This window comes from Phoenix dactylifera, chromosome 2 (genome assembly GCF_051530095.1).
Source record: "Phoenix dactylifera cultivar Ajwa chromosome 2, Ajwa_hap1_PhDact_Kaust_v1.1, whole genome shotgun sequence".
Lineage (NCBI taxonomy): Eukaryota > Viridiplantae > Streptophyta > Magnoliopsida > Arecales > Arecaceae > Phoenix > Phoenix dactylifera.
In genome coordinates this window covers 55,434,581-55,578,759 of record NC_143191.1, presented here as the reverse complement: position 1 = coordinate 55,578,759, position 144,179 = coordinate 55,434,581, and the positions used below count along the sequence as shown (strand labels likewise).

Genomic DNA, 144,179 nt, shown 5'->3' with positions numbered 1-144,179 from the left:
TAAACCTCATTTATAGTTGACGGTGATGCATTTGTTCTTTCACAATCTTAGTTAAACAAGATTCAATCAACAAAAGTTAGCGAAAGAATGTACTGGTATAAAAGAATAACTTACAATAATTTTTGTACAAATATAAAAAGATGAGAAATGATATGTAAATATAAAATTTTTTTAAGAATTAATTAACAAAAAATCCCTTTTTATCATGTGTGTGCGCCGATGGATGATTTAATATTTCTAGCAAAGTAATAGATAATTTGGATACAATTTTTTTGGAATATAGTTGAAACCCTCTCTAGCCCATGGTTAGAACGAAGAGAGCTAGTCTATCAATTATGATTATTCGTGTATCGCATCGCAATTGTAATAAAGTGGATGGCATCAAAAGACACTCAATCCATCGTGCCATACACGAACATAATTGATTGATTGGACCTCTCTAGTTCAACCATAGACCAAAGAGAATCCGAACCATTGGGGTATACATATTTTTAGACTTAGTAAATTGTCCTCATAATTCAGGGGAAGAATCCCATCACTAAAAATAGCACCTAGTGTTTAGTTATTAATATAAAATCTATAGTTTGATTTATAAAGATTTGACATTATTTATCTTCTTAGAATTGTAAACCGGCTATCTTTGCATGCATGCTATTGCTTGATCTTGATCATAGAAACAAATGTGGCATAAATGATGCCTCAAGGGTGTAGATCTTTCTTTTTAACAAAAGTTTTTAATTGAGTGCTTGAAGGATAGTATTTTGCTCTAGCCACTGCATCATACTTATGGCTCCATGCTCTTATATGCACGAGGGACCACAATAACTGGAACGAATCAAAATAATAGGAACAACAATGTTAAAATGATAACTAGATTAATTAAAAAATATTTGGCATAGAGGGGATTCAAACATGATCTCTAACAAACCTGAGTTCTAACATGTTAGTTAATCAATTGACCTCAAAAGATTAAATCAATAGAGAAATGGTCAAAAGAATACATAAAAAGCCTAACAAATACGGCTCATTCTAAATTTACAAGAGGCTAACATCTGAAGCCTAAGCTACAACTTCCAAAAGCAACCATTTTATAAAAAAAAAAAAAAGAACTTACAATGTCATTAAAACTGTCACGCCCCGGATCCGGCTCCGTGACATGGCCGTGCTATTGCCGACTACCGCCCACAATAGCACGCAGCCTCGTACATGGTCAACAGGTAGTCAAAAGCAGTGTAACTTGTATATATCAAAAGAAGGTATTACAACCCACTGATTCATATAAAGTACAAAGCTTCTACATAGTTTATATACACAAAAGTTTATTTATATCATCCCCAAAAATAAAGAAGCCCTGTTGCAAAAGAAAAATGCTTCTGGCAGCTGTCACTGGTGGTGATCTAAAAAAAAAAGTAAATGAACAGGCGTGAGCTACACGGCTCAGTAAGTAATCCTGCATAATCTTGTCGAATCGACTAAAAATGCTAACCATGCTTATCAGGGTTTGAGAAGCTGACATGTATGCTACTAAATCAATCATCATAATAAAATATCCATGCTGAGTAAATAAAACAGTATCCTACAATGTCAGGAAATCATGTAATATGCACATGTAGGAAAAATCGTGCCACCGGCATGCCGTGGTCGTGCTCTTAAATGCTACTGCGAAGTCATTCTTGGCCACTGGCGAGACCGGCTCAGTTATTAGGCGGCCACTGGCAGGGCTGGCTCAGTCATTCTCGGCCACTGGCAAGGCCGGCTCAGTTACATTGGGTCAGTAGCTCTTAAGAGTAAATAATGTTTCGTATAGGTAGCACCTCATAGATGCTACGGCGAATTCATTATTGGTCACTGGCGGGGCCTGCTCAGTTATTAGTCGGCCACTGGCGGGGCTGGCTCAGTCATTATCGGCCACTGGCAAGGCCGGCTCAGTTGCATTCGGCCCGTAGCAATAGGAGTTCTTAGGTACCCCTTTACAAGCAATATGCCGCTAGAGCAAATCATTATCACTCTTTACACTCATGCTAATAAAAATCATAATATGGAATTCAATTCATTTTGTATGTATCACAAGAGCTATGAAAACATAATATGTGCACAACTATGAATTATGTGACTGACATGTACCACCCATGTTCATATTTCATAACTCATATCTTAGCATGTAATGTAATCCCAGTATTTTGTAGGCATAACGGAATATAAAGCATATATCATCATATCTTGTGTAACTAGAGCATGTCAGATACACATATCGTTCTTAGCCTATAGTACATGCATAACATGTTAAATTTCATGTATGATCCATAAAGATTAGGGCAGGCTACTTACATACACGATTCACAACAAGATTAAAACAAGTTACTTACAGTAATTTGCCTTTCTCCTAGGTCTCCTGCGTCCTGGTGACGAGTCCTAAGTCACCTACAATCATGTCATAATAATAATATGTTATTTCCTTTTCTACCTGAAATTTAGCCCAAGCCTAATTCCTCTGTATTGGGGTCTTGGCTGGGCTCATAAGTCTTAATTGGCCCTCCGATTGGCCACTAAGCTTAATTCCCAGCTCAATTGGGTTTAATTTCGGGTTTAGGGTCACTGTGACCCGTTTGGGCCTGAGTCAGGGTCGATCCGGGATCAATTTGGCCCCAAATTAATTACATTGGGTTGAATTGGGCTTTAATTGGGCCGATTTATATTCAATTGGGTCTGGTTTCATTGGGTTTACCTAACCCATTTGCTTTTCCTTTTAAGATTAATGGGTTGCGGGTTCGGGTTCGGATCCGACCCGCGAACCCGTGCTCATGTTTTTCCTTCTCCCCCCTTCCAGAGGCTTCCGCCTCTTCACCTTCCGCGACCCCTCTCTCCTCCGACGCTCTTCCTCTCTCTTCTCTTCTTCGCCCTCGCCGGAATCGTGGGTGTTTCGGCCGATTCCTCGGCCTTCTTCTTCTTCTCCGGCCGAATCCACGGCCTCTCTTCCTCCGTCACTCCCTCTCTTTCTTTCTCTTTCCCTCTTTCTTCCTTTCTTTGTCTTTCTTTCTTTCTTCTTTGTTTTCGCCGAACCCTAGCTTCCGACCCTTCGCCCCCCCACCGGAACCCACTGTCTCCTCCCCTTCTTCTCCCGCAGGCGATCGGGGAGACGAGGCTCCCCCCCGATCCACCGACCGAGGCGGGGGTTTCCCCCCGGTGCACCGGCGAAAAGGAAGGCCGGCCCTTCCTCTCTCCGAAGTGATGCCAGAGAGGGGAAGGGGCTCGGAGATGGGTCGGAGTCCGGGCTATACCCGAGAGCCTCCATCTGTTCCGTCCACGGCAGGGCATGGCCGGAGGGGAAGAAGCCTTAAGGTCCGGTGAGTTCCCCTTTTTTTTTTTTTCCTTCCCTTCTTCCTTTTCTTTTCTTTGGTCCTTCCTTCCGGCACCACCACCTCTTGCCGGAGAAGAGGTGGCGGTCCGGCCGGAGCTGGTGGCCTTGTGGCCACCTCTGTTGCCGGCTCGGCCAGATCCGGCGGCCCGGGCTGCCCCCCGAGCCCTAGCGTAGCCGCAGCCGAGGCTGCGGTGCCCTGCAGGCGGCTCGGCCCGAGTGGTCATCGGGCCTGGTCTTGGGCCGCGGCCATTCTCAGGCCGGTCCGGGGTCCATGGGTCTGGCCCGTGACCCTTCTCCCTTCTGCCGATCTCCTCCTCTCTGTTTCGTTGTTGAGACAGAGGGGAAATCCTCCACAGAGGGTTTCTCCAGACTTTAAAATTTTATTAACAGGGGGTCCATACCTGGTTTTAGCCGGGTGTAGTCGGGCAGTGCTTCCTCCCTGGTAGTCTCCCCTTTCTCAGAGCTTCAGGGCTCCTTGGCCTTCGGCTCCAAGGCTTCGGCTCTCTCACTCTCTCATTCAGTATTCTAGGGGGTCTGTCACTTGGGGTTGCCGGCAGAGGCTTAAATAATTTGTTTAGAGGATGAGACCCCCCCTCTGAGAGGTCCCATCCTCTCCATTCCTCCCTGCTCCGGGACTGGCCGCCGCCCCCCTGTCTCCGGCGCGCCGGCATCGGCTGCCAGCAGGGGGTGAGGTAACCCTTCCCTGTCGGTCTTATCCCTTCGTTTTTTTTTTTTTTTTTAACCATTATAATAACCATTATAATAATACTGCCCATAGTGAAATTTGGGCCCAAACCCTTAACTGGGCCTATTTCTTATTGGGCCTAGTAGGTTGTGGGCCCGGACATTACAAAAACCACCTTCATGGACTGGGTCCAGTGACATCTACAGTTAGGGAACAACTTCTGATGTTCAGCACAAACCTTCTTCAATTATTTGCTAGAAATTGAATGCATTTTATGCTAAAATATATAGTACAAATTGTGACCTTTTTATGCCCTGTTTGGATGCCCAATAAGTAAAGCATCAACTGATGGAGGTTGAGAAGAGCTTACTTGGGGAGAGAGCACATTAATGTCCGCACATTAAAGCGAGTTTTAATGTGAGGGAAGTTTTGAACCATCTAGTCCCCAAAAAATCAGGATATCCAAAATCACCTCTCAGAGAATTTAATGTCCGCACATTTTGGAATTTTATGGTTTGTGAGGTCTCTCAAATTCATTAAATTTTTCGCCTGTCTTCTCCTTGAGAAATTTGTGACTTAGCTGGTTCTGGCATCCAAAGAAGGCCTTGATCATTTAGAAAGAAATAATCTTGATTTCCACGTACTGCAATCATTATGAGATGTGGCATTACGTTGAGATTTTCTGTACCTCTCTTGTCAAAACTAACCATGTCACATTGCACCAATCTTTTCTCAAATTTAAGCTCGATGAGTTCTACGAGGAGCATTTGCAAAAGCTTCTCCAAACGCAATATCTTGCAATGGATCTCTATCTCCATGGAAATAATTGAGCCGGGATCCTCTCTCGGGGTTAGACTGGGGAAAGCCAATCTACTAATGCATGACATGGTGGTTGTGATTCAGTGAGCCGCTTATGATAAGATATCCATGTTTGTGTCTATGTGGCGTCTATGCAATCGTGATTTGGGTTGTATCTTTTGTGCAAAAGCATGATTGATCTTAATCTTGAAGGAGCAGACTTTTTTAATAAAAAATGTTTTTTAGCAGCTGACAGTGTCAAAATTTTTTGATACTACTGTATCATAGAATAACGAGTTGCATGGAAAGGATTGATTTATGCTAAGCAGAGATTCTGAAAGAAGATTTACTAACAATTATCAGTAGCTTCATGATCCATCCTATGCCGTTGCTAAATGATTGCTAATGGATGATGCATGCTTTTCTCTCTATTGAGAGATTTCTCATGCTTACAGAAAAACTAATAGTCCTGCACATTGGATGGTGGGCTATATAGCCAACCATACCAAATTTACACTATAAGATTTTTTCACCTGCCTTTCATAATACTTTTAAATATTTTATTTTCTAATTTTTATGAATGTATTTATATTTATTTTTAATAATTATCTAATTTTTAAAAAAAGCATAGATCTTCTTTCACTACGTTCTCTATGGATCTATTGACTCATATGAATCTCAAAGCAATCTGAATTCTTTCGTTTATCCTCCTGAGCGACCATCGTGCGATCCCTTGTCCCTTTTTCTTTTTTGTTTTGACTTATTCTTAAACTCCAAACAACCAATCTCGCCTCCCACACGCCTATTCTACATTAACCAACGATCTAAGAACACTAGAAGGACTGATATCTCCTCAGGCTCTCAGATGCCATAACATAAGAGAGGACGAAGAGGGCGAACCAAGGCCTCCCAAGTTCTTTGCCCAAAGATATGGAAGAGAACCCTTTCCCCTCGAAATGGATCGAAGCCAGGTGATTCTCTCTCTCTTGAAATGCTCCTCAGGATCTGTGGATTTCATTCAAGAATCGACTCTTTAGTGTTAGGGAAGTAGTCGTTTGTTCTCTTCTTAATTTGGTTTATTAGGAGTTGGATTGTTGCCTTGTTTGACATTTTATTAGAATCTTTTTATAGGCCAGATCCAAGCAACCTCTGGAGAGGCCAATAAAAGCCTCTACTGGTCTTTCAATGAAGATCTTAATAACCTACTTGCGCGGGTGCCTCATAAAGACCCATAGTACGTGCACAATAAAATCCATAATGTGTACGTGCCTCATAAAACCCCATACCACGCGAAGATACGCATTTGCCCACGCCATGCCATGACATGCGCACCGCATGGCACGACGATCTAAGGTGGGCTGGAGTGCATGTGTTTGGTCACCATCCCATCATCCTCCAAGCCCAATCGAGCCTGAAACCAGTAGACATTAATAAATGTAAGTGTACTTACATTTAAATATCTAATAAAAAATTATTAAAATAGATTTTAAAATTTAAATTTTTTTAAAAAATAAAATTTGTATTTAAAAGGTTAAATGGTTAAGACAACCAACTAGCCTGTTCAAATGAGCAGAGAAGCCGAGGACACGGAAAATTTTTGAACCTTTTTAGAAAGAAAATTAAAAATTTTCAATAGTCAAGAATTTTGGCGGGTTGATGAAACTTAGTTCCCCACAAGTGTAAATTAATGATGAAAATAATAAACAAAATAAGAACACAAAAGATTTTTACGTGGTTCCCTCAATTGAGGTACTTCCACGGGACCGAGGTCTGATTTTTACTAACTTTGTAAGATTACAAAGTGTTTACAATAGACACAAATATCTCACAAAAATAATAAGAATTTTGTAGGCAAAAATGAAGCTTTTACAAGTGAGGAAAGAAGCTACACAAAAGCTCCAAACGAGAAAGGCTGCTGAGAAAAATAGGAGAGAATATGGCATCAAGCTCTCCAAGTCACCGAAGAGTCACAGAAATGCAGTCAAAATAACAGCTGTAAATTCCATCACACTAATTTGTATTTTTTCACTCCTATTCATCCTTTGAAATCCCAAAAACCAGTTTCCAATGAAGCAGCAACCTTCCACAAGTTTGCATTGAAACTAGTAGTCAAACAAGCTTCAATTACCCAAGCAAGCTTGAATAACCAAGTGTCTTCCTAGAGAACTTGAACACTACACATCCGACAACTTCCAAGCATAATTAAATGCATAAGGAGGGATGCCTAACAATTCTCTCCCTCCCGACTTATAAGGAAAAATCAACCATTTTCGCCAAAGCTCTACACTTCTCATGCTTGTCTTTAGACAAAGCTTTAGACATCATGTCCAAACTATTATCATCAGTGTGAATCTTCTCAAGTTGCAACGCCTTTGAATTCAAGACATCACAATCCAATGGTATCTAACATCAATATGCTTTGACCTTAATGAATGGTACTTTGACTATCACAAAAAAAACATGCTTCTCTTGCTTCAAACCCAATTCTTGTAAGAATTCTTTCAACCAAAGTACCTCCTTGCATGCTTCCATAATGGCAATGAGTTCAACCTCTGTAGTTGATAAGGCAACATATTTTTGTAATTTATATTTTTGTAATTTAGATTACCACGAAACAGCCCTCCCTGCAAAAGTCATCAGTACCCCAAAGTGGACTTTTTAGAATCAATGTCACCTGCTATATCGGCATCCGTGAACCCATCAAGCATTAGTTTGCCTTTTCCATAGCATAAATATACATTAGAAGTCCCTCGGAGATACCTTAGAATCTATTTAACCGTTGCCCAATGTTTCTTTCTGGGGTTAGAAAAGAATCAACTAACAACTCCAACGGCATGTGCAATGTCGGGCCTCGTACAAACCATAGCATACATCAACGAACCAATCGCTAAAGCATAAGGAATTTTCATCATCGCCCTCTTGTCTTCTTCATTAGAAGGATATTGCTTTGAGTTAAGCTTGAAGTGTGCAGAAAGTGGACATCCAACGGGCTTTGCTTTGCCATGTCGAACCTTTCAAGCACCTTCTTGACATAGTTTTCTTAAAATAACCAAATCAGCCCCTATTTGCGATCACGAATGATTTTCATTCCAAGAATTTGTTTTGCGGGTCCCAAGTCTTTCATGGCAAAAGACTTGCCCAACTCCATCTTCAAGTGGTTGATCTTGGAGGAATCTTGACCCACAATTAATATATCATCAACATCCTCAAAACCTTCTAGTTGCTCTATGTATATTTCTTCTTCCAAATCACCTTGAAGAAATGTCATTTTCACATCAAGTTGCTCAACTTCTAGATTCATACTTAGAGTCATTCCAAGTACAACCCGAATGGATGACATCTTCATAACTGGTGAAAAAATTTCATCAAAATCAACACCCATTTTCTATCCAAAGCCTTTAACAACCAGTTCTACCTTGTACCTTGGGTTTTTGTCACCATTTTTCTGCCTAAAGACCCATTTATTCCCCAATACTTTCTTTCCATTTTGCGGCTTCACCAACTCATAGGTTTGCTCTCAAGCAAAGATGCCATTTCTTCTTGCATTGTCTTTAACCAAACATCTTTGCTTGCATCCTCAATGGCTTCTTGGTAGCTTTCGGGCTCACCTTGATCACTAACCATGACATATTCATGAGTAGAATACTTCTTGGAAGGTTGTCGCTCTCTGGTTGACCTTCTCAAAGTGGGTGGTGTTGGAGTTTCTTGACTTAGCGGCTCCCCCGCATCAACGTCATTAGCATCTTCATTACCAACCTCATTGTCATGGACTTCCTCATGAGGTTGTTGCAAGTCTTTCACATTTTCACCACACATCAGAGATGGAGGAATAGGTCCCAAGTCCACAAGATCATGGGTACTTGACTTGGTTTGCTCAACTTTGTCAAAATCCTCCATGGTTTGATCTTCAAGAAAAACAACATCACGGCTTCTAATGATTTTCTTGTCCACCGGATCCCACAATCTATAGCCAAAATCATCATGCCCATAGCCAAGAAAAATGCATTGTTTTGACTTGTCAAGCTTGGATCTTTCATCCTTAGGGATGTGCACAAAAGCCCTACAACCAAAAACTTTCAAGTGAGCATAAGAAACATCTTTACCACTCCAAATTCTTTCGAAAACATCACCAAGCAAAGGCTACGAAAGGGACATATTGATCAAGTCCACCGCTATCCGCAAAGCTTCCCCCCAAAATGATTTAGGTAGCTTTGCATGTAAAAGCATACACCTAATCCATTCAACAATGGTGCGATTCATCCTCTCGGCAACGCCATTTTGTTGAGAGATTTTCTTCAGTGTCTTTTGGTGTTTGATGCCTTGGGCATTGCAATAAGCATCAAATGGCCTAAGATATTCATCTCCATTTTCTGTCCGAATGCACTTTAATTTTCTCCCCATATCTCTTTTAACCTTAGCCTGAAAATGCTTAAACACATCTGGAACTTCATCCTTAGTTTTAAGTGTATAAGCCCAAAATTTTCTTGAATAATCATTAATAAAAGTAACAAAGTAAAGTGCACCACCATGTGATTTAGTTTTCAAAGAACCACAAATATCCAAATGCACCAAATCCAAAACATGTTCTTTTCTAGAACCCAAGTTTTCTTGAAATGAAACTCTATGTTGCTTACCTTTTAAGCAATGAACACAAGTCTGTAGTGACATACCTTTTAAGCTGGGTAAGAGCCCTTTCTTGGCCAGAACTTGCAGCCCCTTTTCACTCATGTGGCTAAGCCTTTTATGGGGATCTTCCGGCGACCCATGAGGAAGAAGAAATGTGGAGTGATTGATTAAAACCCCATTTGATTTTGATGAGCTCAAAGCATTTGAGTATAATTCTTGTTTACTAATGAATTCAATTAAGTGTTTCAGTGAAAATCCTGTCTACGTGTCTCTAGACTTGGTTCATAGTATTTTGGATAAGTTAAGAAGTCAGCCTGAACCAAAGTCTGAGACTCGAGTCGACTCCTGAGTATCACGAGTCGACTCCAAGCGTATCAAGTTCACTGGCACGGGCTCGAGTCGACTCCAGATCAGTACGAGTCGACTCCGACTGAGAACAGACAGAAGAACAGAAAGCTTCAACTCAGAACCTGTCAACGAGTCGACTCCCAAAGTGCGCGAGTCGACTCCGATGTTCACCGAGTCGACTCCAGGATAGTAAGAGTCGACTCTCAGAGGAACACAAGAAAAAGTCAGAGAGCAATTTTCGGACTCTGAGATTCGAGTCGACTCCAAGACTCCGCGACCATCAACAGACAGAAGACCAAGTTACTGCCTCTGAGATTCGAGTCGACTCCCAGACAGCTCGAGTCAACTCCAAGACAGCTTCACATCAAAAAGGCAGAAGACCAAGTTTCGGAAACTGGGAGCCGAGTCGACTCCGAGGAAGTTCGAGTCGACTCCAAGACTGGACGAGCCAAAAGACAGAGAATCGGGAGTTCGGGCTCTGAGATTCGAGTCGACTCCCAGGACAGTCGAGTCGACTCGGGTGGATCAAATTCAAAATTGGATCCACGGACTTCAGTGGATGAGCCGACTCCGAAATTGCCAAGTCAGCTCCAGAAGTTGGCGAGTCGACTCCAGGTCAAGACGAGTCGACTCCCAGTCGTGAAGGCAACTTTAATTCAAATTTGGAACAGTTGCCGAGTCGACTCCGGAAAAGCTTGAGTCGACTCCCGCTACAGCCGAGTCGACTCCTGATCGCGCGAGTCGACTCTAACCCACCAACGGACACATTGTCAGGCTGCGCAGAGTGTGCAGAACGGGCAGAAAAAGCTCTCTAACGGCTAGTTTCCGTGGGGGTTGGTTTAAATAGCTACAGAAGACTATAGCAAGGTAGAAAAGAACCATTCCACTCCAACTAATCAAGCATTCAAGCTCTGCAACGTGTTCTTCAACGAAAAAGAGGAAGATCTGCATTTACTGCATCCACCTACATCTTCCCAGCAATTAAAGCCTTCTCCTCCTGCATTCAAGTCGACTACTCACTCAAGAGGAGACCAGAAGTTTAAGAAGCCATTCCTCTTCTCCAACCTAAAAGCGTTTGAGGCTTCTTAACTTCATTTATTGTTCATATTGTCTTTTATCTGCTTTTGAGAAGCTGTATTTTTCTGTTTCTTCTTTTTATTTACATATTGTATTTGCTTGGTTCAATCGGGGGATTGAATCAAGGGGATTGAGGTTGGTTGGTGAGCCGAGTGTAAAACCAACGTGTGTAAGGGTTCGATTGTGATCCCGAGAAAACAATCGGGGTGGTTCTAGTCGGTGAGCCTGGGAAAACCGACCGAGTTCGTTGTGAGCTCGTAAAACAACAAGTTTGGTTGTGAGCTTGGAAAACAACCGGCTGTAATCCAAGGGGGTTATAGTGAATTCCCAAGTGAGACTTGGGGAGTGGACGTAGGAGCAAGGGTTAGCTCCGAACCACTATAAAACTTGGTGTTTGTGATTGCGTGTCTCTATTCTTCTTCCTTTCATATCACTCACAGCACATAGTAATTAATTAAATAACTTACACTAGTTTTAATTACTTATCCACATCGTTTTAAATACCCAAATTATTTTAAAACCCAATTCACCCCCCCTCTTGGGTTGTCTATCTGGGCAACAAGTGGTATCAGAGCCTAAAGTCTTCCACCCAAGAGTTAAAAGATCAAAATGACAACTCCATTTGGATCTTCCCACATTGAGGGTCAGTCCACCCAAAGACCCCCTTTCTTTAATGGATCCGACTCCTCATACTGGAAGGCTAGGATGAGAATATTCATCCAAGCCCAAGACTATGAGATGTGGACCATTGTAGTAAATGGCCCATACATCCCATCCACATATGTAGAAGGTATCACGGTACCCAAATTAGAAAAGGATTGGGATGAACATGACATGAGAAAGGCACAACTAAATTCTAAAGCTATGAATGTGTTTTACTGTGCCTTAGACAGAAATGAATTCAATAGGGTCTCTACTTGCAACTCTGCAAAAGAGATCTGGGATAGACTTGAAGTGACCCATGAGGGCACAAATCAAGTTAAAGAATCCAAAATTAATATATTGGTTCATAAGTATGAACTATTTAAAATGGATTCTAATGAGACAATCACTAGCATGTTCACTAGGTTTACTGACATTGTCAATGGCCTAAAAAGCCTTGGCAAGAACTATACTAACAGTGAGCTTGTCAGGAAAATCCTTCGGTGTCTACCAAGGTCGTGGGAAGCTAAAGTGACGGCAATCCAAGAAGCCAAGGACTTGAACAAATTACCACTCGAGGAGCTTCTTGGATCCTTAATGACGCACGAGCTAACCATGAAGCAACACAACGAGGAAGAGTCCTCCCACAAGAAAAAGGTAATAGCTCTAAAATCTACTTCATCTAACAAGGAATTATCTTGCAGTAGCAGCAGTGAAGGAGAAGAACATGAGGAAGATGATGGTGAGGCACTTCTTGTGCGCAAGTTCAAAAAATTTATCAACCACAAGAAGGCTTATCATCAAAGGAGAGGCCCCTCAAATTCCTACCGCAAGGACAAAGGTAAGGAAAGGAAAAATGAGGGGATTGGGTGCTATGAGTGCAAAAAGCCGGGATACATCAGAGCTGAGTGTCCCTTACTAAAGAAGGGCAGCAAGTACAAGAAGAAGAAAGCCCTTGTCACCACCCTATCGGACTCCGACACATCATCTTCATCATCGGATGAAGAATAAAAAGAGAAGGCCAATTTCTGCTTCATGGCCAATGAAAATGAGGTAACTTCCGAAACACAGCTTGATTTTACATTTGATGAACTTTATGATGCTTTTAATGAATTAATGATAGAATATAAGGCAATAAATCTTAAGAATAAAGAACTAAAAATAACTAATCAATCATACCTACATAAATACGATAAATTAGTTAAGGATAAGGATTTAATCACCAAAGAAAATATAGAACTTAAGACAAGCAACCAACTTTTAACTCAAAAGACTAATACCTTAACTAAAGATAATGAAAAACTAACTAAGAAATTTTCAGAATTTAAAAATCATAAACAAATCTTAAACAAGGATCTAACAAACAAACTAAATGATCTAAAAATAGAAAATCAAACACTAACTAAAGAACTTAACAAATACAAACCCTTAGTTGAAAAATTTACATATAGTTCTGAAAAGTTAAATATGATACTCAATAGTCAACGAGCAGTATTTAATAAAGCGGGTTAGGATATAAACCAAGAAATAAACAAAAACTTCTTAGTAACTTCTTTGTTAAAGCTGGAAAAACTAAAACTAAGAAAATAACCTGCTTTTGTTGTGGAACTATAGGTCATAAAGCAAATGTGTGTAATTTTAGGAAAGGTAAATCAAGAAGAAAAATTAAAAGGGTATGGGTTCCAAAAGGAACCAACTTGACTAACCATGAAGGACCCAAGAAAACTTGGGTACCTAAGTTGACATGATTTGCTTGTGTAGGAGTGTCTTGCAGCCAAGGTCAACAAAAACTGCTGGTATTTGGATAGTGGCTGCTCAAGGCACATGACGGGTGATAAGGATCAATTTTTCACCCTTGAAGCTAAGAAGGGAGGTGCTGTGACTTTTGGAGACAACAACCAAGGTCACATCATTGGTATTGGTAAAGTTCAAATCACCTCTTCAACTTTTATAGATAATGTTAGATATGTTGATGGTCTTAAGCGTAACTTGTTAAGCATTAGTCAATTATGTGATAAAGGATATGATGTTATGTTTAAACCATCACTATGCATTATAACAAACCCTAATGACAATAGTTTAGTTTTTAAAGAGATTAGACGTGGAAATGTATATGTTGTTGACCTAGAAGATCTTGCAAAACATAACCAATGTTTAGTTGTTAATGAAACTAAAGATAATGATGCTAGTTGGTTATGGCACCGTAAGTTAGGTCATGCAAGCATGGACACAATAACTAAACTAGTTAAAAGAGATTCCGTGATAGGTTTGCCAAAATTAAAATTTGAAAAGAACAAAATATGTGAAGCATGTCAATTTGGCAAACAATCTAGGAACTCATTTAAATCCATAAAATGTGTCTCTACCTCTAGGCCTCTAGAATTATTACACATGGACCTATTCGGACCAACTAGAACAACAAGCCTAGGTGGAAATAAATATGGTCTAGTTATTGTAGATGATTACTCTAGGTACACATGGGTCATGTTCCTAGCACATAAGGATCAAGCATTTTCTGTTTTTAAGAAGTTCCATAAGGAAGTAACAAATGCTAGAGAGTCTTCAGTCATAGCCATTAGAAGTGACCATGGAACTGAATTCGAAAATCAGTCATTTGAGGAATTTTGTAGTAAAAAGGGGATAACCCATAATTTTTCTGCACCTAGGACACCACAATAAAATGGAGTTGTGGAAAGGAAAAATAGGACTCTAGAGGAAATGGCTAGAACTATGTTATGTGAAAGTAACCTCCCTAAGTACTTTTGGGGAGAAGCCATTAATACTTCTTGCCATATATTAAATAGAGTTTTATTAAGACCCATCATAAAGAAAACACCTTATGAACTGTGGAAAAACAGAAAACCAAAAGTTAATTACTTTCATGTTTTTGGATGTAGGTGTTTTGTTCATAATAATGGAAAAGATAATCTAGGTAAATTTGACTCTAAATCGGATGAAGGAATATTCTTAGGTTACTCTACAACTAGTAAAGCCTATAGAGTCTTTAATAAAAGAACCTTAGTTATAGAAGAATCTATACATGTTGTATTTGATGACTCTAGTGACATCTCCTCTAGTAAGAAAGTTAATTTTGATGATGATGTTGAAATTCTTGAAGAAAAGATAGATGAGATGGCATTACAAGATGATAATCAAAAGTTGAGTGAAGGAGCACCATCAAGCCAAGAGGCTATTGTGGATCATGGGCTAACTAAAGCTTGGAGGTATGCTCACGGGCATCCTAAGGAACTAATTCTAGATGATCCATCTCAACCGGTTAGGACTAGAGCATCCCTTAGAAATTTAAATAACCATCTAGCTTTTGTCTCACACTTTGAGCCCAAACACATAGAAGAGGCCGAAAATGATGTAAATTGGATAAATGCAATGCAAGAAGAATTAAACCAATTTACTAGAAACAAGGTATGGAATCTAATAGAGAGACCTTCTGAATATCCTATTATAGGCACGAAATGGATTTATAAAAATAAACTTGATGAAAATGGAATTGTTACAAGGAATAAGGCTAGACTAGTAGCAAAGGGTTATAATCAAGAAGAAGGTATAGATTTTGATGAAACCTTTGCTCCTGTAGCTAGACTTGAGGCTATTAGACTATTATTAGCATATGCATGCTCTAAGGACTTCAAACTTTTTCAAATGGATGTAAAAAGTGCATTTTTAAATGGGTATATTAATGAGGAGGTATATGTAGAACAACCTCCTGGTTTTGAAAATCATCAATACCCTAATCATGTATATAAACTGAACAAAGCACTTTATGGTTTAAAACAAGCACCTAGAGCATGGTATGAGAGACTTAGCAAATTCCTATTAGAACATGAATTCTCTAGGGAAAATGTAGATACAACTCTATTTCTGAAAAAGCAAAACAAAGATATGTTATTAGTACAGATTTATGTTGATGATATCATTTTCGGTGCTACTAACAATCGCCTCTGCGAAGAATTTGCTGATTTGATGCAGAGTGAGTTTGAGATGAGCATGATGGGAGAGCTGAACTACTTCCTCGGGCTTCAAATCAAACAGTCTGAAGGAGGCATCTTCATCAATCAAGCCAAGTATATCAAGGAGATGCTCAAGAAGTTTGATATGGAGGAAAACAAGTCAATCAGCACCCCCATATGCTCATCATGCAAATTAGATCAAGATGAATCAGGTAAATCTGTAGATCAAAAACTTTATAGAGGTATGATAGGATTCTTATTGTATCTTACTGCAAGTAGACCTGATATTATGTTTAGTGTTTGCATGTGTGCTAGATATCAGGCTAATCCTAAAGAATCACATCTAGCTGCAGTTAAGAGAATTTTTAAATACTTAATAGGAACTAAGAACATAGGGCTATGGTACTCTAAAGAATCTAGCCTAAACTTAATAGGATACACAGATTCAGACTTCGCTGGATGTAAGCTTGATAGAAAAAGTACCAGTGGGTCGTGTCAATTTCTAGGAGAAAATCTTATCTCATGGTTTAGCAAGAAACAAAACTCGGTTGCATTATCTACTGCTGAAGCTGAATATGTTGCAGCCGGGAGTTGTTGTGCTCAAATCTTGTGGATTAAACAACAATTAGAAGATTATGGCATTAAACAAGATAAAATTCCCATTAATTGTGATAATACAAGTGCCATTAATCTAACTAAAAATCCAATTCAACATTCAAGAACTAAACACATTAAGATAAGACATCACTTCATAAGAGATCATGTATTGAATGGTGATGTGACACTCCAATTTGTTTGTACTGATAATCAATTAGCAGACATTTTTACAAAACCCCTAAGTGAAGAGAGGTTTAGTGTGCTTAGGAGGGGATTAGGAGTGATTGATCCATCCTAGTGGTGGTTTCCACTAGATCCATTGATTTTGATGACTAGATTGTGGTTAAAATAGAGTTTCTTTTCAATAATCATCAAATCAGATCATACTTTAGTGTTTTTCCCTTATTTGGCACGATTATAGCCTGATTTTTAGGTGCGTGCCAAGGTTAGAGACGACTCGAGTAAGTTTCAGAGTCGGCTCCTAAGGGGGAGTCGACTCGCGCATTTGCGGGAGTCAACTCGCAAAGATGGCAGCAGAGGGGGAGTCGACTCGCATATAGTCGGGAGTCGACTCGAAGTCTACAGGCGCATAAGGAGAGTCGACTCGCGCATATTCTGGAGTCGACTCGAGGTCGAGTCGACTCGCGACTCAGTGGAGTCGACTCGCAGTCGGGATCCGACTTTTTAACCCTCGATTTGTCGTTTCGAAAACACTTTTCTCTCAAGCCGCCACTGTTCAAAAGCCCTAGAGCCGACTCCTAGGTCGTCCCCGATCGTCTCCAACCCCTTTTCCGTCGATCTTTCACCGGTTCTTCGGTTTTTCATCCCTTCCTAGGTCGCCCCCGGTCGGTCCCAAGCCTCCTCCGTCGACCTTTCTCCGTCCTTTAGGTTTTTCATTCCGTCTAGGTCATAATGCCGCGTAAGACCGTTGTCCGGAAGAGGTCCCGACCCGAGGCCGGTCCCGAGCGGCGCTCCAAGGCGCGGCACGATCCCGCGAGGCAACCACCTCCGGCTCGTTCCCCGCCTAGGGCGGTTCCCGCGAGGCCATTGGCCGGGAAGGCCGTCACCACCGGGAGATATGTCGACTTCGACTATCTCTCCCGGGAAGGGTTCACCATAGGTGATAGGCTTAGGACACAGGGATTAGAGTACTTCCTCACTTTAGATCTCCCCACTTACCCTGGCCTTGTTAGAGAGTTCTATGGTACCGTCCATCGGGGAGATGGGGGTATCGAGGGCACAGTAGCCGGTGTCCCTCTGTTTGTTACGGAGGATCTTATTGCCCACATCCTCCACCTTCCATTAGTAGGAGTGGCTCCCACACACCCTGAGGATAGGGTTGAGGCCCTTACGGCCGTTCTAGGGCATCCACCCCAGTCACCTCTAGACGAGGTTTCTGCTAGCTCACTTCCGATTGAGGTGAGAATCCTTTTGAGTATACTGTCTAGGTCCATCTTCCCTAAGACAGGAAGATTTAATTTTGTAAATGAGAGAGACCTAGCTCTTATGTTTTATATTCTTCAGGACACCCCGATCAACTTCCCCAAACTCATCTATAGGTATATGTGTGAGCCCCTAGAGAGACCTAGGCTCACCCTCCCATACGGCATGATATTCACCCTTCTGTTTAGGGAGTACGAGATTCCCATTCCTGAGGGGGAACCCTTTCGCGCATTTCGATGGACAGATCGCATGCGAGCGGGGACCCTACACAGGATGGGGTTTCGGAAGAGAGAGGGCATCTGGGTTAGGAAGTCGTCCCTCACTACACAGACCACCAGACCTTCCCCCAGTCCTGAGCCCGATTCTGACTACCCCGACTTACCAGATCTTCCATCCACTCCTGCTCCTACCACCTCAGCCGGACCCTCCTCCTCAGCTCCTCAGCCCATGGAGGTCCGGATCGCTCCTGAGCAGCTCCGGGAGTTGCGCCAGGAGATAGTTAGAGACCTGCGGGATGATCTACTTCGGGAGCTCCGGGGTTCAGTGCCTGCTCCCACTCCTACACCTTCGTCAGCGTTGGTCCCTTCCTTGACAGCCGTAACTGACATGACGGCCCATGTGCGGGAAGAGATCGACAATGTACGGTTCCTGGTCCAAGCCAGTTCCATAGCATGAGCGAAGTCTCGAGCACCACTCGGAAGATGCGCGATAACATCCGACAGGACATGAGCACCACCACCCAGGGGGCCGAGCGCTTGTCGAATGTGCTCATCGACAAGCTGGATACACTTCAGACGTCGGTGACTGAGCTCTCCACTACACACAGCAGGGCCACCTCATCCATCATCACTCAGCTCGGGCATCTTACAGATGCGGTCACCCTCCTCATGGAGGAGAACAGATTGAGAGGAGGAGCCACATCCTCGAGAGGAGGAGCTACATCCTCGAGGAGACCGTAGCTACTTTTTGTATTTTGCTTTGACATGTATTGCTTTACGTTACTTATTGTATTCTGAAATGTACTTACATACAAATTAATACAATGAGTAGCCGCATTTTTCTTCAATACTGTGCCTTTTGATTTGTGTTTAATTGTGTGTTTTGATTACCTCCTTTTTGATATGATGACAAAAAGGGGGAGAAATATGTGTAAAATATGTAAAAGGGGGAGAAATATGCATAAAATATGTAAAAGAAATCAATGGAAATCAATAAAAAGATAAACTCTTAAAACACACAAATTTGTTCTTAGTGGATTCGGTACCTCGAGGCTCATTATCTCTCTTTTGGGGCTCCTAATGGAGTAATCTCCAGAATCTATTCAAGGGATATTCGGAGATTAGCTCAATCCTACTCAAGAACAAATTGACAGATTTTTCCTCTAAAAACTAAAAATTTCAGTTCATAAACTTCAAAGCATTAAAAGGAAATTCAGAGAATCAAAACATAGTAGAATGCATATGTTGAGGGGGAGAATCTGAATTTTAAGCAAGCTAAATTATTAAATATATATAGGCCAAACAATTGATTGCATGATATGAAGGCTTATATAATTCCAAATGAAAGGGGGAGCTTTAACTCCGAAATTTATTGTTTCACTCCTTTCAAGCTTGGATAAATTGAATTACCAGACATTTGAATTCATTTATGGATTTTATTTCATTGTTTATTGTGCAATTCACTTTACATATACTCAATGTTTTGTCATCATCAAAAAGGGGAAGATTGTGGAGTGATTGATTAAAACCCCATTTGATTTTGATGAGCTCAAAGCATTTGAGTATAATTCTTGTTTACTAATGAATTCAATTAAGTGTTTCAGTGAAAATCCTGTCTACGTGTCTCTAGACTTGGTTCATAGTATTTTGGATAAGTTAAGAAGTCAGCCTGAACCAAAGTCTGAGACTCGAGTCGACTCCTGAGTATCACGAGTACTCCAAGCGTATCAAGTTCACTGGCACGGGCTCGAGTCGACTCCAGATCAGTACGAGTCGACTCCGACTGAGAACAGACAGAAGAACAGAAAGCTTCAACTCAGAACCTGTTAATGAGTCGACTCCCAAAGTGCGCGAGTCGACTCCGATGTTCACCGAGTCGACTCCAGGATAGTAAGAGTCGACTCTCAGAGGAACACAAGAAAAAGTCAGAGAGCAATTTTCGGACTCTGAGATTCGAGTCGACTCCCGCAATATGCGAGTCGACTCCAAGACTCCGCGACCATCAACAGACAGAAGACCAAGTTACTGCCTCTGAGATTCGAGTCGACTCCCAGACAGCTCGAGTCGACTCCAAGACAGCTTCACATCAAAAAGGCAGAAGACCAAGTTTCGGAAACTGGGAGCCGAGTCGACTCCGAGGAAGTTCGAGTCGACTCCAAGACTGGACGAGCCAAAAGACAGAGAATCGGGAGTTCGGGCTCTGAGATTCGAGTCGACTCCCAGGACAGTCGAGTCGACTCGGGTGGATCAAATTCAAAATTGGATCCACGGACTTCAGTGGATGAGCCGACTCCGAAATTGCCAAGTCAGCTCCAGAAATTGGCGAGTCGACTCCAGGTCAAGACGAGTCGACTCCCAGTCGTGAAGGCAACTTTAATTCAAATTTGGAACAGTTGCCGAGTCGACTCCGGAAAAGCTTGAGTCGACTCCCGCTACAGCCGAGTCGACTCCTGATCGCGCGAGTCGACTCTAACCCACCAACGGACACATTGTCAGGCTGCGCAGAGTGTGCAGAACGGGCAGAAAAAGCTCTCTAACGGCTAGTTTCCGTGGGGGTTGGTTTAAATAGCTACAGAAGACTGTAGCAAGGTAGAAAAGAACCATTCCACTCCAACTAATCAAGCATTCAAGCTCTGCAACGTGTTCTTCAACGAAAAAGAGGAAGATCTGCATTTACTGCATCCACCTACATCTTCCCAGCAATTAAAGCCTTCTCCTCCTGCATTCAAGTCGACTACTCACTCAAGAGGAGACCAGAAGTTTAAGAAGCCATTCCTCTTCTCCAACCTAAAAGCGTTTGAGGCTTCTTAACTTCATTTATTGTTCATATTGTCTTTTATCTGCTTTTGAGAAGCTGTATTTTTCTGTTTCTTCTTTTTATTTACACATTGTATTTGCTTGGTTCAATCGGGGGATTGAATCAAGGGGATTGAGGTTGGTTGGTGAGCCGAGTGTAAAACCAACGTGTGTAAGGGTTCGATTGTGATCCCGAGAAAACAATCGGGGTGGTTCTAGTCGGTGAGCCTGGGAAAACCGACCGAGTTCGTTGTGAGCTCGTAAAACAACAAGTTTGGTTGTGAGCTTGGAAAACAACCGGCTGTAATCCAAGGGGGTTATAGTAAATTCCCAAGTGAGACTTGGGGAGTGGACGTAGGAGCAAGGGTTAGCTCCGAACCACTATAAAACTTAGTGTTTGTGATTGCGTGTCTCTATTCTTCTTCCTTTCATATCACTCACAGCACATAGTAATTAATTAAATAACTTACACTAGTTTTAATTACTTATCCACATCGTTTTAAATACCCAAATTATTTTAAAACCCAATTCACCCCCCCTCTTGGGTTGTCTATCTGGGCAACAAGAAAGGAGTAGAAATTAAGGCGAAGAAGAGAAAGGTAGGGTTTGTTTTTTTTAGCTTTTATGGTTGCATGCTTGGTGCAAGGACGTAAGCATCGTATATAAATAAAAATAAAACTTTTCTTATGGAATCCGATAGCGAATCGGCTTCTAATCAGACATGGAACAACTGAGGAAACTTTTCTTTGTTTTTTTGGTAAAAAGATAAGGACTCGATCTAGAATTTGTTACGAATAAGGCCACACACGGCTGTCGCAGCCTCTTTCGATTCCTCTATTCTCGGGATTCATAGGAGCCGTCGATTGCTTATGAGGGGACCTTGGAGTGCATCATGGCCACACACGGCTCTGACCTAAGCATAGCTGCGATAACTCGGCCTTGACCCACAACCCAAGCTAAGGCGGTACCCACTTTCTACTACAATTCGATGGAAGAATCATTTTCAAGAGTGTTGACAACACCTGGACAGATTTTGCCTTTCATTCAATAAAAAGTTGAAATCTTTTTACCTCTAGCCACCACTAGAGAACTCTTGGACAACTTCCATTTTCCATCACCAAATTGGTTGTTGTAGCCTTCATCATCTAATTTTTCGATAGAAATTAGATTAAGACAAATATGCGGTACGTGTCTCACATCATTGAGTAATAATTTGCAACCAACATTTATTTTCAAACAAATATTACCCATTCCAATAATTTGAGATACACCTTCATTCCCCATCCAAACATGCCCAAAGTCACCTTTGGTGTAGGAATTGAAGAAGTCAGCACATGAGGTAACATGGAATGAAGCACTGGAGTCAACCACCCAATTAGAGTCTTGACAAGTGAAGTTAACACAATTGTCATCACAAACAATCAACATCTCATAGCCGGAAGTCACCACTGTGGTGTCTTCTTTCTTTCCTTCTCCACCTTTCTTGCTATTTTTGGCTTTGAGCTTTCGACATTCTTTCTTCATATGCCCTTTTCTTGTGACAATAGTGGCACTCAATATCTTTCTTCGATTTTGAATCTCCGTGGGAGCTATCACGACTTTGATCTGGAGTATGAGGTGTTCTACTTCTATCTCTCCCACGCCTATTAACAACAAGTGCCTCCGGGTTAGAAGAACCGGATGATTTTCTTCTAATCTCTTCATTAAGCAAACTACTAGTCACTTGGCTCATAGTGACTTTGCCATCGGGCATTGAGTTACTAATTGTCACAACCAAAGTCTCCCAATATTCAGGCAACAAACTAAGGAGCAACAAAACTTAAAGCTCATCATCAAATGAGATGCTCATAGTGGCAAGTTGATTCACAATATTTTTCTTCTCATTCAAGTGCTCTGCAATAGATCCACCTTCTTTATACTTCAAGTTCACCAATTGTCGAAACAAGAAAGCTTTGTTGGTTGTTTTTTTCCTTTCATACAAGCCTTGAAGCTTCGTCCAAAGACTGAGCTGAAGTCTTGGTAGAGACATGGTGAAAAACACTATCATCAATCCATTGGTGAATGACACCAATGGCTTTTCGGTTAAGCTTAGCCCACTCCTCATCTTTCTTCTCTTCTGGCTTCTTCTTATTACCTTCAATGGGTCCATACAAATCTTTGCAAAAGAGAAGATCCTCCATCTTGATTTTTCAAGTTGACCAATTGCTTCTATTGAAGCTAACCATGCGATCCACATTGTTCTTCATGATTTACACAATCTCTGTGAAATGGTTTCCCACAAGTGTAAATCAATGATGAAAATAATAAGCAAAACAAGAACACGAGATTTTTACATAGTTCCCTCAATTGAGGTACGCCATGGGACCGAGGTCCGATTTTCACTAACTTTATAAGATTACAAAGTGTTTACAAGAGACACAAATGTCTCACAAAAATGACAAGGGATTTGTAGGTAAAAGCGAAGATTTAACATGTGAGGAAAGAAGCTACACAAAAGCTCCAAACAAGAGAGTGGAAAGGGTGCTGGGAAAAACTGGAAAGAATATGACATCAAACTCTCCAAGTCATCGAAGAGTTATAGAAATGCAGTCAAAATAACAGTTGTAAATTTCAGTACACTAATCTGTATTTTTTCACTCATATTCATCCTTTGAAACCCAAAAGTCAGCTTCCAATGAAGCACCAACCTTCCACAAGTTTACCTTGAACCTAATAGTCAAGCAAATTTGAATAACTAAGTGTCTTCCTAGAGAACTTGAAGACTACACATCCCGTAACTTTTAAGCATAATTATATACATAAGGAGGGATGCCTAACAAAATGGTCATTCCCATTCCCGTAGGAATGAATGGTATTCTTGGTATGACCAGTGAGTAGCATTTGTAGTATAGCACGGGGATTAATGATCTGCTATAGATTTGAATCTAATAAACTATTGAAACTTGATTATATTTCTTAGTCAAGGATATCTCAAAAAGTCAATATAAAATTATTTCCATTCTAGAATATAACTTGCTTAGTCAAATGCTAGAATGCAAGAAGCATTCCTTCCCCACGCATCTTTCCATGTCATGCTTAAGCAATGGAATGTGAATGCCAGTCTTGATGCTTATTTTTGATTCCCTTCACATTCTGATTCCTACTCCAGTTCTTCACCTGCACTTGCAAACAGAATGTAAGATCATTACGAGAAGAATTTTGGACCACAGGTTTAGTTTTGGAACAACCATCAAAATCAATCTTTTAACATACATTTATTCTTTGCTTTTTATCACTTCTTCCACCTTATTGCTGCAAACAAACTTGAATATGCCTGAAATGATCCACCTATCCTCTATCTGATGCCAAAAGTTATTCATCTCATGATACACTCATAATTCTCTTCGGCTTTTAAATCCCATCACAAAATCCAGCTCATCTTCCTCATGATCTGAAATCAATCCGCTTGTAATATGCGACTGGTCTGTAAATCTTAGACTGAGTTTTTTTGTTTGTTTGTTTTTTTAAGTAGTTCTCTCTCATTCAGGCAGAGAAACAAACTGCTATATGCGCAGATTTCCTTCTATCTAAATCGTAGTAGCAGTAAGGAATTATGAGCCACTCCACTAAAGCTCAGGATAACTATAGAGTTGAAGGACCCCTACTATCCGATACAAATGGAGGAAAGTTATCCAAAGGCAATGACAAAATGAGCAAGGAAGTTAATATGATACACCAACTTACTGATTGCAATGGAAAAACTATATTTTTAAGTGTATGCGTCATCCAGTTTTATCATTGAATAAATGCATGTTTGTTTTTGGCCCAAGCCAATTTACTGTAAACAAAAACTAACTTCAAATGAATGCAGAATAGTCTACTCTTGCTGGTAAAGTTAGGTTCATATATGCAGTGGGAAATTATTAAAAGACAGTCACACATGGATTGCTAGGTCTTTATGAGTACTAAGGATTCAAACCATGAAAAGCCCAAGACAAAAAACTTCAAAACCTTGGCTATTAAATGCTCTTTGATATACCAGATTCTGACCTTTTTTTTTTAATTCAGTTATTTGATTTTATGGTTTTGAGGACCCCCACTGTTTAGAAGGGATGTTTTCCTCGTTGTTCATCAACTCTCATCCTAAAGGGGCTAAATGTAAAACTGCTCCAAAATGGAAAAAATAGTTCTCTCTTTCATCCCAACCCAAGCAGTCATTGTTCACCCCTTTCCATCCATAGACTCCTCATTCTTCAGTAACTCCAAAAACTTCAAAAGTACATATTGATGTGGTGCACCACTACTTGAGCATCATAGTGTATTGACATGTCGATTGCCTATTATGAACTTGACACATATATTAATAAGGGAGCATACTTTTCAGGATGAAGGCTGTTGCACAAATTTTCTGAGGGATATATTCTCTCACTGTTGGATGTTATGCATATTCTATTTGATTCATTTAGTGCTTGCATTCTATTGTGGAATGTTTATGCACCTGCTTTAAGTAATTAAAAGATAGCACAAAGTTGCTGCTTCGTAGAAGCACAGCATAATTTTCCTTACAGGGTTAATCCAGCATATGCATGCATCTGTGAAAGAGCATTTAATAGCACACAGTACTTGGGCTTCTTGTGTAGTGATATTAGTTCTGAGCATATAACTAAATCATAAATTGCAATTGAATCAGTGTAAAAGCTAGGTTATCTTGTTGATTGCACAGCCTTAGTTAGCTTGTGTTCCACGACAGGATAAAACATCAAATAAATACTAGGGGTTCAGGCATTTACAACTTTTGTTTCCAAAAAAACGAAGACATTTTAGTTGTTTGGTCTGAACTGTTTGAGAATCCGAATGACGCAGGTATTTCTATGGCAGGCTCCAGCATCTAAAATGCTTATGCTTGATGTTGGGGGAAGAACCCCAAGTCATACATTCACGGAGGCGCTCGGCCGAAGAGCGCCGACCGGAAAGTTGCTCGGCCAAGGAGTGCCGAACAGAGAGCTGCTCGGCCGAAGGATGCCGACCAGGAAGGCGCTTGACTAGAAGGCGCCGACCAGAGTGCGCGCCAAGAGGTGCCCAACCAAAATAAGCTGCTCGGTTAGAAAGTGCCGACCAAAGACAGCGCCGAGGCGCTCTGCTAGAAGATGCTCGCCTAAAGGGCGCCGACCAGGAGTACTCGAAGCAGCCCCGCCACAGGGCGCCCCATTGGGCGACCAGCTCGGCTCGGCACCCTTGCCGAGCCGATGCCTTAACCAAATGTTCAACCTCCGCCTAAAGTCCAAGGGACTTGACAACTCCTACGGCTTGCGACCTGCCACTATCTCCAAGCCATCAAGGCATAAGATCTCAGCAGGCATTCGGCACGACCTGCCATTAATGCATGAGACTCCCTCAAATCTCCGACGCACTCAGGCATTTAATGAACACGGCCCAAGACGATCTCCGGATCACTGAACCATCAGAGCACATGGCTCTACCTGACCGCCGGTTCATTCGGTAATAAATGCACTCACCATCCACAGACCCCAGGCCCGCTACGGCCGGCGGTTCAACCACTCCAACAGGTCCGATCGACCGTGACAACTCCCTGGTTCCGGTCTGATTCGGCCCCGTTTTCCACTACGCCATAAATGGGCCAAATCGTGCCCAATTATTACAGACAGGGACAAATCTCCCGGTTACCTCCCAGGTAACGTAATCCCCTCCTATAAAAGGGAACCTGGGAGAACCAAGGGAGGAGAGGAACGAAAACGGAAACAGATCCCCGGGACTGAACCCCCCGGGAAACGCAGACACAATTGAGGACATCATCCTCTTCGTCTTCTTTATCTTATCCAAATGTTCTTGCTGTCTTCTCCATATACTCTCTTCCCCGCTCTCTCTACATACTTGCCCCCTCTGACTTAGGCATCGGAGGGCCGGCGCCGGGGAGCCCGGCCACCGGTTTTCCTTGCAGGACTTGCACACCCCCCGCGGCGGAGGACGCAGCCAGCCGACGCACCGCCGTCCGCCTCCTGCAGCAGCGGAGCTCCTCCTTCCACGGCTTCACGGCGGCCCCCGGGTCCAATTTCCAGCAACATATCCAAATGTTCTTGCTGTCTTCTCCATATACTCTCTTCCCCGCTCTCTCCACATACTTGCCCCCTCTGACTTAGGCATCGGAGGGCTGGTGCTGGGGAGCCCGGCCACCGGTTTTTCTTGCAGGACTTGCACACCCTCCGCGGCGGAGGACGCAGCCAGCCGACGCACCGCCGTCCGCCTCCTGCAGCAGCGGAGCTCCTCCTTCCACGGCTTCACGGCGGCCCCCAGGTCCAATTTCCAGCAACAGTTGGCGCTAGAGGAAGGGACCGAGTTCGCAGCCATGAAGCTAAGAAGCAAAGGGGCCTCCAACGCCTCTCGACGTCCTCCACCCAGTCCTGAGCACTCCGTCCGAAACTCACCGCCTCCGGCTGAGTCAGTTCATCAAGTTCGGCCGGAGCAGTTTGATGCCCTGGTGCAACAGGTGCAGGCCTTGGCCACCGCTGTCCAAAGCCTGCAACCTAGAGGCATCCCAACGGCACCGCCTCCTCCGGCTCCAGTCCAACCGGAGCCTCCTACAAGCGGGCTTCCCATTCGAGGTCAGGACTCTCGAGTCCAGGCCTCCCTCTGGAGAGAGCACCTGGCCAGAGGTCACGAAGGCTGGCCCCAACCTTCAGAAGCTGAGTCGGTTCCAGGACAACCAGCACCCGAGCAAACTGCGTCGGCGGTCCTCCAGAACCATGAACTCGACCGGAAAGTCGAGAAGTTGGAGCGCCAAATTCAGGCACTCCACGGGAGGAAGTCGGGGCATACCGGCGACTTCGAGTTCAATACGAAGTCACCCTTCTCCAGGAGATTGAAGATGAACCGGTTTCCCTCCGGTTCAAGATGCCCCAGGTGGAGCCTTACAACGGCAAGGCTGATCCCCTTGACCATCTGGAGAGTTACCGGGTCTTAATGGCCCTACAAGGAGCCTCGGAAGCCATGATGTGCAAGGCTTTCCCGGCGACGCTCCGAGGACCAGCCCGGCTTTGGTTCACCGGGCTGAAGCCGAGTACTGTCTCCTCCTTTGAGCAGCTCGGCAGACAGTTTGCTGGCAATTTCGCCGCTAGCCAGCCTCAGCGGCGGACATCCGACTCCCTCCTCGACATCAAACAAAAGGAGGGAGAGTCCTTCAAGGAGTACCTGGACCGGTTTACCGCCGCAACATGGGAAGTCCGGGAGCTTGACCAGTCAATCGCCATGTCGGCGCTGAAGACTGGAGCCCGGTCCTACAGATTCTTCTTCTCGATTGAGAAGAATTTCCCAGCGGACCTTACCGAAATGTTCGCTCGGGCCCGGAAATATGCCAAGGCTGAGGAAGCCGTGGCCGTCAGGCGGGGCGGGACCGAGCAGAACCCCAAGAAGAGGCGCCGCGAGGAGCGCGGCCAGCCCAGAAGCCCATCTCCGCGACAAGCCAAGAATCCGCCCCGCCCGAGGAGTCCACCCCGACTGAGGGGACCGCCACAGCAGAGGTCACCACTCCGCCCGAGGTTCCCACTGCAGGCCCGCGCACCTGAAGGGAGGTATGAAAAATACACCCCCCTCAACACCCCTCGGGCCGAAATTCTCATGGAAATTGAGAGTCAAGATCGCATCCGGCTCCCACCTCCGAAGCCTGATACCCGAACCCGGCGCGATAACCGGAAGTATTGCCGTTTCCACCGGGACAAAGGTCATGATACCGAGGAGTGTTACCAGCTCCGAAATGAGATCGAAGCACTCATCCGCCGAGGGGTGCTTGATCGGTTTGTGCAAGGCCGGCGCGAAGAAAAGCAGCCCGCCGAAGCAGCAGCACAGCCTGAAGGTTCGAGTGCCAACAGGCCCATTGCCGGCGTCATCAATACTATCCGAGGAGGGGCCTCGACTGGAGAAGCCTCGGAGGGAGAAACCTCATCGAAGCGCCCGCGCGCTTCTGAAGTCATCTCCTTTTCAGACAATGACTTAGAGGGAGTTGAAACTCCCCATGATGATGCCGTGGTCATCTCCATGATCATAAATAGATTTGATGTAAAGCGCATCTTAATTGATAATGGAAGCTCGGCGAATGTTTTGTACTTTGGTGCATATTGTAAAATGGGGATGACCAAAGAACAGCTACGGAGGATGAATGCTCCGTTGGTTGGATTTACTGGGGATTCGGTCCCAGTAGAGGGCAAGATCGACCTTCTGGTCACGGCCGGGCTCGCCCCTCGTGAAAGCACCGTGGGGATGAGCTTCCTCATGGTACGCCTTCCTTCAGTGTACAATGCCATCCTCGGGAGGCCAGGCCTCAACGCCCTCCGAGCAGTAGTCTCCACTCACCATCTGCTCATGCGATTCCCCACCAGCCGGGGGGTCGGCGAAGTCCGAGGAGATCAAATGGTGGCAAGGCGATGCTACCTGGCGACCCACGAGGCAAAGCGACCCGTCGAAGTGCCTGCCCCAGCGACTGACCAGCCCTCAACCGAGGTTCTGGAGGCACGGGTCGACCCTCAGAAAGAGCGGGTAGAGCCCGGTGAGTTATTAATTCAAGTTCCTCTACGTGAGAACTCTCCGAGCTAACCGTGCAGGTCGGCTCCGGCCTTGACGAGCACGAGAGGGGTCGCCTCGTCAACTTCCTGCGAGACAACATGGATATTTTCGCATGGTCGCCTGCAGACATGCCGGGGATAGATCCAGAGATCATGGTCCACCGGCTCCAAGTAAAGCCAACCAGCAAGCCCGTGCGGCAAAAGAAGCGGGGCGTCGCCCCTGAACGACAGCAAGCAGCAGCCGAGGAGGTCAGCAAACTCCTCGAAGCTGGATTCATCCGGGAGATAGCTTACCCGGAGTGGCTCGCCAATGTGGTCCTTGTCAAGAAGGCCAACGGAAAGTGGCGTATGTGCGTGGACTACACTGATCTGAATAAAGCCTGTCCAAAGGACAGTTTCCCACTTCCCAGCATCGACCAGCTCGTGGACTCCACTTCGGGTCACGAGCTACTGGCATTCATGGACGCCTTCTCCGGATACAACCAGATCCGCATGGCGCCAGAAGATGAGGAGAAGACAGCCTTCATCACCGATGGGGGAACCTATTGCTACAAGGTGATGCCATTCGGCTTAAAAAATGCCGGGGCAACTTATCAGAGGCTGGTCAGCCGGATCTTCAAAGATCAAATAGGTCGGAACATGGAGGTCTACGTGGATGACATGCTAGTGAAAAGCAAGGTGGCACAAAACCATATAGCCGACCTCAATGAAGCATTCTCCACGCTCCGAAAGTACCAGATGAAGCTCAATCCAGCTAAATGTGCATTCGGAGTCACCTCCGGCAAATTCCTCGGCTTCATCATTACACAGCGAGGAATCGAGGCCAATCCAGAGAAGATCCGAGCCCTTCAAAAGATGACGCCTCCTAGGACGGTCAAGGAGGTACAACGGCTCACAGGCCGAGTTGCAGCTCTCGGGAGGTTCATCTCCCGCTCGGCTGAGCGCTGCCTTCCATTTTTCGCGGCCCTCAAGAAGCCGAAGAACTTTGTGTGGTCGGACGAGTGCCAGCAATCTTTTGAAGAGCTCAAACATCTCCTGGCTTCCCCTCCCCTGCTCACAAAGCCGCAACAGGGTGAGATCCTCTACTTATACCTAGCTGTCTCCCCTGTTGCGGTAAGCTCGGTCTTGGTCCGAGAGGAGGGCAAACTTCAAAAGCCAGTGTATTACACCAGCCGGGTCTTGAGGGACGCCGAGACCCGATACTCCAAGCTGGAGAAGACCGCCTATGCTCTGGTCATCTCGGCTCGGAGGCTCCGACCCTACTTCCAAGCCCACACAGTGGCTGTGTTGACCGACCAGCCGGTCAAGCAGATCCTGCAGAGATCAGACCGTGCGGGCCGGATCACAAAATGGGCCATTGAGCTCGGGGAATTCGACATCGAGTACCGACCCAGACCGGCAATCAAAGCACAAGCACTCGCAGACTTTATAGCCGAGTGCACCATACCGGACGAGGACGAACCCGAGCCAGAGTCACTCACGGAGCAGACCCCGAGTTTGACATGGACTCTGCATGTCGATGGCTCTTCAAACTCGGGGGGTAGCGGAGCAGGGCTCATTCTCACCAGCCCAGAAGGGGTGGTCGCCGAGCAAGCCTTGCGCCTGGAGTTTCCTGCCTCTAATAATATGGCGGAGTACGAAGCGCTCGTTGCCGGGCTCAAGCTAGCCAAGGAGCTAGGAGTGAAGGACTTGAGGGCCTTCAGTGATTCTCAGCTCGTCGTCAACCAAATTATGGGCGACTTTGAAGCCAGAGACCCGACCATGCAGAAGTACCTTCAGAAGGTACGGGATCTCGCCTCGACTTTGGACTCTTTCCACATCCAACATGTTGCCAGGTCGGAGAATCTCAGGGCCGACCAGCTGTCAAAGCTGGCGTCCTCTCGTATGAGCGAGCTTCCCAAGGGGGCAGTACTGGAATATCTTCAAAAGCCCAGTACAGACGAGCCCGAGCAGACCTTCTGCACTGAGTTCGAGCCAAGCTGGATGGACGAACTCATCAGCTATCTACAAGACGAAGTCCTCCCCACTGATGAACGAGAGGCTCGCCGAGTCAAGCGCCTCGCCACCCGGTACATACTATACGAGGGAAAGCTCTATCGAAGATCTTTCACTTCTCCACTCCTCAGATGCCTCCGCCCAACAGAGGCGGATTATGCCCTGCGTGAAGTCCACGAAGGGATCTGTGGAAACCATCTAGGAGGGCGAGCGCTGGCCCACAAAATTTTGCGCCAAGAATATTATTGGCCGACACTCCAGAAGAATGCCATGGACTTTGTCCAAAGATGTGACCAGTGCCAAAGGAATGCCAATGTTCAGCGCCGGCCCTCGGCTCCCTTGACTTCTATCAGTTCCCCTTGGCCTTTTGCCCAGTGGGGAATCGACATCCTAGGGCCATTTCCACTGGCCACCGGGAAAAGAAAATTTCTGGTCGTCTCCATCGACTACTTCACCAAGTGGGTAGAAGCCGAGCCCCTGGCCCGGATCACCGAGCAGAAGATGCGGGATTTTGTCTGGAAGTCCATTATATGCAGATTCGGACTTTCCCGCATCCTTATTTCTGACAACGGTCGCCAGTTCGACAACATCCACTTCAGAGAGTTCTGCTCCGAGCTTGGCATTGACCACCGCTTCACCTCGGTCGCGCACCCTCAGACGAACGGAGAAACCGAGGTAACAAATCGTACCATTTTGCAGGGTCTTAAAGCCAGGCTCGACAAATCCAAAGGACAATGGGTCGAAGACCTATATAATGTCCTGTGGGCTTACCGGACCACGTTCCGTGTCCCCACTGGCGAGACTCCCTTCAACTTAACATATGGAACGGAGGCCGTCATCCCACTGGAGATTGGGCTTCCCTCTCCAAGAGTCGAGCGTCATGATGCCAGCTCCAACTCTTCGCAGCTCAGAAGTAACCTTGATTTGATCGAGGAAACAAGGGAGGCCACCCGAGTTCGTATGGCGAGGTATCAGCAAAAGACAGCTCAGTACTACAACGCCAGGGTCAAAATCAAATCTTTCAGACCAGGGGACCTTGTCCTCAGAAGAGCTGAAGCCTCCCGACCTGCTGAGCAAGGAAAGCTGGCTCCCAATTGGGAAGGACCGTACCGAGTCACGCGCGTTCGCCGGCCCGGAACTTACCAGCTGGAGTCCCCAGACGGGACGCCCATTCCGCGGAGCTGGAGCTCTGAAAACCTCCGCGTGTATCATCAGTAGAACCCTAAGGGGTTCCCCATTATTCAATTATTGAACCTCGTTTTATGAATTCCATTTTATAATAAACTTACGGTCCGTATACTCATTTTGAGCTCACCAATTTTTCCTGATTATCTCATGATTGTCAGGTTTATTTCTCCTACCCTGACCACGGTCAGGATGCCCTGCCACAACGGGATGCCCCGATTCGTCGGTATAGCCCAAGACAACGGCAATGAGTTAGCGGTCTCGTGCTCCTACCCTGAGACGTCAGGATGCCCCAATATATTGGGATGCCCTGCCGCAACGGGATGCCCCGATCTGTCGGGATGGCCCGAGACGTCGGGATATGAGTTAGCGGTCCTCTCTGACCGGACGAGCTCGGCTCGTGCTCCATCGGCTTCCACCGTCGAGCTCGGCGCGTGCTCCCCGAATATGAGTTAGCGGTCCTCTCTGACCGGACGAGCTCGGCTCGTGCTCCATCGGCTATGAGTTAGCGGTCCTCTCTGACCGGACGAGCTCGGCTCGTGCTCCTACCCTGACCACGGTCAGGATGCCCCGAGACGTCGGGATGCCCCGAGACGTCGGGATGCCCCGAGACGTCGGGATGCCCGAGACGTCAGGATATGAGTTAGCGGTCCTCTCTGACCGGACGAGCTCGGCTCGTGCTCCATCGGCTTCCACCGTCGAGCTCGGCTCGTGCTCCCCGAATATGAGTTAGCGGTCCTCTCTGACCGGACGAGCTCGGCTCGTGCTCCATCGGCTATGAGTTAGCGGTCTTCTCTGACCGGACGAGCTCGGCTCGTGCTCCTACCCTGACCACGGTCAGGATGCCCCGAGACGTCGGGATGCCCCAATTATAGGGATGCTCGAGACATCGAGATGAGTTAGCGGTCCTCTCTGACCGGACGAGCTCGGCTCGTGCTCCATCGGCTTCAGCCAATAAGTCCGGCCCGCTCTTCGTCATTGGATTTCTCTGTCGACGCCCTCCAAGAACGGAGTCCGAGCAGAGAAGCGTCTTCAGTCGCCTCGGCGTCAGGACGCACATGGTACAAGGTACCTACTTATTTAATGTCTTTACATTACATTACCTATTATTGGATCTCTGTCGACGCCCTCCAAGAACGGAGTCCGAGCAGAGAAGCGTCTTCAGTCGCCTCGGCGTCAGGACGCACACGGTACAAGGTACCTACTTATTTAATGTCTTTATATTACATTACCTATTATTGGATTTCTCTGTCGACGCCCTCCAAGAACGGAGTCCGAGCAGAGAAGCGTCTTCAGTCGCCTCGGCGTCAGGACGCACACGGTACAAGGTACCTACTTATTTAATGTCTTTATATTACATTACCTATTATTGGATTTCTCTGTCGACGCCCTCCAAGAACGGAGTCCGAGCAGAGAAGCGTCTTCAGTCGCCTCGGCGCCAGGACGCACACGGTACAAGGTACCCATATGTTTAATGTTTCTACGTCATTTTACCTATTTCTCTGCCAATGTCCTCAAAGAACGGACACCGAACAGAGGAGCGTCTTCGATCGCCTCGGCGAAGAAGTGCTCATGACACCGACACATTGTACCAAGTCCGGTGAATCCCCGTCACGAGCTGACGAGTATGCAATCTATTTGTAAGAGAAGAATCCGGTTCACCCCGGCAACCCGAGGCTCGGATTCGAAATTCGCCGCATTAAGAAGTCTTTTAAGTCCTAACGACCGCCCTAGGGCTTGGTCGAATTCTGGACTAGGCTCGAAAAAACTTTCCGAGCCCAAATCCTTGGTATAAGCACAAGCGTTGCTATACCACTAGTCGAAGAACCGAGCAATGGAGCTCGGCAAGGCAAACTTAAACTCAAACCCTGTGGCGGGAAAAGCTGAGGCCCTAGAGCCCATATCCTCGGAACCTAAAACGGATCCGAGCAGAAAAACTTAGGCTACGATAGAGTTTTCAAAAAAGAAATGTATATTCATTTCGAAAAGGCCCGTAGGCTAAGTACAAAACCCGGGTTTGGCCCTTACAAGTATGGGAAGCCATCCCGACTTTACAAGAAATAACAAAAATTACATCGGAGGCTCGAGCTCGACCACCTCGGCCTCGGCAGTACTAGGAGTGGTTGGCTCGGCTGCCGCTGCCGGGACCTCTTCGATGGCCTCGGCAGCAATAGGAGTAGCCTCGGGGGCGACCTCGGTCACTTCGGGGACAGCTATGGCCGCCTCAGTCCCCGGAGTTTCTGCCTCCGCCTCCAGAGTTTCTGCCTCTGCCTCCGCCCTCCCTGCTCCCGGCTGGAGCAGGTTAACATCAAAATCCGGGAGAAGCCGCCGCAACTGATTGCGGAAATCCCGGAAGCCTTGGATCAGCCCGTTCACGCCCTCCTCAGCCATGAGTTCGTGAAACTCTTCCGACTCACGGAAGAGCTTCACTGCGTTTTGGGCGTTCTCCCGGGCCTCTATCTCCCGGGCCTCGTGGTAAGCGGCTCTCCGCTCGAGGCCCCTCAGCTCCTGTTCGAGCTCTGAATGTCGGAGGCGGGCATTTCCCACCTCCTGCTCGCGGGAGGCCAACGCCTGCTCGGCCTTAGCCAATCGAGCCTCCGCGGCGCGCAGCTCGGACCTTGCCAATGCGTGCGCGCCCTTCTCTTCATCGAGCTCGGCGGTCAGAGCTCGAATCCTTTCATCGGATGCTCCGATCTTCTCTTGGAGCACCCGTTGTTCGGCCTCAGAGGCCTGGTACTTCTCTTCGGAGGCTTGGTACTTCGCCTCGGCGGCCATGTACCTTTTCTGGGCCTCCTCATAGCTGCGCTAGCACCTCCGGGCTTTCTCCCGGTATTCTTGAACCAGGTGCATCAGCATCTCCGTCTCGTGCAAATACTGTAAAAGAGACGAAAAGGAAAACGTAAGGCGCCGCTAGTAGAAAAACTATACAGATTACATGGGCGAAAAATTTTACTTACCCGGACGGAGTTGCAGCGCGTGGCGTCCATGAAAGCGTTGTAACTCATGGACTGCATCATGGCCCGGTCGGCCGGGAGCAGCGCGAGCCGAAAAACTTCGCGCGCCACTTGCGGGTTTTCGAGGGCCGAATCGCCCTCGAACACCGACCAGGTGGGTGCGAAAGGTACCCGTTCTTCCGAGCTCAAAGGGCCCGAGAGGCCAGCGCCATCTGGCCTAGGTGGAGCCGACCCCGAGGCTCCTTGACTGCTCCCCGGCTGGGAGCTAAGGGGCTGGGATCGGGCGAGCGGCCGATCTAACCGCCGCACAACTATAGCGGGGCGTGCAAGCACGGAACCCGCTGAACTTCTCCCCTGGTCGGCAACTGGAGCGTCCTGCCGACCAGGGACCTGCGTCAAGGGCGCCGGGCATGGGGGCGCCATCGGGGCTCTGGAGCCCGAGCCCCCGGAGCCCGCGCCCTCTCTCCGATCAGCCTCAGGGCGCGCGGGCTGAGAAGGCCCCGCCTCGGAGTTGGCGGAGCGAGAAGGCCCCGCCTCGGGATGCGCTGAGCGGGAAGGACCCGCCTCGGCCACCACTGCCGCCGAGGGAGTCGAGGTTGCCGAGACCTTCTGCTTCTTTCTCGGCTCCGCAGGCTCCCCCGAGAGCTCAGCTGCCCTCTTCTGGAAGCGGGCGTAAAGGACTTCGCTCTTGGTCACCATTTTTGTGATGTCTGCAAAGATAAACAAAATTAGAACATTAGAATAATAAGGAAATAAAAGTTGCTGTAACTATCCTTACCCTGAGGACGTGCCGAGCTCAAGCCCACGTTCACCAGGGCGTCCTCGCTAATGAGGCCGTTTAGCAAAATCCCGTCCCCAAGGCTGCGGATGGTGTCAAAAATCTCCTGCTCACGCGGAGAAAGCTGGGGGAGCCTGTTGATGGATTTAAGCTGGGCCGGCCTCCACCTGGGGTCAAACCCCCAGGACCGTTCAGAGCCCAGGAAGAAGAATTTCTCCTTCCAACCATGAATGGATGAGGGGGCACCATGAAAAAGTGGCCGACCCACCCGGAGAGCGATGTAGAGCCACTCCCCATCTCCCGGGTTCGACTTAAAAATAAAAAGTCGCCGGAAGACGTTGACAGAGGTAGGAATCCCCTGCAGTAAACACAGTGACAGGAAACCCATCACTGTCCTCCAAGCGTTTGGAGTGAGTTGCGCCGGAACCAACTGGCATACCGCCAGCAACTCATTCACAAAGCTGTGGAGAGGAAATCGGAGGCCGGCCCAGAGTGACTCCGAGTGCACTCCGATCCGGCCTACCGGAGGATCGGTTACCCGATCCCTTCGCCTGGCGGGTTCCAAACGGAACCCATGAAGAGGGAAAAACCACTCTTCGGCGATCTCGACCTCCAGGACACTCATGGTGGACACTACCTCACTAGGCAAAGAACCCATTGCAAGAGAGGGAAATCAAAAAGAAGGGGGACCTGGGAAAGATGCCGGAGAAAAGGGACTTCGGTCTGAGGAAGGCTGGGAGAATAGGAAGCTGGAAGCAGAATGCAATAGAGAGAGAACAGGGGGCCGGGAGAGAGTTTATATAAACCTCCCCAACGGCCCGGATCAGCAAAGAAAGCGCTGCATCCTGGTTAGATGATAACACGTGTCGGTCTAAAAGGCAGAACGACGCATTTAATTAGGGCTAGCGCTTCGAACGTCGAAGCGCCCCATCGGATCGTGCGGAAAGGCGTCCGTAATCGAAGATCGTGCGGCCCCATCATGAGCCCACGACGCGAGGACGCTTCGCAAAAGGTATCCCAATAATGAGGCTCTTCGGGAAAGAAGAGACGCCGCCTATTAAAGGCACCTCGAAGCGTTCGATAACTCAAAACGCGCAGTAAATCAAAATTTTCGGAATTCGTAATGACCCAATTAAAGCTACTTCCCGCGCTCCAGCTGGTGGCCAACTGGAGCTCGGAAGTCGGGGGGTAGTGTTGGGGGAAGAACCCCAAGTCATACATTCACGGAGGCGCTCGACCGAAGAGCGCCGACCGAAAAGTGGCTCGGCCAAGGAGTGCCGAACAGAGTGCTGCTCGGCCGAAGGATGCCGACCAGGAAGGCGCTTGACTAGAAGGCGCCGACCAGAGTGCGCGCCAAGAGGTGCCCAACCAAAATAAGCTGCTCGGTTAGAAAGTGCCAACCAAAGACAGCGCCGAGGCGCTCTGCTAGAAGATGCTCGCCTAAAGGGCGCCGACCAGGAGTACTCGAAGCAGCCCCGCCACAGGGCGCCCCATTGGGCGACCAGCTCGGCTCGGCACCCTTGCCGAGCCGATGCCTTAACCAAATGTTCAACCTCCGCCTAAAGTCCAAGGGACTTGACAACTCCTACGGCTTGCGACCTGCCACTATCTCCAAGCCATCAAGGCATAAGATCTCAGCAGGCATTCGGCACGACCTGCCATTAATGCATGAGACTCCCTCAAGTCTCCCACGCACTCAGGCATTTAATGAACACGGCCCAAGACGATCTCCGGATCACTGAACCATCAGAGCACATGGCTCTACCTGACCGCCGGTTCATTTGGTAATAAATGCACTCACCATCCACAGACCCCAGGCTCGCTACGGCCGGCGGTTCAACCACTCCAACAGGTCCGATCGACCGTGACAACTCCCTGGTTCCGGTCTGATTCGGCCCCGTTTTCCACTACGCCATAAATGGGCCAAATCGTGCCCAATTATTACAGACAGGGACAAATCCCCCGGTTACCTCCCAGGTAACGTAATCCCCTCCTATAAAGGGAACCTGGGAGAACCAAGGGAGGGGGGGAACGAAAACGGAAACAGATCCCCGGGACTGAACCCCCCGGAAAACGCAGACACAATTGAGGACATCATCCTCTTCGTCTTCTTTATCTTATCCAAATGTTCTTGCTGTCTTCTCCATATACTCTCTTCCCCGCTCTCTCTACATACTTGCCCCCTCTGACTTAGGCATCGGAGGGCCGGCGCCGGGGAGCCCGGCCACCGGTTTTCCTTGCAGGACTTGCACACCCCCCGCGGCGGAGGACGCAGCCAGCCGACGCACCGCCGTCCGCCTCCTGCAGCAGCGGAGCTCCTCCTTCCACGGCTTCACAGCGGCCCCCGGGTCCAATTTCCAGCAACATATCCAAATGTTCTTGCTGTCTTCTCCATATACTCTCTTCCCCGCTCTCTTCACATACTTGCCCCCTCTGACTTAGGCATCGGAGGGCCGGTGCCGGGGAGCCCGGCCACCGGTTTTCCTTGCAGGACTTGCACACCCCCCGCGGCGGAGGACGCAGCCAGCCGACGCACCGCCGTCCGCCTCCTGCAGCAGCGGAGCTCCTCCTTCCACGGCTTCACGGCGGCCCCCGGGTCCAATTTCCAGCAACACTTGACATTACGTATATACTTGTGGTGTGCAATTTGCTAGTCTAAATAATAATCATATGAACAGTGCAAATGCCAAATCATGGCTGCAAAGTATGTCGTAGCGAGATGATGGCAAAATAACATGTTCATATCTTGCTTCCTATGTGTATCTGTATTTTCTATATACATACATACATACATACATGATTAATTAATTAATTTAGTTCATTTACTTCTCAACTGCGTAGCAGATTAATGATCAGTTAGAATAATTTTAGCGTAGACACCTACTAAAAGTTTTGTTATATAATTTTGCTGTCAACGTTTGTCAGCCAAATATTGCCATCCACCATCTAGTGCTCGGTTAACATGCTTAGTTGCCTTAGCAGCACCATTCAACTGAAACAAACCAAATCACATGTTGCATTTATGCTTTTCACTAGTGGAAAAACAGAGTCTCTGTTGATAAAGTGATTTGTTATATGTAGGGTGGTAAATTTCTCGATGGTGATCCTTCAGATGATAGGATTTAAACCGATTAGGTATTTTCTGATCAGCATTTGATGTATGCTAGCAGGGAAAATTTTCAGCATGCCTTGCAGTCTCTTACTGAGCTTAGGCCTTGGAAATGTTGCTTATGATTCTATCAGATTTCAGATTTTTTTGTTTAATTATTCATCTTATTATCTTCTTTATTCGTTTGCTTCCAAGCATGGAGGTTCCAACTGCTGGCCTCATTCCAATCATACTTAAACAGTTAAACTAGTCACAGAAGTTCAAATATTGTTTCAAATCTCATCTTCACTGGTTTCTGGAATCGGGGTATTACGACCTGGTGGAAAAAGACCATTAAATGGCAATAGCTTTTGTTATAAATGGAAATGGCACTTTACTAGTCAGATCCATCTTTCCTTCCCAGGAGTCGTTAGCTCTTTCCGGTCGCCGTTAGCAGCTGCTATTTAAATTCCATTCCCGCTACCGTCGTCAACGGTTAAACTCCTCGGGCATCCGTCCGTTCTTGCTTCTGGAGTTCAGGACTAGGTCTCATAGACTGATTTAATGCAGTGCCCGCTTCAATTGCTTGAATGGGCTTCGAAGCTTGTATAAACATCGAAAAATGGGCGATATCAGGCCGGCACCTCCCCCTTCAATTGGACAAATACATCGATAGTGGCTAGGATGGATATTTCGTATCCAAAAACTAGCAGTTCACCCCGCCAATCCTCTGGGACCCAAATAACTCAATTTTTGCCTATGAACGATTTTGTGTCAATGAATTAATTCGATCCAAAACTTGAAAAGCATGTCAGCCTCTTTGTCCCTCCCGATTCGGCAGCAGAAGCATTATCAGCTTCCAAAGAAGATGAAGCTATCGAGATAAAAATTAGGTGCTGCTCTTCCGACTAAGAAAGCGATTGAGAAAACCAACAATGCTATCCAGAACTTTATTTTGAATATCTTAGGTAAAGATCACAAGCCGGATCACAAGAATTGACAATCACTCACGACCGATAAAAGGTACCTTTGTCCAACCTCAATAGTCTGAAAAGTTCCTTCCATCAAAGCATGATAGTTGCATTTTATGGTCAGAACTCACACCCACATGGCAAATTCGGAGCACCACCATGCACTAGATAACATAAGGCACAAGGACGATGTATGCACATATCCAAACAGTACCAAGAGAGTCGAGGAAAAACCATGCACCGACCGACCAGGTGCCTCGAAAGGCTTGGGTGAGGGGAGGGAGGTGCAGAGGATGGGCCGGGATGATGAATTAGACTCGACCTATGCTGGCCTTATACTTAATCCACCGCTGGAAAATTCTCTTCAATAGGCGATAATCTCTCTTCTCTCTTTTGAAGTTTCCACAAAGCGACCAATGTTTGTTTATTCTATTTTGCATCATACATTTGTATGCGTGTGCAAAGTACATATTTATGCAAAGTTTTACTGATCTATGCTTCTGGTTGGGGTCTCAAGATGCCAAGAAATAGATCCAGCAATTTGTTTCACAAGCTCAAGCCTCCCAACTTACATCATCAATACAGTCAGTATGACATTATGAGCCATAAGGAAAAGTAAAAGAACAAGTGTATATTGACGTACGACATTCCTTAAGGATGAGTCAGAAGTCCATCTGTTTTTTGTTGTTTTATTTCCTTGAACTTGGAAACTTGAGTTGGATCAGGATAACATACACCAGTCTGTGTCTACCTTCGCACTCTCGCAGTGCCATGAGCAAACTTATTACATACCAAAGTATTGTTTCAATTTTACAAATGGATACAAGGAAACATCTAATATTTCGATCTCTATTGCTAAATATTACAATTTCATAGGACCCAAAAATCTGTACACCTGCATGGTAAATTATAGCAATATTTTCAATATATACAGGTTCTTCACTTTACTTGCTTGTCTCTGCATGTTCTGAGCTCTTGAAGATGGAGCCCTGCCACAAATTCCGTATGTTGGCCACTTAATCTGACCATAAAAAGTCCAATGGAAAAGAAAAAGGCTCTGTTGGGCCGGGCTCATCTAGTCATCACCACAATCATCTGAAGATATGCATCTTTAATCCAAGCAGCGATCATCAACTCAAGTCAAAACCAGCATCTGCACTTATCGCATACATCAATTTGGTCTGCATTTGTTCTTTACTGCATAGTCATCGTTGTCCAATCCATCAAGAGACATAGGGAGGAAGAAAAACATTGTTAGCGGAATGGATATGTACTTAATACGTAAGCAGGATACTTAATTCGTATCTTGCACACCATATGACCAAAAAAGCCATCCCCTCAAAATATTAGCAAACCTGAGCTTTTTGCATAGGTATTTGGGTATTTGGGAATACAGAGCACGCAACTCTTTGATATGAAAACTGGACAAAAAGTAATCTTTCAAGCTATACATGGCGGGTAAACTGGTTGGCTGGTTTACTATATTCATCACCATGACAAAAAAGAATGTAAGATCAAGCTTGTTTTTCTTTTAAAAAAAGAAAAAAAAGAACTGGGAGGGGCTATTCCGCATGCTTTGCATACCCAACCACCACCTAGGCCAGAGCCCAAGAATCCCAGGTAGACCAAGCTACTGCTCACGGAATCTATGGTTTATATATTTAGGGGTCAAAGCAAGGATGGACACCCTTCGCAATCAAACCCCCGCCCCTCGCCGCAAGTGCGGCGCCGAGGGTTGTACCATCTAAACCAAGTTGACCTTGTTTTTCTTAACCAACAATGATGTTGAGAATGCATGAGTGCTCCCTCCCAGGTCAACTGTTCATGCCACCACCATGATTACATTCCCCATGTGCATGGAGTCGGCCTACCCCACCTACACCTAGGCTAGAGTCCAAGCCTCCAAGCAGACCAAGCCACTGCTCGTGGAAATGTGATTTATATACTTGGGGTCCAAGCAAGGATCAACGTCCTTCACCATTGAACCCCTGCTCCTTGCGACAAGTGGTGAGGGTTGTACAATGTGAACCAAGGATTGGTGGTTAAGCTTGTTTTTCTTAACCAACAAGGGTTGAGAAAAGATAAGTAACCCCTCCCAGGTCAACTGTTCATGCCACCACCAGGGTTAGGTTCCCAACGTGCACGAAGTCACCCTCAAAAGCGCATGCATAAGTGATAAGACCCACCTTTCAGGCGCAGTATCATATAGCAGCAGACCCTTTGAATAGGGACTAAAGTGCTTGACGACTCTTGTTTTTACTCCCCCCAAAAATTCTTTACTACTCAAATTCAAGTTACAAAATATTTTACAGCATCCCTTGGTTATTTCCTTTCTAAGACGAGCAATATAAGTTGCTAGATTACTGCAATTTGTTTTCTCTAGTTTTGTCTTTTGCAACAACAGTATTAGAAAATCGTTGCAATCGCAAAGGGAGTTTCGAAATGGCTGAGAATTTGTAAGCTTATTTGATTGAGACTGTTTATTTGGGCACCTTAGAAGAAACAAATGACAATGAACTTGGATAGGTAAAGGAAAATATCAGGCAAAACTAGAAAGAAGATAATTGAAATGAGAATAGTATTTTGAGTCTTGGACAGAGGTTGGGTATAATAGGAATATAAAGAGTTTTAAGTGAAGTATAAATCATATAGAAAATTCCAACAACTTGGATAAAGAGTGGCTTTATTGTAATTAGCAAAAGTACTTAGTAACGATGTACCATCTCTAGCATATGAAACATTACTCAATACTGATACTGTTATGTAAGCTGATGATGATGAACAAAGTAATTTCAAGGTACTCAGGCATGTAGGAAGCTAAATACCACTGAAGAGTTATCCTTTTAATTAAGACAATTTACTTACGTTTTATATGGTGGGAGCTTCAGCAGATTCATGCAAGTGGCTGATGTCGGTAAACGGTCAAGATCCTCTTCAGAAGCATTCAAAGGAGCAGCCCTACAATTAAGAAAAGCCCAATCACGATCAAAAGTCAATATTAATATGAGCATGAAAAAAAGAAAAGAGTTACTAACCTCTGTATGCAGAACTGTGGTTCAAGATGCTTAAATCCAAGAAGTGGTCCGCGAGAACATCCGGTCACAAACCTGCAACATTTTCAACAAAAAATGTTGTAGCTTATCAAGATTAAAATGATCTGCCAACAATCATGGCAGGCAAGCTGAAGCTGACAAACTTATAAACTTGGATAATTTGAAACCAAACATAGCATGTAATGTTCAGCCTATTGTCAGCAAAAAACAGCTGTTGTAACGTATCCTTATGGGACATAATTTCCAGAATGTCTAGTTAAAAGGCAGGTAACTGGCAGGAAGCAGTACATATATTGAAAAATGTAACAAAACCATATTGGTCAATCAGAAAATAGAGAAGAACTAATACCATATTATTAAACCCAGACTGGAGAGTTACCCAGATATGGGGCAGGATCACCATTTCACTGGTCTGATCACCCAGTCAATTGGTTAGACTGATTTTACCATATAGAAAAGTTAGATATAACGTACGAAAATTACGCATAACTTAATAAATCATCTACTTTAAATACTACTCTTTAGATCACATGGATCTACAATCTAGACTACTCTCTGATTGCAGAATAAATAGAAAATAATCATGAATCATCTAATCTAAAAAAATGTTAAAAAATTATATATAACGTAGAAATATGCAGAATATATTATTTTTTATTATTATAAATAGCAAAATTCTGAGAATATCTGAAAATAAAATGAAGTATACTTTAACTTTTCACCAAAGGAAAACTAATTTTATTTTTTATATAAAAGGTTTGATTATGAAAACATTACAATCTATTTATAGTAGCTTCATCTAACAACACACACATATAAGTATAATATAATTACCATATTACAGCATTAAATGCTGTCTAAGTGGCTGAGTGGTTCCCAAGTGTATTAGAGATTAGGAGATTGAATCTCTGCTCGAGCATTTGTTTTCCAATTCTCTGATTTCTTAGAGTCCAGTGGTTCACACAGTTTTTCTAAATGGCCAGGTCACCAGTTTTCACAAAAACTGTCCAGTTCAACCCAGTTTTCTAAAGGTCAATTACATTTCCAGTCCAGTTTTCCACATGGCCAGGTCACCGGTGTTCACAAAAAGTATCCAGTTCGATCCGGTTTTCAAAAGGTCAATTACATTTCCAGAACTGGCCATGTGGAATATTGGGCAAACCAGACTCTTAACAAATCAAAGAATTAAAAAAATAATGCTTAAGTGGATATTTGATCTCCTGATCTCTCATACACTTAAGAACTGCTCTAACTGGACCCAATAAGGAGCCAGTTCGCCTGTTTTCTGGTCCAACAGGCCAGTCCAGTCTGGTTTTAATAACTATGACTAATACAATGCATATTCATCAAATATTTAGTGGCACTCTTTAAATTTCTACTTTCCTTCCAACAGAAAAATGCTTGAGAAAGAGCAGTTGATCCCAGTAGATCGGAAAATTCTACAAGGAACTTATCAAAGCATGATGCAGATCAACTAATTCTTATGATACCTGCTAACCATAATTACCTAAATGAAATATCTGAATACCATTTTACCCACATTTTGAGCTATTCATCAAGAGGCATGAGCATATGAACTCTTACCGAGAAATTTAGTTGCTACTAACTGATACATGCATTACTTGTCTTAAGATGAACTTTTTACTGCTTATACTAACTGTACAATCCTGAACTTTTGTTACTTTATAAACCGCATGTGACATTAAACTGTGAAGAATCGAGGACAAACATTTAAGCCATATTACTAATCCTGAATGAATTCCATAAAACCCTTTTTTAGTTTATCCGATCTTCTTGCTGTTAAAAACTTGGACACAATCGGAAAAATGGAAGCCTTGCAGGAAAACTATGACGAACAAACAAATGTACTAATTATATAAAAAAGAAAAACTCATAACAAGGCCAGTACGTGTGCATGCACATATTGGAGCACATGCATGGCTTGTCCATGCGCAAATGTTGTGTGCATATATCTTTTTTTTGATAATAATGTTTTGTGCATGCATCAAATAGGGAAAAAGGCTCACTTAAGAAATTTCTTCTGATACTCCAACGAAAAGCTTTTGAGGACTTCCCAGAACATCTGAATTACATGGTGATCCTGCAAAGGTGAACACTGTCAAAATGATAGCATTGAACAGCATACAAATACTACACCAAGCAAGAAAAAACATTCATACAACAGAATGCTTATGAAGCACATTATATTTCACTCTTGCCCATCAATCGAAAAGAAAAATCAACAGTACTTGTACTGGTCTAGTTAAATAAAGCATAACCAGTACCCTTAGCATGCTAGATCCTAGTCTCCACTTGTTTGTAGGTGTCATCAAATAGAGAATATTGTATTACAAGTCATGCATGTAACAGAAAGCAAACTTCAATGTGCTCGACTGAGTGCATATAAAACCATAATGACTATAAACCAAGATAACATGCAAACTCAATAAACAAGTATATCAACATTACCAGATAATTTGATACAAATTGACTACCAAATATAGTTAGGTGATAGGATAACGTTCTAGCACAAAAGTAGAGATCAGGAAAGTGGGAAAGACAGAAATGGGGGTTCAGTTGAGTATTGAGGAAGGAAACCAGACAAGGTTTTGATGTCTGGCCAGGATGATTATAACTTATCGGCATCCAACAATGCATAAGGCAGTCTACTTGGTGGTCCAGAAGCCTCATATGATTAATGATATGAAGTTATTTGGTATCGACTTGGATTGAATGGTCAGCTCACTGATAATGACGAGGTCCTGAACAAATTAAGCTGTGTTCAACAAGTACATTTTTGTCAGTGTAAGCTATCCCATGAAAACCAGCAAGCAAAATTGGTCCATAACATTATTAGCTACAACTTGTAATTAGTTTGGATCAAAAGTATGTAGGTTTGGTGGTATGGCTAATTTGGCAAAACATAACATTGGTTTTGCTCTTGAATGAAACATAAACTACTTGTATGCTTACATTCTAAATGGAGGAAAGCCCAAACATTTTAGTTGAGAGCACCTTCCCTTCACTATGAAGAGTGTAACAATCCAATTCTAAACAAAAATTGAGCCAAAGCAACTTTGTTGTCCCGAGTCAGGTCGTTGCTACCAAAGCTTCATCAGTCTCATTACACACGATCTGAAAAATCTCCCCCCCCCCCACTTTGCACCATATTGCAATACTGTAATCTCCAAATTTCATGTGCCGTTTGTTAATGATATATCTTTATGAATATTATATTGATAACACAATTGCTTTCTGAAGATTGAAATAGAAAAACCAAAATATTATTGGTTAGTTAGAATTTTTCAACTGCACTCTTTTTATCTGATTATTCGAGAAGTTCCTAAAAAACTAAATATATTGTTTCCCCAGCATGTCCCAGTAACTCCTCTTTTTGCCTTTTGTCAAGTCGGTCACTTGGATATGTCTCTGATACTGATTCTCACATCTGTGTCCATAGGACACTGAATCAAACTTCTCTTATAGGAAAAGAAAGTAATAACAATTTTGCAAGCTTCCAAAGGATATGCCTTATGCAACAAATGATAAACGAGAAATACCACACTGCTGGGTAATAGCCACCATAATAATGAACACTAGGATGCAGACTATGAAGCATGGATATGGATACATGATATGAATATGACACAGCACTGATAGGTTAACATGCCAAATCTTGAAAAAAAAAGATAAAAAGGGCTGGGATATGATAGTAAATAAATACATGTCTTTCTCTTTAATATCTATGTAAAAAGCATTTTTAAAGTATAATGGGTTATTACAATGAGAACATGAGCATCAAAAACTTTAAAAATATAGCCCTGCTTGCTATCGCTTTTGTTTCCTGTTTTTGTTTCAAAACTAGACTAAGCAGATATGTATGACGAAACACTTATGTTATTTTCAGACTGTTTGCAAAACCTTTAGATTTTTTGGTAACAGAGACCTATAGCCTTCAAAAAATGTGAAAATAAATGCAAGGAATGGCAAAATAAAAGTTTTGCACAAATGCTATTGTGAACATCAATCTCCATGCAGTATTCTACTAATTTGGAGGGAAACAAAAACAAAAATAAAAAACACCAATGCCAAAAGGTACCCTTTCCCTCATCTTTGGGGAGGTCTAGGAAGTATCTGATTTTTTTAAATTTGAAAATACATAGTTAAAAATAAGCGACCCGCACATATCCGGATCATATACAATAAGCATCATATCCAGTATGCTATCAGACATGAGCATGGCAATCAATTTGAAGTATCTGTGAAACATAGGTTGCAGGTTATTTAGCTGAAAAGTCAGAACTGGCACATCACCTTTGAAGTAGAGTCATCATAACATCTGCTAACTCATGACATAGTGATCATAAGCAAAACATAATATAATTACACATAAAGCACAATGGCATTTAGCCTTCCAAAGTAGCATGCTCTCATCACCAAGTCCAAAATACAGATCACCAGTTATTATTATATTCAGTGACGTAAAACTTACTGGATGATAGCCACCACTATAATGGGCATTGGAGCACAGATCATCGATATCCATGCTTTCTAGTGAGCCTGATATAAGAAGCTGTTAAAAAGAAAATCAATATAAGACCAGTAAATTCATTTCCTTATATAACATAAACAGTAAAGGTGTTGACAGAAGAAATATTACAGACAAGATTAACTATGATGCAGCTGGCAAAAGAGTAAATTGATTCCTACAGCAGCCATACATTAGGTAAAATTAAGCATTGCTAATGTGATTCACTAAAAATAATTACTCTTAGGCTTAATTTATCCTCAAAGTTGTTGATTTAATTATGATAAAAAGTATTTTTTTAAAATTAGTATATCTATGAACTGAAGATACGGTGCACTCAGAAATCTGACTATCATTATTAGCAGCAACATGCATGCACCAGTTGATTTAAAGAAAAGATTGTTAGATGGGCCAGCCATATCTTTACAGTCAAAATGTATGAGTTATTGATCAATAGAAATAAAGATACAAGCCAGACAACAAATATACTTTATATTCCTTAGCATTTTCAGAAATCCCTACTAAACATGTATGGTGGACAGATATTCTTAAGAAATGGCTCAGAAGAAGAGTTTCACCACTAAATGATAAGAACTAGAGAGCATGCTAAACCTACAGACCTGAGCCCTTCCCAACAAGAAGAGCTCCATGCATCAAGTTATAAATCAGCAATCTTTGACAATGTTTTGCAACCAGCTTACAATTTAAGATGAGTCTTATTTGTCAGTGCAAATAAACTGGTTAAGGGAGCTGCCGACTTTACTTTAAAAATTGCAAAATAAAAAAAGCCCCACCCCCTCGGGGCCCTTGTTTCATCCGAAACAGAGGAACTAGGGCAGAAGCCCTCTCCCACCCTTCCTCCGTCTCCCTCCCCCTCCCTCTCTCTCCCACCCTTCCTCCGTCTCCCTCCCCCTCCCTCCCTCCCTCCCTCACCAGTTTCTTGAGCTGAGGGGTGGAACAGTGCCAGTCCATCCCCGGCACGGCTCAATACGCCTGAAACCAGGCGGTTCGGGGCGGTACAACAAACGATGTTAAGGAGTTTACTAGACTAATTCCCCTCAGGAATTCTACTAAAATGACACTAAAAAACACATTACATAGTTCAGATAGAAACACACATAATATATAGGTATAATAGGACACAACTCTCATTTCTAAAATTGTGACATGTATAGTACCAGAGGAATTGTGTGATCTGTGGAACTATCAAAAGATGCTATACAAAAACATTAAAGACCATAACTTTTTTTTTACAAGACAGTCTGAGGGAGATAATGCACAAAGTGAACTCTAGAAGGAGCCATAATATGGACCAACCAAAAGAATAGCAGTATTATATCTGGAACTTTTGTCATTGTCCCCACAGACAAGAGAGAAAAAAGTTTCAGCCTATCAATTCGGGATCAATAATATGAATCCTTAATCCCCCCAGGAACCTTATCAGATGTTAAAGATAAAGGAGCATACGTACTCATAAATCTGCAAATAATCGGAGTCCACAGACCACTTTACCTGAATTTCATGTTCATCGAACATTTCAATCCACTCCTTCTGAATAAGTTGTTCAAACCCCCGCAAAAAATGTGAACTTTGATGGCGAATCTGCAGATGGGAATGAAGCAAAAAAATAAAACATATAAGCCTTTGTAATACATGTGCAGAAAAGAAACTTGCAATAGACGATTGTACCTGATAATTCAGTCGATGATTAGAAATAAGATGAATAAACTGAATAACATTATCATTAGTAACACGTTTCTCTTTCCCACCAGGAAGTAGCTCCTCCTCTCTTTGTTCTCCATATTCATTGGTTACAATAACAAAATATAGTTCTAGTTCTGACACATCACCTTCATAATGCTGTGCATAAAATCCACAATTTGTGAATATAAATGGAAACATAATTAGTTAAACAAAACCTTTCGAACATAAGAAACATGAAGTAATCATGCTCAAATGTAAACAAATGTCTTTTACACTAGCAGTAATTGATTTCAGACAGGGAATACACAGAGAAGATTATGACAATGGCTTACTTGGATAGCGTCCCATGCATAATAAATTCATAAAAGAGTAAGTATGTTGGCCTTCAACCACCATAACATCACATGCTCAAATCTATGATATACATATAAACACACGTATATATATATGCATATGCATGCAACCATATGTACATGGATATACATGTAGCAGAACAAACTAGGGTGGAAAACAGATCAGATACTATGGTATATCCATATCTTCTCAACGAATACGAACATGGATGGGGATATTAAATGAATACCAAAATTAATATCCATATTAGTTATAGCGAAGTTTTGCAAAATCGACCCGAACTGCCCAGTTCAGGGTGTACGAAGCTAAATCAGTGCTAAAACAGGTGGATTTGCTACTTTGGTTCAAGATTCGGTCCAGATCGGCTAAAACCGAATGGAACCACCTAGTTCTGCTTAGTTCCAATTAGTTCTAAGCGCTCCCATGAGTACAAATTGATAAGACATCTTAGCCTTTCTGCTTTCTTTTCTCCTAAGAACATGAAGGGAAGGGTAGGATGGTGAGGAAAATCGGTGGCGAAGAGATTTTTTGCAGTTTTGAGCCCCAATCCAGACCAAGAGGTATAATCCCCCTCCTTTTCATTCTTTTTATGCCTAAAATAGGCCAAATATGGTCAAATAAGAAAAAATCATGCCAAAATTTTGTAATTTGGAACAATTTCATGCTATGTTGTGTATTGGCTTCAATCATGAAAAAGATCCCAACATCTACTATCAGCATGGAAACTCCATAAGGGACTCAATGTTAGTATATGTTTTGTAATTCAAATATATCTGATATTTGTATTTTCAAGCCAAAACTGAGAATTATCTATTTTTACTTATTACAATTGCATCCATCAAGCAATCATATGGTCTCCCAGAACAATATAAAAGAAAATAATATCAAAACAATCTTAAAATAACATAATAACCAGAAAAAACAATGAATAGGTACTAATACACTTTCGTGTACCATGCGTCGATATGGTATAGTATGATACCGTACCAACTTGGTAACTGATACCGAGATTGCTTATTTTAGTTATATTCGTATTTTCCTATCCAAATATGTATATAAGTTGAATGTTATTCAGACAAATAAAGCATATTTTTTGTAAAATTCAATAATGAAAACTAACATTAGTTATATAAATCATAAAGGACAGGAATAGAAACCACTATCCATTGCACGTAACTAAGGGTCTAAGGCATAGTTATTAAACCTACATAGAGACTGATTTGATCAAGATCCACGTCAATGGTCCAACAGGTTTTTTCATTAAAACACTAAAATCAAAATTATTTAAAATATAAATATAAATATATCAATAAATTTTACTCCTTAACTCCAGCATAAATACAAAGCAAACATTAAGTATCTATTTTTTAAAAAGCTTGTAAAAAATTTATGTACAGATGTAGGAGCACATAAAAGTTATTAATATTAAAAAAAATAATAATAAAAGTTCTAAAATATCATAAAGCATAAAATAAAATATATACGTCTTTTGTTTTTTTAGCAAAGAGAAAAGGATTTATCTTATAAAAAAATTAAAGATCAAAATATGAAATATCACAATATAACATTCTTCATACATATATGTTCAAGTTTTTCTTATAATTACCTTTTGATGCACAACTCAACCACATAAAGTCATCCTCTATAAAGGAATGAAGTGGCGAATCCTCACTAAGATATCAAATTGGAATCAAGTCCCAATATAACAATGAAGTCAATATTAAAGTCTGACATCTTTAACATGAAGGCATATAACTTGAAACATTGATCTGTGGTTTAAATTCAAATATAAATGAAAAATAATATACCCATCAAAAATTAAGTAAAAGGCCACTAGACAGAAAATTTTTACCTTTAAAAAGAGAAGATGCCGATACAATTCTTGATCAAGTGAAGGCAAGTCATGCAAGTAGTTGTGCCTAATTGAAATTGGCAAATATTAGTTTTAAAGGGGATTATGAAATAACAAACATACAACCAAAATGACAAGCTAAACTATTATGCAGGCAACAGCTGTCAATAAAATATTCCAAACAATATATTTACATAAAAAAATATCATGACTCCATCAGTTGATTTAATTACTTCAGAGTGTGTCAAATGCTTCTTAATTAGTACCATAAAAAAAAATCAAGAAGGATACACGTACTTTATAATTTCCTTTTTGTTATCTAAACCAACACCACTGAGACCATACGTTGAAGCAATAATCAACAGATAAGGTTCAGTATCATTCTGAATATTGTTGTCTAAAATTTTATTTCAAAATTTATTCTTTTTTATTTTCTAAAAATACCTTAATAAAACTATCAAAATTGGAATAGGATCTGACAAAATGTACTGGTTTAAGCTTGAACCCAGTCCCATGTCAATTGCACCCATGATTTGATAACTTAGCTAGATGCAGCAGGATCAGGTTAGCTATATCTTTTAAGGTCTTTGAAATGAAAACTACAACACCATGTACCTTAGATATGTTAATATGTAATGATACAAACCTTGCATTGGATAGACTGTACTGTGATTCCCATGTTAGAACATATGCTACATAATTTTTTTTACTTCTGATTATGAATAAAATAGAATTAGTGAAACTTAGTAACCATATATCTTGACATGGACCAATAGACAAATAAATTCCTTAAACGGATAATCCTAGTAAATAAATAAACTAAACCTTATACAGAACTTCGTTTATTTAAGAAAAAGAAAATCCTTAAGAAAAAAACAAGAGATGGACTAGAAATACATGTAAATTTGAAGCATGTGCAACCTTACTTGCGTTTGAATTTGCTCAAGAAGAATGTTGCAAATGGTATGTCAACAAGAATCCCTTCATACATTGCCTGTAAGAATAACAAACAAGCATCAAAGTATGCTCTAAGCTTAATAAGCTTAGAAATACAACCGAACCAAGCATCCCAACTTCTGCAAACAAAAAGGATAACATAAAAAAATAATAGAATGGAGGGAACTAAAAAGAGAAACAGTTCATAATTTGCCATTGAATAGAGAGCAAATACATATTTTGCCCAAGTTACCCACACTAAGAGTTAAAAAGGGAAGATGCATAGAGGATCTTGCATGGTAAAAAGGAGCTTTAGCATTAGCGCCATGAGACTTAACTTTCGCTAGATTATAAATTCGAGTCATCTCCAATAGAACAAGGTTCAAGATTCTAGTTGGAACAAACCAACTTTGGTCCGATCGATTTGAAAGTGAGGCATAAAAAAACACATACACAAACAAAAATTATGGTGTGTTAGGGGTGTGTGTGTGATGATGATGATGATCAAGAAGACGAAGTAGAAGGAGGAGAAGAAAAAGAATACATATATGTATGCATTATATTCATCTCAAATAGAACAAGGTTCAAGGTCCTGGATGAAACAAATCGACTTTGGTCATATCAATTTGAAAGTGAGGCCTCCCCCTCCCTCCGCCACCCCCCCCCCCCCAAAAAAAAAAAAAAAAACACATGCATATATATATATATATATATATATATATATATATATATATATATATATATATATATCTTCCTTGTTATATGTGTGTGTGAAGAAGAAGAAAAAGGATTCAGGTTCTGGTTGAAACTAATCAACTTTCGTCAGATCAATTTGAAAGTGAGGCACATAGAAAAAGTACATACATAGAGACATATATATCTGGTGTGTTAAATGTGTGTGTGAAGATGAAGAAGAACCAAGTCCCTGCTCTGACGTCACACAAAAACAGCTGCTGCTGCTGAGCAGAAGAAAATAAAAGGCACTGCTGCTGCTGAGAAGGAGGAGGAGGAGAAGAAGAAAGGGACAACAAAGAAGTTGCTTGATGCTGCCAGAGCTGAAGCTGGAGAGAAGCTGCTGGCATCTGGAGAGAGGAGAAGTTGCCACACCAAACCCTAGAGCTGCCTCTTGAGTTCCCCACTCTCCCTAATTGAAGTCACCTAATCAATTCATCAGCAGCTGAGATATGTTCCTGAAGTTCAAATTAATAAAATAACCTCTATTTAAGCAAGGCGCATTTTTTTGACACCCTAGGACTTCACTGAGGCTTGTGCCTTTGCACCTATTTGTAAGCCTCTTAAGGGGCTTTTCCTGGACCCAGGCAAGGCACTTGAGTGAGCTTCGCTTGTGCCTTGCCTCGACCCAAGTGACCTAAAATAATTTTGGGAGTTAGACAGCCTAGAATCATTAAGATATAACTTTTAATTATTGATGAACTGGCAAGACGAAAGGAATCAAGTTCTTGAAGATACAGTATGCTGACAATTTGTATCTCATGTATTTAAAAAAAAAAAAAAATGTTTTCCTTATGGTGAGTCTCCATGAGCGCATTGACTTGTTAACTTGTCTTTATTCAGTTCTGAGAGCTAAATCCCAATTGCAATAGGAGACAAAAATCCAGAAGCAACTAAACAAGTCCAGTTAAATAATAAAATTTACAGAGCTCCAGTTCCTTTTAGAGCCCATTCATTGATAGTACAATCCATACATTCTCTGCCATCTCTTCACATCAAGATCATAACAAGTAACCTTTTGCATTATCAACTAATCAGAACATGATTTTACATCCATTTGTGTCACTAACAGTTTACTTAAAAAATCAATGGAATCATTGTACAAGAGATAATGGATTTATTTAATTTAGAAAAAACTGAAAACATGTCCTGACAAAATAATGCTAAGGACAAACATACAATCTAGCCAACATTGACAAGTCAAAAGCATGTAAGATCGCATGCTGTACCTCAAGCAGTTTGCATACAAATGCACAATACATATTTCTACCACATGCAAAAACTGGCACAAAATATCTAAAAGAATACCTTTCCAAGAAGACTTCCAAGAAAATGGAAAAATTGAAGATGTTGTTCATGAATCAGTCCTGATCCAGGGTTTGGATACAGAAGATGATCGGCCGTTTCCTAAAGAAAGCAGCAAGAGAATAGAGGTTAAGAACAAGAAGTTAGGGTAGTAACATAGGAGGAAAGAAACAAAATGAGTTAAATATTCATCTACTCAATGCGAAATCATCTGCATGCTAATATGTTTAATCATCTTAGTAAGATAGTGCATTTAACATCATGAATTGTTAAACAAATTCATTGGCAATCTCAACGAAACAGAAAACTACCTCAAACTTCTTTAGCCATCGTGATCAGAACTCAGAAGTCCTTGCAATCACGAGTATAGAAGTTGTGATTGTAGATCACAATTATGATGCAGCAATAAATTAGATACATTAGGAGATATTCAAAAATGGTCCCATAAGACAAGTCTATATGGTAAAAACAAGAGGTTTCAGCTGAAACATTCTTGAGTTCAAATGACTGACTGAATGCATTTACAACTGAAAAAAGAAGCAAGTCACCATATTTAATAGAAGACCACTATGACTTAGCGAAACATTATTTAAAATATATTAATACAAGAGTACTGCAAGGTGTACCCCGGTGCATAGCAGGAATGAGTGCCAAACCAGATTTCGTGCTTCATGCAGGATGGTTAGGTGGTTTAGGAGGAGCCTTAATACCCATTTTACCCCTACAGTTCACGAAAAACCCAGTTGGGATACGTGCTGGGTTACACTAAGCATTACTCTTAATACAAAGGGAAGCACCATTCAAAGAAAATATCTAATACTCTCAATGGTTTTGTTTTCATAACACTAATTTGACAAGCATTAATTTGTACTTTTTCTGCTGATTAAATAATTATTGAAGATCAGAAAGTGCGTATAACTCGTTGTTATTACCAGATTAGTTTTTTGCTTTCTAAATTCAAGTTTATTACTTATAAACTTCTCGTTATCCTTATAAATTCATACACTTCTGCTATTATTTGCTGAAGTTTGATGTTTCAAAAATTCCCAGTTTTAGTAAGAAAAATGTTCTAACCATGGTACGCCATACCAGTGCATGGTAGACATACCATACCAGAGCCAAAGCAATATGCGGTACAAGGGACGTCTCAAATATCAGGACACATCGAACCGACACTGTACCAAGATGGTACCAATACAGGATCTGTACCAAGATTACGAACCTTGGTTCTAACAACCATCTAGCACTTAGTTATACCCAACTTCTCTTTAGCACTTTTTACTACCTAGAATTAAAAGGTCTATAAATCTAAACAAGCTCTATATCACAATAGTACATCTTGCTTTTTCCTTTCACCAAAGAATTTAAAAAAACATCTAATTTTGGGTGTCAAAGAAAAATATAAGCAACAGATACCATGTATATTTTGTTCACCTGAAAACATTTTCCCATTAAAGATCCAAGGAAATTGTTAGGTAATAATTCTAATTGCTCCATAATATAAATACATCGCAGATGAACTATGATAGGACTTGACTAGGACAGAAGACAATCTTATTTCTTCTAAAAAGATACCTACTTATTTGTGAATTTTGTACAAAATAAGCACTTCATTATTGATTTTGCCTGTATCTAGGAACGAAGTAGGTGATGCACAAGAAATGCCCGATACATATTTATCAAACATCCGATACATATATTCTAAATGTCACATATCACTTTTACTTAAACAAGTGCCTGGTTCTGACTTAGATTGAAAGACAAAATTGTTGGGAAAACCCCTAAATATGTGTCATATTGCATAAAAAAGCCAACCTGTTCATGCAAAATCAGTAGATAAGTAGATTTTTATCAAAAACCACTTGGCATTTTACTTCACTTTAAGAAAATGCAGTTATTATAGTAAGAAAATGGACATGAACATGGGTTATTGAAATTCAAGGATCTCATCCAGCCTTGGAAAGCTACACAAAATTGTGAAGATAAGACAGAATTGCTTGGTGTATCTTGGTAGATGTACAAATCAGATCAGTTCTTGTTCATAAAGGAAGGAAACTTCTACGTGATATAAGACCTTCTTTATCACTAGTCTACACTTGTGATGAACCATATTGCAAATAAATACACCAAAAGAGTGTCACAAATCTGTGCATAGAATTACAAACCTTAAACAGCCCATACTGCACATCAAAAGCTGTTTGCGTAATGTTCTCCATAAAATCTTTAAAAATCCCACCCCCATCAATTCCAGCCTCCTCTACCCCAAATTCATTGACAAAAGTTACTCGAATCTGCAGGCATCAAAATATTGAAAAAACATCACATCCATAGTAGATTCAACAAAAACAATTAATTGTTGCTTAAGGGGGGAACAGTACCGGTCCTCGAAGATCTTCCTCAGACAGCATACTCAACTGATTGAAAGCATCTTCAAGAATTCGGCTTCTTCTTATTTTGAATTGATTTCTCGGTAATGCACGATGAGGTCCATATCTTTCCTTAGAAGCTGCTAGCATTGACTGATGCATGAAAGTGACAAAATTAATCATAAAGACAGTGCGGCAACATGCACTCCAGGAACATAGAATCATACATCCAGGAAATCAAAATATCCTGGATTTTCTAGGGAGGTCGTCAGTGCAATATTCTTGGAATCACTCAAACAAATGTATGATCTGTAAGTTAAAGAGAATGAAATTTGAACTTTGGAAATGCTGAGCAATAAATACATACAGTAAATATTCTGACCCTGCTTGTAAATGGCACCAAGAATGGAGCTTGTTTCAATATTTCAGATGCTCGAGTATTTCCAAGTATGGCCTGCAAAACTAAATAACTGTCAAACATTCACATGCATAGACATACAATTTTTTAGGGGAAAAAACTAGGGAAGTTATTTACTTGAGAAACAAAAGTTTCACTCATTGCTTCTTGAGAATGGAAATCAATACCAGGTGCAAATGGCCTTCTGTTATTCCAATCTTGCAACTGAAGAAAGAAGTACATATTTCTTTTAGGGAAGAAAAGGCATCTTTATCTAGTGATGTAAAACCCATACTTTTTAAAATGACTGAAAATAAAGGCAAGTATCAATTATTTTTTCCATCCAGAAAGAAATAGAGAAGCACTTTGAACAGCCAGTACAGAACAGAACGTAAATGGTCTTAGAAAGTACTGATTATCCTACGTAATATACTGTTAAATAAAAACCATGACATTAGACACTAAGAAGACAAAGCTTGATATAGAATGAATCTGTAACAACACATGCCACTGATAAAGATAAATAGTAAGCCTACCAACAGTCCCATACTCAAAAGTGGGTGAGGGTGCATACAGAACAGATATTGAATTGGTATATACCTGATATGCCAGGATAAATACAATAGATATGGCTCATAACCGACCTTATTTAGATCAATGCAACAAAAACATAAAGTTTCAACTATACAGTAATTACTGGGAAAAGAAATTTGACGCTACAACTATTTGTGAATTACATAATTTCAAAGTATACACTTTTAAGGTTGATTTACAATAAATTATTACAAGTTACAGATTTAAATAAAGCTTCTCATATGGATCAATTTTGCTAGTGCCCGGTCAAATTATAATCGACCAAGAACTAGACACAGAAATGGACATGTCAAAATCTAGGGCCCAACCAAATCATCAGCTTGGTATCCAGATTGTTGCCGCAATTAAGGTTTGGACAATGTCAAGTCTGGCCAACAAGTCATCCCATTTTCATGACTTGTGTTTGCTCATATATATATGATGAACAATATCGGTTCAAATATGTCATCACTTTTCCATGCTGCCATTGCAGAAGCTATAAATTTTCCAGGCTACACCTTTCTTTTTTGAGAAGAAATCAGCTTACACCAAATTTGTTTTATAGAAATAAAAGAGAAAGCAAAAGACATTATCTAACTCTAATTGTAAGAATATATAGAAGTGGTCGCCTTTGGTTGATGTCAGAGAAAATAAACTAATACATGTTAAAAAAAAAAAAAAAGATGACACAGCTGGATCAAGGTTTAAAGTACCTGTACTGGCACAGTACAGGAATACACTGAGAGTTTGAGACACAGTAGAACTGAGATGTCCCACCATGTGTTGATGCAGTACAATTCAGAGGGGCATAGGGGTGCTGGTACTTTACCATTATAGCAGGGTATGGCTGGTACCAGACACTAAGCACCAGCACTTCCATCCATGATTGGAAGTAAATCATAGTGCATCAATTAAAAAAAAAAAGTAAATTTGCAGCAGTTTCTTGTACCTGGCTCAGAAGTTTGGATATTACATCCCTGGATCTATTTTGGATACTTTCCACAGAAAGCTTCTTATGGCTGGAGGACAGACTGCTGGAAATTTTTTGAGAAGAGGCATGTGTAGGTATTGTCCAGAGAAGCTGCCATAGGGCCTGTGGAAGAGATCATCCTTGTAAAAATATATTTCATTTAAATATGGATCTCTTATATAAAGAACAAGATGCGCACCATAATTTTTAATTACAGTTGACTCACTGAATTGAACCAGTCATCATATGCTATATCAATTGTGAAGATTTAAATTACAAATTACCTGCTTTAGAATTATAATTAAGCATCTAGTATCGCTCAATGAGAGTGGTTTCTCCTGCTCATAGAACTCCTCATTATCGACAATCATCAGCATATGCCTAATGGATCATAGAGCAATGTGCTAGTTATGATGATATATTGAAGCTTTCTTAACCGGCGAACTTTTCGGTTTGTTTTTAAAACTTTAATGAAATGATAGCAAAACCATAAAGGGGAGGGGGAAGCAAATGAAGAACACAGAAAGTTAGAGACAAATAGTTTTAGCAATATCAATATCAAATAGGTAGCCTTACTTGTATACAGGACAGAAAACAGCCAGAGGCAACAGCCAACCTGGAGTATCCCCAGGTAGATGCACTGTTTGCTTGGAAAATATTGGCCATCTTTGATTCTCATGGCATCTTTTTATAAAATTCCAAAGTACAGGAACAAGCTCAGTTCTGTAAGCTAGTCCAGTCATCACAAGTTCAAGAGGCAGAGTACTGAATGTAACATGAAGGAATGCACAGACAGCACCTATAGCTTCCACTTCCCCGTTGGACAGCTCATCCCTACCAGAAATACCAGTGTGTAATGTATCTCCAAACAAAGCATTCACCTGTTCACAATGTATATTTCAGCTCCAGAAAGAGACAGTAATCCACATATGCATAGAGAAATGGGCCCTTCAAGTGATTGGTTAAAAAGATCAATAAAGATTTAGCATACCAAATGCTGAAGAAGGCATGAATCTATTGCAGTGCATATCTGCCTTCCCAAATCAGCATTTAAAGTTTCTCTGAACTCTTCATCCACAGTTACATCATTGTCAGCTGGTTCTGAACACTCATTGAACGAAAGTTAGAAGAAGCATAAACACATGAATAAGAAACCAAAAACATGTCCGCAAAAATATAATGAAGGTAATGTTGCTTTAGCAGTAAGAACCATCACTATTAAAAGACAAAAGCCCCAAAAACATGTTTCTCCAAAAACCAGATTGGACCGGGAGCTTCACAAATGTGCACTCCATATGCAAAACATCAAAAGCACCTGACGAATATTTTGCTGAAAGTAGAACCATCTTACTTTCTCCAGCCGATGATTTTACTGTTGGTAATGCTTCTAATAAAGATGTTGAAACAGCTACAAAGTCTACAGCCTGGTTCATAGAAAATGATAAACAACAGAGTTTAGTATATGTTATCTGCCACAGTAAGATTTCAGTGTCCAGACTACAAGAAATTCTAATGAGCATCAGGAATTTAATCAAGGAAAAGTAAATGGCTGAACTATAATATAGTAACAACCAAAAATATTAAAATTCAAGGTTCTAAAACTCAAGACAGTCAGACTTGAAAGCAAAATAACGTGAAAATCACTGAGGATATAGAAATTCTGGATAGATCAGAGTATCATATGGACATTTAAACATTAAAGAAAACTTTATACGCAGTAAAAGAAATTGAAAGCATAGCATTGGATGCAGCTGCCACTAAAATGAATGGTAAATTCTCACTATTCATGGACAATAATTAAAATGTTTACCACAAATTAATTGTTTCAAACAAATTACTTGGGGTGATACTCATTGATCCTTTTCATAATCTATTTTTATTTAAGGTCTACAACTTTCATAAATGTCAATGTCTAATAATAATAGAACAAAGAAAAAATGATAATTCAAATTATATGAATGGAAATAGCTGTCTTACTATAGCTTATTTTCCACATACAGAACTTCCTGATACATTGAAGAGACAACTTGCTTCCTCAAACATGAGAGAAATATAGTATTCCATTCATACATCATCAGTTCCAGATAATTATATCACATATAACGTTCAAAATCCTTTAAGGCTAGTAGAAATATATATGGATACATGTATACTGATAAGTGATAAGTACTGAACCCAGAGTTATTAATTACATGGTGGCCCATTCAAATTTAGAGTCCATATTATTGATTATGATCTAAGAGCCAGTTGAACCCATGCTTTATCTCTTCATTTTATTTTCTCAAAATAGCAGCATGGATAGTAATGTACTCACATTCTTTCCTAGAAACTCTTGGAAGCTTCTGATTTCTGTTAACACCAGGTTTTACAGCAGGCTGCAACATAGCACTTGCCAAAGCATGGTTCATGTTACATGATTCAACAGGTCTCAAGAATCAGAACTGAGAAGGGTTTTGTACAATATCACACCTCCATTCTAATTCAAAAACTTTATAATACTAGCCAGAACATTCCACAGGGCATCAACTTGTTTGGACAATATGTAGATGAGACTACCCACAGTCTCTCTCTTCTTGACTCATGGCCCAATTTATCAGGTGAATAACACCTCCGGTAACTTCAGATAGCCTTATCTTGATCTTAGCCAAAAGGCCATGAAAGGTATTCAGACTGCCTTATCATCTAATGATACAGATAACAGGTAGAAGTGAAAGACTGGCAATTAAGTGCTGCTGTTCAAAGAAACAATCAAGAAAATTACATAAGCGCATAACTCCCTTCTTTATCTTTTGCTCGATATCCTCTCTTATTGCTATTTGCAATTTGATACGAACATTATTCCAGCAATTATCATAAGACTCCTGTTGTTGACTTCCATAGCTAGAACTTACCAGTTCTTTTGATTTTTTAAGTAACTAATGTTGTAACTGGCAATTTTGCCCCTAAATTAACAGTAGTCAACGCCTTGTGACCCTCTATATACTTCCTATTAGGGGTGCAATTGAGCCGAGCCAAATTGAGTTGAGTAGCTAGAAGCTCCAACTCGACTCGATTCAAAATAATTGGGCTCAAAACTCAACTCGAGATTGATCGAGCATTAATATCCAAGCTCGAGCTCGACCCGATTAAAAAAAGCACCACTAGAGATCGACTTGACTCGACTCGAATATCAACCAAAACCAAGGAAAGCCGTACCGGTCCGTACCGGCCGGTACGGGCCGGTACAAACCGGTCCGGTGCTTGACCGGTACCGGAGACAGATGAAAACCGGTATATACCGGCCGGTACGGACCCCGTACCGGCCGGTACGGGACTCGTACCGGGTGTTTTTTTTTTTTTTTAAGAAACCACAGCTTCGCGCTGTGGTTTCAAAAACCACGCGCGGCGCGTGGTTTCAACGCGCGTGGTTTTAAGGGAGAAGTGGCCCGTGGGCCACTTCTTTCACTTTTTTTTTTTTTTTTTTGGGGAACCACAGCGAGGCGCTGTGGTTCCCAAAACCACCGCGGCGCGTGGTTTCAAAAACCACGCGGCGCGCGGTTTCAAAAACCACGCGGCGCGCGTGGTTTTAAGAAGGAAGTGGCCAACCGGCCACTTCTTTCAAAGAAAAAAAAAAATAAAAAATTGCTGTGGCCGACAGGCCACAGCTTTTTCCCTTTTTTAATGGGAAAAGGAGTGGCCGGAGGCCACTCCTTCCCATTAAAAACCAAGGAAGTGGCCGACCGGCCACTTCTTTCCGTACCAATTTAACGATATTAAGCTGGGATTTTCTGTTAATCTGGGATTAACAGCACGATCTTAAGCCTCTCGTTCGGTTATAAAAACCGAACGAGGCTCACTTCTTTCCCAAACAATTTGAGGTTGAGACTTGAGAGGTTCTATTTAAGGTGCGGAGACGGAAAGATTTGAGAGATAGCGAGGAGGAGGTCCTGCCCAAAAAATCCAGCGGAGACTATTTAAGGTGCGGTTTTTTTATCCTATATTATTTCATTAATTTTGTTAATAATTTACTTAAAAAAAAATAGTTTATAAATTACTTAAATAATAAGATAATGCAAAAATTTACTTTATTAGCTTAATTTTTTGATAAGTTGTCCTTTTATGATAGAAATGGAGCCATCAAGAAAAACGAACCCTGCAAAGCGTAATATTGGCTGGTCTTATGGGCGAAGACTTGGAAGTGAGGGGCAACGACACCAGTTTCAATGCAAGTTTTGCGACAAGATTTTCAAGGGAGGAGGGGTAACCAGGTTGAAGCAACACTTAGCCGGAAATTCCGGTGAGGTTGCTACGTGCCGAAATTGTCCTAACGAGATTCGTGTGCTGATGAGGCAGAATCTTGCTGAGGCCAAAGAAGCGAAGGAGATGGCTTCCAAGAAGAGGGCGGAGGTCAATCGCCAAGCGGCAGAGCCACCTTCCTATCACTCAAGGGAGCCAGAGGAGGTCGAGGATCTAGATGAGGAGGAGGCAGATATTCAGGCGGCCATGCATGCAAGCCTGGATGATCAGTGGCAGCAGGAGGAGGTGGCCAGGCATAGGGCTCGATTTGGGCCCTCTGCATACGAGTCGGGCGGCGGTTCTCGAAGCACTAGACAAGATCCAGAGTTCTTGAGGACAACTTCAGTAAGGGAGGGCGTCGGCAAAGAACGTGGCCGGATTGCATCTATGCTGGGTGGTTTTGGTAGCCGAAAGAAGTCATCTAGAGGAGTTGCAGAAGGAGCGACAATTCATGATGTAGATCCGCATGCTCTCTCCAGTAGAGATTCAAGGCAGCAGAGGGTAGACACAATGTGGATGAAGGATAAGAAGAAAACTATGTGGCGAGCTATTGGATCCTGGTTTCACTTCAGCCACATCCCAGCGAATGTGGCAGACAATACATACTACAGGTCTGCCATTGCCGCCATACAAGCTGCCGGTCCCGGTGTAGCTCCTCCAGGCCCGAAGGATATATACGGTGAGCTTCTTGACAACAATAAGGAGGAGCTGGAGAATTGGATTGACTCCTACAAGAGCAAGTGGCCCATATATGGACTAACCATCATGTGCGATGGTTGGACCGGTCCGACCAGGCGGAGCATCATCAACTTCCTGATATACTGTGATGCTAAGACCTTCTTCCACAAGTCGATTGATACTTCGGCTTCTGTGCACAACACCTCGTACATGCTGAAACTTATGGAGGATGTGATTGATCTGGTAGGAGAGGAGAATGTCGTGCAGGTCGTCACTGATAATGGGCCGCAATATAAGGCTGCCGGGCAGGTCTTGATGGAGCGGCGGCCACATATTTTCTGGACCCCATGTGCTGCACATTGTATCGATCTTATGTTGATGGACATTGGAAAGATCCGTAGGGTGCAACAAACGGTGGAGACAGCCCAACGCATTACGAGGTATATTTATAACCATAACTGGGTTCTTTCATTGATGAGAAAGTATGCAGGAGGAGAGATTCTGAGACCAGGAGTCACACGGTTTGCTACCAACTTCATCGCACTTGATAGCATACTCGAGAAGAGAGGAGCCCTACGTCAGATGTTTGCCAGTCCCGAGTGGTATGATAGTAGATATTCTTATGCCGGCACTGAAGGAAGCAAGATAGAAGACTTGGTGACGAGACAGCCATTCTGGCAGCGGGCTACTACAATAGTCAAGGCTATCAAACCATTATATGAAGTGCTGCGGGCCGTAGATAGCGAGATCTACCCCCAGATGGGGTTTTTGTATCACATGATGGTCAAGGCAAAGGATCAGATTATGGAGGCAGATCCAGCACATGGCCGGTCATACATCAACATCATTGAGCAACGGTGGGGAGCGCAAATGGGTACGGAATTACATCTAGCAGGTAAACTAAGATATAATTATAGTGACAATTATAGTGATGGATATAATTATATAATTATGCTAAGATAGTCTCGTATATGTGCAGCATACTACCTAAACCCCCGGTTTCAGTACAGCATAGATGGAATTGGTATGGATGAAACACTTCTGGATGCTTTGCGTAATGTGATTTACAAGATGGAGGCAGATCCAGAAAAAGCGGCCCTATGTCTTGAAGAGGTAATTATGATTTAGTAATTACTAGCATGTGTAAGTATATCAGCATCTTCAATTATTAACATGGTTTTCTTATGCTTATTTTTCACAGAGCAAATTATTTAGAGAGGGCAGCTACAGTTTTGGCCGAGCGGCTGTCGTCAGCAAACACAATATGAATCCAGGTACGTGACACATCAGCAAAACATTCACCTGGTGTTACTTAGTTACTATTATGGAACTATCATATATGTAATCTTCATAAATATTTTTGCAGCTGAATGGTGGGTGCATTTTGGCGGATCCGCGAGAAATCTAAAGCGGATAGCTATCCGGATCCTCTCCCAAACAGTCTCCTCTAGTGGATGTGAGCGCAATTGGTCCACCTTCGCCCTTATCCACAGCAAACAAAGAAACCGTTTGACGCAAAAGCGCCTCAACGACCTTGTTTATGTGCATTACAATTTGCGGTTGAGGCTAAAGTGCATCCAGGAGGAAGTGGAGCTCAAGTATACAGATCCGATTTACGGGTCCTTCACCGCTGATGACGATGATCCACTACTCGGCTGGCTTGTAGGCCAGCAGCAGGAGCCCGAGCTTGACGAGCCAGGATCGCCTCCACGACCAGCTACCTTCATAGCCACCGAAGCTGGGGTCGATCCAGAGCAATGGGCTGAGCGCAATATTCCACGCACTCCCAGAGCTGATCAGCCACAGGCACAGGGGAGCCAGACAGAGAGGGCCAGGAAAGGAAAACAAAGAATCCCAATGGAGAGTGTCGAGGAAGAGACTTGGACTGGCAGCGATGAAGGTTCTGGTGGTGATGGATCTTCTAGCCATGGAGGGAGCGGAGGACAGTATGGTACTCATGAGACACAGCCGGAGGGTGGTCTTTATTTCACCGGTGAGTCTCAATTTATGGGTGCTACACAGGATACGGACCACGGTCGACCACCTGATAGAGATCGTGAGGATATTATTGGATATAGAAGACGGGCTCCTCGAGGTCGTTCAGGAAGACAGGATACGACTGCAGATCCGAGGACATACGGATACGGATTCTATTATCCACAGCCTCAGCCTGACGAATACGGATATGGTGCATTGGATTTTGCTTCCGCCATATTTGGATGGGCCCCTACACAATCAGAGGACACCTCTCAGAGCCAGAGCGTGAGCGAGAGATCCGACAGTTTTTATAACCTGGCGCGTGTTCCTTCTGATTGGGTTGATTTGCCTCCTCCTGATCATACTTATGATCCAGATATCTACGAGAGCCATCGGCACTCGTCCCGATTTTAGATATCCTAGAGTACTTTAAATGTATGTAAATGATTGTATCTTAATTCGAAGATATTTTATGTGTATGATTTTATCATTTCGAACGGGAGGAAAACATAACATGCAATGATGCATCATATATGTTTCAAATTTCAACCCTAAATTTAAATATGAAAATATCAAAAATCATGAAAAAAGTAATAAAAAAACATCAATTTTCATTTAATTTAAGATCCAACAGAGACAACATTAAAAAAAAAAGTCTGGCTCGCGGAGCCCGGCCGGTACCGTACCGGTCCGGCCGGCGACCGGTACGCCGAGCCGGACCGGTACGGCGGACCTCGACCAAAACATACTCGAACTCTAGTTCAAGCTCGAATTCGAGCCTTCATCATAATTAAATAAAAATATTGTTAAAACAAAATATAACAAAATATTATATTTTAAAATATTGAATTAATAACATATTACAAATAAAATATAATACTATTAAAAATATACATATACTCAACTATGCTCGTGAGCCTTCGAGCCAAGTATTTTGCTACTCGAGCTCAACTCGAAACACTGTTTGAGCTCCTCGAGCTCGTCAAAGGTCGATTCAAGTCGAGCTTGGACCCGAGTCGAGCTCGAGCAGCTTGCAAGCTGCTCGGCTCATTTGCACCCCTACTTCCTATAAGCTAAGGCTGGCCATTGTGTCTTTCCTTTTTGTGTCTAATCCACTATTGAGCAAATTACAACAATTCTCCTATAACGAAAGGACATTGGACAATTACTACGCAAGGCTTAATGACTTAACATCACCAAAAACAACAACGGATTCAGTGACCCAAGTCACAATTCGTAATAAAGAACATCCTTCAGTTGAAATCTTTAGTTCACCTCCTTTGCATCTTTAATTGCTGCCCTTCTTTCTCTTCAACTACCACAATAGTGATTCTGCTTGATTGCTCAACAAGCTCCTGAACAACGGTCCATGGAAGAGCATTTGCAAATTGATTTCATGAAGCAAGTATATCTAAGACCATTCACAAAGTCCACATGGGCCATGGGTCAGGTCCTCTCTGATACCATTTGTAACAACCTAGGATCTCATCTAAAAAAAACTAGCAAGAAAATGTTATTTGGATTCTTTAGTCCTACATAAGTGCCCAATAATAAGTAGGAAAAAAATCTCTAGGTCTTGTTCTCTTAATCTCGATAGTATTCCTAAAGACTAAAAATATTTAAAAGCATATTAAAACAAGATGTTATATGTTGACATATAATCATGTCTACAGACAATGGTTGTAAGACCTATTTTGGCTATGAAACTTTTAATATATTAGATTCTTCTAAGTGTTTTAGTTTTGACATTGCTCGTTAGTATGTATAATCCATCTAGAAAAAATTAAGATTTCAAGTAAACCAAGCATGTCTTACGAGTCAAACCCTATAATAAAGATGGTCGAACCATGCCAAACCGGCCAATTCGTAGCGTACCAAACCAGACTAATGGGTACCGACACGGTCTAGCCTATAAATTCGAGATAGGGTTGGCTTAGTGTAAACCCCACCTCCCCTACTTTCTCACGAAGAGTGCCCCCCCCAACTCTACTTGCAATTTCAAGAGAGCGCCCCTGCCCACCGCGCACAATCCCCCCCCCCTAGCTTCTCACAATGGTCCAAGAGCACCTCCGGTACTCCCTCTCTTGCTCCGAGGGTTAGTTTCCTTCTGAAGATAGAGTTTCGGGCAAGCTAGCAAAGAAGTCAGCAGTTAACCGGTGGTTAGGGTTTCCCGCAATCGTCCCCCTTCCTCCCTTTCTCTCTCTCGCTCTGAGGGTTAGGGTTAGGGTTTCCCTCAGCCCTCCTCCCACTCCCTCTCCCCTTCCTCCCTGTTTTGATTCATTTCGAAACAATACAATACAGACCCATACCATACCGAATCAGTCCCCAATCAATACGATCTCTAGTGCTGGTTCGACGAACCTTGCCCTAGAGGATGTGCAGTCGTTTATCACATGCCTGCTGATGCTAGTGGAACAGGGTGTCATCCCTCCTGTTATTTTAATCATTGGAATTGCATCTTTGCTCACTATAGTTTTGTATCAATCCAAAACCTCACCCAAAAAGGCTAGCCACCAGAGAGTGTTATTTGAATTCCTTGGTCATATATAAGTAGCCTAGTGCATAACAAATGTGGGGCTAAAGACATCCCTGCACGAGTCCTCACTCACATACTTCCCCCTTTAAGTGCTAGCATTCTCGCCGGGTTAAGCATCCAAATCCTTTCAAATCTAATCACAAGTACCACAAGTCCAATCACAAATAGCATGATCAGACGGTGATCAACCCAAATAGGCCCACATAAGGCCACATATGCATACACGCATACCCCACTTGCAATTACTATATGCAGTCAGGCTGCATCTGGATTGAAAAGTCATTTTGCTTAGCACTTTAACGATATGCATGCACTAGGATTAACATTGTACGGCCATATATGCAGCTTACTTATCATTATGCAACTACTTATATTGCCTTTTTAGCATGAGGTGACCATGTCAGCCATGTAAATAAGGCATGTTTAAGATAATGGTTGGGTTGTATGTGGGTTTCAAGTGGGCTAGATGCATGTATATTAACAATGTCAATATGCTAATTGTGCTATAATTATCGCCACTAAGAATCAAGTACTGAGTAGTAAGCACTACTTGCTAGATATTATTGTCATTAATATTCCTATTATTTATTTATTTATGAAAAATACTATAATTATCATATACAATGTATTTTATCTTTTAAATGTTTAAAATGCGAACTACATATGCAACCACATATGTGGCCCACATAATGCATGTTCACTATGCAGTCACTCACCTCCATACAGCAGCCACTTTTTCAAACGTTAGTTCAAATACATTCATCTACCAGCAAAATAGCAAATCAGGAGATGATGGTGCTGACATTGGTGGTGAAAGTAGTGGCAGAGGATGTAGGGGTCAAGTTTCTGTAGAAAATAATAAAGTCAATTTCCTCTTGAAACCTGCCCGCTCTTCTCAAGTTGGTGCCAAATCTCCAACAGTGGGGGTAGAAGCCGCAAGCATGTCAAAAGTACGACACAAGCACAAAATTAGTGCACACTAATCCAAGAGAATCCTCAAACTCAATGCAGACCACTTTGACCATTACGAGCAGGGTAGGACAAAGTTTAAGAGCGAGATCCGCCATATCGGAAAGCTAAGTCACAGGCCAAACTTCCGAAGGCCATAACTTAGTCCTACGATGCTCGATTGAGATAATCTTTTTTTTAAAATTGGATGGTTTTTCAAGATATACAACTTTGGGCTAGCCCCCAGGGGGTTGAATCGGGCCGAAATTTCATCGTTTGGGCTTCGAAACGAGCTGGTCAAACCGAAAGTTTCTTTTTCGGGCAACACTTTGACTTAACGTTATCTCCCAATCCAAGAAAAATCAGACGAAGTGACAAAAGGCAGAGTTGATGTAGAAGCCGAGATCCACCTCCTTAAAAATTTTAGCTTTTTCTAGAATATTTTCAAATTTTAGCTTTTTTTAGAATATTTTGATTAGTCATATTTATTTTAGGATATCTAGTCCTATTCAAACTAAGAGAGAAATCCAACCTAAATTGTGAAAGGGAGAACCTGGCTGATATTATAAATAGGGGCTATGTACCTTAATTTAGGAGGTGTGGATCCTCAATAAAAGAAAAGGAGATTTAAGCTCTACTTTTGCAATTCTTCTTTCTTCTAGTTTTCTTTTAAGAGATTCGATTTGAGCGAATTGAGAAAAATTTTTCTTCTCCCCGATCGAGTCAGGTTGGTGTCACAGGCATGCTCTTACCTGATGGAATTCCAACTTGATCTGATCAAATCAAGTTGGTATCAGTGCCAGGTTCCTCTACATTTATGGGAGTAGGTTGGTATTAGAGCCATGCTCTTACCTAGTAGAATTCCAACTTGATCTAATCAGATCAAGTAGGTATCAAAGCATCGGTCCTCTACATTTGTGGGGGCCTTTGTTCATGGTCCAAACACATGAGCAATACAAGCAATCAAGAGAAGGGCTATCTATGCTTCAAGTACATCGAAAGACAAAAACGATTATGGCTGCTAGTTCTTCCTCAATGGATGATGAGACAAAAGGACGTCTCATGCAATTAGAGAAAAAGATTGCCCAACTTACCGAAATCGTCTTCAGATTGGCGAGACCTTCAGCACAAGCACCAACAACTCCTGTTGTGAAGCTATCTCCTATGTCTAAAGATGAAGATCCATCATCCAGCAAGAAGGATGCACTACCTATAGGTATGAAAAATCTCTATTCAACCCTTTAAAGTTGAAGCTCGAATCGAGATCCTTGTATATGATGGAATTGTTGATGGGGAGAAGCTAGATAATTTGCTAGACCGGTTAAAGACATACTTTACTATCTATGGATGCTCTAGTGTCCAAAATGTACCTTTTGCCCTTCTCGAGCTTTCTATCCATGCTCTTACCGGGTGAAATTCACACATAAGGAATAATGTTTCTAATCTGACATAGAATAAATTCAAGAGCCTAATCAAAAAGCAGTTCTACTCAATCGACCATAAGAAGGATCGCCTAATCAAGTGGCAGTACCTATAGCAGAAGTATGATCAGTCTGTCGAGGACTACATCGAGTTCCACAGGAAAGCAATTTCACTCGAAATCTCCATCGTTGATCATACAGTTTTAATGAAGTATGTTGGAGGTCTCCACAAGAGCATCCGGAAAAGGCTGAAACTCTTTAAAGTTGAAGACATCAGCGAAGCCAGCATGAAGGCCATGGAGATTAAGAAGAATCAGCCTAAGGAAGGTAAAAAGGGCGATAAGTTTAAGAAAGGCGGCAAAAAATCAAGCAGAAGAAGAAGCAGGGCAAGAAATAAGCCAACACGACTCAGAAAAATTACAGCGATCATTGTAACCTCCATGGACACACCAAGGAGAATGTTAGAAATTTCACCATAACTAAGAGATATATTGACAAGGTGACTTGTGAAGTAGTTTTTTTGGATATTTGCCAGGTTATCCTTGAGCCTGTACCTTTGGGATCGAGATACAGTCTTCTATTGACGTCTGACAAAGTATCGTCTCATAAAAGATGGAAAGCTCATGATCAATACCTTCAAAATACAAGGTAACATTGACCTTGCAGCTACTGCCCAAGCAAAGCGACCTGTTAATGCCTGCAACAATTTTATGATGACGGTATGAGAACCCGATAGCACCTATGAGAGGCCAAGCTCTCGTCCCTTGGTTCTACTAATCGATCTACCAAGATCGAGATCAAAGAGAAGTTGCCATAGTCATCATCAACAAGAAAGGACGGCAAGCAACCCTACCATGAAATGCAAATTCAGGAGCAAAGCAAGTGGCTCGCTGAGACTCAAGAGCTAAAAAGAGCCAGGCCAGAAACCAAGGTCGGTGGAACCGGTATCGGGCACCGTACCGGTTTCTCGGCGGCACAAGTCGGTATGAGCCTGCGCTGTGCTATGCTGGGCTTGTACCGACAGAGGAGAAGGCGATGCAGTCCGTGGAGAGAGAAAAAGAGAGAGGAGAGGGAGGGAGGGGACGCCGGTGGAGGGTCACAGACTCCGGCGGAAGACCGGCGGAGGCTGACGCCTAGGTGGGAGGCGAGGTCGGCCTCCCGACGGCGTCCGCATCCCTCTTTCAGCCTCCCTCCCTCCTCCGCTCGCCCTCTTTTGCTCTTTTCTTCTCCGTCTTCGGCAACGGTTTTCATTTTTGGAACCATATCAGTGAGCCTCCAATACGGCTCAAAACGGCTGAAACCGTCCGGTTCAGAACGATTCCGCCGACCTTGCCAAAAACCATCTCCGAGCAAAGCTAGATGCTTAAACTGCGAGATAGAGAAACAGGTGTTTCTCCACCTTCAGTTCTAATTTAACAGGAGATAAATCTCCTAAACAGGAAGCCTTGTTCCAGGAGGATCCTCAAACTCGATGTGGACCACTTTAACCACTACGAGCAGGGCTAGACAAGGTTCAGGAGCGAGATCCACCAGATCAAAAAGCTAAGTTGCATGCCTAACTTCTGAAGGCTATAACTTGGACGTATGATGCTCAATTAAAATGATGTTTTTTTGAAATTGGATAGTTTTTCGAGATCTACAAGTTTTGGCTAGCCTCCTAAGGAGTTAAATCGGGCTGAAATTCTATCATTTGGGCTCCGAAATGGGCTAGTCAAATCGAAAGTTTCTTTTTCGGATAAGACTTTGATCTAACGTTTTCGCCCAATCCAAGAAGAAACAAGCGAAGCGACAGATGGCAGAGTTGACGTAGAAACCGAGATCTACCTTCTTAAAAATTTAAACTTTTTCTAGAATATTTCTAAATTTCAGTTTTTTTAGAATATTTCTATTAGTCATATTATTTTAGGATATCTAGTTCTATTCGAACTAGGAGAGGAATCCAACCAAAATTGTGAAAGGAAGAACCTTGCTAGTATTATAAATAGGGGCTACATACCTTACTTTAGAAAGTGTGGATCATCAATAAAAGAAAAAGGGACTTAAGCCCTACTTTCGCAATTCATCTTCTTCTAGTTTTTTTTTTAAAGATTTGAGTCGAGTGGGTTGAGAAAAATCTTCCTTCTTACCGATCGGATCACACCCACCTGGTTGTAGGTGCTACCAAAGAGCTCGGCATGACTTATGTAAAGTATTCCATGGTAAAGGCAGCTTGCATTGTTCAACATGTGGACATGGCAAGAGAGGCAACCAACAAAGGCTACAAGCTCATATTAGTAGAAACTACAATTGGTTTGAAACAACGAGGATATTTGACAGGATCAGGGGGATGTAGATATGGGAAAAGCAAGGGATGATGGCCTTGATTTTTGAAGCTGTAGACCACAAGGCTTGAGGTGAAAGGCATGATGGCAAGCATCGAATGAAGCTAGAGGACGACAATATAGAAACTGGCCCCTACATCAGTTGGATGAGGAGACATACGGTGGTCCAAGAAAGTCAATTAACTTTCTTTAAGTTATATAAGTGCCAAATAGAGGCAATGTCATTACTTGTTATTTGACAGGTCGGTAGTATATGAGGATGATGGTGTTATTTTGATGATTAACACAACCATTGAGGAAATATCTAATTAGTATTACAAGTTAACGTGATACATCACTACTAAGTTCGACACTCTCGATAGTCGATACATTAGAAGAATGAGATCAAGATGTCTTTCAATGATTAATAATAAGATAAAATTTGTAATAGAAAAGGAATAGAGAATTCTAAATTCTAATTCAGCAAAGTTTCAAGTGAAATGTACTCTTAAGGGCAAAATAGTAATTTTAATTGTTAAGAGTATGTAGCACTACCATGGCATACATTCAAAATTGCTTGAAATATATTTCTTTGATTGTATGGATGAGTCTAACCTTAAGATGCAGCAAAGTGTGGAATGAGTCGACCCCAACATAGGTGGAGTCGACCCTGGCACATCATGGAACCATCAGGCACACCTCTGCAAAAATGGCACGGATGAACAGTAGTGGAGTCGACCCCAGGAGCGGAGCCAACCCCAAAGAACCTTGAGTCGACCCCAGCTTCAAGCCTTAGGAAAACAAGTCTCTAGAATTTACTGAGAAGGCCGACCCCAACTTTTCTTGAGCCGACCCCAGATGGAGCCGACCCCAGGAATGCTTGAGTCGACCCCAATGGAGTCAACCCCAACTAAACATGAGTCGAACCCAAGGCTATGTCGTTCAAAACTGTCTCTGAAATCCCTGAGAGGGTCTACCCCAATGAAACTTGAGTTGACCCTACTGTAGCTTGAGTCGACCCCAAAAGGAGTTGAGTCGACCCCAGTGACAAACAGCTGAAATACAAGATTTTGTGATTCCTGAGAGGGCCGACCCCGCTGTAGTAGGAGTCGACCCCAGCGAAAGTTGGGTCGACCCCAGTGGAAGTTGAGTCGACCCCAAGTATGATGAACAGTGGTTTGAGTCGACCCCAGAAAAGTTTGGGTCGACCCCAGCACGGGCAGAAGCATAACGGCTAGTTCTGCAGAAGTACTTTTTGACCTCCCAACGGCTAGTAACGGATAATTTTTCAAATCTAACCAATTGGGAGTAACATAAACACGTGGGAGAGTATTTATAATGACACTATTCATCAGAACAAGGCATCCTTTGCATGAAAATCAAAGCTTACTCAAGAAAGACAAAGCCCTAATTTTCTTCATCGAGGTGCTTCATTCAAGAGTCAAAAGAAAGTGGTTGAGCAGATCAAAAGAGGCATTAAGAGCTCCACCAACCCTTAAAGAATGAAGCATTCCTTGACAAAGAAGAAAAGAGCCTTATCAAAGCGATAACTAGATTCTAACTCTTCTTTGTAGTTTATAATTGTTATATCAGCTCATCTAGGAGTTTCAACCTTCTTCTTAACAATCTTGTAAGGTTTGTTGGTGAGCCCATAAAACCAACGGTGTAGGTTTGTTGGTGAACCCGTAAAACCAACGGTGTAGGTTTGTTGGTGAGCCCGTAAAACTAACATAGGTTTTTGGTGATCCCGAAAAAACCAAAGTGTAAAGGTTTTTGGATTGTGAGCCCGAAAAACAATCCAACTGTAATCCGCGGAATTATAGTGAATTTCCAAGGGGTCGCTTGGGGAGTGGACGTAGGTGCATAGGAGAGCACCGAACCACTATACTTCTTGTTGTTTGTATTGTGTATTGTTCTAACTTCACTACTTGCACTTAATCTATATTAACTAAATCACTCACTCATCAATTAACATAATTAAGGAATCGAAAATCAAGAAAAACCAATTCACCCCCCTCCCCCTCTTGTCTTGTCACCTTGGGCAACAGTCTAGTTATAGAATTCCAACCAATGTGCCACATCAAGCATTTGAAGTACTCCGAAGCCCAGTGCTGATGGAAAATTGTTCTTAAAGTTGTTGAAATGATGAACATGTAAAATTGCAAATAGCATTTACAGGACTGGGTCATCACAAATAACTATAACAAAGGGTCACATAAAATAATCCCTTTTTTACAACTTCTGACTGACAATTTGTGATACCTGATAATTTTAAAATATGATAATTACCAAATGGTGATGAATATGAAGTTTCCACAAATGCTCACCCTAAGTGCAATGAGCAAATGAAATTTTCAGCTGCCAATAATCAACAATGGTTCATGACCACGCTACAGACTATATTTTATCAAGATAGCATGCAACTCATAATTGAACCAAGTGTAATGGCGCCTTAATTTTGGGGGCTGGTCAAAAGTATGCAAATAAATTAATAAATCAACTTCCCAGGCCGCACTAAATTCATTAACATACATTGTTTCCACCGATGTCCAAGTTGACCATTAACAGCAATAGCAAGGTCCTGTTCAATTAATTAGTAGCCAAAATTGTTCAAGAAGTTAATTCAAATATACTCCATGTTTCTTTTCCTCTATGACAAGTCTGTTCAATTAACTAGTGGCCCATATTATTTGAGAGGTTCAATGAACTATAAAAGTTCTCCTTTTCTCCACGATATTCCCTTTCACTTGCATGTTTCACTTTTCAACAAGCAAAGCATATAACAATGCAATTACCTGTGAAATACATTGTTCTTACAAAATGGATGAAGAATGCATTATGTTTGGGATATACTTTAATCTTGAATGTGAAGCAAACATATGAAAGTTTAGTGTTTCCTTCACATGGTCATAAAAGACAACAAGGTTAATGATATAAACAAGAAAATTGGTCTTCTTATATCATGTACAAAAAATACAGCAACTCACATGATAAACAGCCCAGTCAAAAGTGTTTAAAACAAATTCCAGAAGGTCACGAACCCCTTACCGTATTAAAAGCACAGTTTCTTTCAGACAAAGAAACACCAGCAGCTTCAAGTAAATTTCCAAGCAGGCAGGCATAACCAGGATATTCAAGTGATGCATCATTCGGGAGGACACTAACATGACGAGGCAAACATGATGCCATTTGGTGAATATAATATTTGCCTAGTCCCCTGGTTGAAAAAACCTGAAAGGCCAACAGCTTAATCCACGTAAAAACACTTGATATAAGACCAATGTACCAACTAGTGTAACTATTGGTAAGCAAAAAATGCATGCCTTCTTTATGCTTATTCAAGACAAGTCACTAGCAATAGTGAGCTTGATAAACTTCATATGTACAATTAACAACATAACTTACACACCCCATAATTAGACACTATTTTTTCAGTTTTACGAAATTCAAAATTTACGTCATAGAATACTTTTTTAAGTTTGGGATTCGTTCAGGAATAATTTAATACACAATAGCACAAGATGAAATTTTAACATGGAAGGATTTTGTTAACACTTCATCCAACCTTGATGGCCCTAATTCCCTTCCAAAACTTTCTACTGATAGAAGAGCCTATATGCATCCACACGGGTGTTCTGAAAAAAATTACCTCCTTGAAGTATGATAGGTGATGCCATAGAAAAGGAATGGTAAGAATTTGTGAGGAAAAACTCCATCGTGGATCAACACTTGAACAACAACATGGATGCTGACCAGCATGTGAAGCAATGAGGATAAGAACATGCTCCAAGGAAGATGCACTTCCACGAGACTCTGGAGTATTCAAATTTTGCTGCAATAAAGACTCTTCTATCAGGAAGAGAATAGCAGGAGCAGACAGAGACAAGCACTGCACATGTCGGTCTATTTTCTTTCTTTGTGCATGATATGTCCTAAACATCTTGACGTTATTTTGAAACATGCAATTTTGCAAATAATTTAAAATAAAATTCTTACCACACCAGCTAGAACCATGCCACGCAACAAAGAGAAAACTTTTCTCTGCAGGAGATAATCAACTACTTTGCAGACCCATGGAAGTTCAGGATTTATTAAACAAGCCACTGTTTCTAACAAGATGATTGTTGGCATAGCAGAATACTTGGACGGCATCAGAATTTGATTTTTCAAATGAATCCTATGAAAAGGAAACAAAATAAAGATCAGGTATTGCAACAGATTCCACATACAAAGGGGCTTACATGTAGACATGTCATTTGTAGATAGCTCTAGTGACAAAGACAATTAACAGTGTACCCAAAAGCACAACTTTCAGGAAACAATTGGTTAATATAACGACAACTCAAGAATGCATCAGTTTAAAGAGAGTTTAAAAATGCCAACAATTCTGCAGATATTTTGGGCATAGCATGGTAAATATATGGAGACCAAACACTATGCATGCTACATGCCTGCACGTCCTTCGCACATGCTTTTATCAAAGAGGTGGACCTGTATAGGTCTTTGTTTTTTCCCCACTTTTCAAGGAACAGAACACCCAATCTCACCCCAAAGACAGGAAGGCCCTGACTCGAACATGTATGTTGGACTCGAGGCTTTCCCATTATATATAGAGAAATTAAGGCAAGAGGTTGAACAGAAACAACCAATTCCATTTTTAAGTCAAGAAAATGTGAAATTAGCTTCAAAATTCATCAAATCTCCACCAATGGTTTATTTGAAAAGAACACTTATTTAAAAAAAATCTTCAAAATTCATAATAAAACTCTAGCGACATCTCAAATCCATATTGATAGCTTAAATACTTCTATTGAAATATCAATACTTAACTTTCAATATTTTCAGAGTTTGGCACATTTTAGAGGGACCAAGTTTAGCCGTCTCGGTACCAGATCCCATATCAATACCATGTTGGGACAGTATCAATACGCCTTGTACGGGGTCGGTTCGGCATACCGAGACTCCGCACGCATTCCATACTGATTCTCAATTCAGTATCGTATGGTACGGTACACTTGCCACGCCTGGTATGGCGAACCATGAGAGGGACTATCATAATATTCCAATGAGTCTTTTCCTTGTACCTTTGATATACCCCCCCCCCCAAAACACGCCCACCCACTTACAAAAGGAAAAAAAACACCTCTCCTCCCCTTGTAACCCAATTCTAACCCTCAAACATGTAGGGGTTGTATGTCTGTTTATTTGTTATTGATGCCACTCAATGTCACCATTTCAAAATTGTGCAGCCCTTTTATCACAGGACAGCATCTTTGCATGCTTATTTTATTGGCTTCCATCTTTCATGTCACAAATAACTAATTTAAGCAATATGATGCAGTTGTACTAGAATCTAGAATATCCTAAGAAAGATGAAGCTACCCTTCTAAATGTGCTTCCTATTGAGCATTTCTTGTCTTGGCTTGTACGATTCTTAGAAACATATGGTTATCATTTTTGCAAGTTTCAAAGAGTATCATATCACATTAGGTTATGTCAAGTGTTCCACCATTTGTTATTTCAGTAATAACAAGCAAAACAGTATTATGCAGATTGGAACTCCAACATATACTACCAATCATCAAACATTATAGAATGTTGTGCTAGGACATTCAAGACTTCATTACCATTAACTGGATCAAATTTTCCTAAACAAATAGAATGTCCTTAACTATTTTTGAAGATTATACAATTATAATAATCTAAATTTTGAATGTGTTAGGCTTTGCACAAAGGTACGTCATACCGTACCAAACCAGATGATGCGGGGCATACCGTACTGTACTAGTTTGGTAATGGTATATAGTACGGAAGGCATACCAACACTCGGTACGCCAAACTGGCTGTCGATACCGACACGGTGACAGGGTGGCACCGATACAAGGCCTGATACCGAGATGGCGTACTTTGTTTTGCACTGCATTAATTTTCAATATTTTAAAAAGCGATTGCAATATGCAAGTGGTCAAGGGACCACTTAGTGCCCATGCAACATGCAGGCTGCATAAGCGGGTGCATATACGGTTACTATTTTTAACTATTTCAAAATAAATATAATATATTAAGTACAATAAAAAGAACAATAATGCTAATAATTTTCTTATGGACGAAAAATAGCAACATTTGTAAGAATAACAACAAAAGACAATTCATGCTTATTATTTAGTATCAAATAGCAAATAGCAGTAATTACAATATAACAACAATTTAGCACTATTAATCCCATAACAAGCCAACCTGAAACCATATCAAACCTAACCACCAGCTTGAACCCACTTCCCCCACATGGGCCCGCATAAGAGTAAGTTTTATACAATATATATATATATATAGCTCCTAAATGCTAAGTTGGCTCACATATGTACCTGTACAATATTAAGCAAGCAAGATATGCAACCATGCAGTGCTAAGTTGACCGACCTTGGTCCATATGTAATGTGACCGCATATACAACTGCATAGAGGCAATGCAGTGCAGTCAAGGAACCACATATACATATGCAGTATGCACCACATTTTAAGACTATTAATTTTGATTCAAAAAGTCACACCAGAAAAATATTATGATGATCCCAAGACAACCTTATGAGGTTGTCACAGATATTAGTGTGCAAAATCCCAACAGCAAAAGATTGGGACTTGACTCAGTGACCACTATATTGAATGAAAGGATAACTTCAATACCACATCTTTTTTTATGAGGATGATGACAATAAAGTTTTTTTCCCAATTATCTTTTCAATTATATCAATATAGAGGTTAGAATTACAAAGTTGAAGGACAAACATGTACTAGACCTCTCTCCAAATCTCACTTCTAAATGATTAAAAGACAGGGGAGCGAAAATTGAACATGCTCACCAATGCAAAGCCCAAGCAGCTATTTCAAAAACAACATGACACATGCAACTCACCTATTCTGGTATATTGCTTGCAGACAGATATACGCAAATTTTTTAACCCTATGCACCACAAGAGAATGTTTTGAAGAGTAATCGAGGCCGGCAAAGAGACTTACAATACTCCCTGTAAACAAGTAAATCCCATATCAGAAATAACAAAAGATCCAACTAGAGCAAAGCAATCACTGCACGAATATTACAATCCAGCATAACATTGGATGAGAAGTTAACAAAAAGCAAAATACAAGGTATTGAACCACTATTAATAATTATTTAGCATGTCAAGGGAGAAAAAAAAAAAAGAAGTAAATGTCATTGAAATCAGGTACACCATACGAGTGAACACCTAAACATGTTATTGCTTAACAGAGATTTACGGAAGGAAGAGAAACAAGTAAAGAAAGCATGACAGAAAGAGATCACACACGACCAAAAAGCACAACAGGTAGCTGCCAAAACCAATTCCCACTGCACTGCCTCTATCCCCACTGTCAATCTCTTTTAAGTCTGGCATCCCGTATCTTTAGTAACTGTTACAAGCAACCCATCCACTCTCTTGGGAGGTTGATTTAAATCTAAAGAACAAAGTTCAAGAATCCTTCATTATAAAAAGAAAGCAGCTAAGAGCAACTTTGACCAATAACCATTTAATACTTAACAAGATCACATTTTAATCACCCACCAACTCGACACTCATGTGACAGCATCTCTAAATTCTTGATCCTTTGAGAAAAGAGCACTTAATTTCCAATCAAGTCAACCTTTCAAAGATTTGGAGGAAGCATTAAGAACCTTCTCATGCTATATTATACAACATGCCACACTCCAAAACCTTGATATCTCTATAATTCCCAGCAAACCACCACCAGATTTCACTTCTTGACTACCGTTATATCAAGGTGAATTATTTAAACATGGTACTCAACATTTTCCAATCTTAAATTAAGATATTTCACCTGATCGTTTAACTTGTTAAGAAACATTTTGTGGATTTATTACGAAACTAGGAATGACAATGGGAGAAATAGTAAATAAAAGGAAGTACACTTATCACATATTTTACACTCAAAAGATGAAGAACCAAATCAGATAATTTAGGTATCTAGAACAAAGATTTCAGGGGACTGCACAAATAGAAGATTTAAAATTATGCTAAAGAGCAAGAAAAAACAAGGAAAATGCATGAGACAGCATGACAAAAGTTGCAATAAAGAATTCGGAAGCTCTGCCCAATCTGACATCCAATGCACACAATTTTTTGTTATCTTTCCAACGAAGTCTCGTCAAACCACCCCTATTTTCGTCATCACTTTAGCTCTTTTTTTTGAATGGAATCAACGTTTTAGCTCTTAGAAGCAATGATTGGCAAATAACTCCTCTGATTAATATATAGTTGGACTTGGACAGAAGCATACATTTATCATTTGGGGCAGATTTCATTGATGATGTGGTGCTTTCAACTAGAAAATTATGGTACTAAAGACAATCACACACTATAATGCAAAAATATAAAGGAAACTTTTGGGGGTAAAAAAAAGAAACTACTAAGTAGAAGAAGGTACGTGGAACATAAACAAGGCAGATTAAATGCCCTTATTGAAAATATTAGACAAGAGATGCTAATCTGGATGATTTTCCAATTAAACCTAACTAAAACCTGGATCTGTATTTAGGGGCACATATAAAAATTTCTGAATAAGTGATTAAAAAGTCATGAGTGCAAAAGATTTTCTTGCATACAAGAGGCAATTCTCGTCTCTGTGTTTCATCTTCCAGCGAACATTTTACAAGATATGAGAATATTGAGACAGCAAGCAAAACTTGGATCTATTTTCCCTTGAAAGAAATGCAAAATAGGATGTAATAATATTGCAATCCAAGTTAGATTCCATGCATGGTGTCAGAGCAGCAAATACAATATTCCAATATTAGATCCATAGCAGCAGCAACAGAGACAATGGAAGCATCATGTTCCCCCGGACCAGTATGGACTTGTCACCATCATTATGCTTTACTACATGTTTAACTCTTAATCAATTTGTCTTCCTCCTTGACATCTCATGATGTTTTTGAAAATTTCACCATGTTTATTATTATATCACCAGTGTCCAAATTAATTACAAATTCAAGCTTAAAAATTGTTCTGCATATTTTATAGTCAAAAACAATAAAATTGGAATATAAATTAATCGGTATATTTTTTTTCATTTATCAGTATATACGCTCCATCCAAATCGTTGAGCACATGAATACATTTTTTTCTAAATTGACGACAAAAGTAAGAACAAGAGGAAGAAGAAGAAGATAAAAGGGAGTAACATAGGCCTTTCATAGTTGAGGGCTAGATTTGCTCACGAGCTGGATGGCCTGCCCCGCCCATCCAAGCCCAGAGCTTTTTGAATGGGCCTAGGCCTAGATTTTAAGCTCGGCAAGCCGAGCCACGCCTAGATTTTAAGCTCGCCAAGCTGAGGCAAGCCGAGATTTTAAGCTCGGCAAGCCGAGCCACGCCTGGATTTTAAGCTCGGCAGGCCAAGTCGGGCTAGGCTTGAAATATGAGTCCGCCTGTTAAAATGGGCCAGGTTCGAGTTTAGTTCAGCCCGGCCCAAGCTCGGCTCAGCTTGAATCTTATATAATATATAATGTATACTTATGCCTTACGGATCCGAATTTAGTGACCAAAAAAATATTAATATCTCTCTTCCATGCACCAACACTCCTTATGAACAACCATAAACACAAGTTCATGGCCCTTACCCATCCCTTTCAAATATTTAATCATTACAACCATTTTTTATACTTTTAAAACTGAAAAAAAGGTCCAAGAAGCCCGATGCTAGGACTGTGTTTGGCATTATTCTCTCTCTTTTTTTAAAAAAAAATCTGGAAATAGGAATTCTATTTTTTTCAGATTTCTAACAAAAGAAAACATGTTTGATTCGCTCTCTTGTTTTTTCACAAGAAGGGCCGGCAAATGGTCGGTGATGAGAGAGAGGAAGCAGGGATGGGGCTGGCAACGTGGTCGAGGATAAGGGAGAGCTTGACGTCGGGCAAAGAGGCAATCGAGGGAGTGAAAGAGGAAAAGGAAGTGCGGATGGGGCCGACGACATGGTCGGGGACAAGGGATAGCTCGACATCAGGCAAAGAGATGGCAAGCAAGGCTCGGGGATTCGGTATGGTTGGGCAGGCGCAACAAGCCTGAGGGCGATATTAGGCAGAAGAAAAGATGTTGAGAGGAGAAGGGTGAAAACTCACTTTTAAAAAAAACTAGAAGCGAAAATTTTTACTTTCACTTTTTCCAAAAATAATGGAAGTTGTTTAAAAAACAGAAATAGAAATAGGATAACCAAACATATTTCTTGCATTGGATTCCATATCTCTATTTTTAAAAAAAAAAAAGAAATAAGAGAAAAAGAAGTACCGAACAGACCCTAAGCCCGAGGCATGCCCGAAGCCCAAGTAAACACCGGGCCAGAAGGCCAAGACGGGCCAAGCTCACGCCTGACTAGTTTCAGATTTTCAGTTATATCTTTTGGCTGAGCCTGGCCGAATCCAGCCCAGCCAGCCCATTAAACAGGTCTATGTAGGGCATGCCGTATTGCTTAAAAAAGTCCTTTAACAAATTTTAAAATTAATAAAATACCAAGAAAAATAAGTGTTTGATAACATCGACTAAAATTGGTCCTACAAGTATTAGTCAAAAAAAATACTTCTACGAGATGCTAGAAAAACTAGCTTCTAGCTTCTTTTTGTGAGATTGCTTCATCTTTCAAATATGGTATGCCCATTGATAAAAATTAAAAAGTAGTGCATAAAATGTGATCACCAAACATCAGATATACCACAAGATACTTTTTGTTTAATAACATAAATAAAACTGGTTATTGACGATGACTTGTTAAAAGCAAAAGTAACACCAAGCATGTCCTTTAATGAAGAATCATATAGTTTGATAACAGGAGAGCAGCAAACTAGAACTGTATCTTATGTTCACTTTAAAAATCAAATTTACAACTTAATATCAAGAATCTAATAGTACCACGATGTGAATATCAAGGCTTTAAAAATGGTACTAGACAGTGTGCCAGTTTTTTGAGAAACCGGTATGGTACTAGGTACCAACCCATGATATAGGATAGTGTCTTTACCAACACATTCTGTACCATTGTGCTGGTTTTCTGCCAGAACAGTACTGTACCACTTGTACCATCCCGTTTTTGTGGTTTTTAAGACCTCGGTGAATATACCTCCTAAATATAATAAAAGATGAGGAACATTGTGCACCATGCTGCTGCTTCTCCAGGCATACATGATAAGTAAAAGTAGAGAATATTTGAACCAGACAAGCTCAAACACAGGTCCATAGTTTGTGAGAGATGGCTCAAGATATGACAAGTGTTGTCCCAAGTTAAAACATGTGAAATGTGAAATTAACTAAGAATATTAGGCTCTACTTATCAAAATAAGGTATTCAACTAAAATGAAAGGAATCCTCATGCTAAATAGTAAATAAACCTGTTAGGCATACCATTATATCTAACATATTGGAGCAACATTTGGCATGCCTCCAGAAGGATGCTGACATCACCATTGTTGTTTGCAGTAAAGAAGAAAAGCATCTGGCGAAGAAACTCTGAATCGGGACCAAAACAATGCCTGGCTTGACAGAACAAAACACTAGAAAATGTTTGCAAGAAGAAAAAATGGAAAAGGAAGATAGTGATAAGAACTTAATTTGAAGATAAGAATCAACCTACCAATCTGCCTTTTGGCAATGGTCGCCAAATGTAAAGCAGAATTGTTCTCGCACCTTTGAACGTGCCATTTCAACAGCCTTCCTCCCTCTGAAGCATTTCTGCAGCTAATACTTAGTCAAGTTCCATATATTGCAAGCACAGGGGAAAGGAAGAGTGACAATGATGTCTTTTCTTATAATTACATATAAAAAATGTTGAAGCTGAGTCTTTGAAAAAAGTATCTCAAACACTCAATTCCATTATCTTCTGAAATGCAAATCCTACAAAAAAACATGACCATAAACAAAACCAAGAGATAAAGTTGCCAGTTTCACTAATAAGACAAAAAATTAATACCACCCCATTTCTGTAGGTACGATACCCAAAAACTTTCATTTAATCGTCAGACCAAAGGTATTACCCCTGTGTGGGCCACATGGACAGTTAACAAAATACGAATTATGCATGTAGTCATGCATAGAATATCTTAATTGGAGCATTCCACATTTTAGGGTTCAAAAAGGTACAGAATATGTAGTCACAATCATATTTTGCATGTTAACCGAATATGATGGATTTTCATAATCTAAAATCAATTCATCCTTGAGCATTGTTGTAGTATTTCTAAAACTAGGTAGAACTCACAAGATTATTGTTTTTTTACAATAAACTGCAATATTTTTTCAGTAGTGTGCACACACTTGAAATGAAGAGAATGGATACATGGGCCAGTTAACAGTAAACAGCTGGAGTGATACATGGCCAAAACCTGCTAGTAACTTCAAATCTCTATGTACCCATCCATCAGCCTGAGAATGTTCAAGAACAACACCACCAAGTCCAAATAGCTTGATAAAATTTCAACCAACAAGTGAGCAACCATTTCAGACTTCAAAACCAAATGAAGACGTTCAATCAACCTTGACCCCTTTCAAGTGATGCTACACCAAATGCAGATAGGACATGTTTATAGTATGTATGACAGCACAAAACTGTTGTGTACCCTTTCATTTTGCACTAACTTCTCCCCAAACAAAAGATTCCCTCAACAAACAGAGCAGTGCAGCAAACTCAAATTAAGGTTGATACTTTAGTTTTTTACAGATCTTTTGTTCATTAGATTTACAGACCCTTTATTCATTAGATTTTGGCTTGCCCTGCTGATTTCAGAACAAAAAATGAGAAATTTTCTAGAGTATTATAAAAAATGATAGTTTCAAAATTACATCATTTTGTGTCTGGATCCCAGCTATCACTTTTTAATACCATAAATAGCTTGCATTTTTTCTAGCATACTTAGAGGCTGTTTGAAACCCTGCAACAACAGATGCACTGTGACTGATTTGAGTTGCATGTGGCTGACTTTGATCTGTTTTGGGAGTCTGCAGCATTAGATGCAGCACTTTCTGTTTTCAGTTTCGATGACCACAGCTGAGGGTGATAAGTTCAAAGGAGTTGTTTGGTTGGATGTAACAGTGCTTCAAAGGAGCCTTTTTTCACTCGCCGCAATGCTCAGCTCACTACACTCCTTGGCCACACCAAAGAGGGCCAAGAAGCCCTCCCTTATCAGCAGCAAAATCCACACATAACCATACATGCCACAGCAGCCTTGTCATTCTTCCCTATTAGGGAGAGCTAGCATGCCCCCATTCCTCATGCTAATGACCTGGCACATCACCCAAAGCACAACATTGAAATCTTCCTCATAAGAGCCATAAAAGGAGTTGGTGAACAGGATCATCAACTACAAAAACAAAAGCACCCTCCATGCCCTACCAAGTATTGATCAATGCCTATCAGTTGCACCCCAACCCCCTCCCCTCCTTTTTCATGTCCTTGTACAGCAACAAGCATTGAAGCATGCTAGAATTGCTCGAGGTTCCCTGGAAGATGGCAATGATGCTAAGGATTCTCGAGGAGGCATGAGTATGATTTGGGCAATGATGAACCCTAACCATGGGCATTGAAACAAGCAAATAAGGTTGCTGAAACAGTCGAGGAGGTAACCACTAACAATGAAGGAGAAAAAGGTAGTGGCAATGGTGCAAGAATCGGGAAGGATAACAAAGGTGAGCTATAAGTGGAAGTTGGTGCTAAGGATGCAACGAAGCCTCTTGGCATAGATGCAAATGGCAATCTTAACAATGGCGATCTTTGGGATGGTGAAGCGAGCAACAAGATTAGGGTCAGTTGCACTAGAGAGGCTAGGTGAGCACGAGAAAAGACCAAGGAGGGGGCAAGAGGCAATGTAGGGAGCCAACAATGTCAAGGAAGTCGAGGAGAGGTTGAGGAGACTAGAAAGCCACTCGGAAGGGGCGTTGGGCATTGAAAGGAGAGGTCATCAAAGCTACGTGACTAAGTCCTCAAATCCTCTCCCAAGTGAAGAGGGGAGCGATAGAATCTCATCCAAGGTGCGAGCAGCATAAACTCCTATAGCTCAATAGACAGTCATTTTGACCACAAGTCAAGCTGTAACAGTTCGGTCCCAAGTTGCAACTAACCCAAGTCTCAACCTGCATCATGCAATCAAGTTACAGACCTCCAAATACCCAAGCTGAGCTACACTTGAAACAGAACTTGCAGGCAAATTCAGCTACAAGGATCCAAATAGCCACTTATACACTCCTAGTAGTAAGTAAAAAAGAAAAATTCAAAACCCTGGATGTAAACAACACGGCAAAAACTATTTATAATGTTGGCAATAAACAAGGTAACAAAACAAAAATCCCAACTTTAAAGAAATAATGAAGAAAATCTAATTCCTTTTCTAGAAGCAAAAGTATGTCCCTGTGTTTAACTAGTTCTCTCTGCATCATTTTTGTGATAGTAACACAAGAAGGAAAACTTAAAATCCCTGTTGTAAACAAATCAAGAAGAAAACCTAATTACAAATGGTAGGAAACAATAAAGGAAAAAAAGAAAAAAACCTAACTACAACAAACCCACATGCATTCTAGTTGTTCAATTGCTAGTCAATCCAAAAATCCGAAGCATCTATGATGATAAGATTTTCAATCTCATTGCACTTTGATAACCAAACCATAGACAAAGTTATAGCATAAACCATCATCCCTTCAAACATGGAAGTCTTTGCTCCACAAAACTGAATTTTATAACATTATTATATTATTTTTTATCATGAATTTATAGGTTTGTCACCAAAGTTTGCCGTCTCGGTACCGGACCCCGTATCAGTGCCACACTAGCACAATGTCGGTACAGTATAGTACGAAATTTTTTTAGCATACCAAATGTCGGTACGCCACTCGTACCGGGTACCAATACCGGTACAGTACGCCCTGCACCGTCCAGTTCGGACCGGTACAGCGTACCTTGCTTGTTACATTCAAATTAGTGAATCAAATATGTAGAAATATAAAAAAATTACATTTAGTCGATAATGCAAATGGAATGAATTAGACTTAATCATGCAATTTCAAAAAAATGAAGAAAAAGAAAAAAAATCTATGGAAATTTAAAAGGGTAAATTTAATAGTGTCCAGTTCATTACTTGCCAATCAAAAAAAAAAGATCCAAACAGTTAGAAAATAAAATACTTAATCCTAAAGAAATTTAGCATTATTACACAATGGAGGTACCATGCCACACCACTTCATAATATATGATATATGCCATAATAAACAAGTAAAAGCACGATACAAAGATATGTGAGTCGATATCATGCATACAAATCTATGATGGTCCATATTGGTATGTTTGAATGCATCCACACTGAAACACATATTAACTTGCAATATTCCAAATGCATTGGAAAGAACCATTTTCTTTCCGCAGCCTCGACACACGATGAGGCATGTTATGGTACAAATATAGTACCATGCATTTAAAGTATCCATGTCTTAGGTGATAACGTACTATGTTAACCGATGATCAAGAAGGATGCAAAATGCAATATTCTGATCGTAGCATAAAGTTTGGATTCTTAGATATATATATCTCTATTAGAAGTCTTCTAATGTATTGTTTTTGAAACACATTGTTACCCTAATAACAATGCAATGATCCCACTTAATATGCATCCCATTTTCTGTTACAATGACATGGTGAAAAGCTTTTGAGAACTCAAGGAAAAGAGAATGAAACCTTACTAGTAAAACTCCTTTCTTGAAGAAGAGAAAAACTTCGCGACCCATTTATTATCCACAAGGACAGAACAGATGCATTTGGTAATTTTTGTCAAGTCTTCAAAATATTACATTTAGATGGGCATCCAATTTCATCTAAGAAATGCAATTTTTGGTATCAATTACTAAACAACAACTTCAATTAGTTATTTAATGTTATTCCATATGAACTAGTTCAAAATGGCAACATCCTACTATTATAATTAGATTGATAGTAACAGTCATAAAAATTTACCTGAGCTACCCATGATCATAAGTCAAGAGCATGCATCATTTCTTTTCCAATTTCTGCTACCATTTATTTCATTGAATTTGGTGGCAATGCTTGTTCCTTGACTCTTTAATATATCTTAAACTAATACTCATTTTTATCCCTACTTCAGAAAAGGAACTTTTCAAAAACAACTTAAGTATAAAAGTATTATCCCACTAGTGTAGACTTCCACCAAAAACTTTCACTGTATAGTATGTCTCCAGTTAGGAAAGGACTCCCATCAAAAAAATTTCCCCAAATAATATGTTTCTTGGTTAGAAAATGCCGCGTACTTAATGATTAAATGATTTAATGACTAGCAACTGAACAACCAAGTTTAATTATATATTGGCTCCTCCAGACTATGCAATAAAATCATTTGTGGGTGTTGTGACAAGGATATGGAGAGATTTCTTCCCAAAATATACTTAATTTTGGAATTTGAATGCCCAGATAAAGGCTCAGAGGACTTGGGTAGCTCATGCTGTTTGCATCGACAAAATAGATTATTGAGAAATAAGTATAATCAAGCTCCAAGATATCTCGTACCATCAAACATCCTTCCACATCTTTCCGTTATGCTATACAATGAGCTAAAATACACCCATTATATTGTGTTTGCAGATATAATGATATGAATTGATAGGCAAAACAGAAGCAATGCCATGATGCATCATCATTTAGGCCCCATTTCGACAACCAACAAGCTAATCCATGTATCTTTTCTGATGTGATTGGGAGGGTGTAAGGAAACTGGGCAAGAAGCTGAAGAACTTGGACGGATTGATCCCAAAATCACCTTGTTAGATGGTTCTTGTGTTTTGAGAAACTCAGGATTGGGAAAATGACTGCCTCTGCCAATTCGATGCTGCAAATAACATTCGCACATGAAATATCTTGTGGCCAGAGTGACTGGAGCCAAAATTTACCCTGAAAATTTTGGATAACCATGTATAACTGAAAAATCTTAAATTGATGAACCATGTTAATGAGAAAGTCTAGGGAAAGTCCATCAACTGTGCCAAATCATCGTATTCTAGGGATTTGATATATCCGTATAAGCGAAGTATGCTCCTCCTTAACCAATTCTATTCTGCTCCTATGCTCAGCTTAGCCACACAAAAGTTGCTATATATCATAATACCAATGTCTCAAGCACAAGCAAACTCAGACTGACAACCATAACCCCATCATATCAAAGCATTTATAACTGTCTTTACTGTCCACCTCTTACCCCATAGATGCTCCCGAAGTGAAAAACTATAAACCTTATAAACCTTAAAACTAGCCAAATGTAATTTGAAAAGCCAATCTTAACCACTCAGTTCCAAGATATAGCGTTCCAGCCAGCGAGAATTGAATATTTACATGAAACGTTCATACTCAGCATCAAATAAGAACAACTCACAGAGAAATAAAATGTCGCCTACTAACCTGGATCTTGACAGCCGCGTTGGACTGCTGCCGTAACCCTAACCGGCGCTTCCTTTCGAGCCGCGTCTGGTCCAATAGCATCTGCCGATCCCTCTCCTTCGAGCTCCGTCCCCCCAAGTCCACTCTCTTCCGAATGGATGCATCCCCCGAGAAGAACATCCTTCAATAAATTCGCAAAAAAAAATAAAAATCACCAAAAAAAATCATCAACAAAACAAAAATATAGCTATTCCACACGGATTTCTTGCAAAAAAAGGTCAGATTCCTCGCTAAGACATCAAGAAAACGCCCGATTGCATTCGGGATCGAATCAAACCTGGAATCCGGGGGGTTGATCTCTTCTCTAGGGGTAAAAGATATCACGGGAGCGATTCTGAAGCGGAGATCCCTTCGTTTCGCTGGCGAAATCGGACGATAGAAAACGGGAGAAGGTGGGGAGCGAGTCCCCAGTAGAGAGGCGGTGCCCGGCTTTTTCCAAGAAACTAGAAGCCGGTGAGTTCCAGGGGTCCCGGTTTATACCGACGGGTTTCAGGGGAATGCCCCAGGGCTGAGATTTCTTGAAATGACTTGGTTTTTTTTTATGTTCAGGTGGAGAATGACGGTAATGCCCTTAGAGGCGGCCACGTGTTCGTGGAATCATGTCGGTCCAGAAATTTTCCGCGGCCGGACCCACTCGATTCGATTTCGAGTCCGAGAATTGGACCTGGACCGGACCTGTCGGTCGGAGACAACAGACCTGGTTCGATACTTCCAAAAAGAAAATGCCGGGAATCCAATCACCGAATACAGGCTTAAAAAATAATAATAATTAAAAATGAAAGGGACTTATAAGCAATGGTGACTAAAAGGTGGGTTAGCCCTCCTTGAATACTTCAATCCAATGGTGAAAGCCCTGATGAAATCAGTATTTGAATTCTAGGTCATTTGATAGCATGCCAAAATGAGTGCCTCGTTCACTTATCCTGATTATTTAGAAAAAGTGCTCAACAGAAAACAAAATGATATTTAATTTTTCTTGAGTCTGTTTGGTTTCAAATAGTAGGATCAAAATTTAGGGAACTTTATTATTGTAAACGTCTATATTGTGTAGGTTTAATCTAGGAACTTTTAGATGATCCAGAAAATTAAAAACAAAAAAAAGGCATGATGTGTGTTTTGGACTGCATCTATTACATACATGGTCTATTGTGAAAAACAAAAGAATTTGAATTTATAGTAAGGACTATTATATGCTCCAAATGGTTACTACTTGGTTTTTGGATTATAATTGTTACAAGCATGGTCTTGTAGTCATTGTATAAAAATATGATTTTGAGCCTTAATCTAATTAATGAATTACAAAAGAACATGTTGCTAAATTTTCCTTTTTGTATTCTACACAGCGAACGTGTGATAGTTTTCTAATGGAAAAATGAAATTTGTTTCTTAACATACTTGATAAACTATAATGGAATTGATCATTGAATTTCATTTCTTGTGTTTCATATAATAACAATGGAGAATTTATGTGTTTATCGTATGGTATATTAATTTTGAGTTTAAAAAATTTTATAAGAATTTGTTGTTAAAATTCATTTTCCGTATTCCATTATATAGAAATATTGAATACAAAACTACGACAAATAAAATGTAAAGAAGCCTGCCACTAAGCCTTGCTTTACATATTTTATATAATGATCATATAGTGGTTTTATAATCACTCGATATAAACATAAATTTTGAATATTAATATGAGAAATGAACTATACCCAAGCAACTATTTATTTCAAAAGTGGAAACTCCTTATAATGTCCATAACTCATATTATAGTTACTAGATAGAAACATAAATTCTCAACATTGGTACGAGCAATAAACTACATCCAGGCAACCATTATTATATTAGGAGTATGCCCTAAAAGCCAATTTGGCAGATGCATTGTAATTATTCTGGAAGCATGAAATTTGTACTTAACATTTTTATTAATTAATAAAATCGGGCATTTTGTTCATTCATGATCCTTTCCTTGATGGACGAGTCTTAAGTTCATAGTGTGGGGACACTGGAGTGATTGTGCAAGTGCTTGTTAGAGAACAAGGGTACTGAGCGTGACCAAATCAAGAAGTCACTTGGATGTCTATCCACTCGTCACTGATTTACTTGATGCTGCAGTTGTATGACTAGTACTTAGACCTGTGATGCCTCAGCTAATTACAGTGAGGTTGTTGTAGTTTGACGTGCACATAAACATGGATCCTAAGGATTCTTATTGGTGCAAATTGGCTGCAGTAGGTTTATTATCGGATTAAAGTTGTATTTAGATAGGATCTATCGATCTTGATAGATTAGGAGTGATCTTATATAATTTATGAGACTAAGTTCGAAGGACCTTGTCCAGGACAGTTCTGAAAAAAGAATTTTCTAATCTCGAACTTGAGTCAAATAAATTTGACATAAGACAGACGATGGGGTTTGACGAGTTATTCATAACCTTCATCATGTCGGGATCCACAATAGAGGTACTGTATCATACGCTAACTGCACCTAGAGATTCATCCATTTTATTCTGCTAGGTTGCTACTATATGTTGCTAGGTATCCCTAGTGGATTGTGGGACTCGAAGGCATTCACTTTATGATTAGTGAATTCGGAAGAGTAGAGTTGAAATTGTTTCAAACCATTAAAAAGAGTTTCAATGATATTGTGATGGAAATCACAATATATCTTACTACAGGATAGAATAGAATCTATGGAGTTACACACATTAGAGGTTTTGATCGTTCCGACGGTTGGATTGCGATTTAGAATCGCAATCGATCTTGATTGTCAATTTGATTGACAATTGGTTTAACCCACTAAGAGTTAGTGAGTTAAAGAAGAAGGATTTGCAATTGGATTGTAATTTGATTGATGCAATTAGATTTAATCAATTAGGCTTAAACCTTATTGGATAAGGATGAGAAGTCCTAATTAATTAGAACTCCTTATTAGATAAGGAAATGACTTAATGAATTCCAATGTGGATCCTAATTTGATTAGGATTCATATGAATCAAATTGGAGGACACATTGGGTCCTAATTGGATAAGGATTCAATTAATCAAGTGGGACCATATAATTTCTAATTAGATTAGGATATCCATGCATGGAAGGAAGGGAAAAATCCCTTCCTTCATGTGTGTGAGGCAAAGAAGGAAAGAGGAAGGGGCGTCCACCCCTCCTTCTTGTCACACGCCCAAAGTAAGGAGGGGTGTCCGCCCCTCCTTTCCTTTTTAGTCCACACGCCAAGAGGAGGGGCATCCGCCCTTCCTCCTCCTCTTTCACGTGAATTGCCACACGGCACAATATGAGCTCATTGATTCTCTCCAATCCCTTTTAAGTAAGGGGTGTGATAGAATTAAGTAAGGGATGTGGTAGAATTTGGATGAATGAATCAAAGAGTGATTTCTCATTGAAATTATTCCTTGTTTAGCTAGGCATGAGATGCCTATAAAAGGAGGGGTGGCCTGGGGCATTAAAGATGATTGGTATGCATCAATTTCAGCTGCCCACCATCTTCCTCTTCCTCCTCCAGCTGTGAGGAAGAAAGAAGAGCCGCGCCCTCTTCTTCTTCTTCCTCCTTCTTCTTCCTCTTAAAGCAGTCAAAGGGTTGATTGAAGAGAGAGAAAATCAGCCATCAAATGTGATCTCTGCAAGGGAGCTAGCACCACGCTGAGATCTTGGAGCAATATATACCTCGTGTGGATACCTGTAGAGGCCGGATGCTTATGCGGCTTCAAGCAAACTAAATCCAATGATCATTAGTGTGGAGTGATTGATTATACCCCTATTTGATTTTGATGAGCTCAAAGCATTTGAGTATATTTAATGTTGTACTAATGAATTCAATCTAGTGTTTCAGGCAAATATATGTGAATTTATCTTTAAGAACATCGAGCATTGATTCAAAGTCATTTGGCTAAGTGTTGAACTCAATTAAGCCAAAGTCTGAAGCTCGAGTCGACTCTAGAAGATTGCGAGTCGACTCTAAGTGTTTCAGAAGTTCTGGCACAAGCTCGAGTCGACTCCGGTACACTACGAGTCGACTCCGACTGAGAACAAACAGAAGGACGGAAAGATGAATTTCAGACCCTATCACCGAGTCGACTCCAAAGATTTCGAGTCGACTCCGATGCTTGCCGAGTCGACTCCCAAAGGTTCTGAGTCGACTCCAAGGAGTAACAGACAGAAAGACAGAGAAGTGTTTTCTAGACCCTGTTACCGAGTCGACTCCTAAACATGCCAGAGTCGACTCTCAGAAAACCAAACATAGTGACCCAGTGAACGAGTCGACTCCGAGAATACGAGAATCGACCCCAAGTCAGCCGAGTCGACCCCAACAAAGTGCGAGTCGACTCCGAGGCAGTTCAACTCGAAAGATAGAGAATCAGTTTTTCGGTCTCTGAGAGCCGAGTCGACTCCAAGAGGATCCGAGTCGACTCGAGAGAGAAATACAGAAAAATAGATCTCTAGAATCCTGAGAACGAGCCGTTTCCAAAATGTCGAGTCATCTCCAGATCTTGGCGAGTCGACTCCAGGGTTGGCCCGAGTCGACTCTAGGTCGGGATAACACTTTAATTCAAATCCTGAACAGTGGAGGAGTCGTCTCCAGTAAGGCATGAGTCGACTCCAGCAACAGCCGAGTCGACTCCAGCAACAGCCGAGTCGACTCCAGATCAAGCGAGTCGACTCCGACCCCAACGGATACATTGTCAGAAGATGCAGACTGTGCAGAACGGCCACAAATCAATGTCTAACGGCTATTTTTCAAAATAGACTGTTTAAATAGCCAGAGTAAATAGTAGTAGACATCAAGAGAGCTATTCCATTCAAGTAAAAAGGATTTTCCACCTACCAAGAGTTCTCAAGAGTAAATACAAGCAAAAGAAGGAAGAGGTGCATTCAACTCCATCCGACAAGCACTTCCTTCACTTTCAAGGCTCTCCTACTGTCCTCCAATCTTCAGTACTTTCCAGAGGAGACCCAGAAATCGAGAAGTCCCAACTTTCCATTCCAAAATCTGTTTGAGGGCTTCTAACTTTTACTTTGCATTTATTGTTTATCACATCTGCTTGTTTAGAAGCTCTCTCTGTGAAATTCCAAACACTACTTTTCTTACTTGATTCAATCAGGGAATTGAATCAAGGGTTGTAAGGTTAGTTGGTGAGCCGAAGTTAAAACCAACGGTGTAAGAGTTTGATTGTGATCCTGGAAAAACAATCGGATGGTTCTAGTCGGTGAGCCTGTGAAAATCGACCGAGTTCGTTGTGATCTCGCGAAAACAACAAGTTGGGTTGTGAACTTGTAAAACAACCGGCTGTAATCCAAGGAATTATAGTGAACTTCCAAGTGAAGCTTGGGGAGTGGACGTAGGAGCAAGGGTTAGCTCCGAACCACTATAAACTGGTCTGTGTTTGTATTGGCTGTTGTCCTCTCTCTCTCTCTTCATTCACTTCATCTAGTAACTTAACTAATTTACTTGCAATAGATTTAGTTAATTACTAATCATAGTTTTAATTGGTCGAGAATTAATCCAAACCCAATTCACCCCCCCCCCCCCCCCTCTTGGGTTGTCTTCTTGGGTAACAATTAGATAACGGTGAAGATCTACTCGCTCAAAAATAAATATATGATCTTTATAATTCTGGATAGTAGATCTGAAATTAATCTAGTCTTTTAGTTTTAATCTTCCCTATGATTTCATAATCTTCTGAGTTAGAGAACTCAGAATTTTTTTTAAAATCTATAATTCCTAGGACGTTCGTGAGATGAACGACCCCGTGCGTGTCTTTCTGCTGCGATCGTCGCAACGCGTGCGGGGTAAACCGACATATTACACTTAAAAAAAAGAATAATAGTGTCCTTTTCAAATGACATAAAAAATTAATTTTGGTTTAAGAGGCAAAGCTAGTGATGGAGGTCTACAAGTTTTCTCATATTTTTTTAGATAACACCAACTTCAGGATTCCAATTAGAATCTACTTTTTGGCGTTGGTAGAATGTTAAACAATCGTTATATATTTTATTAATACCACTCTTGGTAATGGACAGATTTCTTAGTATAAAATATATTATAAAAATATGTATCTTTTTGTTCCTTCAGCTTATTATACTATGCATATATATAGTATCAGTCTCACAATAAGGTATACCTTGTAAAAAAAAAGATTCTTCTTGCCACATAGTACTTATTTTATAATAAAATACTATATCATAAAATATAAACAATAGATTTTTTTTGGATATAGGGACATTATGAGTTACTCCCAAAAGAGGGGCATTTTGAAAATAGAAAAAATTTCACTTTGATGCTCAGTAATTTTGAAAACCATTCTATTGTCAATATACAAAACATAAAAAATATTTTTTTATGACTTTTTTAGTTTACTTATTTTATTATTACTTAATTATTGCATATCCACATAATGACCATATAACCATTTTGTAATCACTTGGTAGAACATTTAAATTAACGTTTTAAATTCAATAGCATTTCCTCTTATGATTTGTTGATTATATCGATCACCTAAAATTTTTTAAGTTACTTCATGTAACATAACAAGTGAAATTTAATATAGATTCCTCTACTTCCTATTTCCATGTTTCCATGATGGAATCATTTTATGGTTATTGTGTGAAAAATAATATAAGATAAAAGTTAGAATCTATTTCTTTTATAGCTAATTGGCACAAGTTTCGTGGTTCAATAGATCATGAAACATTTATATGGTCAAATATAGAATTTTGAAAATAAAAATTTAATGATATATCTCTTTTTATTTTAATTACTCTATCAATTTCCAGGTTGATACAGTGACTACAAAACCCTTTATATGATTACTTCATAACTCCTTGTAAGTTGTGTTTTGCTTTTTTTTTTCTGACTATGTTTTTGTGGTCATCATTGCTTAATAATCTAATTATATATGTTATCTATCATACATGTATGTAATCAAAATGAAGGCTCAGCTTATGTCGATCCTTCTATTCACCATATAGATTGGTGTATTAATGATGGGGTTTATATTGATGACAATGGCATTGATATAATATGCCAATATCATCCATGTGCTAAGCCATTTTATCATACATGTAGGAAAATTTATTATAATCAAAATGGATCGAAACAAACTTACTTGTTGTAGACTGGGTTGTATCACCAGTTTTCAGTCGAATCACAAGTCGTAAGCATAATTACAGAATTGAAAAACGCTTGTTGATCACAACTCAAGAACCTTTTTTGCCAGAAAAATATGGAGAAAAATCACTCTGTTTTTGGTTTTTCATTGTACGTTGTTCTCCTTTTTTTCTGTTTTGCATTTGCTTGTATATATATATATAGGTAGAAATTAACTGCCTTTGACAGTTATCAGTCATCCAAGAAATGTTTTGAAGGGTCATTTTCCTTTAAATAAAATGGATCGGGTCGACCCATCATGGGCGGATCGACATGACTCCAAAAAACTAATATCTCCCACTCACACGTGATGGGCTTGACATGATCCCCATAGCAATATCTCTAAGGGCAATTCATACTTGGCAAATAAGTTGTGCAACCAATGAGTATATACAATTGAGATTTTATGCTATGTGCCTGTTAGGGATACATAACAACCCACCAATTAAGAGCATTGAGTTATATCTCACCATACCTCTTTACATCAATTCAAGCATCTCTGGTCCCTTAAACAATATGAGAGCATGCTTAATCATTCTCACTACATATATTCACAATTATATCTAACTTTCTCATATACGATATAATTGTCTGATTGGTGAATATAAGTAAGGATGTAAAGCAAAAAAATCTTTCTTTCTTACTCGAATGTCACAATTTCAATTTGATTGCTTTTCTAGGCATGCCCCATATAGCCGAATCATCCATAGCTGTAGGTAGCATGCTAAAGTAGCAAATATCAAAGTGAAATATAAAGAAACACTCATGTTGCCCAAGGTGACTACCCAAGAGGGAGAGGGTGAATTGGGTTTTTCTAATTTTGGTGCTTTAAAAGTTTTCTTAGTTAAGTGCAGTGGATGCTTTCTTAAATTACTTGAATGAATTAAACTAGAGCAAATATGAAAGATGATGCAAGAATAAGCATAAGAACGAGCACAACACAAACACAACGATGTATAGTAGTTCGGTGCATCCCAAGGCACCTATGTCCACTCCTCAAGCGTCCCCTTGGAAATTTTACTATAATCCCTCGGATTACAGTAGGATTATTTTTCGGGCTTACAATCCAAAATCTTACTCTTGGTTTTTTGGGATCACCAATAAACCTAACCGTTGGTTTTGCGGACTTATCAAAAATCTATACGTTGGTTTTACGGGCTGACCAACAACCTACAATGTTGGTTTTACGGGCTTACCAACAAACCTTACAACAAAAATAAATAACAAAAAACTAAAGCTCCTAAATGAGTAAATATAACAATTATGAGCTACAAAGAAGAGTTTAGAAGATAGTTATCGCTTTAATAGGGCTCTTCTCTTCTTTATCAAGTTTGCTTCACTCTTTAAGGGTTGGTGGAGCTCTTAAAGTCTCTTGGAATCTCTTGAACTACTTTCTTTTGACTCTTTGAATGAAGCAAATTGAATAAAGCTTGCCTTGCTAGGGTTTTCTCTTAAATGCACTTGTTGATTTTTTTAAAAGTACTTCTTCTGATGAATAGTGCCTCTTAAATAGCTCTTCAACCTCCAAATAGACTTTTCTGACCGTTGGATTGAAGAAATTAGCCGTTTATAGTCGTTGGAGACTGAAAAAAAAATTCTGCACAACTAGCCGTTGGGCTGTCAGCCGAGCTCGGATCGACCCCAACTTCCTTCGGGTCGACCCCACCTTCACTGGGGTCGACCTCACTACTCCTGGGGTCGACCCCACTACTCCTGGGGTCGGCCCTCTCAAGAAATCCAGAGAGTATGTTTTCTGCGCTTCTTCCTGAGGACAACTCAAATATCTTTGGGGTCGGCTCCATTGGGGTCGGCCCCGCTGGGGTCGGCTCCAATTTCCTGGGGTCGGCTCCGCTACAGCATTTTCAGGAAATCCATTTCTGCATAGCAAGCTTGGGGTCGGCTCTGACTTTTTTTGAGATCGGCTCTACTGGGGTCGGCTCCAAATTTCTGGGGTCGACCCTGACAGTGAATTTTAGAGAGTGCTTGTTCTTGGAAGTCATGTTGGGGTCGGCTCTTACTAACTTGGGGTCGGCTCCTACTTGCTTGGGGTCGACTCCACTCCCTTTGGGATCGACTCAACATTATACCACTGAACCAAAATGTGCCGTGTGACTCCCAACCTTGTCCAAAAGTTTCAGGATCGACTCCAACCTTGTCCTAAGCATTTTGACTTTAAGCTTCGTGCCAAGCGTGTCATTCCGTGCCAAATGTATTAGGATCGGCTCCAAACGTCTTAAGGTCGACTCTAATCATGATTCTCTGCATCTTAGAGTTAGCCTTGCACAAGGGATCATTAACATATTATTCAAGTGAATAAGGATGCATGGCATAATCTTTACCCTTAAGAGTAAAAATTACAGATTCACCCTTTTATGAGAGTTATAATAACGGTGTATTCATTAAGTTTCGTGCATATATCGTGGGTGTGACATTTATCAATTGTGTATCGAGTTAGTTCATATAAATATGGCCTCAATGGTTGAGTTAATCATCAAAGTAACATTTTCATCCTCAACTCAAAAGTCATAAGGGTATCATATGAGGTCGTACATAAACCTCATAAATACACACAGTGAGGAAGCAGGGATCCATTCTCTCACTTCTTGTATTAGTCACACAGTGCATGTAGATTTTTTCTTCCAACTCAACATTTAGGAAATCTATTTTTAAATCTATTTGATGCAATTCTAAATTCATATGTGCTACTATGGCTAAAATCAATTGAATGAAGTAAATCTTACAATTGGAAAAAAAAGTTTCCTTATAATCTATCCTTTCTTGTTGGATAAAATCTTTCGCTACCAAGTGAGCTTTGTACCTTTCAATGGATCCATCTGCTTTGTGTTTTATCTTGAGAACCCACTTATTCCTAATGGTCTTATGCCATAACGGATATTAACCAAATTTCAGACTTGGTTTGATCTCATTGACTCCATTTCTTCTTCCATTGCTTTCTTCCACTCATCCTTCGCATGGCATGAGAGTGCCTCAGTTACTGATTTGGGCTCATCATTATCTTACAGAGTTAATATAAGCTTCCCCTTCAATTTCAAATCGGCATCGGGGAACACCTTTTTGCATACTCTGTCATAACTGGGTTTCAGATGAATTAAATTCATCTTGAGGCATGATACTCCCACTTAGTTCAAGTGGTTGAGGCAATTACTCTTGCCCCTCAATAAATTCATTATTTGTACCATTGTCCACCACTTCATATAAGGACTCTTTCTTGTTAATCTCACCCCTACTAGAAAATTCATCCTCCAAGAATGTAACATCTCGTGATTCAATTTCAGTTATACTTCCATCAGTCCGTTTTCCAATAAACATATACCATTTGGAGTGTTTTGAGTATCTTACAAAGATACATTTCCTTCCTCTAGAACCCAATTTACCATATTTGCTAGAGGAATTAAGAACATAGGCAGCTGACCCTAAGGTCGTAAATGACTTAGGTCAGATTTTCTACCTGTCTATAGCTCATATGGGATGGAAAGTACTGATTTAGAGGTTATACAGTTAAAATTGTAAGCTGCGATAAGCAAAGTGTCCCCCTAAAAGGACATTAGTAAATTTGTTTGGGCCATCACTAATCTAACCATTTCTAATAATGTCCTATTTCTTCTTTCAGCTATACCATTTTGTTGTGATGTACCAGAAATAGTCAATTGTCTAATTATGTCTTTTTCATTACACAATTTCTTGAATTGATCAGATAGATATTCATGTGCACAATCGGTCCTTAATGTCTTAATCCTTCTGTCTAATTGTTTCTCAACCTCATTCATATAATGTCTGAAACACTTTAGTGCTTTTGACTTATGAGAAATCAAGAAGACGTGACCATAACATATAAAATCATCCATGAATGTAATGAATTATGAGGCTCCATGCCTCGCCCTCACATTCTATAGACCACAAATGTCTGAATGGATTAATTGCAACGAAAACTCTGCTCTAGTCCTTTGCTAAATGGGTTTCTCGTTTTTCCAGCTAGGCAATGTTCACAAGTGGGCAAATCAACTTTGGAGAGCGTTCCAAGAAGATCTTCTTTGGCTAGTTGATTTATTCTATCTTGCCCAATATGTCCTAGTCTAGTAAGCCAAATATTAGCATCCAAATCATCTTGATTACTAGAAGATGTTATTAATGAAAAACAACTAGGATTAATGTAACTCGATATATTATCCACATCAAAAACTATTAAACTATTATTTAATATCTAGATTCGTAAAATATAGTACCATAAAATAAGTTTACCATAGATCCATCAAATACAAGCTTATATCCTAAACCCATTAGAACAGAAATAGAGACAAAGTTCACATAGGATTAGGTTCGACCACCACGCAACATGAGTTTGTAAATGTCATACCTTTAACCGCAACTCTGGAGTTGTTTTCTACATGTATCCACCTTGTACCAACTCCCACTCGACGGTACTCTGCATATGCTTCTCGATCTCTAGCTATATGGTCAGTGCCTGCTGAATCTATAGTCCACATAGGATTAGATTTAATTAGCATAATAGAACTAGAAACATAAGCAACACAATAAGAAGCAAAGTTTAATGGTGTTACTTTCTTCAACTCGTTGCACTCACGAGCAAAGTGGCCCAACTTTGGGCAATGGTAACATTTTATTTTGGTCTTGTGTCTCTTTTTGCCATAATACCTGCCACCTTTATGGTGATCGTAGAGCTAATCACGGGCCTTCTAACCCGCCCAGTCCGGCCCGAAATTTTTCGGGCTTGGGCATTAAAAAAAGGCCCATGGGTCGGGCCTGGGCAAGAAAAGCGGCCCGACCAAAAAAATCGGGCCGGGCCTGGTCGGGCCATTCTAGCCCATTTCCAGATTCCAAACAAAAAAAAATCGGGTCTGTCAGGTCGGGCCTATCGGGTCGGGCCGAGCTAGACGGGCCTAGAACCAGATTTATAAAGTCGGGTCAAGCCTAGATAAAAATTTAAGCCCGACAGACGGGCCAGGCCGGGCCTGGGCATAGCCATCAGGCCTAATTTCTACTGTAGAACCCGGCCCGAGCCCGGCCCGGCCCGGGTTTTGATTAGCTCTAGGTGATCGGTTTTGTTCTTTTTTGGTCCTCTTCCACTCTCCTTCCTTTTTCTGCCCTTATTCCAACTGCGCTTATGCTTGGAGACCGAAGCTTTCTGCACACCGTTTTTAGCCACATGCAAGACTAGGAGCCCTTGCTACTTCAAGTTGCTCATCTTCTAGATCAATGTGATAGGTAGTATCAGCAAAGGTCTTTATGCTATCATTATGGGTTAGATTTATCTTCATATGTTCCTAATTATTGGAAAGAGACCGGATTAAAGCTTGTACTTGTTGCTCATCCATGAGTATATGACCAGCTGATTTTAACTCCCTAATCATATTAGTCATCTCTCTCAGATGCTGTTTAATTGTATGATTGGGACGTTTTTTGTGCATATCAAACTTTATAGTCAGCTATCGGTGTTTGGTCACGGTGGTTCCCCTAAACTTATCTTTCAAATATACCCACATTTCATGAGCAGTTGGGAATTGCTCGCATTCACAGATGAGATCATCAATCATGGAGCTTATTAAATTCCACGAGCTAAAGTATCCTTTTGTTTTCATGCTCGATAAGCCTCCAGATTTCTTATATGCTAAGAGCTATTTTCTTTACGAGGATCATCCATTTTCTGATAAATAGATTCAAGTACTTGTTGTTCCTCAAGAACATACTAGATCTTACGGTACCATATATTATAATTATCATCATCTAGTTTTTCGCCTTTATGCAGATCAGCTATTATATTCTTTGATACCGTGGTCTACCAAGTAATAAAAGACATTAATCAATACTCAAAATACACACACATCTAACTTTGTGCACATGTAAATTAAATCAATGATAATTTTACATAAATACAGATTCAAAAGTTCACGATGTTCCAATCATCATCTATAAAACAAATGTTCCATTATCATATATTTAATTGAATTGCACAAAAAACAATTCTCAAGTAAGAGTTTCCATCACAATGTTATTTCAGCTGCCACTTAAAATGATATTCCATATAATCAACATTAATTAAATGCACATAACATTTAATTACGAAAATACCAAATCGGACAAATCACATATAGCATACACATTAAACCACATGTGTTTACAAGTAATACAAATTTCGTCCTACTAAATACATAAGTTCTATGAAATGCACAAACAATATGTATACATTAATCTCCGCCTTTAAAACTTTGAGACACCAATATTTTTCTATTGATTAAATTACTTGCAAGTTTAGGTTCCATTTTTTCTATCCAAGGGTATAGGCCAATGCAACCTTTTGTACTTCAAGGATTTGAACAAACGGAGAATATTGCAGCATGCTTAGGAACCTTTTGCATATTTAATTCCAAATTAAGTTTCCACTCATAGCACAAAATTCGTTTTGCAGCTTTGTACTCCTTTTCAAGGAACTCCAATTGCGTCCAAATATTGTTAACCATTGTAACCCAACGAGCCGGTGCGGACCTACGTAATCCTTCAACCTTTTCTTCTTCTAATGGAATAAAACTAGCTATCTTAATGTTCATTATTAAGTTATCTATTTTTTTAAAGTATTGCCTAATGGTATCATTTGGGTCCATTTCATAACACATCAAGGTGTAGTATAATTTCTCAAACTCATAGGACAACATCCTTCTATTATACTTGACGACAACTGTTAAAGCATTCTCGCCTTTTGCTTTCTTAGCTATAACCATTTCCAATTCGGCTTTCTGGGCTTCAGTACTACCTCTTTTTCTCTTTTTATTATGCAGTGAAGATGCCATCTACTCTACATAAGAAAATACTAAGAGTTATGCAAAAGCTATTGAGAAAAATTCAACTACTAAGAAAACATAATTTAAGTTTGATATGAAAGAGCATTAAATTTAGAAATTTCTAGAACTGGAATCACAATTTTTTTTGATTAATATATAATTTATTATGATTTTTTAAAGAAAAAATGAAAAATAATTCCCTTTCATATGTTTTTGGGGAGTATAAAGTTCTAAACGTAAGTATTTTCTCCCACTGGACTTCAACTCCCTAAAACATGAAGCCCATAAGCCACTAGAAATTTTTCAGAATTTTTAATTCCCAAAAATAATTTTTTATCATTTTCTTCTTATTTCAAAACAACAATAATAATAATTTATTTTATGTTCAAAAAAATAAAATAAATGACACAAAAAATCTAGTAAATTGAGATGAGTCCATTGGTGTGGTCAAAATTTGATTTTGATGTCTCTACGAGGGAGGATAAATCACACTCTCCTCGACCACAAGTGGAATAGTCGAAGTTACTATTCATTTTCTTCCTCCTTAAACCAACAAAATTTCAGAAACTCTAAATACTTTCAGATCTCATAACTTTCTCAATTTTTGTCCAAAATTATGAATTTTATATGCACAGAAAGTTTGTGAAAAAATCTAACCAATGACCCAAAATCATATAAAAATATGCATCATACACAAAGTTATAAATCTTCAAAATTTCAAATTTCATAACTAGGATTTGAGTTTTCTCTCACCAAAGTGAGCGTTGGGTCTTGAAACTTTTACAGTAGCTTCTTCTATATGTTGGCTACATCCATGTAAATGTTCAGATCAAAATAACATGTATACAAAAAGTCACCATTTTCGATCTAAAACTCTACTTTATGTGGATTATTCTCAAAACAGTGACCAAATCATTATTTTAATTCACAAATATGCTAAAACACAACCTTAAATGCTCTGATACCAATGTAAGAAAATTTATCATAATCAAAACAGATCAAAACAAACTTACTTGTTGTAGATTGGGTTGTATCACTAGCTTTCGGTCGAATCACAAGTCGTAAGTATAATTACATAATTGAAAAACACTTGTTGATCACAACTCAAGAACTTTTTTTGCCAGAAAAATATGGAGATAGATCACTCTGCTTTTTGTTTTTCTTTGTACATTGTTCTCCCTTTTTTTTCTATTTTGCAACTATATGTATATATAGAGGCAGCAATTAACTGTCTTTGGCAGTTATCAGTCATCCAAGAGATGTTTTTTCTTTTTTTGATACAACGACAACTCACACATGTCAGGCATGGGAGCAGCCAGCAGGATCAGAGAAAAGAAGATAACACAAAGCATGAGGCACTGCCATGTGATCAGCCGAGATGAGGCCTCGAGCGTGGTGAACTGCGAATGAAGCCACCCAGTCAGCTGCGCTGTTCATCTCCCTATAGACATGTGTAGCCCCCAAGAGTCCACACTCATCTAAGACCCTGCAGATGTCGTGTGGCAGTGGTTTGAAGCCGGCATCACGACCCTGATCCTAGATCCACTCGACCACCGTAGCCAAGTCACCCTTGAGGAGGATATAGTCTGCCCCCAGCACCCGCCTTGCATAGGTGACTTTCTTCAATGCTGCTATGATCTCAGCACCAAGAATAGAAGTGTTGTATATCCTCCAGCCCCCAACCGCTATCAACCAGGCCTCATGGTCTCTAATGACGACACCCATGCCTCCAGTGCTCCCTTTCTCGCCCACACTACCGTCGAAATTCACCTTGAAAAAATCAAAGGGTGAGGGCTTCTAGGAGACTATAACAGTCCTAGACTTTACTAGAGCAGGAGGGGAGTTCTAGTTTTTCCCAGTCATCTCAAAGGAAGACAGCATGATGGTGCGGGTGACCTCCGCCACATGAAGAAGAGCTTGGTCTGCTATCAACCTTGGGTGCGCTGTCCTATCCTTGAAGACATGGGCATTCCTATCCAGCCAACTATAGTAAGCTAGGTAGGCAATCCTGATCCTTGAACCCTCCAAACTTGACCTATGCAAAGAAGTCTCCAGAAAAAGCAGGAAATCCTCTGTCATCAACCACTCCTGTCGAGGGGCCTGGAGGCCTAAGGCGCGCTCCCAAATCTGGGCAGCCCTTAGACATCCAAGAATGACATAAAAAATGGACTCCTCTACCCATGGGCAGTCTGAGCACTCAGGCAAAATTTGCATCTCTCATCGAGCCTGCATGCCTCTAGTAGGCAGACAATCCCAAGGTTATTTGGTTTATGTGAGGAGCCGTGCGGGCGTGTGTTATTCGCTGGGTAGATCTTGGGTACTTATACAGGATCAAGGAACCTAAATAATACCTTCCGGCTAGCCATTTTGGGTGAGGTTCTAGATTGTTACAAATGGTATCAGCGCGGACTCGGCCCATAACCTATGTGGACTAGGGGACACTGCAGCATGGATCTATTGGGGCTGACCATGGGTCGATTGTGGTGTTTGTGATTAGATTTGAATGGATTTGAACCCTTAGCCTGACGAGGACGTCAGGGCTTGAACGGGGGGAGTATGTGAGGAGCCGTGCGGGCGTGTGTTTAGTCCCACATCGGTTATTCGTTGGGTAGATCTTGGGTACTTATACAGAATCAAGGAACCCAAATAATACCTTCCGGCTAGCCATTTTGGGTGAGGTTCTGGATTGTTACACAAGTCATCTTCTAGATGAACAAGGCATCTCAGAGGTAAATGCGGAGCCTTGATATCCAACCTCCCCTAAATAAAACGGATCAGATCGACCCGACTTTAAAAAATCGATAATACATATCCAAAATGGAGTTTCAATTTGTGTAGAATTCTCTATTTGTCATGTGGGTACTGTTTGAACGACGATGGATTGTACGTCAATAATGGAACTTTTACAAAGACCACGATGAGGCGATCAAGTGAAGAAAGCGATCCGATATGTTAATGTTTTAGCATTGCACCCCACAAGTCGTACATTAGCATCAAATTTTTTTGGGGAGTTGGGAATGGATGTTCAAGTGATGATAAAAATTCAGGTGTTTTAATTCTCCAATGAAGCACCCAATGCATCACATAGGGATTGGGTCACAAGACAAACAATTTGAGGGTGCGCACCAAACGTCAGCTAACTAATACTAGCTAATTTTACATCAAGACCAAATAAAAGACTAAGAATAAGATGATGCATACACATGGCACGACCATATTTTTTCTGGCATATTTGATCAGACGATCTAGACCATAGCTTCAAGAAAACCATACCTCATACATCCCATAAGTTATTTACTACTATCAACTAAGTCGAAGTAAATAACGATCTTCAAAATTATATCTATACTAACATACTTCTCTTCAAAGTCTATATTTCTGAAATATTATAAAATATTTATGACAACCTACTAAAATGTTCCAAACTTTCTATGTGGATCGTCGCTTCTTAATAATCATTTACATGTAATCGGCATTATGTGTAGCCTGAATAGTTCACCAAGCACTAGATCTGTCATCGAGAAATCATCCGCCCACATTAATTGACAGGTTGTTCGCACGTATATGCTAAAAATACGTCGAGAACAAACAGAACAACCGGCCCATCACCTTGTTACATGCTACAATGTTCCGGCCCGAACCAAGTGGCGGAAAAATAAATAAATAATAAAATCCTTCGTGAAAGTTCGAATGGTCTGATGAGCTACCTTCACCGGCCAAAGGTACGATGCGCCGCGAAACGAGCAAGTGCTCCGAGACCTGTTCGGGTCGTGTTAGGTTTTTTTTTTTGCCTTTTTTTTTTTTTTTCTTTTCTTTGTACAACTGCAACTCACACAAGACAAGATGAATATGAGTGCAGCTAACAAAACTAAAAAAAAAAAAAAAAAGGCACAAAAGTTCGGAGATACGTGATTTTTCTAAATAAAGCCTCCGAATTGATAAGTCGCAAAAAAGACAACTCAATCAGCAATACTATTTATTATTCTACAAATATGTCTAGTTTGATAAAAGCCGCACTCTCTTCAGAAATGTCGTAAATGGCCTTCCGCTAGCAGCATATCTCTAACTCTGGATTCATTCAATCACCATAGCCTAATGAGTGCCTTCACTGTAGATGCCTTCGCTCATCAAATCATGCGGGCCGGGTTCGGTCTAACCCCTTCACTAGGCTATATGGTTCGACCGGTCGAACCGCCAGGGCGGTCCGAGTCACCGGTTGGAACCACCGACCGACTAGAGAATGATGAGTGCGGTAACCTTACCGAGAGAGGAGAGTATTCCATCTCTTTTTGGTTCGATCGACTTCTCGAACTTCGTTAGGGTTTTGGGTCTCGAGAGAGCGAAGAACGAGTGTGCGTGCTCTCCTTCTCTTCTCTCCATTTCCACTCCCTTTTTTTTTCTTCTCAGACTTTATCTCGTCAGATCTTCTCCAATGGCGGTACTTTTTTTCTTTCATTCTATTTCTTTCCTTATTTTTTTCCTTTCAGTTCTTTCTTTCCCTCATTAAACGCGCGCTCTCTCTTGTTATCTCGTTGTTTGGATTGTCTTTTTCTCTTTTTTTTCTCTCGATTTTAGGTGGAACGGCTGCTTAAAGATGAAGCCACCGAAGAGAAGGGAGATCGGGCCAGAATGGTATGCCTCTTGTCGTTCTACTTTCGATCTAGATCATTATATATTTTGATGAAGTGAATGCAAGAATATCACGATAGTGGATAGGTTAAGTAATCTATTTTTTCCTCCCGCTTGTTGTTGATTTTTTTTTTTTGTTTATTCTTGGTCTATTCTATTTCTATCATATTTTGTACCGAAAAACTCTTTCTTTAATCAACCGCAGTGATGTGAGAATAAGAAGTCGTGAGAATCCCTGGAGGGGAACAAGATTCAGGGAGTGGAAGCGTGTAGTGAGATTAGATTTGATTATTTATTTCATTTTCTATCCTGATAAATGGATTTTTTTAAAATAAAAATGACACTTTTCTCCTGGTAATCATGGTCCGAAATGCTCGAACTATTGGAAATAATATTCGGAAGTATGATTGGTTGATAACAGCTGAGGTTATACACTGCAAATTTGTCTTCAACCACCATTTAGTATCTCGTGGGTATGGGTCGTTTCACCTGTTGAAGCCATCTTCACGACCACTTTATAGGGGTTAACTGCCAATTAAGAAACAGAGTGATACGAATAACGTTTAGTGTATCTTAAGCTCTCCAAACTCATAAAACCTTCGATGACACATACATGCTTTTTTTAACCCTTTTTTTCATTTTTTTTGAGAAATAAAATTAAGTACCTATATGATGGATAAGACTCAGATGAATCATGTCGATGAGACTGATTTTAGCAGATTGTATAGTTTATGTTGAAGGTTTGGGATGTATCCTTATTATGGTTTTCAGAAGTATATATGAGTAGCTAGATCTACTTGCTTGTTTATATTACATAAGAAGCTATAGCAACCAGATTCATCAAATGTACAAGGCCATCATACAATTCAGGTGGACTACGTAACAAGTTCTCCACAATATTTCACAAACATATATTTTCACTATGGGATATTTAAATTGTATGTATTTAGAGCTTCTATAGACCAATTATTTTGCTGTAATTCCCCTCACTCTGCCCCCTCCTCGCGGAATCACAAAGATTTCCTTGTGAAGACCTTTATCAGATCTTTTGTATCTCCATTGCTGACTTCTTCTACTGTTGCAACATTTGATAATTGCCTTTCTCGTGCAGGCATCATTTGTGGGTGCCATGGCAATTGCTGATGTGGTCAAGACCACTCTAGGGCCAAAAGGAATGGTATGTGCATCTTCAAACTTTAGCCACCATATTCATATTTGTTCAATCAATTTAACCTTCATATGTGCGCATTTGATATGCAGGACAAGATCTTGCAGTCAACTGGCAGAGGACGCACTGTTACTGTTACCAATGATGGGGCTACTATCTTGAAATCACTTCATATAGACAACCCAGCTGCTAAGGTACTAGTTGGTATCCTTTGCTTTGCCTTCCTGGTTATTAAATTGGATGTATACTTATTGTTATATGCAGGAGCGGCCCAATATATTTGGGGGCCTAAGGTCGTTTTGTCTTTGAGGCCTTCCCTACGGTGGGCCGACCTAAAGCGAATTCAAAGGAGGCTTTTTTTTCTCCATTTTGTCTTGAAGGCATTTCCTGCGGTGGGCCTTCTTTGGGCCGGGGCCTTAGGCGACCGCCTCAGTTGCCTAAGGGTTGGGCCGGCCCTGGTTATAGGGCCAATTTAGATTGTTATTCTTCATTTCCTTTTCCTCAACTTGTTAAAGTCTAAGTAACTGATTGCAAAATCTTTCTCTGATGAGGAAAATTTCTAAATAACTGATTTCAAATCTTTCTCTAATGAGGGTTTATCTCTTTTTTGTTAAACACCTGGTGTAAATAATTAGCATTCCTTATTTCCCTAATAAAAAAACTGTATTCACATGGAATTATGTTTGCCCTCGAGAAACTAGTAGAGGGAGAATTGAGTTCTTCCTCAATTTAAGAATCAGATATCTCAAAAGTTCAAGATGATGAGGTTGGTGATGGGACAACTTCTGTTGTTGTTTTGGCCGGAGAGCTTTTGAGGGAAGCAGAAAAAATGGTCAATGCAAAGATCCATCCCATGACTATCATTGCAGGTCTGTCTCAAGCTACTGTACTTTTCTCTTTCTCAGTAATTTATCATTAAAGCATTGTTGGATGTCTTGCTTCTAAATATTTGTGTGTAAAATTGATTTTGATTAGCATATTATCCTTTTTGCTGGACTTTTTATCCAGGCATGCTTGAATTTTTATTAGCATATTCTTGATTTTTTTTTTTAAAAAAATGGAATTGGCTTTTCAGGCTTTTTGGCAGATTATATTTTCCTTCTTTTGATGAATGTGGAATTATAATTGCTGCAAGTCATTTCACCTGATGTTAGTATTATTCTGTTATATGGTCTTATCTATCTTTTTAAATTAAAAATGATCCATCTGTTCCTTTATTTTGCAGTTTTTTGTGGCTGTTTTATTTTAGATAACTTGTCCTATCAATTTGTTCAGTGGGTCTTTGATATGGGACTCATGGAAGGAAAAAAGAGGAATGATTTCAGAGAACTATCATATTGAATGTTTTGACGTTTTATTGTTTAATAGGAAGCATCACATTGAGCAATAACAGAACAGCTTATGGTGAATGTGGCAGTTAAGGGTGAAAATTCAAAGGAGATTTTGTTAAAATTATCATGATCGAGCATAATGACAAATGAACAGTAAGCGAGGTTGACTAGATATTAATCAGAGGGGGAAACAGACTAAAAGTAGGATCTATGATGTTTTACTTAATAGGTTGTGCCCAAAGGTGTGGGAATAAAGCACAACCATAATGGACTGATAGGGAGTGGGGCTGAAACTTTGGACCCAAGGGGCATAAACCTCAACAGGATGCACAATTAAAAATATAAAACTTAGATTGCCCTTGTCTTGCATTGTAACTCTAGACTTTACAAGATAAACTCCGAGTCAAATCTGTCAGATTGGTGTCTTTGTGCAAGTTATTTAAGTTATAAAATTGATAGTTCAGTCATCAAAGTGTTTCTGTTCCACTATCTCCCTTCTCTCTTTGTATTTGGCTAGAACAATTTCTGGACCTTTTCTTATAGTATCGTAGCATAACATCTCCATATTGCTTCACATTGTCCATATTCTAAATTCTAATTGTTGATGCCAAGAAGCATTTTAGCTTCTTGCATTTTGGTCATTTCTAATTTTATCTATCTGATCTGATAGGTTACCGAATGGCTGCTGAGTGTGCACGTAATGCTTTATTGCAGAAGGCCATGGACAACAAGCAGGATCCAGGTATTGACTAATGTGAAGAAATCATAGGCCATTCTTTTGTTCAATATTGTCATTTTGCACATCATAAATGGGGCTTTATTAAACTACCATAAACTTGGGATCCATGTATTGACCAATGCAAAGAAATCATAGGCCATTCTTTGTTAGATATTGCCATTCTGCTCATCTTTGATCAGCTTGATTAAGTTCTGTAAACTTGTCATAGCATCACCTTTTAGGTTTACCATCACCCAGGTAACAGATTTACTGCAAAAATGTGCAAATTCATACGTGTATATACTTACCCTGTACCTCTTATGGTAAGAAAGAGAAGGGATTCCATTTAGTCTTCCTTTCCTAGTTCTGCACATAATTGACATATGCTATACTTATTTGGTAATGCAGAGAAATTCACGTCAGATCTAATGAACATTGCAATGACAACACTGAGTTCAAAAATACTCTCCCAGGACAAGGAACATTTTGCTAAGCTTGCAGTGGATGCTGTTGTGAGGCTTAAGGTATCACATTTCTTTATTAATCTTTTATGCATCATAAAACTTGCTTTTTTATTTGCAACGTGTTAGTGCATTAACCTTACTGGCGATTGCTTGTGATTTTCTATAATTTACATCAGTAGTTTGATTGTGATGCTACACTTTCTTATCAGCATGTTACAACTTCCTTTTCAGAGATTGTGTCATCAATGTTCCTAGAAATTACTTGAGATGTTACTACATGTTTTGAGCTAATTCTTTTCTGACTTATGTATATTTCTTGTTGATGGCAGGGAAGCACAAACTTAGATTCTATTCAAATTATTAAAAAAGCTGGAGGATCTCTGAAGGATTCATTTTTAGATGAAGGGTAGGGATTTTACCATTTTAAACAAATATTAGCATGTAATGCAAGGCATCATCACATGGTATATGCTAGTTCTTTGATCAGTTACTGATTGTTGCATTCACCTTTTGCAACTTGTGTTTTTTGTCATACTGCATATGCTTCCCTCGGTTTTTGATTATCAACACCATCATCTGCCTTTTGAATCTGTAAAACAATCATATGATACATGATAGCTAATTTTTACGTGTATCTTCTCTCTGGTGAAGATTTATGTGGCAAGGCAAGTCTTTTCTCTACATTTTAATCCTGTCATTATGCTGGTTTTCCTGTCTGTTCACCTAGGTTTTGTTAGTTAACGTCTGATTTTTTTCCTGGCATAGAGGAGCTTTCTTATAAGATAGCTTTTGTACCAACTACCAAGTAATTGTATTTGAGTGTTTTGACTCCACTTTTTATTTTATTCTCGACTTAGTGGAAGATCTTGTGCATGCATTACCATATCTTGGTCTAATGTGCTTTGAGACGTGTCATCTTTTTTTATATAAAAAGTGTGCATGGACATACTGAAGCAGTTGGTCATTTTTGTATCAAAAAGTCATGGGCATAGTGTGGTTGGCGCACCAGTTCATTGATGCTGCCCCTCAGTGGTTGGGCTGCTGATAGATTTGACAATGTTAAATAAAATTCTTTTTATGAACAGCAAATAGTAGCACATAAAGATGTGCCTCGTATGTAAAAGAGAAGGTAAGAAGGTGGAATGTAGGAGGATTAGAAGTTGATAAACAAGATAGACAAGAATTGAGAGGAAAAAACCTCTGCCCGATTCACTCAAAACAGCCGATAGAACAATGCTTGCTAACAATTAAAGGACTCTCAGCTTACCTATAATGAACATAGAACTAGTACATAGTTTGTCTCAATAACAAACTTAAGACTCTAACTAATGTAATTTCATAGAGACTTTAAGTCTTAATCAATATAAAACTCCATTTCCTTAAACTGCTCATTTTCTTCAAGGAAAAAAATCTAGGGCTTTCCAAAAATTTTACCAATATTTCTATTGAACTCTGCATAGAAAGACAAAAAGATCTTTTCATGACGCAACTGCAATGACTCAAGATCTTTCCATAGCCTAACATAGTTGCAATATAAGACCTTGTAAACAATAGTCCAACTCAAAATAGGATTAAAAAAACACCAGAAATATAGCCCTGAAAGCCACTATGGAAATTGCAAGGGAATATGAATGACATAACTCGAAAAGACTGGTTCTATGCAAGTATGAGCAGAAGGTTAACTAAAGGGATTCAAAAAAAAATGTAAGTTAGGGCCTAAATAGGACTGTCAACGGGTCTAGTTGGCTTGAGCGGCCCGAAGACCTTGCTTAAACAAACTGGGGCTTAGGCTCAAGGTTGTTGCACGGATGCCTGTTTGGGCCTGAAGTTGGAGGGGGCTTTTTTTTTCTCCTTTTGGGACTAGATTTTGCTGATTTTTCAGCTAAAGAGATCTGGATTGGTTTTGCCCCTCCTAAAATTTTACCCATAGTCAGGTTAGTCCTTGGTAGGGTTCATCGACTTGGTACTGGAGGTCATATCGGTCGGTGACCGGTTCGGTATGGGTCCGAATCCTGTTATTCTTGGGCGCATAGAGAATAGAGGAGGGCGAGAGGGAGAAAAGGAGAGAGGAGGAGAGAGAGAGGGAAGAAGGATGGGGAGGGTTGAGGGAAACCCAAACCCTAACCCTAGCAGAGTGAGAGAGAGAGGGAGGGCGAGCGAGTGAGGGAAGGAGGAAGGGGGAGGGCCAAGGGAAGCCTTAATCCTAACCCTAGTGGAGAGAGAGGGAGGATTGGAGGAACTTACCGGAAACCCTCAAACGTGAGGAGGGGGGAACCCATTGCAATTGGGCAGGTGGGCGTGCCAGGGAGGGGGTGGGTAACCATAAATCAGCCCTGTCTCAAAATCATAGGCTGAACCGTGCCGGTCCCTGATCGATCTGGTCTGGTACATCCGGAATCGGCTGGTTCGGCATGGTTTGGTTATCCTTGGTTCTTGGTCTATGTCCTTTGTGCTTGATTCAGGCCCAGTAGCGCAAAGCCTGATCTTTATTTTTCAGGCTTGCTTTGGCCTAGTTGTGGCCCGGTTCATTGATAGCCCTAGGCCTGACTATCCAAGCCTTCTTGTTATCATGTTTTGCTGGGGCTAATGAGTGCTTGATTTTCTAAGCTGATTTGGGTCAACCATGGACTACAAGATGTTGCAGGGTTTTTTGATTTATGTAGTTTAACACGGGCTGTTATCCAACAAGGGTCGATGCAAGTGTGCAAGGCTGGTGCATGAGTACCTGATCAAATGAAGATTTTTCTATTGCACATGACGGTTCCTTTTAAGGCTATCAAGTTTGTGATGATGTCTTTAAAGAATAAAGTTCCTTTTAAGGCTATCATTGTTTTTAATGATGTTTATAAAGAATAAAGTTTTGTTGATGGGATAAACTTCTAGGATTGGTAGTAGGAACCTTCCATTTAGGGTGGCACACTCTCTTCTGTATGTCCTAGGTGACTTGTCCTGGCACCCTCTGTGTTTTCTTATGATGTTTTCTTGAAAGACCAACTCCCCTATGTCCACACCAAAGCCAGTTCCAGTAACTAAGCAACATCTTGAATTTGCTATCTTTTATTGTCATTTACCTTTGCTCTTATCTTTATATATGGAAAGTTCTAGACCTATAAGATACTTTGACTTTTATTAAAGTTCACCTTACTATGGTAAGCCATGATATGTACCAGATATGGGGCAGCAGGTACTGCAATATGGTTGGTTTTTAAACCTTGGTTGAATGATCTAGACATGATGGTTTTTAGATAGTCTGTAAAATGTTTCATATATTGGGTTCTTGTTATGCTATCATCTATACATCACAGACTACAATTTTTTTTTAATAATTCATTTAATTCACTACGAAATGTATTTCTTGAGCTACTAGTGTAAAAATATATTGCACATGTGTCACATCAGTCTTCAGGTATAATTTCGAGGTAAGAGTGTGATTTTTTTTTTGTGTGTGTGTGTGTGTGTGTGTGTGTGTGTGGATAGGAGTAAACCTAGTAATTTTTTCCAGCATATTTACAGCCCATGGCATCAGCCATTACAATCATAGCAAAATCAGTATTAGGAATATCAGTCCAAAGGAAATCATCGATGCTATCAGTAGCACTACTATCCAAGGGAGTGAGTGGTTGAACTCAACATTATTTTATGTTTTGAACTCAACATATGTTCCCAACTAGTTTGGGATTAAGGCATAGTTGAGTTGAGTTGGTCTTTACCTATGTTGATGCCTTTTTATAATCTTTCGTTTTGTTCGAAAAGGGTACAGCACTACTTGCTCCGTATCGATAATATGCTGTTGTATCGTACAGGTTTATTCTTGACAAGAAGATAGGCATTGGCCAACCCAAACGCATTGAAAATGCAAAGATCTTGGTTGCAAACACTGCTATGGACACTGACAAAGTCAAGATCTATGGGGCCCGAGTTCGTGTTGATTCGATGGCGAGAGTTGCAGAGATTGAGGGGGCTGAAAAGGAGAAAATGAGGGAAAAAGTGCAAAAGATCATAGCTCATGGCATTAACTGCTTTGTCAACCGACAGCTTATATATAACTTCCCTGAGGAACTCTTTGCAGATGCAGGAATACTTGCCATTGAACATGCTGATTTCGATGGGATTGAGAGGCTAGCACTGGTGACTGGTGGTGAAATTGCATCAACTTTTGATAATCCGGAGTCTGTTAAGCTTGGTCATTGCAAGCTCATTGAGGAGATAATGATTGGCGAGGACAAGTTAATTCATTTTTCTGGGGTTGCCATGGGTCAGGCATGTACCATAGTCTTAAGGGGGGCAAGGTACGGCCTTTTTTCAATTGATATCTAACATTAATTTAAATTTTCTTGTCAAATTTTACTGTGGAATCACTTCCTTTTAGGCCTTTTTGAATATCTACCCAGCTTGTCTATTGGATATCCTTTACATGGTTGATGGTGAGAAGACATTAGTGGTCATGAGAAATGAATTCTTCCAATCGGGGAAATCTTGGTTAGTTCAATCCAGAAAAATTGAGACATTAGAAACGACTTTTTAGAAGAAATCTGACATCTCTAAGCATTCGGAATGTCTGATTTGGGACTTGCCAACTGCAACAATCTCTTCTCTTTATTATTACTCGTGGTTGGCCTTTTGAGGATTTATCCAATTGTCAGCCTTTTTGGGCATCCAAGCAGGCCCTTCAGTATCCCTAACATTAATTATCTGGACATAATCATTTTGAAGTTTGATTTAGGTTTTCTCCCTACCATTCTATTTCCGTTGCATAATCCCTATAGATCCCATAATTCCCATGTTCAGCTATTACATGTCCACCCAAATTGATGAGAAAATGCCTAGTATTCTTGTTCATGGTTCTAATTTTTTGATATGGATGTGCCACCTAGCATCTGCTTCTTAGTCCCAATGAAATAAGTGATTAGATAGGCCATTTGAATACAATAGATAAGTTTTTTTTTTACGTTTTTTTTTGAAGAGCAAAACTTTTATGCACAGTATCTATGATACTGCAAGGCGTTGATATTCATAGGATGTTCATTTTCTGTACTTAGTTCCCATGTATTGGATGAAGCGGAAAGATCCTTGCACGATGCCTTGTGTGTGCTTTCTCAGACTGTGAACGACAGCCGAGTTTTGCTTGGTGGTGGATGGCCGGAGATGGTGATGGCAAAAGAGGTAGATGAACTCGCCCGAAAGACTCCTGGGAAGAAGGCTCATGCCATTGAAGCTTTCTCAAGGGCACTCCAGGCCATACCAACCATCATAGCCGACAATGCTGGCTTGGATAGTGCTGAGCTTATCTCGCAGCTTCGTGCAGAACATCACAAGGAGAGAACCAATGCTGGAATTGACGTCATTACCGGCGGCGTAAGTGAAATGAAGTCCATCTCTAATTCTTTAGAAACTAGAATTGCATTTATTTTGCTTATTGTGAATCTTAATTTCTGGTACAGGTGGGTGACATGGAGAAACTGGGGATATCAGAGTCCTTCAAAGTTAAGCAAGCTGTGCTGTTATCTGCCACCGAGGCATCTGAGATGATCTTAAGGGTTGATGAGATCATAACTTGTGCTCCACGGAGGAGAGAGGATAGAATGTAATTTTTTTCTTTTTCCAAATTGACCATGGGAATCTTTTCTTATTGTTTGGAGATGAATTCAGTGTGGTGTGTTTTTTGAAACGGTGCGCATAACTTTCTGATTTGTAAGGCGCTGATCTTTGATATCAGAACTGTAACTGAAGACTGTAGAGCTTTACGATTTTGTATGGGATATATGCTGATGTTAGCTCTTGTGCTTGATCAGCTTTTAAGTTGCTCCAATTGATTGACTGACTTATTTTGGATCCTATGTTGGGTGAAACAGGTGATAATATTGTCCCAGTTATCTTTTAGATCTTGGTTGTTTGTTATGTGAACTTGTAATCTAATTAGTGTAATCATGATTGGCAGGTTTGAGTTTAGTCTAGATGAATGAAACATGCATAAACTAACCGGCTGTAATGATTTTGTGAGTGGTTGGTAGATGCACCACTTCCACAGCTTTCAAAGGCTGAAAGTCGAGCATATATGGCTTGTAAAATGATTAGTCACTTGTTTGCATATCTGCTACCGGAACAACTTGATATTCTTGGTTTACTGACACCTCGTTGTTAGAGTGGAGTAGGCCTGTTGATGGCATTCATGATCAAGTGGATTTTCTAATACCTTACAAGAATTTCCTCTTTTTCTCTTTTTGAAATTAATTAATATATTAAATCAAAAATGTAATCAACAAAAAAAAAGATTAGTTGAAGGATAATTTTACAAGATGGTTATACAAACAAAGCATTTTATAGCACAATATGTTGGATAATTAGAAAACAATATGTGCACATCATATTAGTATGGCCAATGTTAGAATGGTTATATAATAGTATAACAAAATATAGAAAAAAAATAAAATTATTCGGAAAAAAATAGAGGTATAATTAATTAAGGATAAATTGAGAGAAGAATGATATGAGGAAATGTTTTTGATACATATAGAACTCTTTCAGAAAGTATAGTTCTAAACAAGATGGAGGAAATGAATCCATGGAGGAAACTAGTTTGAGGTTAATGTGTAGTTGAGTACATAGTCCTACAGGAAGAACACACTGGTGGTGTATCAATTTGGTCTACACGGTCCTCAGCTTTGCTTCCCTTCCTAAATTCCATAGTCATCAGCTCTAGAATGAGCTGTTAAATAAGAAATTGGGTGATATACTACTGTTTGTCTAGGTTAATGGTATTAGATAGTATTGTGTGGGTAGTGGACGATGACTAATGGCTATGGAGCGCCAATTTGGTGCACGCAAAAGGTCTCCTGTGCCGTGTGACATAACACGTGCTAATTGGTGCAGCCCACAGAACTTATGTGCAGTACTGAGTGTGCCAAGATGGCATGTTACCACCTTAACTTCCCATATGCCAGATTCTCAATTTACTCAGCTCACTGACAACTGTGCAATGTGAAAGAAATTCTTTGGAAGCTGGCTCTGAGGCCAGTAGTTGATGTAATTCTGCACTCAGCTTTCTTTTGTTAATTAATTTTCCATCTGATTTTTGTGCATCTCAACAACACCAGCTTCTCTAATGGTATATTTTGATAAATTTACCACTAGACTTATGTGGTTCTATGAAACAAAGGAACATGGCAATCAATAGTTATGACCATTATTTGAAGGCAGTGAGTTGCTTGCACCAATTAAGTAAATCTGACTTTTGGTGTTTTATGTACCACAAAAGCTGGACCAGTATAAGGATTTCTCTTATACTTTTCTTCGCAAGTTGTATTAGCTTGCCGAGGTTTAAGATGAAATACATCTGCTGACTTCACATATTAGAATTACTGGGGTTTGAACAATAAAAGTCTTGAAAAAAAAAAAACTAATCTACTTTGCAAATCCTCTTTGGTCCAGCTCAAATGACAATTGTGCTGTACCGAAGTAATGTGGTACAGACTTAATTACTTAGACGGTAACAAAAGAAAAAGGTTATCAGCCAGGCAGCAGCTTCAGATGAAGTACCGAATTATAAAGTAGTTTTTTATCAGCAATTGTTATTGATGGTTACTCCATGAACAAAAAAGGAAGTTCTTTTTCATTGATGATTTACAATTACAAGGAACTTTGGAAACAGAATGAACCCTATTAAAGAACTTGTTCAATTCCTCGATCATGTTTCAATTAAAATGCAAATCATTACAATAAACCCAAACAAATTGGGTGAGAAGGACCTCAACTAATAACTTCTGCAGACCATTGCATTTTAATCCACTGCATTGATCACTCTGAAGGAATCCATAACTTTTCGCAAATCTTTTTCCTCCTCCGAGAACACATTTTCTGGCGATTGCAACCTCAACTCATACAGTCGGTTGTTTTCAACACCAAGAACAGATAAATAACGCCTATCCCATTCAAGACGCTGCATCCTGTCCTGTGGCATCACAGCCAACTCATTGTTGCTTGCATATGATTTAATATTTACCTGTATAAAAAGCAGAGAAAGGTAAGGGAAATTATTCCTGCCAAAATATAAAAATAATCAATAAATCTTTTAAAGCAGTACTATTAAGTAAAATTTCTAAGTTTCTCCAAAGCAGCAGGCATGATTACAACTCATTTGTAAGTGCAATCAGTGTCCAGGCACGCAAGCTAATATGAAAAGCTTAAACAAATAAACAAAGCCAAGCAGGCTGCTCTGAGGAAAATAATACTCCAAGCAGACTTCAATACTAAACTTCAATATGTAAGTACCTGTCACCGCCCATGAGCCTTTTTACATCTTTCAGATCAGGGAGATACAGTTAGAAGGCAGATCGAACATGCTATAAGATGGAAACTCAGGATTTTCTGGCATCAGATCCTAGAAAGTTTGGTATGGGAACCCATAATGAGAGCAGAACACTCACCAGGTATGGTCAAACATAGGGTGCGGCATCAAGCAACATCTCCATCAACAAAATTAAGTGCTTTCATTATTCAGTATGTACACCTATAGCCAAGGAAGCTGATTTAAGGAAGATATTACTGGAAGCAGATGGTAATGCTAAACTTCAGATCACAGATCAGGGAGTACAATGAGACGGGCAGGTTGAACATGGTATGAGATGGAAACACATGATTTTGGGGGCATCAGATCCCAGAAATTTTTGGCATGCAAGTCCATATGCAAAATGACTCAATACTATGACAATTCAGTACATGCAACTATAGCAATAAGCAGCAAGGCTTACCCCATCTATTTAGATTTGACTTTATGTATTGTTACTCTGCAATGTCTTCAAAGTACAAAGAGTTGAACCTGGAAGTCTCCAAAGATAAATACCAAGCACAAAATACTCAACATAGATGTTCCAGGACTTTGAACTGTTTGATTGTTTCAGAAATGCCCAAGTAAAGGGAAACAGATATGTTGAACCAATACTGGGATCTGACTTAAGAATATATAAGGATTAGGAATGACCAAAATATTGAAAATATACAGGAAAAAAGAAATTGAACAAAAAAATAGCAAGAAACAAAATGCCATTAACTTTCCTAGCACTTGAAAAAATTCTTAACATGCTATATCAGTATGCTGGGGTTATTGATCTAAAGGACCCAACGAAGCATGTGCACAATTTCCAGCTTTTGGACATAAGCTTAATCTACCAAGAGAATGTCTCCAACACTGCAACACTCGATATTGAAGCTTTCATGTAAACCTTGATAAAATAGACCCTTACCTCCACTTGATAGTAGACTCTGCCATCATCAGCAACTCTTGATAATGCTGATAAAATGTTTGACTCACGCCGAACACCTAGTCTAGTAGACATGAACTCAGTCAGGTACTGCTTGAGCACTTTCTCTGCAGCTAATTGTGGAGGCCCCAAATCTTCAACACTCTTATACCTCGAGGACGAAGGGGAAGATAACTCCACTGATAGGTTTTCATCAAGAACAAAAGGGTCCCGGAAAAATATGTCTGCACCAGCCCCACGGACTTGGATCCAGTTTTGGGGATACAGAAAAGTATAGCCATCGAATGTATCTATATATTCCCTGAAGCAAACTGAGGGTTCTGCTAAGGTGACATCAGGGGATCCCAATTTCGAGAATATTAAACTTGACAGCATGGAAGCTACTATGTTCCTCCTGGGAACTGCGAAAGCTTTAGTATGATTACAATAGACGGTATGTGACATGAAACTAGAAAGAATAATGATGACTACGATATAAATATGAAAAATAGAGTTTAATCTATGCCTCTAGTTTCTCAATCATGTAATGGTCATTTTACCAAAGAAGTTTGTATTGGCAACTTAGAATGGATTAGAATTTAGATACAAGAAATCTACTTCCAGAAAGACCAAAATCCAGTATAGTTTTCCGTAAATAGGCCCAAAGCCCAGAACATCCTTGTCCTCTGCATAGATTGGACAACATACTTGTTTCAGTCTACCAATAACATGAAGCCTTGTAGTAGCAGGTTATAAATGGGTGGCCTGTCTTTCATATAAAAAGGTTAATTATGGTGAGTGATAAGTGTAAATGAGAAATACATATACATCTTCATGGGTTTTCGTTTCCCCTTATATCTTCTTGTATGTTTTGCTTCAATTGATTGAATTTTCCAATTTCTCAAATAAGAGGCCACAACAAATACATCAGAGAAAACATTGCTTCTTTCCAACTATCCCGAACCGGGCGGCTCCGGTTGATTTGAGCCATACCGGTGGCTCACCGGTACGGTTCCGACAACGAAAATAAGACTTATTGCCGAAGTCGAAAAAGGACAAGGAAAGAGAGAGCGAGCAGGGGAGGGAGGGCCGGAGGAGGGTGGCGGATGCCAGCGGAGGCCGCAGGGGGCCGACTTCATTTAAAAATCATAAAATTTTTTAGCCGCAGTCGGACGAAACAGGGGAACTATTGCAGCTTCACCTGCCGCGGCCTCCGCCAGTGTCCGCCACCCTCCTTCGGCCCTCCTTCTTCCGCTCGCTCTCTCTTTCTCTTTTCCTCTCTCCCACAATGTCATGTTCTTTCTCGGTACAGGCCTGACACGGTCCATACCGAGTTGTCTTGCCAGAGAACCAGTACGGTGCCTGGTACCGGTTCCTCCGACCTTGCTTCTTTCATTTTTTTTTCTTGTTTTTTTGATCGAAAGGCTAAGAGATGCATCTTGACATCTCTTGAAACCCACGCAATATTATTATTACCCTAGTCCAAATTCTTGGGGATGCAACAAAGACTTGGAGCCCCAACCGCCGGTTGTTAGATGGAGCGGTGTGACCATAAGCCCAATGCTCTATACACTTAGATGAAAACAGTTTTTTTTTAGAGGAAAGAGATCTACAATACTTGTGAGGAATTTAATGAACAAAACGAGTTTAGTATTTTTTGGTAACCATAGCTAATCCATGAAGATGTGGGGTCTGTACTCTAAAAACACGAGAAAAACTAACCAAAGCATCTCCATCATATTCCTCTTCTTTTACCATGAGTAGTGATTTGCTTTCCATTTTTAAAATCCTTACTCCTTTGGGCATCTTAGGCAGCTTAATTTTAATCTCTTTTTTTTTGGTAACTAAATTTAATCTCTTTAAAAACTATAACAATCAAGAATAGGAAAAAAATCTTTAAGGAGTTTTGCGAAAGAAAGATAAACAATTATATAAGATTTTAAATGTATTTGCCCTGCTCTCACATGCATAGCTTTTGCTAGAGACTACTTAATTCACTAGAAAGCTCCACCTGAATAACAATGTCCATACATTCCTCCTTTACATTCCTCCTGCTTCCTACTCCTAATTCAACTATTATGGTGAAAAGAGGACTTTCCTCATTAATCCTCTCAAGGAAGGTTTTATAAAGCATAAAATTCAAAACTCCATCAGCTTCTCTTGTCCCAACCTCTCTAATTGCCTCGGCATCCATATTACGAGCAATGCCAAGCCACAGTGCCTAGAAACGAAAGGATCTGCTTTCCTTGTTAGTAAGCACATCCTATGAACATGAACTTGGAATCCCTGCTTTAGAATTAAATCCCTAAAACTGTTCAACCTAACAAAGTTCTTCCAGTAGCCAATTGTATTGAAAGATGGCCACTAAAATCCAACCTTTCCATCCTCTAAATGACCAATCTTTCCACACAAATTATCATCCACACGTAATGGCCTAATTTCGTCGCATCAAGCTCCCTAAATACCTAACCATTTTCCCTGTCAACACACCTTTTCCAAACCTATCTGCTCTCTATCCCAGTCAATCCTCTTTCCAAATTTTAACCACAAACAAAACCTCAAAATCCAGAATCATTCCCACCTTACCTTCTCAATAATCTACAACCTTAGCATACGGACAAAAGGTAATAGAAAAGAGCAATTTGGAGTAGCCGCAAAAATTATTCTCCTCAATCCAGAAATTCTTCCAATACCAGCCATATATTCTCCCTATTCTACCACACAAAAAAAATACTTTTGAATGCGGTTCTTTCATTGCATTTGCTCCGCAACAAACTATCATCCTTTCCAAAATCCCTAATACTTAAAAATTGCTTTTTCCCCTCGGAAACGCTTCATCAACTTATCTACCGCAAAGATCACTCAGTAATCATTCGCCTTCATCCAGCCCCTCCTTCGGTATAACGTCTCTCCAAAAAAAAGCAGCATTATAAAAAACCTTTCTTGAACCTATCCACCTATGACTTTCCCAATCACACTACATAAATCTCAACTAAAGATACTAAATTGAAAAATATTCAAGGGAAAAAAATAAAAATCTGAACTTTTATTATTCTAAGTGTAATTCATCTGCATTTCCATAAAAAATCAACATTTTGGTCATCACCAATCACTCGTCCAACAATGTCTTCACCAATTCAGTTCATATACCACTACATGGATCATAATACTTGGTAGACTAATAAAAGAACATCATTCCATATATAACTACTAATCTACCGTAAGAGAGAGAGAGATGACCGATGTCGGGCGCCGAATTTAGGCGAGATTGATGACCAGGGGAGTTCCTCCCCCAGTTGGTCGAGCTGGCGGACGATGAAATTAGCAGCGGAGGCGCTGACCTTCGGCGCGTTGAAGGAAGGTGCGGGACGCGGAGCGACCCGACCACGGCGGCGGAGGCGGCTGCCATGGGAGGAAGGAGAGAGAAAGAGAGACGGATGGCCGACTAATAACTCATAAAAAGAGATAACGCCGACATGCCGAAATAGCTGTCACCTCCGAAACAAATTATTCAGCGTTATAATTAAAATGAAAAAAAAGGCGTCGTGCTTTTGCGCAGGTCAGTTTGTACCGAGTTCATTTGAAGGTAAAATAATAAGTAGTGAAAGGAAAAAACAAAGAATAATACCCTTATTTGTTGAATTCGACATACTTATTTTTCTACTTAATCTAAAAATTTGAACTTAAAAAAATTATTTATTTTAATAAAAAATAAAATTATTAACACTTGTTTAAAATCATGATCGGTTGGAATGATTATTGCTTTATCCCTTGGTCCAAAAATTTGCTGCTGTTGTTGCTGTTGCTTTTTTTAATATAAAAAATAATAAAAACTAAATATTTAAAATAAAATGAACAAGAACTAGTGATATTCACCATCAACAGCAAAGACAACTTCTCAGAAATAGAAGAACCCAGGTGTGAATTAAACGACGAGCCAAAACCTACAAGTCAATTAGCAATTTGGTTTACTTTTGGAACCCACCTGACCTGACAATTGAATCAATTGAAAGCTAAGATAATCTAGTCCAATTTGACACATACATGTAATACCTTTGGATTTCTGTGCAAGCATCCGCTCTTGCATTTTTTTCATTTTTTACAGGCCTATTTGTTTTTTGGGTGTGGCAAGCTTGGATTAGGCAGGAATAGATTCTGGATTAAGATAAATCATCTAGAACAGGGAAAAATATCTCATCCAATGGACTATCTTGGATAATTTCTATCACTCACTTCAAGCATGGCTACTAATGGGCTATGGCTTAGTAGCCCAGTGGACCATTCAATGCCCTTTATGATGTAGCCCGGCCCAGTTATGTCCTAGGCAGTTTTCCAGACTTCTGGTTGTGCATCCCAAAGCTTTACTCTATCATCCAAAACGAAGTTTTTCTCCTCCCCCTCCGACTGCTGCTCATGAAAGATATTTCTATTTTCTTCACAATAGGCATCAGCATTACTTCTATAGAAAGAGCCCCCTGTTACCTAATCGAAACTCGGAAACACATTGAAAAAAAAATTATTTCCTTTCCCCCTAAACTTTTAGGGGTATGTTTGGCCAGGAGAAATTGCATTCTAATTTTGATTTACGAGGAGAATAAGAATATTCCAATCTTCCAAAATTCAATACCACTCTTCTCTAATATTCAAATTCCATTTTGATTTTAATTTCGATTTCAATCATAAACTAAACATATCAGGAAATATAGCAATTTCGATTTTCATTCTGATTCCGGTTGTGAACCAAATGCATCATAAGCTACTGTTTAGTTCTTATACTTGTTCCTCAGCAAAAGAAAATGAGCTTTTTCAGTTTCTTTTCGCGTTTCACTATCTATCCACCTATGGGACACAATAACACGGCAATCAAAATAGTAAACTGGAAAAACCCAATTTATAATTGATCATGACTTCTAGGTAAGTTTTCTTCACTTCATGTCCATAGCAAGAGCGAATAGATCGAGTATGTAGAATTTTGTTCCACGCAAGTACTAAGCAGCCATGGGACTGCCAATTTCAAGTCCTTATTGACAGGTAGGCGTTATAACTTGTCCAGATAAAGCATATATATGGCATCTGGTTACCCAGAATATAATCCTGAATTCTATCAAATAATAATAATAACAATAATAATTCTGTATCTCTGAATGAAAAGCAGCAATTTAAAGGCCTCGTTCTCATCGTTTGTACACTCTAACAAGTCCATCTTGTCTTAACTTTTGACACTTAAGCGAGGCTGCCTGTTGAAATGGAGGTTAGATCAGAGAAAAATTGCCCCATGGTAGGTAACATGGCACAAACATGACATGCCCCGTTGATCATGGGAAAGGTCAAACACTATGGAACACCTATCCCCGTTTAGAACATTTTTTGCCCAAGGTCTATGCCCATCATTAGCAGATTCCAAAGCCAAAAAATTTAAGTTAAGAGTAAACCTCTATCATGGCGGAAGCCATTGCACCTAGACAACGTAAGAAACTTTAAAAAAACTTTTCTAAGCTTTGGATGTCATTTCTTCAAACATCCTTTTGATTTCCATGCATGCGTCATCATTATAGCTTTCCACATCCAACTATGGCCCCATAACCACATGAATTCTTGACATCTCAAACAAAAAAGGATCGATACATGAAGTTCAGCCGCCTACTTCGGTGGCAGGCGGTGGCGGGCGGTGGCTGCAAATCAAGGATTTTTGGGAAGAAATATCCAAGTGGCATTTTCAACATCCTGTTCTTTCTACCTACTTCTGAAGACTTCGAGAGTTCAGACATATCTGAGGACTAACTCATAGCTCAAAGATCCAACCCAGTGGTCGCTCTCACAACACTACTATTCCCCTCCTTCAACCCCCTTAAAAGCTAGTTCATATCCACATATTCTGGGATACCCATGGTGATGCCGTCGAGTTTCTCAGAGTACGTGGCGGCGATTGAGAGGAAGCCTGTATCGTTGTTGCAGCTTGATGAGGACTTGTGAGGAAAAGGATGGCTATACTCCCACTTTCTCTCTTTTCTTTTCCTTCTTCATTGCCTTAGGAATAATGAAGGGAGAAAGGAAGAGGAAAAGTTAAAGGGGCGAACTTGCTACTCATGAAAACTTCCAAATAATTAACTATCGAACTTGTTATAGCCTGGTGCAAAAACATACACTTGTTTAAAGAAGAACATATCGATCTTTTGTAGAGAAAGAGATCAACATTGTCATGTATAGCTTTTCTGTTGCAAGAAGGAAAGACGAAAGCTAACAACACAGAGAGAGAGACGTTCAGGTGTTGTTTGTTACTTGGAATTCTCCCTTGTTATTAAGAATGAAGTGCATCCATGCAAACTCAAGTAGTTTATTTTTCAATGGAGTTGTTCTTATTGCTGCTACGTAGCTTTGAACGCTCAGATAGGGGAAGGGATTGTGGGCCTGCTTTGGAGGTTGCTTTGGCGGCTGCCCTTTGTAGTGTGCAGCTTGCACACGAAAACGGTTTCTGTCACCGCAAAATCTGATTGAGACACAGAGAAGTGTTCTTTCTCCTTGTCTCCAACTTTTTCCTTGAGAAATGATATGTGTTATTGAAATTAAAAGAGCTCGAGTTTTCTGCGATCTTTGTTAGGACCCGTACGAATATATATTTAGTCTCATATCGACTATATATTAAATAGATCTTAAGTACTTATATAGAGCTAAAAAATTTAAATAATAATTTTTGGCTAAACTTTTAGAGAAAAAAAAAATCTAAATTATTATAAAATGGTATCAGAGTAAATTCTATTTGAATGGATTTGCACTTTTAGCCTATCGAGGATGCTAGGGTTTAAATGAAAAGAGTATAGCTTGCGCCTCTTTTCATTCTACTCCTCTATTTTCTGGAAATAAGGAGTGCTACCGCACACATTTAGGGCACCCCTCATCCTTTACTTGGACTATAAGAAGTCGGAATGTAAATTCAGCCAAGCTAGGCGGGGAATCCGATAAGAATCAATGTAGACATATATTTAGTCTATAACCTTGGCTTTTAATTGAAAGAGAAAAATGCTATGATGTTTGCTCACAATAAAAAGGGAATAAATTGCAAAACCTTTTTGAGGTTTTACATTTATTACATTTGCACCTAATAGTTTGTAAGACCTACACTCAAGGTCCGCCGTACCGGTCCGGATCGGCGTACCGGTGGCCGGCCGGACCGGTACGGTACCGGTCCGGACCACTTTCTTTCCCATCAAAAAAAAAACCCACAGCGAGGCGCTGTGGTTCCCCCCCTCCCAAAAAAAACACCGTACCGGTGCGAACCGGCCGGTTCGCACCGGTACGAGGCCGGTACCGGCCGGTACGGTCTCCGTACCGGCCGGTTCACAGAAGAAAACCGGAAATACCGGTTTTCATCTGTGTCCGGTACCGGTCAGGGACCGGACCGGTACGTAGTACCGGCCCGTACCGGCCGGTACGGACCGGTACGGCATTCCTTGCCTACACTTATACTTAGTTAAATTAATGACATTAGTAAAACTATTTACCTTATGTACAAAGTTAAAATTGCTCTTAAATGGAGAGGAGGATACACATATTTTCTTATATTATTGGGTGGTTGTTATGTCACTTAAGGTTATGTTGGTAATTTTGAAATGTTTTCTAATATAACATTTGGGTCCAGTTTAAGGTTAACACTTTGACTAATTTTTTATTAAGTTATGGGTTAAAGTGTTGAATAAAAATAAACCTAAGGAGAGTAAGTATAGATTTTTCAAATTATTGAATACAAGTATAATTTATTTTTAATTTTAGAGGGTTTTTTTGTAACTTTGTGAAAGCAACCATAGAAACTCCTTGTTTGGGAAGATGGTCCATGGATGTCGGTTTGTGCTATTCCTTTCTGAAAACGAGAGTTTTGAGAATAGTTAGGAGATTTGGTCCAAGCATAGTATTTTCCATTACAAACTATATAATTTGGATACATCAAAAGTTTTTCTTGGTTGGGAGTTGGGACTGGGGGACTGATGTTAACTATTAGCAGCCATCCAACTTAGTCAAAGATAAATAGTTCTGGGGGAAAACAGGAGGCATGCGAGTGCTAACATTAACTCTCCTGTATCTTTTGTAACCTGCCAAATATTCCCAGCTGAATATCTTTTTTGATACATTTTCTTCTGGTTAACTATATTTAACCTTCAACGGGTGCATGAGGACTGAAGTAGGATATCAGCAAAGGTCAACTGCAACCATATATAACCACATCCTTGGTTAGATCTTCTATAGTTTTCATTGCAGTAGTTTTGGATTAGAAAACTAAAATAGAGATTCTCTTGTTCTAACTAGTGTCTAATTAATTAATCTGTCTTCATGCAGGTCCTTGCATTTTTCAGAGGACATACTTTTCGCAAAATTGTGATGGGTTGACATCCATGTAAATTTACCAAAATTTAGTTAATTTAGAATTAGATCGCGACCATGACTACAACGAGCATGCTCTACCTCAAATTGCCAATACATGCAATTTTCCTTTTACAGTAAAACATACGTCGGAGATTTGTCTATATCAATTTTTGCATCTAGTCTACCATGGAATCCTCTCGCAAGTTCTCTTTAGATTGGCGTCGACAATTCTCATGATGTTTGTATTTGGTGGAGATCGATGAAGAAGATTCGACCCAAGTCCAACTCTACGAACACCCTTATTCCTCTAGATAGGCTGGAATAGTGGGTATAATTCCACTAGATGCTGGCACAAATGATCCTAGCCATGTAGGTCAAAAGATTAACAAGTTGTGTTTAGAAAAACATGGAATAGTTTTGGTCAAAGACGCATCAGCTTGGAATAAATGTGCTACTATTAGAAAAAGGCGAGTAGTAGTGGATGGGTCGTATGACCCGGAAACACGGACTTCCTTTTTGACGGAATTTACCCACCAACCTCCCCTCCGGTTTCAAACGTCACCAAGCTTCTCTAAGCCCATGGTGGCGTTTGGGTTCAGGAAGAAAAAAATTTGGCTTCAGCTTTTTTTTTGGACGCGTGTCAGAAGCTGAGATGGTCCCTTGGGAGCTTCCTTGTGGAACTATGTTTGGCTTTTCACCTGCCGGTTCCCTTTGAGGAGTACACCAATGAGAGATAGAGGGGGGGAGAGAGATAGAGATGCCCCTTCTAGAAAGCAAAGACTAGATGAGTTGTTCCTTTTGGTTTAACTATAATTTTCTTATTGTGATTTTACTTTTTAATTGTCCACTTTTTCTATCATGGCCACCAAATTGTTGTCTCGCTAATGAGAACAAAAAAAAGAGTTCTTAAAATATTTTGGTATTTTTAACTACGAAAGCAAACTTTAGCGGTTAGAATTAGCATAACATTGATATGAATTGGCATGTCGAGTCTTCGGCTAGGTAATGTTGGTAAAAGATGCTTGTTTGATAAAGATGGATAAAGCTTACATTGCTGAGAAGGATTGGGCTAACCTTCAATAAACAAATATTATAATTTAATAATTAAGGAGTAGTTATAGATGTGTTTTTGTCATGCAAGTCAGCTGTCCTTCTCATTGTTATAGGCTTCTTTTCGGTTTCTTTTTTAATCAGCAAGCTTGATCGGGTACTGTTTTGATCTTAGAATTAGCATAACAATGATATGAATTGGCATGTCGAGTCTCCGACTAGCTAATGTTGGTAAAAGATGCTTGTTTGATAATGATGGATAAAGCTTATGTTGCTGAGAAGGATTGGGCTAACATTCAATAAAAAATATTATAATTCAATAATTAAGGAGTAGTTATAGATGTGTTTCTGTCATGCAAGTTAGCTATCATTCTCATTGTTATAGACTTCTTTTCATTTTTTTTTTTTAATTAGCAAGCTTGATAATAAGCCACAATAGATTGATCGGCTACTGTTTTGATCTTAAAATTTCTTTTCTAATTGATTGTCTCTAATTTGATGCTGCAAAACTTAGTAAGCCAACTATTTTGGCATTTTTTATCCTTTAAGCAGACATCATATGAAATAGTATATGGCTAGGGATTTGTGATCCAATAATGTAGCAACAATGCTGAATTAAGAAGTAGCCAAAGTGATTTAATTTGTTTGTGCTAGTCCAAGTGCTATATCAAATTAGATTATCACTTCTAGCTACTACTTTTGCAATCATGAGCAATCAATGCATCTTTTCTTGTTTTAACACTTCCATTTTTGTAGGCTAGACCCTAGCATTAACTCTATTTCGATATTACATTATTATAATTATCAAAATATGAGATGATGCATCAGTTGCGTAATGTTCAAGCTAGATTAAAAGTTATCACTATGTAATCTACTAATTTTGACCAATAAATCAACGAACATTCTAGCTATTAGAAGGCGCACCATAGCATCAACTATAATTCATTCATTACTACTTTCTCTTAATATGGCATCATTCTACCACTAGGGTTTGAAAATTGGATCCCTTCCAAGTAGAGAGACAAGTCAATCGGTTAAGGTTGGTTGGCACTTTGTATAATTTCTTCACTTTAAAATTCAATCTCTAAATTAACAAAACCAAATAATTACCACTAACCATTAGGATCTTAGTCTACGAAGGACAGAGAATTTTGAGACTTTAGATTATTCTTCGAAAGATTGTATTTCTTCGCTTATTTATTTTCCATTACTACGAGACAATGACCCAGTACTTGAACATGGAACACATTTCAACCCCATTCACTTTCTCTTCGTTTTCTTGCCTCCCACTCTCGAATAGTAAAAAGGAGGGATGGCAAGAAACTCCCCCAGTAATGCCACAAGGGAACACAGAAATATACTTCAAACTTCCATCAACTCATATTTTATTCTACCCTCGGCCGACTTTTCTTTGTCATGGTGCTTGCCTTCCCGTCCTTCTTTATGTCTTCATTTTGGAGGTACTTGGATTTTGAAACGTGCGTTGAGGTCTTCGTGTTTGACCCGAAGCCCGTACTCGCGGAACTCCATCTCCCAAACTCCACCGTCACTTTCATCCTCATTTCGTGGCAAAGAGAGACTTTGGGGTGGCCTCTAATTATTCCGGTCCAAATAAATTATATTTATACATTAACCCTATCCTTTATAAGTATCTAACATCTATATGATATATAGCTGATGTAGGATTAAACATACATCTGTATGGATTCTCAGATCTTACATACTTTTTTAGTTTAAACCATGAGATATTCATTAGATTAAGTATTGAAATTTATTTAAATCTGATCAAAAATATAACAATTAATTCATAGTCAATTCAAATAGATTTGTAATATAGTATTTCCTAACACATATAGGGCTCGTTTGGTTCGCGGAAATCATTTTTTCTTCTAGGAATATGATTCTTGAGAAGCAGATTCCTAGGAAGAGGATGCGTGGGAAAGTACTTTTGGTATGTTTGGTTGATAATGAGAAAGTGACAGATTTACAGAGTGCTTATGTTTGGTTGACCATCCACTTTCCTGAGAAAGTTATGTATAATTTCTATTATATACTTAATAAAAATTAGGTCTTTAATGTCTCTTTAATGATGAAGGGCTTTTTTGAGAAAAAATAAAAATGGAGTGATTTCCAGCTCACGGAAAAGTAACTTTCCTATGTTTTTTATCAGAAAGACTTTTCCATGAAACATGGAAATCATATTCCCATGAAATACAACTTTCCCGCCTCTCTCCTTTGAAAACTCCAACCAAACAAGAGGCATCTCATTATTTTTCCGTTGACCATACTTTCCTCTCTTCTTTTTCCGTGAACCAAACGAGCCGATAAGCTATAGGCTAGATCCACTCTGAAACATTTTGTAATAACTGATGTCCACACCCAAAAAGATCAGCCAAAAAGGTGTTATTTTGATTTTTTGATCCTGTAAAAATATCCACGATCTGCACACTGTGGATGTAACAATCCAGAACCTCACCCAAAATAGCTAGCCGGAAGGTATTATTTGGGTTCCTTGATCCTGTATAAGTACCCAAGATCTACCCAGCGAATAACCGATGTGGGACTAAACACACGCCCGCACGGCTCCTCACATACTTCCCCCGTTCAAGCCCTGACGTCCTCGTCAGGCTAAGGGTTCAAATCTATTCAAATCTAATCACAAACACCACGATCGACCCGTGGTCAGCACCCAAGATCTACCCAGCGAATAACCGATGTGGGACTAAACACACGCCCGCACGGCTCCTCACATACTTTCTCCGTTCAAGCTCTGACGTCCTTGTCAGGCTAAGGGTTCAAATCTATTCAAATCTAATCACAAACATCACGATCGACCCGTGGTCAGCCCCAATATATCCGTGCTGCAGTGTCCTCTAGTCCACATAGGTTATGGGCCGGGTCCGCTCTGATACCATTTGTAACAACCCAGAACCTCACCCAAAATGGCTAGCCGGAAGGTATTATTTGGGTTCCTTGATCCTGTATAAATACCCAAGATCTACCCAGCGAATAACCGATGTGGGACTAAACACACGTCCGCACGGATCTTCACAGTGGAACTAAATACACACCCACATGGTTCTTCTATAAATTTGTAATAATCTAAAATTTTATCTAAAAAGGTTTGTCGGAAGATACACTAGCATTAGTAGAGTAGTGCTGCATGTATGATGTAATATTAATGACATGAAGGCTCAAGATTCTGAATGAATTGCTTATTATATGGCGGCCTTTATTGTTTATATGGCGGCCTTTGCTGATATAGTCGTTGCGTCTCTCATGCCTGGTCTGGGGGAAGTCCCATTTATTTGGAGGTGATCTACGTATACTAGATGAGAATTCTTTTACTTAAAAGCTTTTGAATCAATAAACATTGTGTTATAGATCGCACTTAAATATGTGTCTAATAAGATGGTAGAGCACACAAACATATAACCTCCCAAAATGATGTCAACTCTGCAGCACATACCAGATATTTAACCCTGGTGAACTTACTACGCAAAAGAAGCAGCAAAACTGATGATGAGTAAGATGAAACTAACAAATCATTATCAACTTAAATAAGCAAACAAGAATGTTAAAAAGGGATCCAAATTAATTAAAAGATAGTTTTGTAGTATCGAATGACCAAGGTGATGTGGCACGATGAGATTCATCCAGCTCACCGATTATATAGCAGACTAGATGTATCTGAAAACTCTCCAAGGTATTCTGGTCGGACCTAAGTGGGCTGACCATAGATTTGAGATGACTGATCTCCAAGACCGATATCTCTTAGCTTAGCTCGGTGACCTTAACCACTGATTCGAGCAAAGCAAAACCTTCCCACGGAGGAAGCAGCTTGGTCCCTCTACTTCAATTTTGCACTAGCTCCAGCAATTTCACCACGTCTCAGGTTATTACAATACGTCCCTAAGGGGCATTTGGTAACCCCAACGGGATCACCACGCTGATTCAAGATCTCCAGTAATCCGAATGCGGGGGTGATCTAATCCTCCGTGATCTAAGATCAATGTGTTTGGTAGGCTATGGTCCAGTGATTAAAAATTTTCGGGTATCTATAAGTAACTTGTTTGGTATGATACGGGGATCCAAGATCACCGACCACATAATACCACAAATACCCCTGATACATCTTAGATGGATTTTTTATGTGTTTTTAATTCTCATGAATAAAAAATATAAGTCAATATGCTAATTCCTATAATAGCTCCATAATTTTGTCACATATTCTACTTTTAGTAGTCCTTATCATATATTTATTAATCATATAAAATATATTATAATAAGATATTAATATATTTATCAATATATTAATTATTAATATATTCTATAAAAATATATTTATTACTCCTATAAATTATTAATCTTATAAAATATATTATTTTTAATTATAGAATTAATATTTTTATTTATACTTATAATAGATTTTTTAATACTAATAATTATTTTGATTAGAAAAATAAGGTAAATGTAGGAGTAATATATTAAATATTTTCATTATATAAATATAAAATATAATAATATATTTCTACTATAATTTAAAATTATCCTTCAATAATAATATGATTAGTAATATATTATAATATAATATATATTATTAATATAATATATAATATCAACATAATATTATGTATATATATATAACATTGACATAATATATTGATGGTATGTTGGTATATCAATTTTTCTCCTAAATTGAGGAATATTTTTGTCTTTAACTTTCAACCCAGGATCACTGTCCTGGGTTGATCTTGGATTTCTGACCTCAAGGATGGGTATCCCATCATCGGGTTAGGTAGTGATTTGAGGAGTAGAGGTGATTTAGGATCACCTCCACGTAGGATCACCGTGGTGCAACTAAATACGGTGATCTCATCACCTTCACCTATATCACCCTTGATCCTAGGACGATCACCTCATACCAAATGCCCCCTAAGAGTGTTATACCACGTCAGTAGTTTGTTATGGTACAATTCTAAGTTTGTTGGGATATGATTCGTCGCGAAGTCCTTCGCAAAAAAGTAAATAAAAAAAATCATCCGAGCTTGGGGAAACTTTATCTCTCTGTTCCTTATTTCTACATTTTCATTTAAAATCCTTTCCGACTTAAGCATCGGAAAGTCTGGCCAGAGTCAATCCGATGAGCTCTCATCTTTGTCTGTTATCTTGTAGGTCCATTGAGATAGTGTGCATCGGCGTCCCGAGATCAGCGGCAATGGATAATATTTTAGTTTCACTGCCAATAAAATCCAATTACATTAGAAAATAGGCACTAAGCCTTCTATCTAGGAATAGACCTAGATTGGATGTTATCATTGTAAGTCCTTATCAGGGACACCAAAAATTCCTGACATATATTCAATACAATAATATCTCTTCCTACATGCTTCTAGGAGTCTCAAAAAGAATTGTTGGCTACACTCGAAAGCCAGCAGTAAGAACATGAAGTGGGTCCACATTTGTCACCAGGGCCAGTAAAATATTAAAAACAAATAGCCAATGCCCACAAGTGTGAACTGTGAAGATTAGTCCAAACTCCAGAGCAAGGACTGAGGCTATACACGTAGGATGCGAGAAGCCTGAGAGAGAGAGAGAGAGAGAGAGAGAGGAAAACAGAGAAAACAGGGGAGGAGGGAAGAAAAATCAGACTTCAAACCCTTCTCACACCGTTTAGCTTTTCCAAATTAAGACCTCCACTTCCGGATTAATTAAAGAGGCTTAAACCAATCTCATTTCGGCCTCCTCTTCCCACTTCCATCACATGTCTCTTTTCTCGCCCTTTCTATAATACCCCTCCACTCTTCCCATCTTTCAACTCCAATCCCATCCCCATCCATCGCACCCTCAGCTCCCTATCTTTCCCAGTCTATCTATCTACCAGAATCTCTCCTTTTATCTATATATATCTCCCTATTTAACAGAGAAGTCAGAGAGAGAACTGGTAGAGAGTAGGAATGGAAGTCCATGGAAGGGTGCTCAGCTCTGCAACACCACCAAGTGAGGAGGAGATGGACCTCAGAAGAGGCCCTTGGACTGTGGAAGAAGACCTTAAGCTCATCAACTACATCACTGTCCATGGCGATGGCCGATGGAACACTCTCGCCCGTTGTGCAGGTATGAGCTAGAGATCATCACGACCGATTTCGATTACTACCTCCTTGTCTTGTTAATAACTCCCTGCTATCTTTAGAATCCTCCTCCCTTCTGTTTTGGCCATGACCCATTTCATAAACCAGAGTAGCAGTGCAACACCACAGAGGAGATATATGAGTACGTAAATGATATTTTAGGATGAACTTTCCTAGTTTTTACTGAAAGTATCCATAGGTAACAAGAGGAAGATAAGATACAAAGATGTTTATACTCTGCCATTAGAAGAGATGGCATATTGATCATATAAGAAGGTGGGCCTTCTTAGGCATGCATAGTTTAGATATTTGTACCATCCATAACATGGCCTACAAACCTGCGGTTTCAGCTAAATTTAGTAGAATTAAACAGATGGGTTTTCTCAAAATCAATTACTCTCTCTCTCTCTCTCTCTCTCTCTCTCTCTCATATTCATTATGAATAAAATATTAACCAAGGCACGCATGCTCCGATATAACAATAAAAAAAAACATGGATAAGATTATCCACGCCTTATGTTATGCTCATAGACGTAGCTAAAGGTTCGCATCAGATTTGTTCATATTAAACATATGAGATTCTTCTACTAATGCAAGTTTGTCATGTTCCAATGGAACAGGGCTGAAACGGACAGGCAAGAGCTGCAGGCTCCGGTGGCTCAACTATCTCCGGCCGGATGTCCGGCGTGGAAACATTACTCCTGAAGAACAACTCCTTATCCTAGAGCTCCACTCCCGTTGGGGAAACAGGTAATCATACCATCAGCATCTGTTACATAGTGATGTAAATACTTGTGAAACTACTGTGGTTGATTTCTAGTTTCTAGCCAAAATTATTCCCTGTTATCTTTCTGAGATCCCTGGATTCCTGTTTGTTTGTGTACAGTCCTTTCTTTTTTGGTGAAACTTCGTGCACATTCATATTGACAGTCCTTTGATGTTATTTGCTAGCTTTTCATAGTACACAATGCACTGCTACATGTCTTGGTGGAACATCATAATCACGTAATGCAAAACAACTACAATGCAACACGCTTCCTCTAGAAACTTATATCATTTTTTTTCCTTTCTTTTCCATTTTTTTTTTTTTGGGTGGGAGCAATGACAAAGTTGCTCCTGTCCACACTTTACATGTGTCGACTACTGATTTAACTTGCATGTCCTTCTTAATGAACAGAAAGTACATGACCTCATAGCATGGTTACCAAAATCACATGTGGTAGCTTATAGAATCATCTTATTGAGAGGTTGACAATAAAACCTCTTCCATAGAAGCTGCCACTTGTGTTCTTATCAATCAATGACATTGTAAATTAGCCAATAAAGTATTCGGTGCTTGTGCACACACACATAGCTGTAATACATGCACTGTTTCGGCCCATCGACTATGGGACTGGATTCGAAAAGAATGTTTAATCTTTTTTTACACAAAATCTCTTTGATGTCCATTGGCATAACATTGTTTTCGGTCAAAGAAAGATTAATCATTCTTTCATGAACAAGATACACTCCTGTCGCATAGACTACATAATGTGCACGATGATGATTCGCATGACTGCTTGCATTCGCAAGTGGCTTCGAGATAAAATACTCATTAGAAACATAAGAAAGTTAGGAGACAATTTCACACCGTCCAAGTCTACACGCTTCCTCTTTTCAAAATTCCTTTTCTCCTCTTTGGCTGATCACCTTTTGGAATCCACCAACAGATGGTCGAAAATAGCACAGCACCTTCCCGGGAGGACCGACAACGAGATAAAGAATTATTGGAGGACCAGAGTGCAAAAGCAAGCCAAGCAGCTCCAGTGCGACGTCAACAGCAAGAAGTTCAAAGACGCCATGCGCTATATTTGGATGCCTCGCCTCGTCGAACGCATCCGGGCAGCCTCGGGCAGCTCCCTCCAAGCCTCCAACCCCCTGCCCGACTGCCCGACCGAGCAGCCCGGGCAGGCCTGGCCCTGCCCGGAGAGCTCGGCCTCTGCCCCGGCCGGGTCGAACTCGTCTGACTCGGTCGTGACTCACTTCTCGTCACCTCCCGCCTCGGACTCGTTCACGGGCGATTATCATAATTATCCTGGCTGTATTCAGGGAGGTGAGAATAAGAGCGGCGACGGCATCCAGGCCGGGTTTGCTCAGTTGGACGGAGGGTGGTACGAGAACCGGGAAATGTTTGACTTTGAGCAAGGCGGGTGGGGAGAGAATTTGTGGAACTTAGAGGACAATTGGTTCATGCAACAAGAAGTTTAAGAATTCAAAAGAGAAGAAAATTTGTAGAAAAAAGAGATCAATTTAAGTGTGCAATTTATTAAAAAAGGAAGGGGAGAAATAGAAAGAGGAGACGAAAATGATGCAAACGGGGGAGTTTTAGAATTTCCTATCATTTTCCCCCTCAACCTTTTGATTTATATAAGTTCTTAACTTGGGGATATATGAATTTATTCTTTCTTTGAGGATGTAATAGGAGAATGTCTTAATATTTTGTGGCTTTGTAATTCTAATAAAATCTCAATTGTGAATTGCTAACAGCATATTCATTCAGTGTTTTCCTTTAATATCTTGGTCTTACTTGTAGTCTCTGCAGTGCTCTAGTAATTTTATACTTATTCATTGCCAAGTATATTTAAGAAGTGCGTACACATATATTTTGCGCTGGTTAAAGATGAAGTGTTAGAGATTCATATAATGGTATAAGTGGGTGCACTATTTTTGTCTACAAAAAGATGGCGATATAATTTTATGATATAATCAAAATTATTGAAAATTTTTCAAAAGTTGGCGGTGAGTAATCAAAGTTAGAAATTCGGTATAAATATATTTGCCACCATTTTTCCTCATTTGCTGGTAGATAAAGCAAAGTATTAATTTAGACAAGAGTTAATAATATGATAATTTGGATCTTTAAAGAACCATAGCTATATCAATCTTTGTTATCATAATTTATTATTTTATTCAAATTTTAGTTTTAACTATGCTATAGACACTAAGAAATAGGTCTATATATCATCGATCTTAGACTGCCATGGATTATGACTTCTTATTCTCACGAATGCTGCAAATGAATACAAAGATAGGACTAGGCTATACAATGCACGACCTTCTCTTACATGGCATCCTATAATTTATTTTTCAAGAATTATTAACTTAAAATTAAGAAGAAAACTTTGTGGCACTTAACAATATCCAATCTTTTATTTGACTGCCATTTAATATTTAATATTTATAACTTTAATATTTTATGATATCATGCCGTAATTACAGAGCTTCCTTCCAAAAGTACACCTTTTCTGGCCCCAAACAAGCGGCCGCCCCTAGCACGCGTCGCCCACGTATTGACTCTGCCGTCCGCAAAAACGAGGTTCAACGCACAAAGGAGAAAAAACCGTAGCTTCTTTCGCAAGTAGGAGAAAAAGATTGCTCACCCCTATAAATAAAGCAGCACCTCGCACGTGCGAGCCGTGGTTGCGAAGGTAATTCCGCCGGCTCCGCGACGCTATCCAGAAGGCCGCCACTCCGCGGAAGTCTCCCGAACGTGTGGTCCAGACTAGTCCACAGAACGACACGCGTCCCTTGCCAACCTGTCGAGCCGCCGGGACGACGGGAAAGTAGAAAACCGGGTCTTCGCGCCACGTCAGTGCCCGCGGATCCGGCGGAGGAGGCGGCGTGGACGACGCCGTCTCGTTTCGCCACGTGGGAGGTCAAGTCCGCCGGTCCCACCTAGGAGTCTCGCGGTCTCGTCACTGGAGTCAATGGTTTTGCGAACTGGGGGGCGATCTTCCACCGTTCGATTAATTTGTCAGCTTGAAGGTGAAGCAGATAACTGACCGTCCAATTTAGTGATGCCTACTGGAACACGAGGCACGGGTTCGATTTTTTTTTTTAATCATTTGACCATGTAAATTTATTGACCAACCTTTTTAAACGTCTCTTGCCACTTCATTTAGTGGACCAACGTTTGTTGAGAATTATGATAGACTAGAATCAATCTTTTCTTTTTAAACAGTTAGGAAAACAACTCTCAAAGTTTCAACATGGATTTTGTTCAAAAAATAAAAAATAAAGATTCAGATGTGGAAGCTTTTCCAAATGCAAGAGTGGATCAAGCAACTTAGAATAAGTTAGATTCGTGCATGGATGGCTTCTATTATTTTTTGAGTGAAAATGGGGCCCCATAATATATTATTATTAAAAAGAAGTAAATTTACAAATAGGAGGAGCCATGGAAGAATGTATGAGGATAAGTAGGAAGAAGAGAAGAATGCAAAAGTCTTCGATTCTTTTTTATTTTATCGAGCATATACACTTCCAACTATGAAAAGTATGTAGCAAATCTCGCGGCAAACGACCGCAAGAAGCTGATCCTCTACATTTTTTCAGCAATTTTTTGTTCCTAGCTCTCTATTTGGTCCATAAATCATAAAAATTTGAAGGCCAACCCTTCAATTTCAGCTGTAGTTTGATAGTGGACCAAATGCTTTTAGAGAATGAGCACAGGTGATTAACTGATTCTCTGCTATTACCCCACAGGGCACCCGATACTAACATTCCATCCTTTCTTAGCTAGAGTTTTTTCTGTGTGAAGTTTGTTTCTTAAAGCAAGCCAAAGGAAGACTCCGACTTTCTCTAGAATGACCTCTCTCCAAATGATCTTATGATATGGGCATCTCAATCTTCCATTCAAAAAATTATAGTAAGAGCCAACTAAATACATATATACCATTTGGGATTAAACTTCCATATCGAGACATCAACAAGCCTTGAGAGTCTACGTAAGGTAAGAATTTCTTAGTCTAATATGCCATCCCAACATTCTCCAAATGGATGCCTTCTATTGCTGCGTATAGAAGCACTATCATATCTTATTATTGCAATCCTATGACTCAAATAAAATATTATTTTTTTGAGTATTATAATATAGTATCATCAATCATTTTTTTAAAAAAATAATGAATTGTACTTGTCAAATACCTGGAAAAATCTGGAAATAGAATTTGTTCAAAAGAAGATTAATTTGGAAGCTTCTCTAAACATAGGAAGGATGCAACGATGAAATTAGTTAGTTTACTGTATCAGTTGTTTTTATTATTAATGCAGTACCATACATACTATTTAAAGAGGACGACATTCACAGATTACTGAAGGAATGTGACTCTCATCAGCTATGCACGTATATTAGGAAGCGAGCAGTGCGGCAGACTGGGTGGCTATCTTTGCGGCCCATCACTTTGGAGGCTTCATTTGGGTAGAGCACAGGACTGTGCCTGGGCTCTTATATAGCATTTTATTTTTTGATTCAGTTGGCCATTCACACTCGTCGAGTGTGAGCTGCCCGTGTACAAAAAAAAAAAAAAAAAAAAAAGAAAAAAAAAAGACGGCTAGGTGGCATTCCTCATGAGTCGCACTAGGCCTGGGGCCAGCATATATGAATGCTCCAACACTTACGCTAGGAAATGTGGCCATTTAGCTCACAAGCCTGCAAATGATAATTTTGTGGTCAACATGGAGACATCAGCTGCCCCCTTAATCAAAGATTTCTTGCATGACATATGCTAGATAAGTGGTCCCTTTTATCAGTCTAAGCTCCAAAGGAAAACTAGGTCCTTATTTATTTTATTCTATCTTAAGAGCTTACTTCATGAAACTGATGTCTGTGTCACAGTTCAAACTTGTTAAAAAAAAAAAAAATAGTACTGTTTATTTATTTATTTAGTTCAATGGTCGCAAACAAAGGAAGAAACTTGAGGATGACAGACACGCTCCTACAGATGCCACTGAGCAGTAGGGTACGGTAATTAGTTGAGGACAGGAGAGGAAAATGGAGGCAAGTGATAACGAAATTAAGAAAAATGAGGCCCGAACAATTGTTTATTTAATTGATTGGCATCTCTTTTTCAAGAGCTTCTTTTCTTTGAAGAAGGTTGGTGTTCAGCATCTCTTTTCTGATTTTATTAGCTGTACTCATGTACGATCAGTGTGAGTCGCTGTTTTATCAAAAAAAAAAAAAAAAGGAAAGAAAAAAAAGCCGATGTTCAAATCCTTAAGTAAGCAATGAGATGAGCCAACCCCTGACCTAATAACGTACCATTTAAGTCAACCATATTTGGAATTTCGCAACAAATGGTTTCATCCGTCAGCTAATTCAACTCGCATCCGGACGGGAATTTCGGGGGTCCAAATGATAAAAATGGGCGTAATTGGCTGTTGGATTGGGTCTGGGTTGAATCCTTTGCTTAGATTTTGGAGGGTGGCCAGTATCTATCACAGGACTCCAGAATTTCGCAACAATGTCCGGTTCCAATTCCAAAGAATCCGTTGCTCGCCGCAGGAGCAGGAAGACAACTGGAGGGCCAAATGGCCCATCAGTCGAATTAGCAGGCCGCATGATTTATGGATCTCTAATGGTTTGAACTCTATGTTGAATCAATGCAAATGACAAGTAGAATGGATGGCTGCGATCCCCCAAGTTGGATCAAATTTATTTTTATTATTCATATTGTTTGAACAATACACTCCCTCCTCTGGAAGTCGTACTCTTGCTCTAAGAATTGGATCAATTTACTAAAGGTATGAGTTGTTATAGTAGTGTGAAGGTACAGAGTCCTGTGGAGACAAATAACCAGAGTCTCATGATAGCCAGCAGAG

The 144,179-nt window shown here is 40.3% G+C and overlaps 5 protein-coding genes across 14 annotated transcripts; 3 read left to right on the top strand and 2 right to left on the bottom strand.

Annotated features, from left to right (window-relative positions):
* Positions 1–40,737: 40,737 nt before the first annotated feature.
* Positions 40,738–91,003, bottom strand: LOC103715777 (E3 ubiquitin-protein ligase UPL6). 8 transcript variants are annotated; one of them, XM_008803531.4, is made up of 27 exons: positions 90,766–91,003; positions 90,450–90,609; positions 84,639–84,736; positions 84,410–84,537; positions 79,897–80,008; positions 76,981–77,161; positions 76,634–76,816; positions 76,033–76,215; positions 60,201–60,273; positions 59,841–59,950; positions 59,426–59,730; positions 59,134–59,230; positions 58,829–58,972; positions 57,445–57,531; positions 57,277–57,363; positions 56,922–57,062; positions 56,709–56,834; positions 54,547–54,645; positions 52,497–52,564; positions 51,571–51,637; positions 49,350–49,520; positions 49,173–49,262; positions 47,625–47,705; positions 45,160–45,233; positions 43,115–43,186; positions 42,945–43,037; positions 40,738–41,276 (listed from the first exon to the last, which is right to left on the bottom strand). In XM_008803531.4, exons 2-27 carry the CDS (start codon positions 90,606–90,608, stop codon positions 41,210–41,212), a joined length of 3,096 nt encoding a protein of 1,031 aa, XP_008801753.1. In that variant the 5' UTR covers position 90,609; positions 90,766–91,003; the 3' UTR covers positions 40,738–41,209. The 8 variants fall into 8 exon arrangements, with proteins under 8 accessions (XP_008801753.1, XP_088573185.1, XP_026663762.1 ...); XM_088717059.1 differs by having other exon boundaries at positions 84,639–84,725; XM_026807961.3 differs by having other exon boundaries at positions 60,165–60,273; positions 90,766–90,998.
* LOC120108035 (uncharacterized) lies at positions 63,993–66,328 on the top strand. Its single transcript, XM_088717060.2, has 4 exons — positions 63,993–64,697; positions 64,782–64,915; positions 65,004–65,076; positions 65,169–66,328. Exons 1-4 carry the CDS (start codon positions 64,013–64,015, stop codon positions 66,191–66,193), a joined length of 1,917 nt encoding a protein of 638 aa, XP_088573186.2. The 5' UTR covers positions 63,993–64,012; the 3' UTR covers positions 66,194–66,328.
* A 17,723-nt stretch (positions 91,004–108,726) lies between the features above and the next one.
* Positions 108,727–118,603, top strand: LOC103705424 (TCP-1/cpn60 chaperonin family protein). Its single transcript, XM_039122501.2, has 11 exons — positions 108,727–108,896; positions 109,034–109,090; positions 110,199–110,264; positions 110,348–110,459; positions 110,996–111,124; positions 112,257–112,328; positions 112,713–112,828; positions 113,098–113,174; positions 116,572–117,057; positions 117,808–118,123; positions 118,210–118,603. The coding sequence occupies exons 1-11, from the start codon at positions 108,891–108,893 to the stop codon at positions 118,354–118,356; spliced, it is 1,584 nt and encodes a 527-aa protein (XP_038978429.1). The 5' UTR covers positions 108,727–108,890; the 3' UTR covers positions 118,357–118,603.
* Positions 118,604–120,354: 1,751 nt separating this feature from the next.
* PPD1 (Photosystem II reaction center PsbP family protein) lies at positions 120,355–125,498 on the bottom strand. Of its 3 annotated transcripts, none has more exons than XM_088717055.2 (3): positions 125,245–125,498; positions 122,008–122,419; positions 120,355–120,767 (listed from the first exon to the last, which is right to left on the bottom strand). In XM_088717055.2, exons 2-3 carry the CDS (start codon positions 122,398–122,400, stop codon positions 120,546–120,548), a joined length of 615 nt encoding a protein of 204 aa, XP_088573181.2. In that variant the 5' UTR covers positions 122,401–122,419; positions 125,245–125,498; the 3' UTR covers positions 120,355–120,545. The 3 variants fall into 3 exon arrangements, with proteins under 3 accessions (XP_088573181.2, XP_008801748.4, XP_008801750.4); XM_008803526.5 differs by having other exon boundaries at positions 122,008–122,426; positions 125,224–125,496; XM_008803528.6 differs by having other exon boundaries at positions 122,008–122,426; positions 125,245–125,495.
* An 11,437-nt stretch (positions 125,499–136,935) lies between these two features.
* On the top strand, positions 136,936–140,092 carry LOC103699977 (transcription factor MYB78). The gene is made up of 3 exons (XM_039121176.3): positions 136,936–137,526; positions 138,161–138,290; positions 139,250–140,092. The coding sequence occupies exons 1-3, from the start codon at positions 137,367–137,369 to the stop codon at positions 139,785–139,787; spliced, it is 828 nt and encodes a 275-aa protein (XP_038977104.1). The 5' UTR covers positions 136,936–137,366; the 3' UTR covers positions 139,788–140,092.
* Positions 140,093–144,179: the final 4,087 nt, after the last annotated feature.

Coding starts and splice junctions, on each gene's coding strand:
- LOC103699977 (XM_039121176.3), top strand. CDS start 137,367: ATGGAAGTCCATGGAAGGGTGCTCAGCTCTGCAACACCACCAAGTGAG. Junction 137,527..138,160: donor CACTCTCGCCCGTTGTGCAG/GTATGAGCTAGA, acceptor CCAATGGAACAG/GGCTGAAACGGACAGGCAAG. Junction 138,291..139,249: donor CACTCCCGTTGGGGAAACAG/GTAATCATACCA, acceptor ATCCACCAACAG/ATGGTCGAAAATAGCACAGC.
- LOC120108035 (XM_088717060.2), top strand. CDS start 64,013: ATGCTGAAACTTATGGAGGATGTGATTGATCTGGTAGGAGAGGAGAAT. Junction 64,698..64,781: donor TACGGAATTACATCTAGCAG/GTAAACTAAGAT, acceptor GTATATGTGCAG/CATACTACCTAAACCCCCGG. Junction 64,916..65,003: donor CGGCCCTATGTCTTGAAGAG/GTAATTATGATT, acceptor TATTTTTCACAG/AGCAAATTATTTAGAGAGGG.
- LOC103705424 (XM_039122501.2), top strand. Junction 110,460..110,995: donor AGCTGCTAAGGTACTAGTTG/GTATCCTTTGCT, acceptor TTTAAGAATCAG/ATATCTCAAAAGTTCAAGAT. Junction 112,329..112,712: donor GGACAACAAGCAGGATCCAG/GTATTGACTAAT, acceptor TTGGTAATGCAG/AGAAATTCACGTCAGATCTA.
- PPD1 (XM_008803526.5), bottom strand. CDS start 125,413: ATGGCAGCCGCCTCCGCCGCCGTGGTCGGGTCGCTCCGCGTCCCGCAC. Junction 122,427..125,223: donor TCATCTCTCTCTCTCTTACG/GTAGATTAGTAG, acceptor AAGCTTTCGCAG/TTCCCAGGAGGAACATAGTA. Junction 120,768..122,007: donor GAGTCTACTATCAAGTGGAG/GTAAGGGTCTAT, acceptor CTTTTTATACAG/GTAAATATTAAATCATATGC.
- LOC103715777 (XM_026807961.3), bottom strand. CDS start 90,608: ATGTTCTTCTCGGGGGATGCATCCATTCGGAAGAGAGTGGACTTGGGG. Junction 49,263..49,349: donor ATCATCGACTGAATTATCAG/GTACAATCGTCT, acceptor TCCCATCTGCAG/ATTCGCCATCAAAGTTCACA. Junction 45,234..47,624: donor ATAGTGGTGGCTATCATCCA/GTAAGTTTTACG, acceptor TCACCTTTGCAG/GATCACCATGTAATTCAGAT.